The following is a 144,179-nucleotide window of genomic DNA, read 5'->3' as shown; positions in this document are numbered from 1 at the left end:
TTTTAGGATTCTTTGCTCTATTTCCTTGAAAAACATCATTGGGATTCTGATTGAGATTGCAATGAATCTGTAGATTGCTTTAGGTAATATGGACATTTTAACTATGGGTATAATGCTAAGCGAACTAAGTCAGAAGGAGAAAGACAATTACCGTATGACTTCACTAATATGTGGAAGATAAACAAACAAACAAACACACAGATATGGAGAACAGATTGGCGGTTACCAGAGGGGAAGGGCGAAAGAGGTAAAGGGACACGTGTATGGTGACAGATGGCAACTTGACTTTTGGTGGTGAACACAATGCAGTCTATACAGAACTAAAAATGTAACGATGTGCACCTGAAATTTATATAATGCTGTAAACCAAGGTGACCTCAATTTAAAAAAAAAATTTATGATCACATTACCCAGAGTCAGGAAAATGTTAAACCCTTCTCAGCTAGTGCTGGCTGGCTCACACGTTTGAAAAGGCGATGACTGTGTGAGAAATGTTAAAGTGGCAGGCAGAGCAATTAAAAAATACTTGGTAAATGTTATACAGGAAAAGCGTCCTGTGGAAGAGCAGGTTTTCAACACTCATGAGACTAGCTTGCTTTACAAGGACATTGGTAAACTGACATATAGTGCAGATAGCATTTCAGTTGACAAAAAAATTTAACATCACTGCCATAAATAACTAGAATCGACTGAGTGTGTATGTGTATTATTGATTGATTGATGGATGGATGGATAACATATATAATGTGTATATGCGCATTTTATATACACGCAAATACAAACCAGATACAAATACAAAGAATCCTATGAATATACCAAATAAGAGGCTCAACTTTAATCACTCTCAACATAGCTAGCCAAAGCTGTACTTCAGAAAGGAAGGAGAGATGAAGACTTTCTTAAACAAAAAAAAGTCAAGGGAGTATACCACCAATAGATCTGCCTTACAAGAAATGCTAAGGAGAATTCTTCAAGCTGAAATGAAAGAACACTAATTATCAAAGTAAAAACATATGAGCGTATAAAACCCACCAGTAAAGGTAAATAGTCAAAGTTAGAACTCTCTAATATTGTAATGGTGGTGCATGAAACATTTCAATGCTAGTGTAAAAGTAAAATAACAAATATATTAAATATAACTATACTGGTTTTTGTTTCCTCAAGTAAGAAACTGGAAGTCACCATTCCATCCTAACGATAAGTAAAAGCTGAACGGACTGAAAAGTCAACAATTCTTCTTGGATCCATAAGAGAGAGGAGAACACAGGGCAAACTGCTGTATCCCAGATGGAAGAGACAGACAGGGAAACAGAGAGAGTCACGGCTTTCCAGAGCAGAGACTCAGGAGCAGAAACAACCCCTGGGAGCCAGTGCTGGTGGAGGAAAACCTGAACTGTAACTGACAAATTGCTGGAGGTTCAATGTGGACAAATCTAAGAGTTAGAACCTCTATAGGGACCCAGTCATAAGGAGGCTTCTACAATATATGGTTTATCTCCAGTGGCTCAAACGGATTCCCACAGCAAAGATCAAGAAAAATCTCCCTGGGGCTTCTGGCAGGAGGAGAGGAAAAGGAATCATTTTGAAATATACCAGAGCATTCCATCCTTCTCAGCAAGGCCTGCCTCAAAGGAAATTACTTTAAAGGAACCTACCCTGCTGGGGTATTATCAGAGCACAATTGACCTGGGTAAGGAAAATACCCAGCTGCAGCCAGCTCAAGACTTCCAAGTGGGAGAAGAGACATACTTAACTCCAGTACACACTAGCCATCTTGTCCTACCTAGGTGGGAGTTAAAAACTGAGAAACATTGTGAAGTTCACAGTCCATACATATAGGCTCACTAAAAGACTGGGACATGATCTTAGGATGATAGAATATGTCGCCTTTGCTCACACCTCAACACCACATTACTAAACGCCTATTTACAGCAGTTTCTTTTACCTAGTACCTCATGTTCCCTATCAAAAAAATATTACAAGCCATAGCAAAAGGTAAAAACCAGTTTGAAGAGACAGAGCAAGCATCAGAACCAGACACAGCAGGGATGTTAGAATGATCATTCCAGGGATTTAAAATGATTACGATTAACATTCTAAGGGCTCTGATATCTAATGTAGACTGCATGCAAAAACAAATGGGCAATGTAAACAGGGAGATGAAGATCCTAAGAAAGAACCAAAAAGAAATACTAGAAATAAAGAACACTGTAACAGAAGTGAAGAATGTCTTTGATGAGCTTATTAGAAGACTGACATGGCTAAGGAATGAATCTCTGAGCTAGAGAATATGCCAACAAAATCCTAGAAAACTGAAAAGTAAAGAAAACAAAGACCTAAAAAAAAATAACAGGGGTCAGCCCCATGGCCTAGTGATTAGTTCGGCATGCTCTGCTTCAGCGGCCTGCAGTTCTCAGGTTCAGATCCCAGGTACAGACCTACACCACTCATCAGCCACACTGTGGTGGCAACCCACATAAAAAATAGAGGAAGATTGGTATGGATGTTAGCTCAGGGCTAATCTTTCTCAGGGGAAAAAAAAAAAAACAGAATATCCAAGGCCTGTGGAATAACTACAGAAATGTAATATGTGTGTAGTGAGAATACTAGAAGGAGAAGAAAAAGAGGAAGGAACAGAAGAAATATTTGAAACAATAATTACTGGGAATTCTCCCAAATTAATGTGAGCAACCAAACCATAGAACTGGGAAATTTAGAAAAACACCAAGTAGGATAAATGCCAACAAAACTACACTTCAGCATATCATTTTCAAATGACGGAAAATCAAACATAAAGAAAAAAACTCCTGAAAGAAGCCAGGAAAAAAACCATACAACTTTATCTACAGAGGAACAAAGATAAGAATTACATCTGATTTTTCTTCACAAATCATGAAAGCAAGAAAGGAGCAGAGTGAAATATTTAAAGTATTGGGAGAAAAACACCACCAACTTAGAAGTCTGTACCCTATAAAATTATCCTCCAAAATTAAAGGAGAAATAAAGACTTTCTCAAATAGAATGTGAGAAAATTTGTTGCCAGTATATTTGCCGGGCGGGAAATGTTAAAAGAAGTTTATAAGACAGAATAAAAATGATAAAGATGAGAAACAAGGATCTACATAAAGAAAAGGAGAACACTGAGGAAGGAATTGGTAAAAATGAAATAAAAACTTTTTAATTTTCTTTTTCTTCATTGATCTAAAAGATAAGAGTTTTTCAAAATAATAGAAAAAATTTATTTGATTATATATGCTTATGTGAATAAAATATATACATAAATGTATGTATACTTAGTATAAATAAAATGAATGACAGGAATGATACAAGTGATAATACGAAAGCATTAGGATTATTTTGTTATTATAAAGTACTCACACTATCCATGAAGTGTTATAGTGTTATCCAAAAGTGGACCTGGATTAGTTGTAAATGTACATGGCAAACTCTAGGGCAACCATTAGGAAAAGTTGAAAAAAGAAATATAATTGGCATGTTAAAGAAGGAGAGAAAATGGTTGCACATAAAATCCTGAATTAAAACCACAAATGAGAGAAAAATAGGAACAAATAACATGGACAACAAACCGAAAACAGTGAAGAATACGGTAGATATTAAGCCAACTATATCAATCACCACTTTGAATGTCAATGGTCCAAATGTACCAATTAAAAGACAGAGGGTGTCAGAGTGGATCAGAAAACATGACCCAAATATATGTTGTCTACAAGAAATCCCCTTTAAGTATAAAGACACATATAGATTAGAAGTAAATACATGGAGAAAAATATACCATGCTAACACTCAAAAGAAAGCAAGAGTAACTATATAAATTTCAGAAAGAGCAGACTTTAAAGCAAGGAAAGTTATCAGGGATAAAGAAGGGCATTGCATAATGATAAAGGGGTCAATTATCCAAAAAGAGGTAAGAGTTCTTAATGTATATGCACCCAACAACAGTGTCAAATTACATGAGGCAAAAAGTGATAGAACTGCAAGGATAAATAGATAAATCCACTATCACAGTTGGAGACATCCACACCACTCTCTCGGAAATAGATTGGTTCAGTAGCAGAAAATCAGTAAGTAAGTTAAACTCAACAACACCATCAATCAACTGGATATAATTGACATCTATAGATTACTTCATCCAACAACAGCAGAGTACACGTTTTTCTCAAGCTCACATGAAACATTCACCAAGATAAACCACATTATGGACCATAAAACACATCTTAACAAATCTTAAAGAATAGAAATTATACAATGTCTCCTTTTTTATTATAATGAAACTAAACTAGAAACCAATAAAGGAAACATAACTGGAAAATTCCCATATATTTGCAGATTAAACTACATACTTCTAAGTAACACATAAGTCAAAGAACAAATCTCAAGAAATCTTTTTAAATATTTTGAAATAAATTAAAGTGAAAACACAACTTAAAATTGATAGGATGCAGCAAAAACAGTGCTTAGTTGGGAGTTTATAGCATTGAATGCATATATTAGAAAAGAAGAAAGATCTAAAATCAGTTATCTAAGTTTCCACCTCAGGAAATTAGAAAATTTAGAGGAAATTAAATCCAAAGTCAGTATAAGAAAAGGAATAATAAGAATTAGAGCAGATATTACTTGTATGGAAAACAGGAAATCAATAGAGAAAAATCAAAAAACCAAAAATGGTTTTCTGAAAAAAAATAAAATAAAATTGATGTCATTAGCCAAGCTAAGTAAGAAAAAAGAGAGAGAAAAAATACTGATATAAAAAATGAAACAAGGTACATTACTACAGACCCTATGGACATTAAAAGGATAATAAAGGATTACTATGAAATCTATGACCAGAAAATTGATAACCCAGATGAAATGAACCAATTCCTTGTGAGACACAATATGCTAAAACACATACAAGAAGAAATAGATGATCTGAATAGGCCTGTATCTATTAAAGAAATAGAATTACGAATTAAAAAATTTCCTGAACTGAAAAGACCAGGACCAGATGGATTCACTGGTAAATTCTACCAAACATTAAGAAAAAAATTATGCCACATCTCTATATTGTATTGCAGAGGACAGAAACAGAAGGAGTATATCTGAACTCATTCTATGAGGCCAGTATTACCCTAATACTAGAACCAAATAAAGACATTACAAGAAAAGAAAACTGGAGACCAATCTCTCTCATGCACACAGGCACATAAATCCTCAAAAAGAATTAGTAACTAGAATTCAAAAACTAAAAAAGATTATACATTACAACCAGGTGAGATTTATCCAAGGTATGCAAGGCTTGTTCAATATTTGAAAATCAATCAATTAATGTAATCTATAACATTAACAAATTAAAAAATAAAGTTCACATGATCAGTAGATGCAGAAAAAGCATTTGACAAATTCCATTACTCATTTATGATAAAACTTTCAGTAAACTAGGAACAGATGGGAACTTCCTCAACTGAATAAAGCATATCTACAAAAATCTACAACAAACATCACACAATGGTGAGAAACTCAAAGCTTACTTGTTAAGATCAGGAACAAGGCAACAATGTCCTCTCTCACCACTCTCTTTCTACATCATAGTGGAAGTCCTTACCAATGCAGTAAGACAAAAAAAAAAAGAAAAGGTATACAGTTTGAGAAATAAGACTGTCTTTGTTCACAGATGACATGATTGTCTATATAGAAAATCCAAAAGAATCAACAAAAAAACCGCTGGAACCTATAAGCAATTATAACAAGGTTGTAGGATATAAGGTTAATATACAAAAGTCAATTGCTTTCTTATATGCTAGTAATAAACAAGTGAAATTTGAAATTAAAAACACAATAGCATTAGCACCCTAACAAATAAAATACTTAAGTTTAAATCCAGCAAATTATGTACAAGATCTCTATAAGGAAAATTACAAAACTCTAATGATCACAATCAAAGAAGAACTAAATAAATGGAGACATATTCAGTGTGCTTGGATTTGAAGGTTTAATACGGTCAAGATGTCAGATCTATACACTAATAAAAAACTTCAGAAAGAGAAATTCAGACACCAATCTCGTTTACAATTGCATCAAAAAGAATAACATACCTAGGAATAAATTTAACTAAGGTAAAAGACCTGTACACTGAAAACTATTAGACACTGATGAACAAAATTGAAGAAGACATAAATAAATGAAAAGATATTTTGTGCTCATGGATTGGAAGAATGAATATTGTTAAAATGTCCATACTATCCTATGCAATCTACAGATTCAATGAAATCCCCACCAAAATACCAATGGCATTTTTCACAGAACTACAACAAAGTTTCCTAAAATTTGTATGGGACCAGAAGAGATTCCAAATAGCCAAAGCGATCTTGAGAAAGAACGCAGCTGGAGGCATTATGCTCCTTGATTTCAAAGTATACTACAAAAGTACAGTAATTAGAACAACATGGTTTTGGCATAAAAACAGACACTTGGACCAGTGGAACAGAATAGGGAGCCCAAAAATAAACCGACACATATATAGTCAACTAATTTATGACAAAGGAGCCAAGAATACACAACAGGGAAAAGACAATCTCTTCAATAAATGGTGTTACAAAAACTGGACAGCCACATACAAAAGAATGAAACTAGGCTACTACCTTACACCACACAGAAAGATCAACTCAAAATGGACTAAAGATTTGAATGTAAGACCTGAAACCATAAAACTCCCAGAAGAAAATACGGGTGATAAGCCCCTTGACATCAGTCTTGGCGATAATATTTTGGATGTGACTCCAAAAACAAAGGCAACAAAAGCAAAAAAATAAACAAGTGGGGACTGCATCAAACTGAAAAACTTCTGCACAGCAAAGGAAACCACCAACAAATGAAAAGGCAAGCTCCTGAATGGGAGAAAATATTTGGAAATATATATCTGATAAGGAGTTAATATTCAAAAGATACAAAGAACTCATACAACTCAATAGTAAGAAAAAACCCCAATCCGATTAAAAAATAGGCAGATGATCTGAATAGACATTTTTCCAAAGAAGGCATACAGATGGCCAACAGGTATATGAAAAGATGCTCAACATCACTGATCATCAGGGAAACGCAAATCAAAACTACAATGAGATATCACCTCATATTTGTTAGAATGGCTATTATCAAAAAGACAAGAAATAACAAGTATTGTTTAGGATGTGGAGAAAAGAGACACCTTATACACTGTTGGTGGAAATGTAAATTGGTACAGTCATCATAGAAAACAGCAGGGAAGTTCCTCAAAAAATTAAAAATAGAATTACCATATGATCCAGCAATTCCACTTCTGGCTATTTCTCCAAAGAAAATGAAAACACTAAATTGAAAAGATATACACACGACCATGTTTGCTGCAGCATTATTTACAACAGCCAAGATATGGAAATAACCTAAGAGTCCAGCAAGGGATGAATGGATAAAGAAGGTGTGGTGTCTATATATACAATGAAATACTATTCAGCCATAAAAAAGAATGACCTTGAGGGCATTACATTAAGTGAAATGTCAGGCAGAGAGAGAAAAATACTGTATCATTTCACTTATATGTGGAATTTAAAAACAAACAAACAAAAACTAAGCTCATAGATACAGAAAACATTCAATCCAACAAAAGCGGAGTACAGATTCTTCTCAAGAGCACATGGAAGATTCTCTAGGATATATCATATATTAGGCAACAAAACAAGTCTTAACAAATTCAAGAAGATTGGAATCATATCAATTTTCTTTTCTGACCACAATGGTATCAAACTATAAATCAATTACAATCGGAAAGTTGTAAATTTCAAAACTACACAGAAATTAAATAACACACTCCTGAAGTACCAATGAGTCAAAGGCAAAATCAACAAATACTTTGAGACAGAGAAACAGGAGACACCAGATACTTATCATATAGGATGCAGCAAAAGCAGTTCTAAGAGGAAACTTTATAGCTATAGATGCCTACACTGAGCAAAAAGAATGATCACATATAAACAAGCTACTTTTACATCTGAAGGAACTAGAAAAAGAACAAATTAATTCCAAAGTTAGCAGAGGAATGAAATAGTAAGTATTAGAACAGAAATAAATAAAATTAGGAATAGCAAAACAATAGAAAAGATTAACAAAGCTAAAGTTGGTCTTCTTAAAAAATAAACAAAATTTACAAATCTTTAGCTAGACTAAACAAGAAAAAAGTGGACTCAAATAAAATTATAAATGAAAGAGGAGACATTACAATTGATATCACAGAAATACAAAGGATTATGAGACTACTGTGACAATTAAATGCCAACAAATTGGATAACCTAGAAGAAATGGATAAACTCCTAAATACATACAACCCACAAAGACTGACTCATGAAGAAATAGAAAACCTGAACAGACCTCTAATGAGTAAGGAGACTGAATCAGCAATCAAAAACCTCCTAACCAAGAAAAGTCCAAGACCTAATGGCTTCACTGGTGACTTCTACTAAATACTTAAAGAAGAATTAATACCAATCCTTCTCAAACTCTTCCAAAAAAATTAAAGGGAAGGAAACACTTCCAAACTCACTTTCCAAGCCAGCATTACTCTGATGTGAAAGCCAGATAAGGACACTACAAGGAAAGAAAATTATAGACCAATAGCATTGACGAATATTGATGTAAAAATTCTCAACAAAATACTAACAAACCAAATATAACAGCATATTAAAAGGATCATACAATGTGATTAAGTTGCATTTATCCCTGGGATGCAAGGATGGTTCAACATGCACAAATTAATAAATATGATTTACCACATTAACAGAATGAAAAATAAAAATCATGATCCTTTCGATAGAGGCAGAAAAGGCATTTGATAAAATTCAACATCCTTCCACAATAAAAACTTTCAACAAATTAGGTATAGAAGGAACTTACCTTAAAATATTAAAGGCCACATATGAAAAGCCCACAGCTAATATCATGCTCAATGGTGAAAAGTTGAAGGCTTATACTCTAAGATCAGGAACGAGACATGGGTGCCGACTTGCACCACTTCTAAGCAACATAGCATAGGAAACCCTAGCTAGAGCAATTAGGCAAGGAAAAGAAATAAAGAGCAGCCAAATAGGAAAAGAAGAAGTTAAATTATCTCCATTTACAGATGACATGATCATATACACAGAAATCCTAACAACCCCACGAAAAAATTGTTAAAACTAAAACAAATTCAGTAAAGTTACAGAATCAAAATCAAAATCAACATACAAAAATCAGTTGTGTTTCTATAGACTAACCATGAGCTACCTGAAAAAGAAATAAATAAAACAATCCCATTTACAATAGCATCAAAAACAATAAAATAGGAATAAATTTAACCAAGGAGGTGAAAGAGGAGTACATTGAAAACTATGACATTCATGGAAGAAATTGAAGACACATGGAGATATATTCCATGCTCATGGATTCTTTGTCCTTTGAATCACTAACTTCTTTCATCTTCAAGTTCATAGTACTTTTCACTTTATCCTAGGTCTTCTGAAATTTTACCACAGTTAGTCTAGGTGCGAAGTTTTCTTTCATTTTTTCAACCTGTGTAGCACCTCATTAATAAGTTAAACATATATCTTTCTCCAATTCTATCAGTACTTATTACTTTCCTCTTTCTATTCTGAATATCCTATTTGTGCTGACATATCTTTAGACAGATGTTAGGATTTCTACATCTATCCTCCTTGTTTCCTAACTTCTGTTTTCACACATTTCATCTCTCAGTCCTTTATGGTTGAATTTGGAAGCATTTTTTTTTATTTTATCTTATACTTGACTAATACACTTCATCCGAATCCATTCTGATATCCATTCTATCTGTTAAATTTTCCTTATTTTAACAAATTTTATACTTCCAAAGTTTCTTGTTTGCTCATTTTTTGTGGACTACAGTTCCTCTTCATCACTCTGATGATAATTTCTTCTAAAGTCTTGTTCTTTGTAGTCCCGTCATGTTATTCCATCAGGTGTTAGTTCTTTTCCTTGAGATTCATGTCTCTTTTTCAGAGATTGATTGAGATCAATCAATCTCTTTCATGGGGTTGTTTTTTTTTACATGATTGGAGATTTTCCTTTGTGTGCTCATTTTCTGGGCATACCATTGAGGGGCAGGATGATATAGGAAGGATTTAATCAGGAACTAATTTTCTAGTCGCAGAGTTTTCCATTTCCTCCTGGTTGTCTCCAGCTATCCAGGGCATGGCCACTCTCACTGCTTCTGCCCGTTCATGAAGACCTCAACTTGGTCTTAAGCTGGGGGAGGGAGGGCAGGGTTACATGCCTTCTGGGGAGTTCCACCCACCAAGACTCCTGTCAGTTGGCTCAAGATCCCTTCTTCTTCAACACATACATCACGTCCAAACATGGAACACCTCCCTCCCGTGGAATCCCCTCCCCTCCTAGAGTTTTCCTGTATGTAGCCTCTGAGCTGTGACTCCCTCCTTTAATTTGATTCCATTGTCTGCCACCCTTCTAATCTACTGAAGGAATGGGTTTTTAGAAATACGCTATAGAGCATTTGGTACAGGAGTGTTGTCTAGGGCACATATTCAGTCAATCAACTTAAGGTGATTCTGAAACAACTTTCAAAGTTTAAAGCCATCTGAAGAAATTACAAACGAAAGCAGCTTTAGATTAGACCTTTTAAAAATGTACAGCAGCTCTACATAAAAAATAAATATTGGAATAAAATTAAAGGAAGCAATACAAGGGAATGTTTGGAATAACTATGACAAAAAGAATTCTGAACCTGTGAAGCCTGAGCCTCCAAAGCAGAGCGGGTGAACTTAACCACTACACCACTGGGCCACCCCTATTTTTATTTTTAAATATTAAATATTTTTCAGTAGAGATGCACTTTCTAAGGCATCTTTAGTGAGGAAGTAATACCCTCATGAATAGTAAGAAAAGCTACTATAAAAATCAATCACCTGGAGAATACTTTATTTCTCAGCACCCTTCCCTTCTGTTTCATGTCTGGTCATTTTCTCCCCTTCTATTTGCTTGCTAGGGCTGCTGTAACAAAGGACCAGTAACTGGGTGGTTTCAAATAACAGAAATCTGTTGTCTCACAGTTCTGGAGGCTGGAAGTCCAAATCGAGGTGTCGGCAAGCCTGTGCTCCTTCTGAAGCCTATAGGGAGAATCCTTCCCTGCCCCTTCCAGCTTCCGGTGTTGGCCATGGATCCTTGGTGTTTCTTGGCTTGTGACAACACAACTCCAGTCTCTGTGTCCATCTTCACCTGGCACTGTCCCTGTGTCTTCAAATCATCTTCCATCTGTGCACATCTGTCCCTGTGTTCAAATTTCTTCATCTGTATGGGACAGCAGTCATATTGTATTAGGGTCCACCTTATTGGCTTCATTCTAACTTGATTATCTCTTCAAGTTATCTTGATATTAAGATTCAAAATATCTTGATATCAAGATTCAAGATATCTTGATATATTCATTTAACTTGAATATGAATCTATTTCCAAACAAGGTCACATGCTGAGTTACTGGGGGTTAGGACTTCAACATATGTTTTTTGGAGGCACACGGTTCAACTCATAATACTCCTGTTTGTCAAGTGATGATGCCCTGTCTGTCTTCAAAGAGACTTCCTCTTAACTCTGAACATCTCTCTTAACCCTCTCAATTATCAAAATGTTCTGAATCAGTATGGCGTTGCTGAGAGGCTTCTTCACAATTACCTAGAAATTTCCTTTGAGGAAAGAGCTTGATTTAGGGTGGGGTTAATGCCCAGTCATGGTTTACGGGGTCAGGCACTAGTGACAGACTGGAAGACATTTTTCAGCAACTCTCCAACCATAGCATATAGGAAAAGTGACAAATTACTTCACCTAATGCAAGAGAAGCAGGATTGAGTAGCTGTCACCACCCTGGCTCACTGGAGGCAACGAAGAAAAGATTCAGAACCATTGACAAGGGGCAGAAACGGCATGTTGGATCATGTGCCTAGTGACCCTTTAAATTGCTTCCTTAATTTAATATTGTGGTATTTTGCTTAGAGAAACCTCTCTTGGAAGCAGTAGTAATGGTTTCCAAGCAGAAAATAATAGCATGAAGCTAGAGCCAGTTTCCTTGCTTCTTTTGAAAGTCTGTGTTCAAAACAAAAGAAGGGAAAATACGTAATAAATATGGTCATTTAGATGGTCTTGGTAATTCTCAGTAAGATGCACTGAATAAAGTATCAATTAAGTACTCAGGACATACTAAGCATTACTTATTCACTGAATGGGTCATAGAGTCAATCATCAAAGTAAATCTTTATTTAATTTTGCAGACACTAAGTGGGAAATCTAGAAACAGTGAACTAATACAATTTTTTTGTTTCTCCCCCGAACTCCTATTCCTCTGGCAGCCCATATAAAGAATAGGTTCTGGTAGGCATTATGAATTATATTCAGGTAGATTTCTTATTTTAAAGCTACTTTGGATTCAGTGTCTGCATATATCATTTAGATCTGTATATCACATGGCAATTTATTTTAGTTCATTCCCACATTTAAAATGGATGTTCAGCACGGTGTAGCATCTATAGGCAGACTTGCAGGAACTAATTCCAGAGGCAGCCCTCTTGCAGAATCAGTGCTAAGCCATTATCTCAGCATGACTTTGTGGTTCCCTACTGGGAGAAACTGTCATTTCTTTTAGGGACAGTGATTTTGGGGCCCTCTCCATTCGGGCTCACTACAGAAGAACAAGTGGCTTTGACACAGTGAAGATTATTCAAAGTCAATCCCAAATTACAGACTTATGTCCTACCTCTGTCAAAACTGCAGACCATCTGAATGGAGGGCCTATGTTTGAAATTTCCTATGTACGAATTTAAGTACTATCACTATATCCAAGCCCAGATTGTTTTAGAACATGTTTTTGTTGTTATTCTGAGTGAAATGAAGATTTATATCAAAAAAATCTTAGATTTAAGTATAATTCAAGCAAAGCTGGCATTTCAAAAAGATGGTCTCTGAGATTCACATGCAGGCAATCATTAAAGCTCTAAGGCAGACACCAATGCTGCCTTGCTCTCGAAAGACCTTTGGTTTTCTTCCCTAGTCCATTTATGCCTAAGTCTCTGCGAGACGGAATCCAGCGAAATGCTGCAAAATTCCAAACAGATGATGTGCATGCATGAATTCATCATAATGCCTAAATTGCTGCTTAGCAAAACAGCTAGGCATCTGCTGGTTCATGGGCCCAACTTCCTCCAAGATTATTTTTCTAGTATATGTTACTCTCCTATCTTGAATTTCTCAGTACTTGATCGTTATTGAGATAAACAAAAATACAGAATTTTATTTTATTTTTATGTAAGAGAAAAGCTATATAAAGCCGTTGGCATTTACTTTTCCTTGTGATAGAGATATCAAATTCCAAATCTGGAAGTTTCACCAGAATGCACTCCCCAGTTATTACCTCAAAATAAAGCAAGTAAATTACTATATGTGTCTGTCTTGGCAAAGATTTTTGGCTTAGATGTGGGTGTTGGGTGGTGGTATACTATTAATGTAATTCGTTAGCCACTGTATGTATTTTCATCCAGGAATTTGCTTAGGGATGAAGGAGAAATCTAAAAGGATCAGGAGTGAAATATGCATTCCTTCCCTTTGAAGTTTGAATCTTTAGAGCAGGTTGGACAGTCTGGAGTTTGCCCCTATGGAATGAGGCCACTGTTCCCCAAGAGGAAACTATTTCAAGAGGGGGGATTCTGGCCCGCGACCCAGTATCACCATCAAGGAGGCCTAGTTCTGTGCACTGAGTGACAGACGCTGGGGTCCCTCCTCTCAAGCCATTTATGTAGTATGGGTGGTGTGTCTTAGGATAAGAGGCTGTAGATGGAATAAAAATTTGCTCTGTAAGAACAGAACCTAACCCTGGAGCCAGAAGTATTTCTTCTTGGAACTCTTGTCATTTGAATATGAAAATAAATATAATTTGGTTTTTATCGCAGTGTATAAATGCAGCATACCAGTTATATTTAAAATAATGATATTTTCTTGCATTTTTTAGACGATTTCTGTAATTTCATTTCTTCAAACAGGTTATCTCCCCAAGAACAAGAACCATATCTTTTCCATGTTTTTGGGTTTTATGATGGCTTCGTTAATTGTAGTAATTTGTATCAAGTAAACACCAAATACGTGTTTTTCGACTAGATGATTTTTTATGTTTATATGGCTTTACGGTTCACAATGTGCTTTCACACACACAAAATATTATCTAACAACCACACAGAGAGACAGTTGTGCCAAATAAAGTTGTTTCCCTGAAACTCCGATAAATAAGAGATTTGTTCACGAAGTCTCATAGCTAATAATCGAGAGAATCAAAATTCAAATACAGGATTACAGAATCTATATACATTACTATTCCAACTACTACCAAAGGTGGCAATCTGGTGGTCCTCAAGCCAAATTTCAGTCACAGATTTATTTTTTCCTTTTTCGACTCACCACTGAATGAGAGTCTCTCTCCAGTTGACCACGCTGCTCACCACTTGAGGCTGAGAAGCACCTGGCACCTCTCGATGACTTAGGTTACTTGCCTGGCCCCTAAAGACGTGACATCCTAAACCTCACCATAACCTATACAACATGGAAAGCTCCTGTACCAGCTACAGACTGCTTAAAATGGAAGTTACTAACTGGTAGAAGGAAGCCAAGTCAGTAGACAGGGAACCTGAAAGGATAAAGAACTATTGAGAAAGACTTTTATTAGGGGAGGTCCTCATGAACATCTTTCTGAACTTTGATACCTCTGTCTTGTAATGTTCTTTCCTTCTTATAGAAGGCAAAGGGATTACAAAGTGTGAGTTTTGTTTTTAAACAAATAAAAAGTCTCTTAATACTCCTTTTCAAAACATAGGAAGCATGTAAAACAAGGGAAAGAATTATGTAAGTCTACAATCCTACTCTTATAATCTGTTTTTAAAAATAGATCATGTTTACTTGGTTTATTATATTTTTATTACAAATTAGAAAGTAACTTGCTTTTCAGTGATATAAATCAAAGGAGATATGATCAAAAATTACCAAGATCCACAAAATCTGTCAAATGAAGGTGGTGGAAGAAATCAGGGTGAATTCATACTTTAGAGAGAGTTCTCCCTGGCCTCACAGGTCAAGCTTTGCAACAGCTGCGAGGTCCAAACACTTCTCTGGTTTGCCATCCCCCGTCACTGCAAGAGCACCAGGAGGCTCGGGTTCAGAATTAATTAGGTTACTGACAAAACCCAATTTAGGCTGAAGCTGAAGACAATACCATGATAGATTCATATTACTTAGCATCATATTTAGTAGGGAATTAAAGGACAGGATATCCCTTTTGGCCGTTCTATAGCTCTACATTTTCTGACATTTCCTCGTCTTTATGCTCTTGAAAGAATCAAAGAACCCTAACCTCAGAGAAGGGAATCACCCTTAATTTTGACAGATCTTAAAAGAGGATTAATGTTCTGATTCTTACTGAGGGTCTTTTAGTCATTCAATTGCCTTAAATTACATCACCTTTATTAAACATCTTTCCTTCTGTCATTGTCCATCTTCTCTATTTCCTACAGCATTTTTCAAGACCAGATAGGAGCTTAAAGAGTTCATTGGATAAAACATTCTTCGGGTGAAGGACAAGTTGTTAAGATTTAAGATTTTTTTCCTCTTCTGATGTACTGGTAGTAGTTTGCTGCTAGCAGTTAAGAAGTATGAGGCTATGTCGGACTCAGAGAGAGTTTTGAGATCAATTCGTAGTCTTTTCCACAGACTTCACACAAACAGTGAAGCTGGAAGGACCAGGTATTTGCCATGATCCCTCTGATAATCTTCCCATCATCAGTATGGGCCATGTGTTTATGTGTTAAGGCAGGTGGCTGTGGCTCAGCCTTGCTGGAATCTCACAACAAACAAAGCCTGAGGGCTTGACCTGCTCTATTTTAAGGCTGACAGCTGTGCCTGTTTTAGCCAGTGCTGAAGACTACAATTGCAGCATGCAAAGGCCTAGGGGGACTGAGGCTTCACCAGGTTCCTTCTCCAGGGGCCTGATTTGGCACCTACAACCCAGCAATTCAAATCCCAAGACAGGAAATTACTTAGGCAAGGCAAATGGTCTCCCTAGGGATCCGGTTGATTTGTCTTGTTTTTATTCCCTCTTACAGTGATTTCTACCCAGGAAACAGGACACCGTGCTTGGGCCACGTCAAGAGTCAGATCAGGGCAGATCCTAGCAGAGAAATAGGTTGCCAAGTAGAAACTGAAGTTAAAAGGGAGTAACAGAAATTGGGGAAATCTGGCCAGGCAGGGTAGGGAACATTTGCAGTTTGGTGAGCTGAGCACGCTCAATCCTGTTTCTAGCAAAGGCATCTGCCCCGACACCCGTTCAGCACAGCCCCATCCTTTTTCCGGCCAGACCCCTGTCTCCTGCTATGCTAGATTGCAGGGTTGGAAATCCTACCTTGGGCTCCAGAAAGTCAGTCTGAGCCCTGGGAGCAGCCTGTTGGCAACTTTGAGAAAATGATTGCTTTTCTGAATTGACCATGGGATGCCACCGTCGCCAACCTAAACTTGGAGTAACTGTTTTGACAGGATCTTCGCTTTTATCTATGGTAGAAAAAGAGCTTGAGAACAAACAAATTGCCTACATATTTCATGCCACTCAGTACAACATTTCCTCCTCATGCCAGTATACAATTATCCTAACCAAAATCATTTTGACTTCTTTTTATTCTTTTGTAAGCATAGTTTTAAAGAGAGCAGTTTATAGACAACAGACCCAATACAGGAAACTGCCAAGTGTTGTGGAACACATTCTAAGTGAAAGAGGGCTTTAAACATATTTGTTGAAATAATTTTCACATATCTATTTCTTAGAAGGTTGTGCCGCTTTGTAATTTTTTCCAACACTATTGGAACAATGTCAGCAAAATAAGCGATGATAAATAAATGGCAAGCAGTAGGATATACTGGAGTATATGAGGAAGCCATTTAGTGTAAACCTAATTCGGCCTGATTTTGTTTTTCCAAAACGGTCTGACGCATGGCCCTTGAGCATGTATATCTTGAGCTTGTATATCTACTTTAAGCATTGGCTAGGTCCCAAAGACAACAACAAATGCCCTTAAGATAAAGATGCAACTTCCCCCCTTTGGCATTTCCTTAAGGATAAGCATCTCTCTCTAGGCTAGGAACTGGTTGCAGGCTCACCCTGTGACCACCCACCTGGAGACAGCAGACCTGCTACCTGCCCTGTGAATAGCTGTGCCCGCTAGGGGATCTCGTGACTGTTGTAAAAGTGACATTCCTATGATATGTGATACATACTCTTTGATGGTGTATAACCACTCTGTACATCCCATTTCTTTGGTGCCCTTCCTTCCTTAGGAAACGAAGGCCCTGGGCTAGCCCTCAGATCTGGCTCATAATAAACTCACCCCAATTTTGATTTATAGATTGGTTATGGATTATTCGCATTGACAGTGATGTAATGTGGATGTCAAAATATACAGAAAAAGTAGATATACTTTATTGTCAAAACATGAGAGAGGGAGAGTAGACCACGATGGTGACATAGGAGGTTCCTGAGCTCCCCTCCTCCAACAGACACATTGAATCTACAGCTACACATGGAGCAATTCTCTCTGAGAGAAACCCAGAAACTAGCTGAGCAACTCCCACACATTAGACAACTGAGAAAATGCCCATGTCAAGACGGGCAGGAAAGGCTGCAACACACTCTCACCATAAACGCAAGGCCATGGCACAGCGCCATACAGTTGGGAGGGAACTCCCAACTCCCAGATTCATCCTGAGGATCACAGGGTTTGGATTCCACGTTTAGCGCCAAACTTTTAAGACTCACTCCAGAGAGACAGACTCCCAAAACAAAGAGTTCTGAAAGCCAATGAGGCGTGTGACCATGAGACCCACAAGACTATAGCAAATAATGACACAGTTCTTAATGTCTGCACAAGCCCCTGTCATAGCTCTCCCCTCAGGGCTGAGGGAACAGGCAAAATCGCCCCCTCCCAGTCCTTCCTGGAAAGAGGTTTATCTGCATACTTTACAAGCTGCCGCCTGAGGGCCAGGCTTCTAATTTAGCAGGCATTTGGTGCTGCTATGATCCTCCCCAGAGACCTGGGAAGCCACCACACCTCTCCCGCCTTCTCTCTCCAGCCTGCTGCCAGTAGCTCGTGCACTCTACTGCACCCCAGCATTTACTGCCACCGCTTAAAGAACAGGCATTCATGAAAGAAATTAAAGAAGATACACCAAAAAATGCAGATATTTCGAGTTCAAGGATTGGAGGAATTAATATTGTTAAAATGTCCACACTACCCAGAGCAATCTATAAATCTAATGCAATCCCTGTCAAAATTCCAATGGCATTTTTCACAGAAGCAGAAAAAAAATTCTAAAGTTTGTATGGAACTTGCACAGAAGACCGCAAATAGCCAAAGTAATCTTGAGAAAGAAGAATAAAGCTGGAGACATCACATTTCCTGATTTCAAACTATCCTGCAAAGCTATAGTAGTCAAAACAGTATGAAAACAGACATATAGACCAATGGAACAGAATTGAGAGCCCCAAAATAAATGTACACAATATACAGTCAACTAATGCTTGACAAGGGTTCCAAGAACAAACAATGAGGACAGGACAGTCTCTTCAATAAATGGTGTTGGGAAAACTGGATATCCACATGCAAAAGAATGAAACTGGATCCCTATATTAACCATTCACAAGAATTAACTCAAAATGGATTAAAGACTTGAATATAAGACCTGAAACTGTAAAATTCCTCAAAGAAAACACAGCCGGTAAGCTCTGTGGCATTGGTCTTAGAAATGATTTTTGGGATTTGACACCAAAAGCCAAGGCAACAAAAGACAAAATAAATAAGTAGGACTACATCAAATTAAAAAGCTTCTGCACAGCAAAGGAGACCATTCTCATTTGAAATGGCAACCTACGTAATAGGAGAAAATATTTGCAAACCACGTGTGTAATAAGGTCTTAATATCCAAGGTATGCAAGGAACTTACATAATTCAATAGCAAAAACACAAATAAACCAATAAAAAAGGAGGCAAAGGATCTGAATAGACATTTTTCCAAAGAAGACAATCAAATGGCTAACAGGAATATGAAAAGGTGTTCCAAATCACTAACCCTCAGGGAAATGCAAATCAAAACCACGGTGAGATATGACCACATATCTGTTAGGATGGCTATACAAAAAAGACACAACAAACGCTGGTGAGGATATAGAGAAAAGGGGACACTTGTACACTGTTGGTGGGAATATAAACTGATACAATCACTATGGAAAATGGTATGAAGTTTCCTCAAGAAATTATAAATAGGACTACCATATGATCCAGTAATCCCACTTCTGGGTATATATCCAAAGGAAACAAAATCTTTATCTGGAAGAGATATCTGCACTCACATGTTCATTGCAGCATTATTCACAACAGCCAAGGTGTGGGAGCAACCTAAGAGTCCTCCTGCAGATGAATGGATAAAGAAAACGGGTATATATATGATGAAGTATTACCAGCCTTAAAAAGAAGGAAATCTTGTCATTTGCTATAACATGGATGAAACTTGAGGGCATTATGCTAAGTGAAATATGCCAGAGAAAGACAAATACTGTATGATATCACTTACATGTGGAATCTTACAAATTAAAAGAAAATAAAAAGTCAAACTCAGAGAGAGTACAAAAATGGCTACCAGGGGTTGGGGGTGGGGGAAATAGCAAGAGGTTGGTAAAGGGGTACCAACTTTCAGCTATTAAAGATGAATAACATCTGAGGATCTAATGTAAAACACAGTGACTATAGTTGATGGCACTGTGTTGTATAACTGAAATTTTCTATAGAGTAGAACTGAAATATTCTCAGACATACAAAAAAAAATAAATAGGTGAGGTGATGGATGTGTTAACTAACTCGATAGGGGAATCCTTTCACATTGTTTATGTACATCAATCACACGGCACATTTTAAATATCTTACAATTTTACTGTCAATTATACCTCAATAAAGCCAAAAAAAATAAAATATGACAGAAAAGAAGAAGTGATGGTGAGTAACTGCTCAAATCTGACAGCTACCATAATAAAATATTTCTCAAAATTTTGTTTTACGAGAATCTGCTGGATCTCTCTTGAGTCGTGCCACCGTTTGAGAATTGCAGATTTTTTAAATTTAGAAAATCACCTTGGGTGGGATAGTTACCCTGATTGATTCTTAGGGACCTAATTATGAATATCAAATGCAAATTATGTGCAGGAAGAAATTACAAAAATTACTTTAAGTGGAGTATTATAATTTTAATTATTCCATATTTCAAGGAAACAATTATCTCTGTCTTCGGAAGTTGAATTGCTTTTTGTAAAAATGAACGTGAAAATGCCCAATGAATGAAATGTTTTCACCGTTCTTCAGCAATGGAATACTGGTTTGAATTTTTGTGTTCTGTTTGTTTGAGTTTTTTTGTTTGTGTACATTCATCTATGTCATTAAAAATATGAAAATTATGTATGGTTTTTAACTTACTGGAGAAATTGTGTGGCAAAATATGTAACTACTAGAAGTTATGTAACTCCTAAAAGAGATGGTTGTAAATTCAATCTACTGAAATATATTTTTAACAGCTAGTTGTGCACTACAGAAGAAAAGCATTCAAACTATGATATGCACGTCATCACTAGTACTAAGATATTTGTTTGTTTTGCATTAATGCAAGTGTGGGAGTTTTATTTGACCATTTGAAAAGAACATGTTTTTAAAATCATTAAATATGAATTCAGACATGTCATTTAAAACAAAATATAATTGAATATGACTTCCTCTGTGTACAATGTAGGGTTGGGCTTTTTCTGTTCTATTTCACACTAGATTTTAACAGCATCAGGAAGGAAGTTGGATATAAGGCTGCCTTGAATTTATAAAGTAGTTTCCTTCCTAGGAACTCAAAATTACTTGCATTCATTCTTACAAGATGCTTGTCAGGCTGCCAGTCTTTATTGTGTTATCTTGTGTACTGAGACGTGCCTGGCAGAATGAATACCAGCTCCTCCTGCCTTCTCATCAAGGGAGCTGTCCAAAACCAAGTAGATCTATATGGGTTTTGAGTCTGATTTACTTTTAGACATGATGAACCTCATACACCTATAGATGGGATTATGTCAAAGTAGTCACCTTGGAAGGCTAAACATTCCATGAAATTGCTACTGCATCAAATAAATTTAGTACTCTCTTGAGTCAAGAGTGGTGTTGCCTTCAGGGCGAGTTGATGGAACCATTTTAGTGCTCCATCACTCTACGAGCATGTTCCACTTTCATCAAACACTGCTCCAACTTATTTTTATTGTCTTTTATTGTTTCCATCTATCAAATTACCCCCACGATGAAGACTTTGTCACCAATGTAGATATCCAAAGAATGAGACACCAAAACCAGCTTCTGCCTTTCATAGATCTGTTCTGTAAAATGACGTCGATAAACATAATATTAGCTAATACTTACTGAAAATTTCCTGTAATCCAGAAACTATTCTAAGCCCTTTATTTGCACAGTTTTGTTAATGCTCAACACAACTGTGGAGTGGGAACAGTTATTATCAATACATAATAGATTCTTTTAAATTAGATGTTGAAATATCATGTAACTTACCTATGGCCATAGACAGTGAAATGTTCTCCATTTGCGAGTTGGACACTGCATTGCCCATTTCCAAGTCCTTTCTGACCAAGGCAAGGGATACCTGGGCAAGCGATACAGGCATACCACTAGCAACACACAGAGTGAGAAAGACTTATGGTGAAAAGTTAAAGAATTTGCAATAGAGTGGATACAATCTCTATTTATCAGAGAAGCAGGCTTGGTCTGGGCACGACTGCATGTCAAAAGAGGAACTTCCCCCTTGGATTCAGCCTGATTCAGGTTTTGTGGAGCCTGAAACATATTTAAATTGGGGATGCCCCATTTAAGGTAAAGATTATAAAAGTATGAATAGAAATAATGGATGAAAGTGCATATTTATTAGGAATGAGAAAAGAAATCTCAACAAATTAAAAAAAATTAAACCACCAAGTATTATAAGTATCAGAAAATGCAGAAAAATAACATATTAATATTAATTAGCAACCTGATACACCAGTCTAATACTTTACTTTCTACAATTTTTGGTGCACATTCTTTGACTGCCTCTTCCTATGACAACAATTTTGTAGCACAATTTTCTAAAAAGAGAATAGAGGGGCTGGCCCCATGGCCGAGTGGTTAAGTTTGTGCACTTAGCTTCAGTGGCCCAGGGTTTCACCGGTTCCGATCCTGGGAGCGGACATGGCACCACTCATCAAGTCATTCTGAGGCAGCGTCCCACATAGAGGAACCAGAAGGACCTACGACTAGCATATACAACTATGTGCTGGTGGGGTGGGGGGTGCTTTGGGGAGGAGAAGAGAAAAAAAAGCATTAAAAAGAGAATAGAAAGGTAATATTGAATCAATCCTCTAGCAGAGTTGATGGAAAGTTGGGTGTGTTTTTAAAATTTATTGATTCAAAAGTATCTTTCTGTATCACATTTATTTACTGATAAAGCTGCATCTGCTCAGACAGTCCTTGCCAGGAAGCAAGTCAGCACAGAACTGCAATGACAGCTACTGGTCCAGCTTGGCCACATCCTCCCTGTATCATGACTCCTCCCAATCCCACCCCTCCCGAGGCCATTGCTGTGCAGGGCATGACACAGCCCTGATGCCTGGTCATGGTAACTTCTGAGCAGGGAGTAATGAAGCAGGCTCTGAATGAATTCCTTATTCTTTAAGTCAAAGATGGGGTCCAGATTCATGATGAGGTCTACCACGCACATATCTGTTGGAGGTAAAGCTGGCAGCCTATTGGCCTGTCCTCAGTCCCAGAGCCACCATCATAGGATACAAGCTGTTACTCAAGCTGGGCAGCATGCCATGCTTCCAGCGCCTCTCCACATCCACTATGGAAAAGGCTCTAAGCCATGCTTCATTAGCTTCCTGATAAAGCTATCTCTGACTATAATGCTTTACTTGTTTATAGAGAAGCAGGAGACGGCAAGTAACATACCCTGGACTGTGAAACAATGGAAGTTTCCTAGCCATGGAACTGGCTTGCTAGAAAATGAGGAAATCCTGGTGAGTCTGAATACTAGCCCTGCCTTTATCTTAGAGACCCTGAGTTCTTCCACTGACCCAGCTCAATCCTCCTAGTCCACTTTCTGAAAGGTTATCAAAACTTTAAGAAAGCAAGAGCTAACAGGGACATTTAGGAGAAAAATTTTTTCTCTCTTCAATGCTTTAAAAGAGAATGGGCTTTGGATCCAGATAGACCATATCTGGCTCTATCACCTACTATTTCTGTAAAATGGGAACAATAATTATACATATTTTGGGCTGTTGAGAAGAGATTAAATGAGATATATGCATGACAGTGCACGGCTTGGCCTACACGTGTTTCCTGTGAAATCCCTACCGTGTCTCCTGAACTAACCGAGACCAACACTCTCCACCAGTGGAGTAAGTTTCACTGCTGTAAACCTGGTGGGCAGGGAGCCTTGCTGAGTCCTGGAAACTCAAATATGCTTCAAGACACAGCTGACAACAATCTCTGTTCTCTTTGTCTAACACTGTATTTTCGAGTTTAGCACATCAGATCCCCATGGGATTTCATCCTTGCTGTAAATCTCTGCTCCCTTGACTAGTTCTGAATGTATTCGTAATGAAGATGCTTTGTATTTATGATGTACTGACGTGAACACTTACTGACATGAGTGACCCCTGCTACCTTGTTCAACCCCTAAATTGGTATTGCCACTGGCCTGTCTAAAACCGGGAATTAAGCAAGCCCTGTGGCGCTGAGGGGCTACAGAGCTAAGGCATTTGATTTCATCTGGTGCTTCATGCTTCTCTTTCATGCTGCCAAGTTCTTAGCAAGTAGGAGGGTGTAATGCAGTCTCAAGCCATTTCCTAAAGAGGTACACAAAACCATTCTAAATAACAGCACAGTTGAAAAATACATATTAACTCTCAGGATGACTAGTATACACAACCTACTTACATGAACAAAAATGGTAAAGGCCGAAATAATGCTAAGAACTTTACCTTCATTATCTCTCTCGTTTTTCATCAGAACTCCATAGCGGAGCTACTATTATTATGCCCATTTTATAGATTAGGGTTTGGCAAACTATGGCCCATGGGTCTGACTTCCCCCCTGTTTTCGTGTGGCCCAACAACTAAGGATGGTTTTTAAATGTTTAAATGGTTGAAACATAATCAAAGGAAAAATAATATTTTATGATGTGAAAATTGTATGAAATTCAAATTGCATATTCATAAATAAAGTTTTATTGGAACATGGCCACATCCATTTGTGATTGTGCTCCACAAGGCAGGGTTGAGTAGGTGCAACAGAGACCTGATGGCCGGCAAAGCCTAAAATATTTACCATCTGACCCTTTATAGAAAAACTTTGCTCACCCTCTTTCCAGACAATGAAGCTAAAGATCAGAGAATTCAGTAACCTACCCATGCCTACTCTAAAAATAAGTGGTCAAACTAAGATAAAATCTGGGTCCAACTTATCCAAGAGAGCTTACCATAAGAACTAGACACTGTTACTACAGTTCAGGTTGTTATGAAACTCATTGAGTCTCACACACAGAAAGTAAATCACATTTTAATCATTCTGAAGTCATATTTTCTATCTTGACCATTGCAGACAGGTTTGGCAGAAGGTAACTGTAAAACGGTGTGCTGCTGAATTTATAAGGAGAGCATTTTGCTCTGTTGACATCTGCATGGCACAGTGAAGTTCTGGTCCTATTTCAAGTGGAATAATTGCCAACCCCCATCTTATAAATGCTTCTGCTTCTAACCTAACTTCAAAAGCATAGCGCATATGCTAGGCTTTTGGAATTGGATGAAAGGTATGGGACCATGCCCAAGAAATAAGTACAAATGATTATTCAAAATTATACATTCAGTTAATTGCTAGTAGAGAGAAAATATAATCCCTTCCTGGTTTCAGAAGGCAGAAATAGTGGCAAAGGATTCAATTCATTAAATAAATGAAAAAAAATTACATCATTATAATCATTACCTGAGAGCAACATTTTAATAGCCAATATTCATTTTAAGATCCAGTTTTACATATTTATAATACTATTTTATTTGCACCTTAACTGTTATTTTAGACATAATGATTTAAAATAATTGCACAGTCTGTTTTTGTTCTTTTTCACCATAGTGGCAAGGATGGTACTTTATATATGTCAGAGCATAAAGCATAGAACTGGGACCATGAAGGATCAAGAGATGCTGTTTTTAAATCTTTGCAGAGATGCAAAGACTGGGGTACAGTGGCAAACTAATAATTAGTATTGTGATAATACACTGACTTATGAATTGACAAGTTCATAACTGGTATCACATGCTATCCTCATTGTTCATGGTATTTGGATCTTTGGACTGAAACACTTAACCTGCATTTGTGTCATGGCTGCTTGCTCTGGAAGACTTCATCCTCCAATTACTGATGTGTTGGATCTTAGGATAGGTGCTTTTGTGACTTGGCAGGAAAGGTAAATGGCACATCTTGGAAGAGCATGGTTTTTGTTAGACTAGTATTTACCTTAAGTGGAGAAGTAAAAGAGATAAGGCTTTTTAAAAAACACTAGGTAAGGGGCTGGCCCTGTGGCCAAGTGGTTAAGTTCGCTTGCTCCACTTTGGTGGCCCAGGGCTTCACCGGTTCGGATCCTGGGCGTGGACATGGCACTGCTCATTAGGCCATGCTGAGGCGGCATCTCACATGCCACAACTAGAAGGACTCACAACTAAAATACACAACTATGTACTGGGGAGATTTGGGGAGAAAAAGCAGAAAAAAAAAAAAAAGATTAGCAACGGTGTAAGCTCAGGTGCCAATCTTTAAAAAAAGAAAGAAAACTCTGGGTAAGAAGAAAGGACACATATATTAGAAAATTATAAAGGGTAAAGTAGCTTGCTAAAAATTAAAGATGGACTTCCTATTTCCATTTCTATTTGTGAGGAGCTTGGATGCTGCCACTACATCCTAACAACAAGTAAAAAGCTATACACATTGAAAAATCGATAACTCTCTTGAATCCATAAGAGAGGGGAAGACACTGGGAAAATCATTGCCCCAAAGTTTGGAGGAACACACAGGTGCGTACAGGAAGTCACAGCTTACCCAAGCAGAGACTCATGAGCAGAAATTGCTGTGGGAACTGATGCCGATTAGGAAGACCTGAACTGAAACTGAAGAAGTGTGGGATTCTCAGTGTGAACTACTCTGAGAGTTAAAAACTCAAGGAGAACCCAGTCATGGGGGGCGCCCACAGTATTGGAAGATTTACCTGGGGGAGCTCAGCCAGATTCCCACAAGGAGAGTGGAAAGGAACCATTTTGAAACACTCTAGAGCACTCTGTTCTTCTTAACAAGGCCTGCCCACAGGGGAAACTAGTTAACCAGAGCCCAACCTGCTGGGATGCTACAGAGCCTAAAAACCTTGGAGAAGGGAAATATCAAATCCAGCCCACTCTAGCCATCCTGTTCCACCTTAGAGGCGAGGAAAAATGGAGAACCACAAGTTAAGTTCACAGTCCAGAGGCATAGGCTCACTAAAAGACTGAGACCTATCATAGAACTAAGAACACTTTCTCTCTCCCGACACCTCAACACACATTACTAAAGGCCTATTTACAGCAGTTCTTTCTACCCAGTCCATCAGGTCCCCTGTCAAACAAAATTAAAACCTATACCAAAAGGCAAAAAAATATATAGTTTGAAAAGATTGAGCAAGCATCATAACCAGACATGGCAGCGAAGTTGAAATTATCAGACTGAGCATTTAAAATAACTATGGCTAATATGCTAAGAGCTCTAATGGATAAAGTAAACAGCATGCAAGAATAAATGGGTGATATAAACAAGGAGATGGAAATCCTAAAAAAGAAACAAAGAGAAATGTTATAGATAAAAAACACTGTGACAGAAGTGAAGGATGCCTTTGATGGGCTTATTAGGATACTGGACACAGCTGAGGAAGGAATCTCCGAGCTAGAGGGTCTACCAATAAAATCTTAGAGAACTGAAAAGCAAGGAAAATAAAGAAGGTAAAAAATAGAACAGAATATCCGAGGACTGTGGAACAACTGCAAAATGTGCAACATAGCCATAATGGGAATACCCAAAAGATAAGAATGAGAGAAAGGAACAGAAGAAATATTTGAAACAATAATTACTGAAAATTCTCCCAAATTAATGTCAGAAACCAAACTATAGATCCAGGAAGCTCTTAAAAACTCCAAGCAGGATAAATGCCAATAAAACTACACTTCAGCATATCATTTTCAAATTAGAGAAAATGAAAGATAGAGAAAAATCCTGGGAAAAGACAGAAGGAAAAAAAAATCCTTGTCTACGGAGAAACAAAGATAAGAATTATATCCAATTTCTCCTGAGAAACCATGCAAGCAAGAAGAGAGTGGAATGAAATATTTAAAATGGTGAGAGAAAAAAACCCATGGACCTAGAATTCTGTACCCTGTGAAATATCCTTTAAAAGTGAAGGAGAAATAAAGACTTTCTCAGACAAACAAAACTTGAAGGAATTTGTTGGCAGTAGGCCTGCCCCCGCCTTGCAAGAAATGTTAAAAGAAGTACTTTAGAGAGGAGGAAGATAATACAGGTTAGAAACTTGAATCTATGTAAAGAAAGGAAGAACATCAAAGAAGGAATAAGTTAAATATACAATAAAAACGTTTATTTTTCTCATTCTTAATTGGCCTAACAGATAACAGTTTGCTTAAAATAATAGGAACAATCTACTCAATTACATATGCATATATATGTTTATTTATAAGTGAAATGAGTGACAGCAATGATACAAAGAACAGGAGGCATTAGAATTACTTTGTTATTATAAGGTATCCACACTACACATGAAGCAGTGCAGTGTTATTTGAAAATGGACTTGGACTAGTTTTAAAAGTATTTTGCAAACTCTACAGCAACTAGGAGAAAAAGTAAAAAGAGAAGTATAACTGATGTGCTAAGAAATGAGGGAAAATGGAATCATGTAAAATGCTAAGTTAAAACGACAAAAGTGAGAAAAAGAGTGGAAGACAAAAATAGGAACAATGAATAAGGGCAACAAACAGAAAACAATTACAAATATGGTAGATATTAATCCAACTATATCAATAAGTACTTTTGAATGTAAATGCTCTAAATCCACCCATTAAATATAGAGATTATCAGAGTGGATCAAGAAACACGACCCAACTATCTGTTATCTACAAGAAATTCTCTTTTAATATAAATACACATATAGATTAGAAGTAAACGCATGGAGAAAAATATACCATGCTAACACTTATCAAAAGAAAGCAGGAGTAGCTATATTAATTTTAGATAGAACAGACTTTAATGTACAAAAAGTTATCAGGGATAAAAAGGGTGTTCCATAATGATAAACAGATCAGTTCTCCAAAAAGACAATAATTCTTAATATGTATGTGACTAATCATAGAGCATCAGACTACATGAGACAAAAACTGATATAACTTCAAGGAGAAATGAATGAATTCACTATCATAGTTGGAGACTTCAATACCCGCTCTCAGAAAAAGACAGATCCAGCAGGCAGAAAATGGGTAAGGGCAAAGATGAACTCAACAACAGCATCATTCAACTGGATATTATTGACACCTGTAGACTACTTCATCCAACAACAGCAGAATACACATTTTTCTCAAGCTTACACGGAACATTCATCAAGAGAGACCACATTCTATGCCATAAAACAGACCTTAAACATTTTAAAAGAACAGAAATTATGCAATGTCTGCTCTCAGACCACAGTGGAACTAAACTAGACATCATTAACAGAAAGATAACTGGAAATTCCCCAATTTCTTCAAGATTAAACAACACGCTTCTGAATAAAACATAGATCAGAGAAGAAATCTCAAGAGAAATTTTAAAATATTTTGAACTGAATGAAAATGTACATATAACTTTTCAAAATTTGTGGGATGCAGCAAAAGCAGTGCTTAGAGGGAAATTTATAGCATTGAGTGCATATATTAGAAAAGAAGAAAGATCACAAAATCAATCTTTGAAGTTTCCACTTCAAGAAACTAGAAAAAGAAGAAGAAATTAAATCCAAAGTAAGCAGAAGACAAGAAATAATAAGAATTAGAGCAGAAATCAATGAAATTGAAAACAGTAAATCAATACAGAAAATTCACAAAACCGAAAGCTGGATCTTTGAAAAGATCAATAAAATCGATAAGCAAATTAAAACAACTAGATATCACTACACACCCGTTAGAATGGCTGAAATCCAGAGCACTGACAAGACCAAATGCAGATGAAGCCGTAGGGCAGCAGGAACTCTCATATTTTGCTGGTGAGAAGGCAAAATGGTACAGTCACTTTGGAAGACAGTTTGTCATTTTCTTAAAAAACTAAACATACTCCTTTCACACAATCCAGCCTTTACACTCCTTGGTATTTACCCAAAGGAATTAAAAACTTATGTCCATACAAGAACTCGCATATGAATATTTACAGCAGCTTTATTCATAATTGTCAAAACTTGAAGATGCCCTTTAGGAGGTGAATGGATAAATAAAGTGTGGTGTATCTAGACAGTGGGATATTCTTTACTGCTAAAAAGAAATGAGCTACCAAGCCATGAAAAGACATGGAGGAATCTTACATGCATATTATTAAATAAAAGAAGCCTATCTGAAAATGCTACATGCTGTGTGATTCCAACTATACAGCCTCCTGGGTAAGGCAAAACTATGGAGACTATGTAGAAAAATCAGTGGTTGCAGGGGTGAGGGTGAGTGAGTGGAGATGAACAGACAAAGCACACAGGCTATTTAGGACAGTGAATTCTCAGCACGATATTATAGTGATTGATGTATATCATCACACTTTTGTGCAAACTCCTAGAGTGTACAATACCAAGGGTGAGCCCTAAGGTAAACTATGGACTTTGGGTGAATCTGATGTGTCAACGTAGGTTCATCCTCGGTAATGTTGATAATGGGGGGGAGGATAAGCATGTGTCAGGGTGGGAGGTATATGAGAAATCTCTGTACATTTCTCTCAATTTTATTATAAACCTAAAGCTGCTCTAAAGAATAAATTCTTTAAGTAAGAAAAATTAAAGCAAATAAGATACTCTTAAACTGTCTTTTTACTTTTAGCATCCTTGAGCCATTTTCTGGACAAACCTTGTTTCAAAATTAAGCTATTTACCAATAGCAGGCAAAGCATATGAATCTTCATCTACTTACATTTCCTCCCCTCTCTGAGTCCTCTTTGTATTTTGTCTGCATCCCTCTTGTTACACTTTTGGTTTTTCATTATTGCTGCTTATTTACTTGAGTCATTCTGCCTGGTTCCATATACTGTAAACTCTTTGAAGGCAGGTACTAAATCTTAAAAAGGTATTTTCATTTCCTGCTATAGGGGATAAATGAAAAATCATTGACTTAAATTGAATGAAACATTTATATTGGAAATGCACATTATACGGAAAGATGTGCACTTTTGTTTAACAGACACAGGGAAACTATTATGTGCCACACAGTTTCTTGTGTTAAACTAATGAAACCTTGTCCACTTTTAATGTCTGATTTGCTTTGATATTTTGCAAAGATAAAAATTAGATAAATATCAAGTGGAGAGGAAAATTTAATTTTTCAGGAGAAAGTAGACAAGGAGAAGTACTTAAGAAAAACTTCAGAGAGAAGTAAGAAGATTAGGTCTGAGGGGCCGGCCTGGTGGCGCAGTGGTTAAGTCTGCATGTTCGCTTTGGTGGCCCAGGGTTTGCCGGTTTGGATCCTGTGTGCGGACATGGCACTGCTTGACAAGCCGTGTTGTGGTAGGCATCCCACATATAAGGTGGAGGAAGATGGGCACGGATGTCAGCTCAGGGCCAGTCTTCCTCAGAAAAAAGAGGAGTGGCAGCAGTTAGTTTAGGTTTAATCTTCCCCAAGGAAAAAAAAAAAAAAAAGATTAGGCCTGAAAAGAACTTGCAATACCCAAGGCAAGGAAGGTACAAGATATAATATTGGGAACATTGGAGAGCGTGCCCAGTCTGAATAAATTTTTCAGCATCATCTTTCTTCCAGGAACGATCACAGAGTTCAAGCCTGTTCCTCTCTTTTTTCCCTGTCTTTAATACTTATTAAACATTTAGTATATGCAGAACACTGTTCTAGGAACCATAATATTTTGTATTCTAAGTGACTCAAATTAATTTTCCCAAAGTAGATAGATAAATATGATCCTTTATTCTAATTTATGATAATAAATCTGGTCTGAACAGCCTTCATGATTAAGACACTAATGGGCATGCAGTGTGTTTTGAATCACAGTCATTTAATCCAATGAAAGATGAGTCAGTTCTAACACATAATATTTTTTCTTTTATAAGCTTTGAAAGCTAATTGTCTCAGTGCAAATTCTGATTCTACCACTTACTGGCTTCTTGTCCTTTGAGCCCATTAAGAAAGTTCTGTAAGCTTCAGTTTCTTCATGGGTAAATGAGGATGATCGTAGAACTCAGCCAATGAAATTTCTGTAAGGATCAATTGAAATAATGCATTTAAAACAGCCCACATATTATAAGGACTCAATAAATGCTAACTATTAACACTATTATAATTAGTGTTGATCTATTGTGCAGCTGTCCCTGTTATGGATGTCTTGATCTCTGGGGCAGACACTCTTGAATGGATAACCAAGCTGATAAAGTTTGAACTTATTAACTGGACTTCAATAAGCTAATATTTGTCCACTCAGGATGCTTGATACAAAGGGAACTCTCCCGGGCCCGTGAGTCCATGGTATACCTAACAAAGCACAGAATCACCAATCTTCATGATCTTTCCACTTTTATTTTAATTTTTTACGTGGCTCTACATAGTAAAATCTATTCAAGTGTATCTTATAATTCATTAGTTATTTAAATGTAATCCAAAGAGAATATGTAAACCAATGGTATGTTTTTAAAATCTGGTTCTAGTGTGTTGTCTTATAATGGTGTCAACACAATTATTCAATATCCCTTTGCTATGATTATATGACCTTGATTCAAGAAGTGAGGGGCAGGCTAGTTTAATTGGCTAAAATAGTTAATTCTACTATGGTTTTTGAAAACAAGATTTTTGTGAGGAGTACCTTATTGGTTTCTACCCGAATTCATTAAAATTATCATTGATGTTAGGAGTTTCTAAGATAATTCAGAATTCACATTTGCTGTCCAGGCTATTTAATGCTACTTTTCTTTCTGTAAGATAGTTGATAAACAGGACTGCAGCCACAGAGCTCTGGAGCAACAGGAAAGGGAGCTCCCTTGTCACTGAATATAGCAAAACATTTAGGGAAAAAAAGAGATTCCATTCTCAAATGGCAAATTAAATTATATTTTTATGATCTATAAATTACATGGAGGATATAATTTCCAATCCAATTTCAAATATCATTTATTAAAAATAATATACATTAGCACAAATACAAATAACATTTGTCCCAATAAGGTAAACTAGTGTTGATATGATCCTTTTCCATTTCTAATATACACATCTCTTACAGGTGAGTGAACAAATCTACAAAGTTAGATTAGGTGGATAAATTAATTAACTTTGCACAACTTGAAGAGGAAACCTTTTTAGTGGGAAACTATTCTAAGTTTGATGATGGAGAAAAGCATGATTTCTCTCTAATATAACGTCATTTATGAAATATTGGTCCTAGGAAGTGTATGTTTGTGTGTGAGTGTGTGGAAGTTTTATAGGAGATGGTGAAGGAGGAAGTTATTCATACAGAAACAAGTTTTCATATTTTATTTTGGTACAATATATTATAGTTACCACTGTGATTTCAACAATAAATTCTGGTAGTGTAAACTTTCCTGAAATAATTAAGGCTTAAGAATTTTCTTAGAAGCACTAAGAAATATAACATTCAGTGGTTCTCAAATTATGATCCCTAGGTTAGCAGCATGAGCATCATCTGGGGACTTAGAAATGTAAATTTTTAGGTTCCACTCCAGACGTACTAGTTCAGAAAATCTAGGGATAAGATCCAGAAATCTGTGTTTTCAGGAGCTCTCTAAGACATTTAGATGCATGCTAAAGTTTGAGGACCTCTGGTCTCAAGAAATTCCTCACAAAAAGGAGAAATTTGACATATGTGCTGAGAAATCTGGGAGCAAACACATGAAATCATTAATTTAAGAAGAATGTTTGTCATTGATGCCTTTTGCAGATACTTTCAGGTCCTGTCCAGTTATTTTACTCCTTTGACTAAATTAGAGAACAAGTTATACAGTGCCATACCTGTTCCCCTTTCTCTCTTTAACAAGCTCAAGTTCAACCACATTTTGGTCTTCAAGATGGATCTCGATCACAGTCAGGGATATTCAAGTAACTCCAGATTAAGAATTAGTGTTCAGGGGCCAGCCCATTGCCAAGTGGTTACATTTGTAAGCTCCACTTTAGCAGCCTGGGGTTCACCGGTTCAGATCCTGGGCACAGACCTAGCACCGTTCATCAAGCCATGCTGAGGTGGTGTCCCATATAGCAGAACTAGAAGAACCTACAGCCAGGATACACAACTATGTACTGGGGTCTTTGGGGAGAAAAAAAAAAAAAAAAAGGAAGATTGGCAACAGATGTTAGCCCAGGTCCAATCTTCCTAAAAGAAAAAAAAAAATTTGGTGTTCGTTGTCATGACACTCATTGCCAGTCTGGCTCACCATATTGGCTAGTTCTACTTTGTCTGGTTATCAAATCAAGTCCTTATTTCTAGAAAAAAGGAAAGCAGTCATGCTCCTCTTCTAATATTTCTACCTCTCCACAGAGGCTAGAATGTCCACTCAAGCATGTGCTTCTGACAACTCTCCTTATTGGCTACTCTGCAAGAGTGGATTGATGAGTAAGAAGATTAGTCAGAGACTAAATCATTGAATAGACTACTTTTCACCAGCATGAAAAAATACTGGGTGTGCTTGTATGAGGATGAAACATGATGAGGCAGGAAAGGTGGGTGGAGTGGGATAGAGTGCTGTGGGAAGCATCCAACAGCCTCCCAGATCTAAGCTTTAGCTCTACTCCTTAGCCAAGTCGGGAATGTGGGGAGGAACAGCTGCCAGCATATCAAGTTCTTCCTTATCAGAAAACCCCAGAAGGCAAAAAGAGGGAAGGATACAATTCAAACACTAAAAACTCACTCCCCTAAATCATAATTTCTTAGATCTAATCACTGTATCCCTGTTTCGTTCTCTGAATCCCGATTTCTGCCTGGATACCTGCCAAAGATCTCCAATCTTGGAGGAACTTACTTGCTTTAATACAGCCCGAAGTTTACTTGAATGTATCCTGGAAACCTTGTCAGCAGCGGGTCTCTTTGGCCAGCATAACTCTCTATGCTAACCACTTTCAGATAAACTAGCATTTTACCTATTTCACTTACCAATCTTTGGGGGGTTCATCTTACTCCTTGTTGGTACTTCCAAATGCTGAATTCTGTTACCAACTATTTCTTGTTTTACTTCCAATTGTCTAAGTTCTCCCTTCCTCTCATCATTCCAGCTGGAGTAGCTACACTCTTACATGTCTCATTAGAAGGGATTTGAGTTTTAGCTCTGGGTCTTAGATCTTTTTTCACAATTCTGCTACAGTCACTTGGTCCATGTCTGGCCACATTTTAAAATATAATAACTTTACCTGGCAAATAATATCAGGACAGAAGAGATCCTCTGTGAAAATGCTTTGCCTCAGAGTTTGTGTTTCCATCAAGAAAGACCATCTGGACAAAGAGAAATTCAATAGATGACACACGTAGAGAGTTCAAAGCGTCTTTGGTTGTTACATTTAGCCTAAGGCAGTTTTATGCTCACTACCATCTTGAGAAATCTTGGTATTATACACATTAATATCCTCATCATAATTGTAGAAGTATTTAAGAAACACAGCCAGCATCTTGGATTTAAATCTAGGAGTTTCCAAGGAAAGATCTGAGGAAAAGTCTCATTGACTATTTAAAACATACAATAAATAGCAAAGTAAACATATTTTCAGCAGGGGAGATGTTTATATTGTGGTTCTAGTGAAAAAAAAATAAGGCTAAAAACATCGCCATTTGCTCTTCTCTTCTCTCTCTCTTTATTTCTTTTCTCTTCTCTTTCCATCTCTCCCTGGACAGTCTTACCCAGTGAATTATCCACTTTAATTATCCACTTCAATGCAGATTACTTCCACATCTATCTCATTCTTCTCCCCGGAGCTCCAGATACACGCCATTAATGGCCACCAACAGCTGAGTGTCTCACAGGCATCTGAAACATAATTCAACTGTGAATTACTCATCATTGTTCCCCCTTCAGACAAACACCAACACCAAGCCTACTCTGCCTCCCATATGCCTTATCTCAGCTAAGAAGACTCTGCAGGTTTCCAAGCTAAAAACCTCAGAATTATCTGCAACTGATCCCTTTCCTTCAATAAAAATCATATATTTGCTTATCAGTTCTTTATTCTAATTTCAAAATATTTATCAATTCCGTTCCCTCTTATTCATCTCCCAATGCATTGCATTGGTTCATCATCCATTAAAAATTTCATGGATTACTGCATGCTTCCTAGTTGGACTCCACGTATCCAAGTTTCTTCCCAATCCATTTTCAGTATCACTTCCTGAAATTTTTTTCTACAAAAAAAATTTTTTAAAGGTTATTCCATACTTAAGAGCTTACTTCGAATATTTCTCATTGCTTCCAAGATAAAGTCTAAACTTTAGCTTGGCACATAGGATTCCTTATAATTTGGTTCTCAAACTTGTTTGACATTTACTGCTCTTTCTTTGTAGCCCAGTAAACACTAAGATGAAACCACACAAACATCTTCATTGTTTGAGAAAAATAGCATACCTTTTATCCTTTTCTTTCTTTGAATACGCTTTTCCTCTGCCTAGAGTGTATCCTCTACTTTGTCTTACTGGCATCTCCACTGTGGCTTCTCACAGGGGATGTTAATTGTTTATTTGTGACTCTCTGCTCACAAATTGTGCTCCTGGAGGGAAGGGATTATGAATAATCATAGATATCTAGCAAATAACAGACATTTAATTTCAGTGAATGAATACGTAAGTGAATCCAAGGTAACACACATAGTAATTAGAATTAAGTATTTTAGTGGTGTTAGGATAAGGTTGATAAATCAGTGAGTAGTAAATTGCCCGAGAGATACACATTTGATGAAGGGCAAAAAATTTGAAAAGAGACGATTTTCTCTTCTCTTTTACTTGCAGAATGAAGGAAAAGTCTACATTTAAAGCAGCTCAGAGAATGTTACCTTACATCACTGTCAAAGACTAATTCCGAAATGATGTCATAAATTTCCCACATCTGATATTGAGTCAATCTGTCATGTGTAATGCCAGGGACATTTCTTCTTCTAAGTGAAATGTAGATGGTGACCATGAATGACACAAAGGAACACATTTTTGGATATTTGATGATTTTAAGGAATAACTGATAAAATCATAGTTACTTTAGAGAAGAAAGCTTAGATTTTAGTGATATGTAATGACAACACAGATGTGACATGAGATTGCTTCAAAATGATATGAAACAGTTGAATGTGGATGAGGCAGCTTTATCCGTGAGTTGATAGATGTTTAGGACAGGTGATGGATAATGTGCATTCATGAAAACGTCTGTCTATTTTTGTATATGTTTGAAATTCTCTCAATAAATTAAAAAAAAATTTCCATCATGACCAACGCCTGTGACATGACAATTGTGAACAAAGTCATATCAAAACTTGTTCTTGTAATTTTGAGGCACTCTGATATTTCCCATTCTATTCTCTCCTTTTCTATATTATGTATAAAAACCCCATAATGATGAACCACTAAATTTATTTGCTTTTGCTAACGGGTAATGGCAAACGTTGTTTTATACAATGAAATAATTCTTCAAGCGTTAGTCTTCCTCTGCCCCATGCTCACTCTAAGAGTTATCTATTTTCCATCTTAAATATTAATTTCCTCCTAAGGCTCCCAGACTTTTAAACATCTCGTCTCCCTCATGTTACTCTAATTTTGCCACATGGATCTTGTCATGAAGTCTGCTGTAGAAAAAATTTCTAGGATTGGTCTAAATAGACGAAGATTAAGGCAGGCCATGGACAAGCTAAGGCACCCTAGGAAGGACAATACACATCATAAAATCGTTTCCTTGATCTATATATTTGAACAGAAACATTACTTTGAGTAAACCAATGGTGTTTCAGGTGATTAAATTCTATCTTTACTCAAACTTGACCTTAGTATAAAAAGAGAGTCGAGAACATACACTCTTCCTTGTGTTCCACTCTGTGTAAACCTCTGCACCGTCTCGTTTTACTGGTCTTTCTAGCATTACGTTCTGATTGTTCTGTAGCTTTGCAACCACAAAAATCATCCAGTTTCATAGACTCTCCAGGCATCCAAAGTCATTCCTTAGCTGATATTTGTATAGCCTGTTTTTCTGATTTTTTAAAAAATTTGAATGTCATTCTGTGTTTTTAAATACTTTTCCATTTACCAAGGTCATTTTCAATCTTATTTTTTATGGCACAAGCTAGACCTCCTGGCATGGTGCCATCTACAAAAAATAAATACTTTTCATACTGCAGCATTCAGCTTAGTGATAAAGGTGAATACAATGCAGTCCCATCGAACTACCTTTTTTACTGTCACCTCCAATGTAGCTACACTTGATTTCAAGCCTCAAACCTATTTTAACTGACTGATAAATGTATTAAGTAAGGAACAACTGAGTATCGCTAACTTCTTAATATTAACAAGCCATATAGACATCTAAAAAGTGACAAACATAACAGCTTTTTGGATGATTTAATATTCATCTATAGTACTATATTTAAGAACCAAACGGCTTGATAAAGATGAATATATAAACTTATACATTGTGTTATAGTCTCTAGTCTTCTCATAATTGTTCACGTTTACATAATTTCCACAAATGTATCTTATAATCCTCGAGGCCTGTACTCCGTAAAGTGAAAGACAGTGTTTGATGTATGCTGGGTAATTTAATATTATATATATTGAATTAAAATCCCACCATCTCAACCCATCCTATCTCTTTAATTTATTAATCTGACATAGGGAGATACAAAGACAAATACTTTCCAGGCGTAGAAAAGAAAATAATTTGTTAAGTACTTGAAAAAATGGACCTATAAAGAGTTTTTGTTGTTGGGTGTTTTGTTTTATTTTGTTTTGTTTTGTTTTTGGTGAGAAAGATTGGCCCTGAGCTACCATCTGTGCCAATCTTCCTCTATTTTGTATGTGGGATGCTGCCACAGCATGGCTTTATGAGTGGTATGTAGGCCCACACCCAGGATCTGAATCTGCAAAACCCGGGACACTGAAGTGGAGCATGCAAATTTAACCTCTATGCCATCGGGCCAGCCCCAAGAGTTTTTGAGGACTATATATTTAGTAATATTATTAAAAAAAAAAACTTGCATGAATTTGAAAGGTCAGTATAGAACCTGATATAGAAAAGTTTGTAACTGATCTAAAGTCTTTAATTTAGCGTGTATAAGAATCAAGCCTGGTCACGACACTTTAAACACACATTTTGCCATTAACCAAACTGAGTGTGATGCTCTTGTGGTAGATGGTCTGTCAGAGTCCCAAACATTAAGGATAAAGATAACTTAAAACTGACTTCCTAGGTTCATTAAACATTAAGAAATCTTACAGTCTCTTAAACCATTGTATTTAGGATTCCAAGGAGTAAATGGGATTCTGTCATCTTGACTGTTGGAACAGTTAATCCATGTACGTCATAGGGAGGCTGCGCTGGAACATGTCCTGTCAAGGCGCCACCAGGAACAGTACCTGTGGCCTGCTCTTGGCCTGCTCCACTTCCAAATCAGTCTATTCTAGCCAATCTGTGACCTCTGGTTTGATATTTCTTGGAACTCACGCAAAAATATTTTAAGCTAGATGAGATGTAAACATATATTTTACCCTCATATACTTAAAGTTTTAATTCTCAGCATGTGGAAATCAACCTCTTGGTCAAACTTTGAGCTCACTAGAGAGAATTCCTAAGAATTTAAAAGTTGTTACTGCCTTTAGCCAAGTGAAAAACATAAAGTAATGCTGGTGGGATGATAATCCTTCTGTGCTAATGGTTCCCTGGTGCCTTTCTTTCAAGGGGACCCCATTACAAGGTAGCTGTCTTCAATATTCACATACTCCTATGAAGTACAAAATACCATCACTTTCATTTAGTATGAAGTAAATCAAGCACAAAGAAGTCCAGTGTCAGAAAGTGGCTTGTCAGAAGATAGAAGTAACATCCACTTTCCATTTGCTCTCTGCTCTTCCTTCTATTTTTATCTAGTAACAGAATTTTCTTCTGTCTTTAAAAGAGCAATATCATATTCTGCTTGGGAAAGAAAAATAAGAAAACAAACTTCAAGGATTTTAGAGTCCCCATTTATGAAAACATTTAATTCTTAGCTTTATGGTAGACCCTCATTGACTAGAATACTTACTTTAATTGAATGAATATCTGACTTATTTAGCCTTAGAAGTTAACCAAAATAAGATTTTGGTATTTTGAAAACAACCAAACAAACAAGGGAAAATTCTTTGCATAAAACACAGTAATATTTGTGTAAGACACAAATACAAACAAGAGGACCTTCTTTCTAAAAATGTAGTCTATTAAATCTAATTGAATCTGCCTAATGATTGAAACACATTAAGACTATTAAAGATCTTTATTCCTGTAGCTAGGAGAAAAAATTGGAGACCAAATGTGTTAATACCAGGATGTGCTCTGAAAGTTGTTTTCTAAAACACATCCCTGATTAAAAGTTCCCATTTTTGTTTTATTTTGAGGGTTGCTGTTTTTTACCCCCATTTACCTCTTTCCAATGAAAGTGAAATAATGGAGACCATTCCATCAAATTCATTTGTGAGTTTTGTCATAAACGTTGTATTTTGCTGTAGACATGTTATGGATATAACCTGTATTTCCTAGTTTGGTAGGAGGAAGGGGACAGTAAATTCCCATCTAGAGCTGTTCTGGTGGAATTTCAGCACCCCCTAATTTCCTACCATAAATGTTCTTGGAGTCCCTAGAGGGATTTGCTCTCTTGGCATCTATTGCTTCCAGCCTGGGCCACTGTGGCAATACTGCCCATTACTGCCCACACCAAAAGTGGTAGATGGGCTTAATTGTTGCTCTTGCCCAACAAAGAGCCTGAAGTTGTTTATAAACCTTTCAACATTAGCAGAGGCTGCTGTTGAAATGGGAGGCCGTGTGCTGACGGCCATGGTGAGGGTGCCCCCGGGGTAGCCCCTCCACCTGACTCTCTCCAGGCACCATCTGTGGAGATCTTAGAGAAGTCATCCTTCCATTGCTGTCTCACATATTCGACCTGTTGGTTGACATCTAAACGACTAATACACAGTCACCACTTCTTCCCTTGTGTACCAATTGCCTTTGAAGTGAATTTGAACAACTCTACTCCCTTTTCCTTTAGGATGAATTCTTCATCAGGGGTTTTCTTTCCTTTAAAAAAAAAAATAACCTTAGAAGACCATCCCTGCTGGATCTCTAAAGATGCACAAATCGTAGGGTGAACGTGGCTAGATTTAAACTAGGACTCCTGCTGCATTAACCCATGCACACTTTTTAATACACACAGCTATTCAGATAGTTATAAAATGCACATTTTAATTTATGGCTATTAATGGAATATATATTTACTTAACTACAGTTAAGGAAATGACTGGATTCACAGATAGAATATTTATCAGGCATCTCTTATCTGTGCCCTTTGCTAGGCAGTAGGAGTAAATCAAGGCACAAGGTTGGACAAATAGCCTTCAAGTAGCATCTTTTTTTTTTTTTTTTTTTTGGTGAGGAAGATTGGTGCTGAGCTAACATCTGTTGCCAACCTTCCTCTTTTTGCTGAAGGAAGATTGCCACCAACATCTGTGTCAATCTTTCTTCCTCTATTTTGTATGTGGGACACTGCCACAGCATGGCTTGATGAGCAGTGTGTAGGTCCGCACCTAGGGTCCGAACCCTTGAACTCTGGGCTGCTGAAGCAGGGCGTGTGAACTCAATCACTAAGCCACTGGGCCAGCCCCAGCATACACATTTTTGCTGTTAGTTTGGACTATTCATAAAACACTCATGAAAACTTGCTGCAGCTTCTAATTATCCAGACATTCTTTCTTATATCAAAAGTCTATTATAACCTACATACTTGGAACAAAGTAGGTTCCCAGCATGAGTGTTAAATAAATAAATGAGCCAGATTGTTGAAACAGATTGTTATGGGAGAAATGTCCAATTTGACATGTTATCCTTTTCTTTGTTAACTTGAGTTTTCTCCTATATTTCTCTTGCTTCTGTTTTTCACGCTTTCAGCTCAGGTCATTCAACCTCACATGATTCTCTTCCCCAGGCAGGAAACACACTAACTCTTTTTCATGCCCTTCCATCTCTATCCAGTCCAACGACCTCAGGATGGTCTTTGACTCCTTAAATCAGCTGAGCCTATCCATAAGTTTTCTTTAGGATGGCCACAAAAGTAAAACCTTATGTTTCCCTTACTACTCCATTGAACTAGGCTTTCAGTAAACATTGCCATTTATGGTAAATGGAAAAAAAATCAAGTTTGTTTTTACTTACCTGCTTAAAATTATCCTTACCTACTTAAAAATCATCTTTGCCTGCAAAAGGACTCTATTTAATTCCCGATATACAGTATTTCAACTGCATCTTAATCTGTGATATAAGGGACATATTTTTTCTAAGGAAAGTGCATTTTGAGTTTCAGATAACTTTCAGACTCTAGGTTATTTAATGTCCCTAACTGATCTAATACAAATGCACCTTTAGAATATTTTACTCAGACTAAAAGTAATACAATAAAGTCAGCTACCAATTTTCTTAATGAAATAGTTTCTCTATTTTTCAAAGTTGCAAGTTATTTAAAATAACTACTATATTCCAGTAGAAATGGAAACAAAGAGAATGTGTATATGATTTTGTTGTTTAAAGGAGGAGTATTGTCACTGGATATCAAATATGGATATATTATTGTATGAAATATAATTGCTAATCAAAATAAAATTGTTTAAGATATGATTTCAAAATCACGGAGAAATATTTCAAAATGTGTAAAAATCTAAATTCATGACATAGCAACTCAGTGAAGCATGAGCTTAAATGGAGAAATCCAGGGAATGAAGATAAAACATAAAAACTTTACAATATATTGATGTTTGTACAAAATTATTTAATATTTATTAAATCTAAAAACAAGTCAATTTGGAAGAATATTTCTTTGCTAACATTGTATATATATATAAAAAAAGACTCTTTGGCTTATAATTTCATCCTTTTTGTCTTAAATATTCTAGAACCGACCTGAATATTATGATAAACTTTTGTTTAAACAGCATCACACAGAGTTAACATGAAACAACAATTCTACTTTATATCCCTTAGCCATAGGCACATTAAGAATCAACAGATATTCGTAAAGATCAAGATCAGTGAAACAATAGTTGAATAACAAGATAATCTTGAGTAAAGTTGAATGCAGCCAGAGTTCAACCTTCTTCCTTGCTTATCTAGATCACATTTGATGTCATCTGGATTAAACAGGATATTTCTTCCACAAGTGTAGACTGCCGACATATACCCATACCTCAATACACCACATCAGAGTTGTGGCTAATCCCTACCATGATAGAAGGATATCAGTGTGGTTAGGACACAGGCACTTGAACTATTCTGAAGCTATCTGTAAAGAACTACTTTGAATTCGTACCTAGTTTCTTGAGTTTCTGCCTACAAACTAATGTGTTATAAAGAGAGGAAAAGTTGCCCTACCAAACTTTAATATGAAAGCACATTTAAGTGACATTATCTTTCCACCAGTATTAATATGGGGAGAAAAAGTAAGAAAGTACATCACTTGAAATGATTACGTCCATGAAGTTTGGGTGGGTCTATTTAAAACTTAAAATCTTAGTAAACTACTTGAAGTATTATGTGCTTGCTCAGTCTTAATCCTCAGGAGTTTCCCAGCCACAGAAACTTTGGAAAATTACTACGTACAGATTCTGACATATAGATATTTCTGGATGAAAGAAATTGAAGGCCAATAATCAAAGAAAAAAGGCAGAGGGAAATTAATCTGCTGTGTGCATCTTTGTTATCCATCACAGGTGGATGAAAGAAAGCATCCTGCACCTCCCAATTCCATTAGGGAAGGACGGACTCAGGAACTATTTAAAAGCTATTTATGTTTCCAAAAATGATGGAAGTTGCTGTACAAAAAGGCAAAAGGCTTTTGCTTGTAATTAAACAAGATTAAAATTCTAGTCTCTATGTAATTTCAGCTTTAGAGTTACATTGCTCTGAATTTCAGGACTTTCCATTTCAGAGCTGCCTAATGACACTTAGCCCATCAGCCCCTTAGCTCTGAAAGATGCTCCATCGAACGCTAAGAAAGAGTGGGTAACAGTAACGTCAATCTGGTTTGGTTAACTGTGGGTTCTGCCTTTGGTAAGCAGGTGAAGGACTATGGTCCAGTTACAGAGGTGAATTTTTCTAAGAGCAAAATGACAAATCTCTTTCACTCACTGGATCCCAATTCTAATGCTTTTTAATAATCTGATAGTAATCTATGAAGATCACACAATTTCCAGATGACTCTAAAAATTAACCCACTAACAATTAGAAAAATTTTTCTTATTGCAACTGAATTCCTTACCTAAGGAAATACACATCCCAAAAGTTATTAATTCAATTTTCTTGTACATATACTTGGCTACCTTTCCTAAGAAGAATGACTGTTCCCTCTCAGTTTTATTTTTATGCTATTACTTTATTAGGAGTGTGCAAAATGTCCAGTCTATCACACTTAGCTTTCAGAAACAACAAAATCCATGTTGTGGCACTTGGGAATATCCTGTTATAGTAGGAGTTTCAAAACCTACCTTTATGAATGATGTGAAACTATTATATTCTGGATTTGTGTTTATAAAATGCTATTGCTGTACAGTTACTGGTATATTTCTGCAATTTGTAAAGAGAGAGTAAAAGACAGCGACAACTACTTTCAAAGAAGGTTCCTCAAGCATAGTGGAGTAGACGCCAGCAAGGTATGGTGTGGTATAGTATTAAAAACACAGGCTTTTGTGTTCAAACCCCAGTTCTACCAGTTCAGAACTGTGTAACTCTTGGAAAGTCATGTAACTTCTCCAAGGATTAGTTTTCTCATTTGCAAGATGGAGGGACTTACTTCACAGGGTTATTGTGAGTATTTAGAGACAATGTATTTAACATTGAGCTCCAGCCCCTGCCTAGCTTCCTAACCTAATGAACTCCTTTCTCTAGCACAGAAGCAGGTTACAACTCACTTATGGTGCCCTTCCCTTTCTTTCATTGTTACAGGTCAACTGGAAGGAGATCATAATGCCTGCCTAGCAATTAAAAGTGGCCTGCTGGGTTACATTCAGAAATTAATCTCGATTTAATTCCCTAATCTCACTTACTATGATGATTTTAAGCCCTGTGTGTCCTTGTTGTCTGGTGGAATTCAATTAAACCTTTCTCAGTTGATTGCTGTTGAGTCAGGAAAAATGAATGTTCTCTTATTTAATTCTTAACAGTTTGAACGAGGCAGGTACTGAACACACCTGGGAGGTAATGTGATGTGACAGAATATGACAGACACTTTAGTACCATTAATTATTAGTCATGTGACTTGGGGCATTACCTCTCTAGTCTCAATTATCACCTCAATCATCATCGATAAATAATGAGGACAATGGTACCCACAAAACATCACTGGGGGGGCTTTAGGTTCTAGCTCGAGACCTGGTCTATAGTAAGTGCTCAATAAATGTGTGTTTTTCTTTTCCCTACTGTCGTGTTTTCTCCTGTCATGTTTCTTATCATGGTTTTTAAATACTATGGAAAATTATTTTAATAACAGACATTTTAATGCCATCAGTTTAATTATTTAATGGCATAAATATTAATATTTGACGAATCTTGAACTTTTAAAACATACTGCCCCCTATAGCAATTTGGAAACTGTTCAATAATATATTTAAAGTGTTGTAGAAACACTTCACATTTCTCAAATGATGCATTGTTTCTTGAAGTCTGTTCTTTGTGGATGAAGCAAAGCCAACTTAAAGTCTCTGTAAGGGATATGGAGCTTTAATTTCATTACTTTAAGAAAGGCAAGGGTATCTTATGATCTGAATACCATCATCAAATTAAGATATAGAAAGATTGTTTTTTTTTGAGGAAGATTAGCTCTGAGCTAACTACTGCCAGTCCTCCTCTTTTTTGCTGAGGAAGCCTGGCCCTGAGCTAACATCCGTGCCCATCTTCCTCTACTTTATAAGTGGGACGCCTACCACAGCATGGTGTGCCAAGTGGTGCCATGTCCGCACCCGGGATCCAAACAGGCAAACCCTGGGACGCCGAGAAGCAGAACGTGTGAACTTAACCACTGCGCCACCTGGTCGGTCCCTAGAAAGATTTTAAAACTTTCAACCAGGCCCCACGGTCGTGGAAGGACTAGGCCAAGTATGACTTCTCATTTTCATCATGGTACCGTTATGCAAACACCACGCAGTCACACTGTATTTGGCACAATGTAAAAAAGAGCACAGACTTTTGCAAGCAAAACACCTAAGTATTGCCATCCTAATTGAAGATAAAAACTGATGCAGAAGTTTACACTTCTGAAACCTTTTTTATATTAGAAAAAGTAGAGAAAGAATTCAGGTTTTCCAAATTCCTGCTGGCTTGCAATAAATTTGAAGGAAGAAATGGTGATAAAAGTTCAGCAGCTGACGGGGGAATGGAGTCCAGGCTCCCTTGGTCCAGAGAGGAAAGAGGCACATCTTGGATGGTTTGCAAAGGGTTAGGAAAATAAATTCCTATGCTGTACTTGTACTACATGTGGCTGATACTTCGCAAACACCTGAGACAAAGCAGAAAATGTGCCGAGCTATAGTTTAAATGGTATGGTGGCTGCCAAAACAGCTGTATATGCCCCACAAGAAAATTAATAACACACAAGTTACCCAGTAGAATTTAAAGGTAATCAAAAATCAAAAAGGCTTTGTTCTATTTTCTCATAATTTGAAGCTCTGAAAACCCCAGAAAGACATATTATAAAGGGTCATTGAGAGTATTATGATGTTTTTTAAAAGGAAAGACTTTGAAATGAATGGTTAAAATTCATACACGATCTCTCCACTGAAATTTATACTTAAGATTTAAGAAGATCTTCAGTCTGAAGAAAACAATTTAATTACTTTTTTTTTTTACCACTACCATTTAATAATCATGTGTTTATAGAGACATCCCATCTATGGTGTAATTAAGCACAACTAACTTTATCACACAGAACAATAACTTTACTGTACATTATACATTGTTAAACATACACGTTATACCCCAAATTCTGCCCCTATCGAAATCTATTGGCATGTTACAAAAACTGTCCCCAATGTCCTTTGACAATATTTATAGCCACATTCATTTTATATTTTAATATGTATTTGCAATTACAGTATTTCATTTATTCTTGTGTATGAAGTTTCCAAACTTCTGCATAAATCCTCGAAACTTGTTTTCATTTGGTTGGTATGAGTGATAAACGCCAGTGTTGTAATTAAGTATTGGGCTGGACCTGCCATAACTATTACCTATAGCTGTGGATTTTATTTCTGGGCGGTGTATACCGGCGTTGGGCATGTTGCTTGTTGGCTGAATAGAGCTTTCAATCTTACAGAATGGCTCAAAACGACTATAAACGCGCCGGTCCATTGAATGAGTTCTTAGAAGCTCGTTGGGCTTTAGCCTTGGAGAAGCAGCTGGTTTTCTCTCAGGAGCAACAACTGCATTCATCTCCTTCGAATCGCGGTACTGGATCTGTTCGGTGTTAAATCTTGGGGCAGAGGCATCGCCCGCCCTTTCCAAGAACTTGCGCTCAGCTGGACCTGGAGAAGGTATGATTTTGTTACTTTCATTAGATGGGGAGTTTATGCCCTGAGATGAGCTAACTGTTACATCTTCCTTACTCTTGTGGATGCTGCCTGGAGAGTTCGATGAGGAAGAACGCTTTCTTCTAGGAGATGACTCAAGTTTGGATTCTGATTTTTTTGGTTTTTGATTCTCTTCAGCCTCAGAAACTAAGGTGTCAGAACTGCTACACATTCTGTAAAAGGCAGGCGCTTTATTTTTGGATAGATTTTCTTTCTTCTCTGGGGTAAGGCTAAGTAATGACCTTAACTTCTGAGAGCCCTTTTTCAAAAAACTTGGGGAGCCCTTAACTTCCTTCTTTGAAGTGAGTTCCTTGTTAGCTTCCTCCTTATTCACATCATGCAAAGCAGCAATGGAAATGGACTTGGAAGCAGTTCCGCTCGCAGGGTCTCTCTTGATAACCTCCCTCTCCTCTTCCGTGCCACGGGTCACACTGTGCATGCTTCTACAACTTTTCAGCAAATCCTCTTTGGGCTTTTCGGGTTGTCTCACTCGATTCCTGGTAAGTGTACTGTATACATACTGCTTACTATTTCCATGATCTAAATTGGCTTTTGAGTGGTCAAAGAATGGGAAACTTCGCCTTTTAAGCAGATTCTCATTTTGTTGATTCTTGAGATTTTCGGTCTGCTTATTTACACACAAGGTCGTATATAAATAGTTGTTTGACTCCATATGGCCATTTGCAGTTTGGTTTAGGACTGGTGAGTGGTCTTCAGGAAGCTGCAAGGTGTGCATTTTTGGTGCCTCTGAGGGCGAGGGGGCCTTGGGGATTGATTCCGGCAAGGGTTTGTCTGTCAAATGCTGTACACTTGCAGGGGTGTCTGGGACCTCTTTAGGTGTGTCACTTCCCTGAGAACCAATGATAGTTGAATTTGAGGAGCCAGTTGTACAACTGTTAACTTCCTGCTGCTCAGGTAACGTGGGTTTAAACACAAAAGAGGAACGAAGCCGAGAGTGAGTATAAAGGGCATTGGCTTTCAAATTCTCGGAACCATCGTAGCCCTCAAACCGGTCACCTAGAGTTGATCCATTTGACTCAGGTGCAGCTTCTGAATGATCATTTAAGTAAGATTCAATTCTCCAGTTACGCAGGAATGACTTGGTGGTGTGTTCAAGGGTTGGCATTCGTTGTTGCAAAAAGCGGACATGATTATCTGTCCCGCTAAAAGACCTCCGCACATTTGAATTCCTTTCTGCAAGATTTGTTGTTTTCCTCTGGGCAAGCCGGTCAGCAAAGCTCTGGGCAGGTGGGTTATGGTGGCTTGCATAGCCCCCGCGGGATGAGGACGTCACGCTGAGACTATCTGAAGGCCTTTTCCAGCTACTGGGAGGGTGAATGTTTCGATTCAGAGCCCTGTTAAGCAGCAGGTAGGGTGCCGTTTCCGGCTGTTCCCCAGCATAACTATGCCGCTTCCAATTTTCATTCATCTGACTGGGTTGATACTGACGGATGGTATTGGGGCCGTTAAAGTTTGGAAGAAAATGAGGTTTGTACACATGATTTCTTATGTTATATTTGTCATGTTCATTTCGGGTATATATCCCTCTGTTTTTGAAGTAACTAGAATCTAGTTTATGGATTTTGTCTTGTCTACCGAAAAGGTTTCTTTGGCTGGAAACGGAGGCTAATGAAGAAACCGAACGCTGGTAAGTGCCATTCTCCCAGAGTGCTTTGCCATGCTTCACCCTTGCCGATTCTTCCTGAGCGAATGAACTGGGGACACAGGATCTGGCATAGAGAGTTCTAAATTCTTCATCAAAGGACTCCACAAGTTGTCCTGTGATTATCTGAACCATGCTGAGGTGAGCTTTTTCAAATGACCACATGTAGCTAAAAAAAAAAAAAAAAAATCAAAATTGGAAAATTTTAATTTTGCTAGTAAAAGGTTAATGACAATATATAGCTTTACTAAGAAAAATGTCATTTAGTGTCCACAAAACAGTATTTTGTGTGTTTCCCTTGGCTACCATAATTTAGAACATCTTCAATGATTAAATGCTTGCATACATATGTCTCCCCACTCCCATATTCCTATTTTAAATAACAAAGCAACTCAGGTCTTGGCTTTGAATCCACCCAAAATTTCTTAGACTACTTTCCAGAAGTCCAAAGAAAAGCCTGCTGTGCATTTTGCATCTCTGCCTACAAGACTTTATGGAATAAAAAATGATATTATATTTCATATATAACATCCTAGCAGGGTGCAGGCAGCCAGTATTGGACGAAAAGTTGAGAGACCTGGCTTCCGCTGAGCTATCTATCCATATGAGCTTGGGCCTCAGTTTCCTCATGTCTAAAACGAGGACATGGACAGCATAATCTCTACAATTTCTTAGAGTTCTAACATGTTATAAGGCAAGATAGGTCTGTGCTAATTCATGTATTTTATCTCTGTGGCTTAGTCAGTGCAACTTAGGACACCAGCAGTTATAAACAGAGACAGGATTTGTAGGCACAGCCTCAGTCACTAAAGGGCACACTTCACTACACTCAGTGTACACAGGAGCAGTAAACTTAGTCCTCACAAATCATGCCGGTCAGAATGCCAATTAAGATCTTTAAATATAGAACACAATTTCTAGGAAATTAAAGTTTTTAACTATTTTATTGTATTTGTGGAACTTCTAATATCTTTCCTCGAGTTTCCAGGTGGCAGTTATCTTGAAATTTCGCATAAAATTTAAATCTGATTTTTAAAAATTTAGATAATGTAACATAAAGAATCACTGGGCTGAAAAAGGAATTGCTACTATGCTATGTTTCAAATAATGTAGATGATATAATGGAGGTCAACACACAAAAAAAGGAGACAGAGATTCTCCACAATGAAGGAGCTTACTGTTTATACAGGGAAGGCAATAACAAAGGCAAATGAAAATATTAAAAGAATATTCAGAGTAATAATTTAAAATACATGAACTATCATAAACGGCAGTGTACAACTTAGGAATCTTGCTGTCGTGAAATGGTTAATTTTATTTACTATGCTTACTGAATGTTTGGCATGAGAAGAATATTTACTAGGTGCACTTTACATACAAATGTGTGCGCCACCAGCTGAGTTAAAAGAAATAGTACAAAAGTGAATCATTAAAGGAATTTTCAATCCAACTGAAGATATGAATACAAAATTTGCTAGATACAGCGAGTAAAGGAAATGGTTAGTCAGCTATCAAATATGAGAAAATCCTTGGAGACAGAGAAAGTTTAGCAGCATTTTGACAGAGAATAGATACCCAGAAGTCCAGACACGAAAGGTGTGGGAGGACAATTTGTGTGGAAGCAGAAACATGTGGGAAAAGGAAGGAAGCAATAATGGCCATGTTTTGGTTGAACACAGAAAACAAATTATATTTAGCTGAAATAAAGAAGCTATATGAGAGACTGATGAACTAGTGGGGAAAATCTTGAAAGCAAAGCAGAGAGTTTGATTGTGTCAGATTTGTTTCCAAATTTGTGTAAATTATAATAAAAAGAGATGTTCGAGGAATTTTTTTCTAGTAGCTATTTGTAGTATAGACTTGAAAGATGAGGGATTGAATTTACTCTGATGAGTCAAGTAGTTGGAATAAGGTGATAAGAGCCTAAACAAGAGTAGAAATTGGAATAATGAGTAAAAATGTCGAGCCAGTAACAAGAAGAAAGAATCAGAATATCTTCACGTCATCAAGGATGTGCACAGAATATTAAATAAAAATCACCTCCAACTATTGAGCTTAGAAGACTGAGAAGATAATGGTATTGGTGAATACATTGCAATTGGAAAGGGTTCCTTGCCTCAGTAAATCATAAAATAATATTGTAATATAATTTTAGGTAATAGGAAGACATTCAATTGGATTTATTCAATTTAGAGATGATTCTTCGGAAATACTGAACAGCCCGGATGGAAGAGCTATTTATACTGACATTTAGGGATCTTCCTGTAAAACTGCCAGGACCCCAGCCAACCACTCTGCTGTAAACCCAACTGTTGATACGCATTCCCCACACAACTTCCAATAAGCTTTAGAGTCCCTCATTCTTAAATATTAACACACAGTAAAAGACTGGCAGACGTTTGGAGAAAGTTTAGAAGACAGCTTATAAAGCTTAAAAGCTTAGAAGTAAAACAGAGACCACAACAAACAGGGAAAGGGCACGTGGAGGAAACAGAGAAAATGCACAAATAAGAATACGTATTAAACACACACACACACACAAACTGTAGTTAATATTGTCAAAGAAATAAAGAAAGAAAATAATGCACTTATAAAACATGAACAGGATGCTATAAAAATGGCGCAAGTAGCAGATGCTCAAAATACTTGATAGAAAAATTTAAAAAGAAAGTTATAATAGAAAGTTTGGAAGATATAATTGAGAAAATACCCCAGGCAGCATAATGCCCCCTACACCTGGATGGAATGGGAGAAAAAAATCCAATGGGAGCAGAAATCTAGTTAATAATTACAGAGAGAGAGACAATAGAGAAAGTTGAACAGGAGAAGAAAATATCACAGAATAAATAAGAAATCTTCCCAGAATTGAAAGATATGAATATTTGGATTGCCCAGACCAACAAATGAAAAAAGGCCTAGATCTAGAAACATTTAATAAATTCGAGCATAGCAGGGAATAAAAGAGAAACCCTAGAAGCTTCCAGAAAGAAAAAAAAGTTACATGAAAAGAATAGGCATAACAATTGTTTGAGACTTCTCCACAGCAATTTTGATTGTAGGCAATGCCTTCCAAATTTACAGGAAAAATGATTCAGCTTAGAATTCTATCCTCAGTTAAACCATAAATCATCTAAAATTATGGATTTTTGGACTCAAAAAAATCCCATGCTGGTGGAAAGTGTTCTTGAGCAAACTTGGGAGAAAATCATGACTTGAAACAAAAAATGAGAAAAAATATAGGATTAAAAGTGGTAAATTGTGGCTCAAAATACTCAGTACTATGGGAAATACCAGGACCCCAGCTGTGCTCCACATTAGAGACCTGCTAGTCCAGATTGGACATCACAGATCGTTGGTAGTAACAGAGCCTTTGGAAAAGTTACTCATGTGCTAAGAAAGCTGCAGAGTCAACAGGAAAAAAATTAGCAATAAATAAATAGAAAACAAAGACAATGAATAAAAACAAAACGAAATGGTAATTAACTTTGTACGAAAAAGGAAACATGTCATAACCCACTTCATGGCTCAAGAAAGATCCATTCTGACACAATTTCAGTAATGTAAACCCACACTTCTCATTTAACCAAAAAGTTGTGGTAACACTGTATTTGGTGAATGGGGACCAGGAGGGAAAGTGGATTTGGGTGGGTAGGAATTCTAACTCCTCTATTATCATAATATAAAGTCAAGAGAGCACACCTAAAAGTGATAAATTGAGAAATAGCAGTATAAACACCTCATTTAAGAGAATGGAATAAGTATTAAAAAAACCAGCTAAAGGAATTAAATAATTGCATCTGAAGGTCAGGAACCAAGAGTAGATAGAGATGGAGAAGAAAAGTTATTGTTTTGCATTGCATCTCTCAATAATATTTGATTTTTAAGAATATGTGCATATATTTACTGGGATAAAAAATAAAATTAACTTACTACTCCCACACCCTCCAAACACACTGTCACACATTAGTCATGAAGTTGGCAATGTGGTTATAAATTCACATATTAAAAAGTGACTCAACAACTGTGAGCTCCTGGCTGGGGGTTAGAAAGTGAAGCTTATGCAGTGAAGGGTAGCAACAATACACTGGTTGTAACATGGATCTCTCTCTAAATGTGATGATCTTCAGTTCTGATCAAAGATGGTACCTTGGAGCCAACAACTTCAGTGAAACTTGGCTTTTGAAAGTAACCTTTATAGAGATGATAAGATTTCAAAAAATAAAAGCTTACAGAATCCTCTGTCAGTCAATTTGTGGACAATAGTAAATACCTTCCAGATTTCCATATGACAATTTCAAATGAGGGTATCCAATTCAAAATTGGATTTGTACACTCTGATATAAAGTATATAAGTGTTTTATTTCATCAATGTTAGTATCATGATATGGCAAAACACGTGTTGTGTTTTCCTGATACAACGGTCATCATGATGAATGATCTGTCACACAATATGTGACTATGTTGGCTACAGACACCAGGCCTCTTTAGAAATGCTGGGAATTTAGAATATGAAGACATTTTATGGCAAAGAATTTTGGATTAAAGAAAAAGGCATTTTCAATTTGCCTATGAGGAAAACAACGCAAAACTAGAATATGAGAGGCGAAGGTTGTTTTTAACCGAAAGAAGTAAATTTTTTCAGCCAGGTTCTACGAAGACTAGTTCATAACTTTTCCATCAGATCCTGTCAGAATATTAACAATAGGAGAGGTCCATGATAATTAGTCAGAAAAAATAAAAGTGACAAGAGCTGACACCCATTAATTTTTTAAAGTAGTATACTTAGAATTAACATGAAATAAAAGACAATGGAGTTGTTAGATAAGAGTTTTGATGAATTTTTATAATGTGTGGTCCTAGGCATTCCATATTCACTTCCACAAATAGTAACTTAAATTCTGCCTCTGGCTTACGATATAGACAGAAAGGGAAAAAGTTTGTGTTGCTGTTGTGTGTTTTTCCCAGCATCAGTTCTAAAGTAACTCAGCTACAGTCATCTCAACTCATAGCATCTATTAATACTTAGTGGTAGCAAAACAAAATTGAGGTGAATTTGTTGTTGAAGATAATCTTAAAAGTCAAGTTAACCAATAAAAATAGAAAGCATTCATTATGATGAGACTAACTAATAAACACAATTTATAAGCCAAGTGAACGCCCAATTTTAATTAAAATTGCAATTAAAAACCCTCTAAAACCAAGTGGGTCTGAACAAACACATACACATATAATGAGTCTTTAAAAGGACTCATCAATTTCAAGCACTGGTTGTAATTTCTGCTCTTAACAAGTTTCCCTTTAGAACTCCAAACAGCATTTCAAAAAAGGGTTACTGAGCTTAAAGAGAAAGTTAGCAAATAATAACAGCTAAAACAGGCTGAAAATAATAGATACCATTAGGAGCCTTGGACGCATTATCTCATTTAATTCTTACAACAACCCTATGAGGGAGGTTCTACTATTATCCTCATTTTACAGAGGAGCAAACTGAAGTACCACCAAGCTAAGCAACCTGCCCCCATGCTGCCTCCTTCCTGTGGACTTTACATTCTTAAGAGAAGAGGGCAAGGTTTCCCCTCACACTGTCCTGCTTACATCCACAGCTCTCCTGGCTTCTTGCCTTCGTCTTTAGTAACGAGTCTACTCTGGCCTGGTGACCCAGCAGTTCACATGCATTTGTTGCTGTTTTTATCTACCTGTTGATACCACCTCACTGTGTATCCCATTCAGGACCGGTGCTGGGATTTATAAGGGGGTTATAAGGGCAGCATCTGTACACTGGAGCCAGCCCTGGACGGCATCTGGCCCTTAGCTAGGGTTTTAGACAGGTCATTTAACCTTCTGGAACTTCAGTTTTATCACTTATAAAATGTAGATGAAAACAACTGCCTTGCAGATAAGCTGAAAGACTGGGGATGAAATATCTAAGAGCCAAGCTAGAACAGAGGAGATAATTCCACCAGCGGCAGCCTCAAAAGACGCCAGAGAGGAGAACCTTGTCTAGTGTTTACCATGGCCTTTTTTTTTTTTTTTGGTGAGGAAGATGAACATTTGTTGCCAATCTTCCCCTTTTTGCTTGATGAAGGTTGTCTCTGAGCCAACATCTGTGTGCCTATCTCCTTCTATTTTGTATGTGGTACACTGTCACAGCATGGCTTGACAAGCAGTGTGTAGATCCACACCCAGGATCCGAATCTGTGAACCCTGGGCCACCAGGCCACCAAAGCGAAGCATGTGAAATTAACCACTAAGCCACCAGGCCAGCCCTTACCATGGCATTTTTAATAGCCAGATTCTTAAAAGCTTTTTGTTAGTACTATAGTGACCATGAAATAATTATCAGATTCTTAGTAACACTAAAATAAGAACAATCCATTTGACAGGTTCTTCAAGGTGATAAACGGTTTCTATTTTTATGAACAATTGTTATTAAGTCCATACTACTTAGTGTTTTCATAAGGAGCAAAAATACTTTTAGTATAATGGAGCTGCAGGGAACCTGAAATAGTCAACCCCCCAATTTTGGGGATGAAGAACTTGAAGCCCATGGAAATTATGTGACTTGACTTGTGTCTTAATGTTCTTCAGAGACACAGCCTCTAAACAGATCACACTGAAATTTGAAACTAATAAATTCTATAAATGATTGATAACACTGGAGGTAAACACAATCATCTTACCTGTAAGAACCGTACATAACTTTCTGACAGTCAATTAACAAAAACTTCTGCTCCAATTTTCCATGAAATTTTGCTCCTGTTTTTGAAAGATAGTCTTGGCCTTTTACTGTCCGTACTCGAATATTCTAGAATTTTAAATATAAATATAAAGTAAAAATTATGGCTAGAAAGGGGATATTTTGAAAAGTAAAATATATGACCATATAAAACCTTAATACCTAAAAAGCATACTTGAAATAATTTTTAAGAACACGTAACAAAAAAAATAGTGAAAAGCAAATTTTGAAACGTCACCCAAAAAAGAAATAAATACTCAAGGGAAATAGTCACTTAAAATGTATTTTAACATAAGTTAAACAGGAGATTCTACTTTTCATTTACACAGAATGGTTTCATAAATCACTTAGGGTCCTACTTCAAGAGATCCTCTTAGAGTATAGCGGCACGATGCCAAAATGACATACTTGGTCATCCACTCTCGTTTTAAAAAGTCAAATGTAACTGAAAACACTATGCCAAACGTTTGTGATAAGCAACATCTGCTGAACGAAAGACTCATTCAAGTCAGTAGTTTTAAGGTTGTGCTTGCCAAACTGAAACATTACCTATCATGGGCAGCAAAGTTAACTCAGAAACGTACGTGCCCACCATCAAGAAAAGCATGATAAAAACCATCATGAAGATGCGTGTTTTCAGTCACATTCTGGAAAGCACAAGGGGACCTTTCTGTGATCAGTCATCATGCCACCCTAAATATATATATTTTTCTGTTTTACCTTTGGAGTAATACAGCTTAACATGCCTTAAATTCAACTGAGATAAAAAAGGTACACGGAAACTAAAAATTAGGATACACAACCACACACCGAAGCTTTAAAAAAAAAATACACTAAATACTTAAAAAAAAACACATGGAAAAACCACATGGAATTCTTACCCTGAGACGTTGAACTTGACAGCCCTGTTTCTCAGTCATACTTAGGAAATGATTAAAGTTGAATTCATCGAGCAGGATGTATACAGATATCCCTCGAGTTGATGCCTCCACTATTTCTTTGAAAATGTCCACATCTGTAAATATATCCATCACTAAAGCAATAACCTGTGTAAGATAAGAATATAAAACAACTTTAGATCCCCAATAGGGAAAGATCTAGAAATTGCTTGCTTTCAGTAAAAACTGGATAAAATAGGGGGCTGGCCCCATGGCCGAGTGGTTAAGTTCGCGTGCTCTGCTGCAGGCGGCCCAGTGTTTCATTGGTTCGAATCCTGGGCGCGGACATGGCAGTGCTCATCAAACCACATGCCACAACTAGAAGGACCCACAACGAAGAATATACAACTATGTACCGGGGGGCTTTGAGGAGAAAAAGGCAAAAATAAAATCTTAAAAAAAAAAAAAAGAAATGGTATAAGAAGACTTGAAGACCAGAGAATTAAATACATGTGCCTAAAATTAGCTTAGCAGACAGAATAAGCAAAAGAACAAAAATGGACAAAAAAGGTGATATGATTAAGAAGGTACATGAAGAGAGAAAGAGCCTAAACAGGCCTCTAAAACCAAGAGAGTCCAAGTTAACCATTGGAAAGAGAACCATTATTGACTCTGAGAAGCAATGCAAGTGAGATAGTGCTGAACCAAGGGGCAAACCATTCAAATGACCACCTACCATGTGCCAGACGAGAGCAAAATCTCTGCCCTTTGTGAAATTTACATTCTAGTGTGGGAAGAAACTAAAAGCGATAAATATAAGAAATCGATAAATCATGTGATAACCTACAGGATGATAAGTTTACTGCATAAAAATAGGGCAGGGTAAGGGGGATCATGGGTCACTGGAAATTGAGGAGGAGGGGTTTAGGGTTTTCAGGGTAGGTCTCTTTGAGACAGTGTCCTTTGAACAAAGACATAAAAGGAATTCGGGAAGTCATCAACACAGACATCTTGAGGAATTGTGTCTCAGGAGGAAGGAACCAGCGGTGCACAGGCTCTATGTGAGAAGCATGCCTGGCACATTAAAGAAACAGCAAGGGGGTAGTAGAAATGAAATGAGAAAGGGAAAGGGTAATCGTAATGCCTTGAAGGCCTTATAAAGCCTTCAGCACTTTTTCCTGAATAAGATTGTAAGCTATTAGAGGCTTTTAAGTTGAGGTAAAAATATGATCTGATTTATGTTGAAAAAGTATCATTCTGGAGACTTTGTTAAGAATAGACTTTAAGAGTAGCAGCCAGGGTGGAAACAGGGGGGCCAGTGAGAATTATTGGAGCAATTCAAGTGGGAGGTGACAGTGGCTAGGACCAGATGGTCGTGGTCCTAGTCACCATCAGTGATGAAGAGAAATGGTCAGATACTGGATATTTTTGAGCCACAAGGATTTCTGGATGGATTGAATGTGAGATATAAGAGAAAAGGGGAAAAATAGGATGACAAATTTTTAGTCTCACCAAGCCGAAGGACCAAGTTGTCATCAACTGAGATAGGGAAGAATACAGCTACACTAAATTCTAGGTAGAAGATTAAAAAAGCAAGCTAAGTCTGAGGGGCCTAGATATCCAAGTGGAATGCTGAGTAGAGAAGTCTAGGCCAGAGATGTTGACCGACTGTCAGTGGTGTAAAGATGACAATTAAATCCAAGCCACCAAGGGAGACTGAATAAATAGAAAAGAAGACCAATGACTGAGCCCTCGGACAAAAGGAGGTGCCAGCAGAGGAGAGTGAGGAAACGAAGAGAAGGTGGCATACTGGAAGCCAAGTTAAGACAATGTATCAAGAAGGAGGGTGTGCTCAAGAGTGTCAAATCCTACTGCTAGACCAAGTAACATACGGATTAAGAATTCACTGAATTTAGTAACATACAGGTTAATGATGACTTCCACAAGTGTAGTTTCAGTGGAGTGTAAGAACAAGTGCCTTATTGGAAGGGGTTTAAGCGGAATGGGAGGACAGGAACTGGAAATAGCAAGTATATGCAACTCTTTGAGTAATTTGCCTACAATAAGAAGCAGAGAAATGGAGAGGTAGCTGTGGGTAAAGCTGGACCAAGAGAAGTTGTATTTTTTGCTTTGTTTTAAGGTAAAAGAAATAACAGCATGTCTATATGCTAATAAAATGAAAATTAATGATGCCAAGTGATGGTGGGAGGTGGGGTGGGGAAGGAGAGAATTTCTGAAGCAACGTCTTCCCGGTGGCAATAAGAGATAGGATCTAGTACAAAGGTAAATTAGAGCACAGAGAATAAAGACTATCTATAATAAAAGATTATCTATAATGTCAAGCCAGAAGGCCAAGGATAAGAGTTCAGATGCTGGTGGAAGTGTGGATGTGGCAGTGATGCTAGGCAAGTTCTCTTCGGAATGCTTCACTTTTATCAGTGAACTGGGAAGCAAGGTCTTCAACTGAGAAGACACTGGATTATGGAAGACATGTTGGAGGTATGAGGGAAGGGGTATTAAGCAGTCATCTAGGATGGCAGGAAAAGGAACAGGCTACAGAAATACGGTATGACTGTAGGGAGCATTAAGGACTCACCAGTCATAAAATTAAAATGAATCAATGTGGTTGTGAGTTATTCTCCAACTTTGTTCATCTGCAGGGGTGTAGGCACAGGGCAGGCAGAGTTTGATTTAACCACGGATGCAGTTCTGGCTGCGAGACTATAATAAAGTGAGAGAAGGAAGTAGAATTGAGGGTGCACGTAATTTGGAGTGGCTAAAATGACTGACCACAGGGTTGAAACTAGAGAAAGAGAAGGAGGATGTCATGAATGTGAGAGGCAGTGAACTGGGAGTGGGGCTATGAACTTGAGGTCTTTCTGGGGTCAATGGACAGTTAGATATTAAGGAACTGTTAATTTTTTATGTTGATAGTAATTATTATAAAAAGACATGTCTTATCTTCTAAATATACATATTAATAAAGCTACAGATGAAATGATATGTTGTCTTGGATTTACTTTAGAGATAAAACAAAATTGTCAATGAACTGATAATTGTTGAAGCTGGTTGATGGTACATGAGGGTTCTATATACTATTCTCCCTACTTTTGGAAACTTCCATAGCACAAAGTTGAAAAAAAAAAAACATGAAATAAAGGAATATTGGATATTAGCAGGTAGCAGAGGAAGTAAGCCAGAAATATGGGTAGAAGTGGTATTCAGGTGGGGATACATGTATTAGGGTAAACAGGATCTGCAGTTATAGGCTGTGATACTATCGAAGACATGACTGGAAGTCAATGGCTGAGGTATATGCGGACAAGATCATGGAAGGAGAGAAGGTCAAGCAACGGGTCTTTAGAAGGATCTCTTACATCTGTATTGAAACTACCAGGAACTGAGACAGGAGTAGTGTTGAAAAGAGTGATGGAGACCAAGGAACAAAAATTGTCACGAAATGAGAGGGAATGGAATGACCTGGGAATAGACACATGGCAACAACAGCCAGGAAAACGAATGGCTACACTGCAAATATGTGAGACGATGAAGAAAGGCATGGATTATATATAAATACATAAACTCATTTTTATTTACTCTTAATAAGACGTTAAAACAAAACACTAGACTATGTTGACATTATACAAGTTGATGACATTCTTTAAACTACCTGTGAAACATATTTCAGATTTTTCTCTAGAAGAACAATTTCAATCATTCTAGTGGCCTTGCAAGATCCTTTCCTTGTTTATAAAGGGTATGAGGTGCCAGAAGAAAAGAGAAGCCAGAGATAACAATCTCACCCATGTGTTGTGCCCATTCTTTATAAAATCAAGGACGTGAAAAGCTTCAAATCACACCCGCAATTATTAATTAATGCATTTAGTATGAGTGGTGTGATGATGTATGGACATTGAGATAAAGAAAAGAAAATGTCCATATTATAAACTTATTGGACAAAAATACTTTTAAAAATGGATGTCTGGAGCAGTCTGGCACTAATTTTGTTTTTTAACTAGAAAGGAATTTTGAAAATAAAGAAATATTATTATACAACATAGTATTCTTTAAAAAATTAATCAGTATATCTAAAGAATTTATTGTGAACTTGCCAGGCAGTCTTATGTAACAAATTACTTGAGACTTTGGAAATGAACAAAAACACATTACCAGGATAAACAAAGGTTTTCGTTTGCAAAAAGTAATTGAAGTTACTCAGCCAGTGGATGGTTCTAGCACACCAAAGGTAGAACAGATGACAGTCTCTCTTGCACGACAGATAATACACTGGCTCAGGATCCAGGAGACTGGATTACACATCTTTGACAAGCTTAACTGATGTCAACTGAGTCAGGCAGCCTATCGGGACTCCTGGTTCCCTGAACTCTCACTAGACATGTTGAAAAATTATATAAAAAATTATATAAAATCCACAGAAAATTTCAGCTGTGCCAAGAAAGGCAAAATAAAATGTAGCCCTTTTTTTATGGTGGGTTACATTCCTGGGAAGGAAAAATAGTTAGAAATGTGGTAGGCCAAATCTGATCTAAAGGTATTACATTCCCAGTTAGCTAACTAAATCACACTGTGCTGTAGAAACGACCACAATGACCATATATAATGAAAGAAAAATCATATACCTGATTAGCGTAAGGCTTTTTAAAAGGTACGTCAACTGATTTTATGTCAGTACAGAAAGCAGTTACATTAAATGGTATTCATTAAACTACCACGATGTTCTATAATACTTAAATTCTTCTCTGCTTTTTCATTAATTCCTGTTTTATTCTTGCTTTATAAACTGAAAAAGTAAACAAGTAAATGCATTCATCAGCAACATGAGACTTAGAAAATTTTTATGAAGGTGTTCCAGGTCATTTTTAAGATTTGAGTGAAACTTTGCATCTTTTAGTAGTTTCAGAGAACCCGACTCAGGATGTTGGTTTTCACTCATCCTTCTCACAGCAGTAAATTTTCCTGAAGTGACCCAGACACTGAAGGTCACACTGAATTAAAATATAGATACTGACAATGAATTTACGATAAGTTCATATTCATATCACAATTCAAGGTCATTTAGGATAGTATATAATCAGTTGTTATGTAACACACTGTAATAATAATTCAGAGAAAAAAATTGCTCTATATGTATATGGTTGTTAGCGGTGGATACATAGTACAATGAAAGAGACTAATGGAGCTTCATGCATAAATCTTAAATAATGAATAAAGATTACTTTTAACCATGCAAGCTGGAAGATTAGCATTGCAAAGACATAGAAGCAAAGATTAGAATGAAGATGACAGTAATATTTTAATAAATGTTTACTGAATTAACCTAAAGTTGAACACAAAGACCATTATACTTATGAATATGGAATAAATTTAGTTAGGATTTATACAGATTATAAAGATTATAAAGGATCTTGAAAATCTGATGTTTGAATTTGATCTAGAGAGCAATATAAATCCTGAAAAAGAAAATATCTGGTCAAGATAGTGTCTTGGGAAAATGTGTGTGATAGCAATATTCATATTGAAAATATCTAAATTCTATTGTCATATTGACTGAAGATTATGAAGCCCCCTTTATTATTTTTATTGTAAAGTTCTTATTTATAAACGCACTGAAATACCAGAAAAAATAAAGTGAGGTAGAAACTAGTGATAAGAAAGATAAAAAGTATAGAACTGAAAATTGATGATAGATTTGACAGAAAATGTTGATTACAATGTTGAGCATGAATATTTGCATTTCCTTAGAAATATCCTTCACAATCTTCAGAATTTTAATTTTGAATCCCATATTGTTTTTCCCATTGTAATCCATTAGGATAGAAAACATTAGCCATATGATTTTATATGACCTAGATACTTAATGAAATGTGAGTATGCCTTAGGTTAATGTTCTGTAGTCACAGAATGGTCATAACCCTCAAAATTGAAAAATTAGGTATTATACCTTTTATGCTTCAAAATACTAAGCACCATTTGAAAGGATTCGGACTTCCTTGGCAATTGCGTGCATAGGTACAGGAGGATTTATTTTTTCCAAGAGAAGAAAAGCTATTCAAATTAAAAAAACAAAAGGATCAATGGAGCTCTACAATAATTGTCTTTATAATAAAATTTGACACAACTAGAAAACTTTAAGAATTGAGTAATAAAAATCAAGGGAAGTGATCACTTAGGGGATATGTATTTCTGAATCTGTAATGCCTGGCAAAAGCAATGTGCTAAATGGATATCAGAAAAAAGAGAGGCTGATATTAATGTGTTTTTATTATATCCTTCTGCAGCCTATGTAACAGAGCGCATTTTGTGTGAAATTTTATATGTAATATATTGTGTGCACTATAATATTGTTTAGTAAATTACAGCTTTCCATTCTGAATACCTCAATTTTGGCCAGTATTTAAGTATCTTTACTAATAGTTCTATCAATATATCAACTGGTTTGGTCTGCCAGAAATTAAGTGATCTTGGAGAAGTCACTGAATGATTCTGAGTCTCAGTGATCTCTATTACACATTAAGTAAACCAGAGAAGATCTTGCATGTACCAAGTTCTAAAATTCTATGTTTCAATAACTATTCATTCACTCCTAATTATCCAACAACTGAATTCAAATGTATATTGTACTTAGCTTATAAAAATCAAACCAAGCATGACTCTGGGAAAGTGAAAAAAATTTGAGTATTGTAATAAAAGTCACTAAGAGATGTAAAGGGGAATGTTTGGGTTCTGTTATGGCCACAATATAAATCTGTAGAACTAATAGGTATGTTTGACAACTCAGAGGAGAAATCGTACAAATTATTTCCCACATTTTTTGCATCGTATCCTATGATTGACAGTGCCTATCCATCACTGTTATGGACTGAATGTTTGTGTCCTTCCAAAATTCATACGTTGAAACCCTAACACCCAACGTGATGATGGTCTTTGGAGGCGGCGCCTTTGGGAGGTGATTAGGTAATGAGGGTGGAGCCTTCAGGAATAGGATTAGTGACTCTACAAAAGAGACCCCAGAGATCACTCTTGCACCTTCAACCATGTCAGGACAGAATGAGAAGACAGCTTTCTACGAACCAGGAAGGGGGTCCCCACCAGACACTGAATCTGCCAGCATCTTGATCTTGGACGTCAGAACTGTGAGAAATAAATGTTTGCTGTTTAAGCCACCCAGCTGATGGTTTTTCTGTTCCAGTAGCCCAAATGAACTAAGACAACCACAAAATGAACTACATTTTTATCTTTATCATAGTTAAGCATAGCCTTGTATCAGCTCTGTGCAAGTAGGCATCTCTGCTTTTGAAAATAGCTTGTATTCTAACACTTCCAGGAATTAGGAGGAAAGAAAGACTGAGGAGCAGATCTAAAAGAAACTGCAAAGAAGAGCCATGGTCCTTCGACTGATTTCACAAATCTATCCTCTTCCACATTCTCATGTCCCCAGCAGTTCCCAAGAAAAAGACTTTTCCTGAAGCTTGGCCTGGCAAGGGTCCCAAGCACGGGCCCCAAAATTCAAGGTTTCAGAGGATCTAGACAGAGTAGTTAGTGCTGGAAAAACGAGCTCGGGAGCTCCCAGCCTCTGTGATCACAGAAGCGGTCCACTTTCCAGAACCTATGAAGGAACTCTGTGGAGAGTCACAGTGAGAGGAGGGAGAGACGGAAGGAGGGAGCGCCCAAGCCGATTCGTCTGTCCAACCAGCAAACGGTTACAGTATCCCTAACTTTGTGCAAAACCCAACTCTTGGTGTGTCAAACGGATGCTCTTTAAAATAAAGATCTGTGCTCTGTCATCACAGCACTAAAAATGCTAGTCTATTCTGCTGATACAGAGGAATCAGAGCCTCATTTTAGTCAAATTCTGGCAACATTTGTAAGAATAGAAGGAGAAAGTTAAAGTTATATATTTATTTAAAAGTGGTAATAGCCTTTACTAGAAAACTATGAAGCATTCATAATTTTTCAAAGACAACATAGACGCTATAGTACACCAATACGTCAAGGTATACAGGTGTGCAGTACAGCCGTGAGGGTACACAGCAGCATTACTTCACTAGGAATGAATTAAAATACCAAAACCTAATATTTATGAGTGACTTTTTTTTACTTTACTTGCAACTTTTAGTATTAAAATTGTCAAACATACGGAAAAGTTGAAAGAATGATACAATGAATAGCCATACTCACCACCAATATTTAAGAAGTGTTAAAATTTTATTTTTTATCTTAATTTTATATAAATGTATTAAGAGATTTGGGGTCAAACTTCAGAATAAAAACTGAGGTAGATTTGATTATGGCTAGAATTTTCACCCAGGGTTTGAGAGAAGGCTTGGCCTGGATGCATGAGGCAACTTGTTAGAATAAAACATTTACTTCACACCCAAAGTCATTTCTTAAAAGTAATAAACATTTCTCCACTTAATTTCTTAATAGCTTGCTATTACCTTTCAATATTGCACAAAAATTGTATGTGCAATTGGTTATTTTCACTGATGATATTTAAACACTTATTACAGATAAAATGAGTTTATTATAGTAACTATTATTTTAAATCATTAATTTGAACTAAGCAAAACTACTAAAAATTCTGACCAAGAAGGCAAACATATGGCAAAACGTAGGTTGTTATTATATTTTAATTTTCTTTAGCTTTTTAATTTTCACTAAAAATGAGTATTAGCATGGCATTAAAATAAGAAATAATTTAAACCATTATTTTAAATTTGGGAGGAAGTCATTAGGAAAGAAATAACTAGGAGTAGAAAATTTTTAAGACACCATTTTAGAGTCTTGTGAAAAATTTAATTCTAAGCAAAACCTCTGTGCCAGACTGAAATATATTTGATCTTCCAGAACAAGTGTTTTTTCATGATTGGGTTAGTGAGATCTTTCCATAATTAACTCCTCATAATGAGTGTCATTATTCTGTTCTACCTAGTTCCCAAGGTAGGTATAACTGAAATATATCAGGCGTTCAAAAAATTTTTGTTGGGATCATCCGCTGGCCACATGGTGCCTGCTCTCACTGAACACAATTTTATGAGAAATTCACTCATGGGAGTATAAATCAATGTGACACTTGCTATAATAAAATTATGACCAAACACCGTAAGGGAATGATGGTTTCTAACTAAGAATTATATTTATCAGTACCTGGAGCCTGCAGTGAGCGAGGTATCCCCTTAGACCTTGTTCAGTAAGGCACTGAGCCTGACTTCTAAGAATTAAATGCCAGTGAATAGTGGATCACAGCACCAGCACACAGAGTCCCTTAGCAGAGAGAATGAGGTCTACACAATAGGACTAGAGGCAAATGAATGACCGTAACATGTACAAAAGTGGGCGCTTCAACAGAAGAATATGGCCATTGCTTGGTAAGCTGTGGAAATAAAGTAGAGTCACAGAGACAAACACCGTCCGTGTTCATTTAAGTACTTTCCAGAGGGGCGAGTGGGTACCCAAAGGCATGAACTTGACCTTTCTGTAATATTGGCCAGGTATACTGGGTTTAGTAATGTCATCGGAGCCAGGTACATTTTAAACATCATATAATGAGTTCTTATTATTCTGATTTTTGTGGCCTTCAAGTATATGGGGTCTTTTATATACATACATACATATATATCGCTTCAGGGAGAGAATGAGCCAGCCGGATAACTCCAATCTGTCAGGACAGTGAGTGCTTACAATGGGCACTGTAAAATGGCATTCAGTCTTCCAAACTTAGTCAATGTGAATTTACTTTAAAGAAATGGATCCGACTTTTAATTCTTAAGTCTAAGGTCGAGAATAAAGACATTGGCAAATTGACTAAAGTAACTTTTTTCCTGAGGCTCTTGGGAGATCTTTACTCTGTAACATAATCATCCATGAGCCTGGGATAGCTACTACCTTATTTGAGTGTCTGTCATGAGGAAAAGAATGAAGGGCACTGCAGGGAGAAAGAGAAGGAGGGAAGAAAGGAGCAAGAATCCGGGTGGGTTAGGAAAGCTGTAGAACAGTGCAGGAAGCGGAGGAAGGGTTCGGGTACCAGGAGCTGAAGCATTAGGAAGACTCAGAGGCAAGGCCGCGCTACCGCAGGACAGCTAGTGACCCAGTGTTGCTGGGAGATGGAAATCTGTTCAGGAGGAGTTAGCCACAGGGTAGAAAGATTAGAATGATAAACTTGTAGGGGGGAGTCCTTGAATGCCAGACTAACTACAGATTCCATAGGCACAATGGGGAACCATTTAATGCTTTATAGCCAAAGAATTATGTGATTAAAACAATACTTAGGAAGATTAATACGTTAGTATATAGGGGATAAGTTAGAAATTGGAACAGCCACCAGTAGGTAGAGGAGTTAGGGGGTTTCAATCCTAACATAGCACAAATGTATAAGATCCTAATGTGGATGGTGGGAGCAAGGATAAAAGGAAGAGATGGACATAAAGTTGTAAAGGATGATTTGAGAAGACTCAATGGCTGAGTGCTTGTGGACGACAACAGACAAGGGCTAGTCAGGAATCGTTAGGGGTTAGAGACACAAATTACATGGAGAATTACTGTACCATTATAAGAAAACAAAATTCAAAAGCAGTATTTCATATATAAAGAAAGGCAAAACAATGCGATAATTGGCTAAAAAGTTGAGTTTTTTGTTTTTTCTATCCACTTACTCATCCATCCATGGTTTTTTTTAAATCATTGAAACTTGAGCATTTTTAGGTTTACAGGAAAAGTTGGGTGGACACCAAAAAAGTAAAATGGGAAACAGGTGATTAGGTTATTGGCATAAGATCTCATTGTGTCAGAAAGAAATGGGATGAGCACAGGAGGAAGAGTTTGCCTTAGAATTGGGGTATACAAGTGTGCTCAGACTATGGGGAAGAAGAGAATGGGTGATCACCGAAAGAAACGTTTTGTGGGGTAAGTAGGGTATGGTGAGAGGAGGAGACGGAAACAGATTAGGGACTGTCACCGATGCCCTTGGCATACACTTTATGGTTAGAGATAAACCTTTCCTCTCGGTGTATGGTCAGAGGGCTCAGACTGTGGGCTTGAATGGGAAAGACAAAGATTCAGAATAGCTGTTCTGAAGAACACCGTAAGAAGCTAACGGGAAATTAAAGGTTTCGCAGTGTAACAGGAAGGTCCAACTGAGGTCAAAAACATGTAAACTTGAGGTTGACATTTTAGCAAGTTTTAAAGAAATTTTCCAGCAATGCTCAACAACTGTCAAAAGACATTTATGTTAGGGAAATTAGGGAAATTTCAATACTGACTGGATATTTAATAATATTAATGATTTTTTGGTTTAATAATTTACGTTTTTAAAAAGCCCTTATTTTTCAGAGAGTCGTATTGAAACAATAATAAATGACACAAAATGATCTGACATATAATTCAGCAGCAGTGGGGGATATGGAGGAAACAAAAATGATCATAAGTTGACACTTACTGAAACAGGGTGGTAGGGACATGAGGATTCCTTATATTACTCTCTCTTCTTTTATGTATGTTTGAAAACTTCCAGAACAAGAGGATACGTAATCAAGAAACCAGCCAGACTTTCACTCCATCCATCTTACTCCTTCTTCTTTCTTTTTTTTCCTATTTTTATCTTTTTAACACATATACCATCCTTGCAAAATTTTCCCTTTATTTTTATACTCATTCTCCCCGAGTCACTTTTCAGTGTTTCCTCTTCTTCCAAAAATGTCTGCCCCTTCATACCTATTTGAATCTGGCATCTGCCATTTTCTAGCTGAGTGAACTAAGAGAAGATTAACCTCTTTGAGCCTCAAATTTCTCATCTATAAAATCAAGTAAATAACTCCCACCCCATAGGATTACTGGGAAAACTGAGATGATGAACATCAACTTGTTAGTAAGTACCCTATGGCAAAGGATAACAAGCATTATAAGCACACGGCAAGGGATCATTAAATATTTGCTATTATTAATAAAAATGCTGGTGATAACATAGCTTGATGCATAGGCATTTTCGTTTTATTTAAGCAGAACTTTTTGGTCCCTAATTTAAAGAGAAGATGAGTGAAGTGTTTCACAATTTTCAAGCCATTATTTTCTTAATTTATAATGTTGGCCTTAACCGAATATTCCCCAATAATTAAAACAACAACTGCAACGAAAGAGAAGACATCTTTCTATTCCTGCTTTAAGAGGCTGAATTCTTAACTTGAGCAATAATTGCTTACTTTAATGTCAACTATAAACACTCAACCTGCCATAAAAAATTAAACATATTACATAGCAAAAGTACCATGAGTCCTATTTATTCAATAGCAATTTCTATTTGAATAAGAAACTTAAATATGGGGTGGGCCCCATGGCCGAGTGGCTAAGTTCACGTGCTCTGCTTGGTGGCCCAGGGTTTTGCTGATTTGGATGTTGGGCGTGGATGTAGCACTGCTATCAGGCCATGCTGAGGTGGCGTCCCACATAGCACAACCAGAGGCACCTACAACTAGTATATACAACTATGTACTGGGGGGCTATGGGGAGAAGAAGAAGAAGAAGAAGAAAGAGAAGACTGGCAACAGATGTTAGCTCAGGTGCCAATCTTTAAAAAAAAGAAAGAAAGAAACTTAAATATAAAGTTATGAAATACTGCAGCAGCATTTTCGTATTTAATGTTAACTTATTCATACGTCTTTACCCTATAGTTAAATTACAGGGTATACAGTCAAAATTTTCTCTCTTGGGTAATTTTCACCCTACTAGCTTCTGTGAATTGTGTATTATTTTTCATTGTGATGCCTGAAAGCTGAAAGACAGCATACCTTCGGTGGAAGGGAGCAGTGATTCTAACAGCTATGAGATCTGGGAAATAATTTTGAGGGGACCACGAAGTTCAATTGAAAAACTTGAGCCACATTACTTAGAATATTTCCTGAATGATCCTTCTCCCACACACTTCAGGTTTCTTAAGTATTTTGAACACCTAACGATAGTCAGTGTATACAGATAAACACTATACAGACACAAAACACCAAATATTTCCCAGTTGGGCTATAGTAATAAGACAAATTTTGTATTTTATTAGCAGCTATTTTATTTTCAGGTCTTCAATAATATGATTGAACTCTCATTGTCAAAATCTTCATTTTCTCTGCTGGGAAAATACTATAAAGTATAATTTATTTGTTTTCCTAAAGTAGGTCTGTAAGAAGGAACTTGTCAGAATTCTAGATTGAAAGTCTGTTTCTGTTTATTACATATTTTACACCTGAAAATTGAGGTTTTATCAAAATTGAGATTGTCTTTATCAAAAGCTGAAATAACCACATATAATTCCAACCATTTTCATTATATTAAACCAAGTTGTTTTATCTCTAAAGTTAAGAAGGCTCCATGTCCTTATGTATCACCCTTGATTGGTATTTGATATGTTATTTGAAAAATAAAATATGTTCCATATAAATATATGCTCAAGCAGCCAGTAAAGCTTTAAATATAGGCAAAATGGAAGTTAATGATTAAAAAAGAAGTAAAGAATGAGATGAGGACAAAAAGGAGGAGAAAACACAATGTACAAAAATTCACTTGAAGTAATACACTCAATTTGGTTACTATACCAAATTCACAAAATGGTATTTTAAAACTCATCTAAACTATTATTATTACTATTATTTAGTATTTCCAAAGGCCCAATAATTTCATTTTTTATATCTAAGGACACAAATAATATTAAAAAGGAACTTCCATTCTAAGAAAATTCAAGTTGGAGTTTCAAATTGGCAAGTGAAATATTTTTGAAACAATTTAAATATGCCTGTAATTTAGGTTTCTTGAAATTTCATCTCTGGAAACAGACCAAATGACAAAAGGAAAATCATATCAGATAGGCATTAAAACATTCACATATGGGCCAGCCCTGTGGCGTAGTGGTAAAGTTAGTGCACTCTGCTTCTGTGGCCTGGGGTTCCCAGTTTGGATCCTGGGCATGGACGAATGCACCGCTTATCAAGCCATGCTGTGATAGGTGTCTCATATATAAAATAGAGCAGGATGGGCACAGATGTTAGCTCAGGGCCAATCTTCCTCAGCAAAAAGAGGAGGATTGGTGGTGGAAGTTAGCTCAGGGCTAGGCTTCCTCAAAAAAAAAAAAAAAAAAAAAAAAAATCAGATAACTATAGCAGAGGAAAAAATTACCCAAATCATTAAAATGAGAAGCAATTCCATAAGAAATCTAACATCAAGCTTTTATTACTGCACTGGTCAAATGCAGCAATAAGCCTGCTAACTGGTAAGGGGGCCACAGTGATTTGTCCTCTGAGAGGAATGGAGAAAAGCGTTATGCAAAATACTCTTGTGAATTTAAATGTCTGATAGGATGCAACATTTTTCAATGACAGTTAATTTTAAATTAAATTACAATTTATGAGCATCTAGAAAAGACTGCAAACCCTACTTTTTCAGATAGGCTAATTATCCAGTTAAAAGATAATCTCACTGTTTTTTTTGACTTAATGTTAGATTGCCCTTTTTTACACTGAATTCAAACTTGCTAAGTAAAATTTAGGGGCATTTCTTTCAATTCTGCCATCTGGATCAAAAAATAAACAAGCAGTTAGCAAGACTTTTATGACGTGAAAAAATTTATAAAGTATTTTTCTATTATATACTGACACACACACACAATTTGTCTGTCTGTTGTATTCTCTCTACACGCAAAGGAAAAATTACAAAAAAAAAACAGATTACAAAAAGACAAATAGCAATAATTTCTAATTATACTAGGGACAACGGCATTGTCCTTTCATCTTGGTATATGCACATTTTTATAAAACTGAGATCATATTATTTACGGAACATTGTATGCTGTATATTTATCATTAGAGAATAAATACTCTCCTATTATACACACTGTCATACCATGACATGTTCAGAAAAGATAATTCCCCAAAGCAGTGAAGAATGTAGTCAGGATACAGAAAGACCACCTAGAAATCTGTGGCAAAAGGCCAGAAACCTAATTGCAAAGGGGATCATATCATTCAGAGTTCTGGCAGGAAAACAAACTTCCCTAAGAATTTTCAATGTTGAGAAAAAAGACTACTTATATTTACAAAAGTGTGGGCATGGTTAAGGGAACCCACAAGGGAGACAGGAGCCTGGCACTTAAGCAGGGAGTGAGAAGGGGAAAAATAAACACCCAGAAAGTGAGCTTCTCTCCTTCCGGTGTTCACTCTCCTACTGGCGCCACCCTCGGGGCAACCTCCCCACCCCGCCAGGAAGGCCGATGGCAAGGAGGCCCAGGTGATGCTGTCCATGGCACCAGCCTTTAAAAACCAAAGAAGAGCAGAGAAGGGTGGGAAACAGATCTGAAAGGGATTTGGGATAGAGGATAAAGTGCTCAGAGATGTAAAACAGAGGCCAGGTTTCAGAGATATTTAGGAAGTAGGTAGCAAAAACAAAATGTGACAGTCAACTGGATGGTGGGGTACATGAGGAGAATGCACTTAGGGTAATTTCCAGATTTCTGGATTGGGTGACTGAGTGGTTGGTGTTGTCAACGACAGACATAAGCCAATGGGAGTCTGGAAAGATGAGTTTGGCTTTGGGTCTACTGAGTTTCAGCCATCTATGACACAGCTAGGTGGAAACCCTTATAGGTCGCTGATTATCAGGGTCTGGGATTTGGGAGTAAGCTTCTGGCCTCCAAAGTCACAGATTTCCATTTTATCTTTCAGATTAACTATTTTAAAATAATTTATAGAATCAAATATAAACTCTGTACAATGGCATTCAACGTCTATCACAATCCGTAACTTCTCTTCTTAGTTTCATACCTCACTGCATATTCCATGCATCCAGCTCTGACGACCCCTTTCTTTCGCCATCTTTCATATCATGCTTGTGTAGTTCCTTTTGTCTAAAATCTCCATCTTCTCTTTCTCTATGAAAATCCAAGCCACCTTTCAAAGCCTAGCTTATGGGCAGGCCTCTTTCACAAAGCCTTTGCCAATTCCCTGAGCCTAAATTAATTGCCTTAATTTATTAATTTATGCTCCATCTACAGTTTGTTTATACTTTTGGCACAGCATTTATTTCATTCAGCCTTATTGCTTACTCATTACTTTCAAGGGAGTAATAAGCTACTAGAGGGTGGGCAGTACACCTCAGTCATTTTTGTATCCACATGGACTTACCAATATAACTCAATAAAATTTATCCAACTATTCATTGAGGTTTCTCCAAAGCATCAACTGTACTTATTTTCAAATAGTAAACAAGAAAATATTTTTTAATGAATATTTACATTTCTTTTGAATTCCTCAAAATTCTTATGATTTTCTAAATAAAGCACTGTCTCAGAAATCTCTCACGGTATGTTCACTGAAAACCTACAGAGTTCTGGGAAGGAGGTGAGCTGGAGCACATGGACTATTGTTATTACTGTGTTTACTGGTCCTCTGTTTTTGGCAATATTTTATGTATGCACACTTGTATGAAATAGCTAGAAGATTCCTAAAGGTCATCTGCCTGCTACTCAAATGAAGTATGTCTTTAATTGTATTCTAAATGCCACAGGTAACAAATGTAGAAAACATGAGTCCTAGGAAGTTGGGAATAATAACACTTGAACTGTGGAAGGTGTTAATAAGAACCATATTTCTCAAAACAGCCCTATGAGTTGAGCTAAACAAGGAGTATTACACACCAAAGCCATCAGCAATAAAAAGCTAAAGATCACAGAAACTAAGATATTTATTTAAGACCACATAGTAAGTGAGGAAGCTACGGCTGGAACTAATTTGCTTATAGTTCAGTACTCTGCTATTACACCATATGACCCCAGTTCCCTTCCTAAATCAGGGGAAAATGTATACACCTGAGAGCCTTCCAGGACATGGTGGCCATCTCTTTTGGTAGAATCCAACTTGATGCAGATGTGCGGTTAACGCTTCACTGATAATGACAGGCAAAGAATAGTGTGATGCAGAGTGCCATTCTTGAAATACATTTGTGCCCTATGTTTTGAATCCTGTCGCAAAGTTCTGACAAGCTCCATGATATTGTCATTGGGTTAATCTAGTATTCAAGTCTTCTTTGTCTCTATAGTCTGTGTAGAGCCATATTGAAGCCTGGGGGAGAGTCTTAGTCTGAGGCTCTATTCCAAATGCACCTAAAGCTATCATGGATGATTCCTAATATATGCATAAATGATATAAGACATGAAAATTATGATTAGCTTTTTTCTAAAAAAGTACAGCTGAGGGGTTGGCCCAGTGCTGTAGTGGTTAAGTTTGCATGCTCTGCTTCAGTGGCCCAGGGTTTGTGGGTTTGGATCCTGGATGTGGACCTAGCACACTGCTCATCAAGCCATGCTGTGGTGGTGTCCCACATACAAAATAGAGGAAGACTGGGCACAGATTTTAGCACAGTGACAATCTTCCTCAAGCAAAAAGATGAAGATTGGCAACAGATGTTAGCTAAGGGCCAAAAAAAGAATAGTTGAAAAGCGGTTATTTGAAAAATCCATCTCATTAATTAATTTAAAAATTAAAAATCAAGTAATAAGAATAAACCATATGTTCATCACACTAAAATGCACAGAATATTTAAATAAGACAAGTTTCAGAGTGTTTAAAGGAGTTGTTCTTCTTGGTAGTAGAGCTATAATTTAGGACTATTTCTCAAAATGGAAGAACCTTACCTATTAAGGAGTCAGAACGTCAACAGTGTAACCAGAACGGTTCATGAAAGAAACTGCTTAGTTTCTAATAAAGAAATGGAGGAAAAAAGAAAGTGGTATGAGAGAATAAGGAATTTGAGGGTGAATAAACTTACTGAATATAACTTCTACTAGTAGAACATCTTTTACACAGCATCTTTGCCAGCACTTACTAGGCTTTTTTTTTCCTCATGAAATCCCAAGAAGGCAGAGATCTTCATTTGGTCAACAAATGGGGTAGCAACAGCTGCCTTATATTTCACAAAGAACAAGTCCATTTACTTTATTCTTCCTCTAAATTCTGGTAAAGGACAGCCTTAAATAAGTAATGGTAATTTGTTTTATCCCTTGAGTGGATTTTCTTTCCTAATGGGTTCTTTATAACATCTGTTTAACACCATTCCTTTGATAAAAATCATATGGCCATTTACTCAAGCTAAATGTGTTATCATAACATTTATGGCATTAAGTCTCTTTTCAAGCCATTACAAAAAATATGTTAGTATTAGAAATTGAGATTCCTTCAAATTCTAATACATTCTCTGAAATCTGGTTGACACTACTGTGTTTAACTGGAATCCTGAATAGACTAGAAGAAATTCATTCATTGAACAAAGGCATGAATTAGATCAATTCTGACCTCCAAGATGCCCTCAAACTTTGAGATTCTATGCTTCTATCAAAAAAAAACTTCATAAAACATTTCGTATTGGAACAATACCAAGAATGGTCTTCTACTTCCTTGGTCTCATGCCATTAGGGGGTTCCTCACATTACAAGCTAATGAGATGTTAGGTATAGAAGTTGAAAGTAAAGATCAAGATATAACAGCAAAGAGAACAGGAAACTAAAGAGATACAGCACTCAGCTTATGAGAATGGCTATGAACAATACTCAAAAATCTTAGCCATGCTGAAATATTTTACTTTTATATTTTAGCAACATTTAACAACGCTTTGGAGTTGTTTGGCTGTTTTCCATGGTAACATTTCCAAACAATTGAGATCAGTAAATAAAATTACACCATCTAAGAAAAATAACATGTTCTTAAATACCATTTAATTGAATAAAACGATAGGAATCATCTTCTTTAGCTTAATTAAAAATATAAGATGACATCTAGATAACGGCTTTTACAAACTAAAGAAATAACAAAAAAGGCTGGAATATGTTTCTGACATTTGTTTTTTTAAAGTTAACCAGCACTCAAGAAAAAGCACAGGCTGAAAATGGATGCATAGCAGTAGGCTTTCTCCATCTAACTGTAAAGAGATTTATATTTGACGGAACTGTTTACCCTAAACACACTACAACAGAATAAGAATGAAATGGGCACCTCATAAAACAGAATGAATATTAATATGATCAGGAAAGACTGTCTAGCCAAAAAGGTTCACAAATATATATTGGACAAAAGAGACTGCATAATACCTGATGTACCTGTGAATGGATATTTTACTACGTTATTATTAAGTCAGAATATTTTACCAGAACTGACAGATAATTCTTAGCAACATTATATCAAATCACCATATTTCTAAAATCACCTATTAATTGCGGGAATAGTCAATAAGTTGTCTTGCTTTGACTATATACTATACCAGATTGAGTTCTAATTCCAGAAAAAAATTGATTTTCGTCTTAATTTAAATTTAGATGATAAAAGCAGAAAAAATAGATAAGGAAGCACTAGCTCAATTCAGCCCATACATGTTACCTTTATGGGGTCATTGTCACAGGTTCTGGTACTTTTATCCACTCTTAATAGTATAAATGAGCTAGTTGATTTCTAAATTGAACCAGATATTCTGTAAGTTGTGGTCCTGTGAAAACGCCATTTAAATGGAATTTAGGTTCTCCATAGGGATATAACAGGATAGTCAGCTGAAAGAAAGTTTCAGATTCTTAATTTTGCCCTTTCAACACAATCATTCATACACTGAGAGCTTCACGCTGGAGCGAGGGAGGGAGCCCGCCTCCTGAGGAGTGGATGGCCCGCACCTGGTCAGTAGGAAGCAGCTATGAGAGGCAGAGCTGGAGCCAAGGGTGATTTCACACTGCTCCACAGCCTTACATCTTCTCTGCAGCAAACACCTGCTCCCTGCTTCCTCTAAGTCCCTTTCTCCACCTCTCACTCCGACCCTGAGTGGACGCAGAGAGGACTTTACTCCGAGGAAGCAGCATGACACCAGCAGGTGGTATGTAGCTATTGCTCATATTTGCCTACTCTATTCCTGTGCTCCCCCTGGCCTCTGGGAATCATATCCCGGCCCTGCCAGAATGTCCTTACTTTTCCTTACAGGTAACTAATCCCCTCCCCTCACTCCTCCCCTCTGCTCTTTTCTTTTCTCCCTCTCCCATTGTCTGTTTTCTCCTGTTTCTCTGTCCCTCAGGAAATATGTTTTCTTTGCTCTCCCGCTTGCTTCTCCACAGTCAGTTTTTGCCTCCCACCACCACTCTCCCAACTTTGCCTTGCGTGAGGTTCATGTAGCCAGAGCCAGACTCCAGTTCTTACTATTTCTTGGCCTCAGAGCTCTAGTGCTAATGTCATCTACTGACTCGGTCTCTGAATCTCCTAGTCTAATGTCTTAATAGCCAGAATCTCTTCGGCCCACCCATGCAACAAACACTAACAACTGGAATGGGCAGAGGTGGGGCCATAGCCATCTGTTTATTTTTTATTAAAAGAAAATATGTATTAAGCTCTCATTCTCTGCCAGACACTGTGAGAGGCTGGAGGAGGGGCGCAGGGGACCATGGAGCAATGTTTATCTTAAATTATCTTAGAAAGAAGAGGGGAGGCAATAATCTAGGTTAGAACAACACTTAATCTTTGGACAATAGTACTTCTAGAGAGATGGTAAAAATCTGTAAATTCACTCAACAGGGGATGTTAGGACTTTTGGAAGACGATGCAACTCTCTGCTTTTCAAAGTTTCGTTGGCTCAGGGGGACTTGTCAACTGCCTGCTGTCAGCATATTCACTGATCATCACTCGTTGACACCATTAAATATCTGAGAAGACCAACTACTTTGTAGAGAATATGAAAGGAGAGAGATAGTTTTTCACTTACAATTTTTTAAAACCATTGACTCATTACTTAACAATTGACCACTGAACCGAATAATAATATGTAAACAAAGACTTTATTTGTGATTAGTCATAAGAGCCTTAAAATAAGAAGCAAATATCTTTGCCCAGTGGGGTGGGACAATAACAATCTAGGGTGCAGAGGGCAGTTTTCAGCCTAACAAAGAACGCTTCCCCTGCTTGCACTGGAGAAGGGTTGACACTAATTTCTTAGCAGGGAAGAGCTGGAGGTGATGTTAGAACCTACCCCACATATGCGTGATCTATCAGCAGAGAGAGCAATGATTCCACTATCTGCTGGGAAAATGAAATGTGAATATATAGAAAACTTCAGAGAAAAGAGGCATTGAAAAGTGCAATATTATGCTAGAATAAAATAGTATGCTACTGGCATATAAAAAATAGGCCAGTAGAAAGGAATGGAGAAAAAAATAATGAAGAATGAGTAAAAACCCATATCCAAGGTGCTTTTTGATAAAGATGTTTTTAGGACAGATATCTTCAGAACAGTGTTTTACATTAATGGAGTTAGGAAATAAGAAAATAAAGACTAATACACCAATAGAAAAATGATTAAAACCAATACATGTGGCCAATAAATATATGAGAAGATGTACAAGACCTCAGTAACAGACACGACTGCAAATTAAACTGTGTTTTACCTTATCATAGTGTCAAAAAATCGAGATGATTGACAACACCCAACGTTGGCAGGTGGTGAGAGAAAACAAGCACTCATATGAAATCTCAGCGGTAGTGTGCACTGAGACAATTTTCCTACACGACAATCTGGTAATGTTCTTTATAGTTAACAGGTGACCAAACCACACCCTTTTACCACACCAGACCAATTCTCTGGACTTATCCTAAGGAGAAACATGACTCAAATGTGGAGATGTAGTTCAACACTGCACTCTCTGTCATTACATAGATTTTATATATAATTACATTTGTAAGCAACATAAATGTCCAATAACTAATAGGGCATTACAGTTATGGTACATTCATCTAATGGAAAAAAGTAGTTAAAATAAGTCAGGTTCAAAGAAGCCTGTAGGATATAAACCCATTTTTGGAAAAATAGAGAAACACAGACAGAAAAAATCTACAACTATAATCACCTAAATTATTTCAGGTTATTTTTATGGTCTTCTATCTACCTCTTGTGTTGTATTATTATTATTATAGGTATGACTAGTTCTATGTTTTTGATTATCAATATGTATTTGTTTTAAATATCTATGAAATTAAACTAGATAAATTTCACCTTACATATTGGGAGTTGAGTCATTCCAAACAAATCATTTTGTTTGATCCTAAAAGCTGAAGTTAGAGCCACTCAAGATTCTTGGGCATAGAGAGAGCAAATACAGAAACCAGCACTCCTTGAAAACTTCTGTCTTATTGAGATTTATTTCTACCCAAGTGAGCTGGAGGTTATATATATGTAAGATTAGGGACATCACCAATAGAGTGCTAGAAATAATATGAAGTGAACAATCTGATTCATACAAAATAAGGGAAGTTTGTCTGGAATTCTACAGTACTTTTGTCTTGGGACAAATATAAAAGTATTGGAAATTGTCAAAAACCAGAAAACCATAATGATTAAGAAGGGTTTGTGCAGCTTCCTCAGTCACCAAGACAAACTGATTAGAATTCTCAGAAAGACTATAATCACAATAGAGTTGAAGACTGAAATCATAAGAAACCCAGACAATTTCTACTAACGTATCCCCAGAAAAGAAGCAATTCCATATAGTAGATATTGGACTTGCAAAATTTCTATCTCTGGAAGTTGGTAGAGCCAAAACAATGGAAACATGATCCAGAATTACTAAAAGTGAATTCATGATTTAAAGATTCATAAATGCCTCTGAAATAGAACGTGGAGGCATTTGGGGACGGAGTCTTCCATTCTTGGAGTCAACATCACGGAACACAATTTTGCTGCTATCTCACAACATGCAGTTCAATGTCAAGGTCAGAAGAAAGATACAGGAAACAATGTTCGACCCAATAAGGCAATCCCTTTGCTATGACTTAGACGAAACAAGAAACTGTGCTGAAAACATTCCGGCAAATGGCGGAAAGCTCATATATTATGATGAAAATAAAGTCAGTCTTATCCTCCCTAAATAAGAAAAGACCAGGGATGGGAAGACAGCTGACCTCTCAAGACCTGGAGAGGAGGCAGGAGAGGAACTCCTGGAAGGAAATACTGTCTGTGACATCAGCTCCTTGCCATACAAATGACACACCTGTCACTAAACAACATCAACATGTCAGAATTAAAGTACTTAATTACCTTAAATTACCTCTTTATAAATGTGGTTAATGAAAATGATCTGAATGCAAAATACTGACTTCTTTCAAAGTCACTCCAGGGTAGAACTTAGCACCTGGACAGCGTAACTTCAGCAATCAACTGTGGTTTCTTTTCTCTGTTTAAATATTAAAGGAATGGATAAGCGAAGCAATGCTAGTTTTATGAGAACTTACATAAGTTACTTCATTTACTTTCTACATCATGGCAATGCAGTGGCACCACAACATTTTTGAAAGCTTCTTTCAGGAAGTATGTAATGTGGTAGATATTCTCTCACGTGACAGGAAGTTCCTTCACATAATGGGTTCGGGGTGAAGACTATCACCTCTTTGCCTCATTATAAGAAGCTTTTGCCACATTTGTTTCAAGAGGATAACAATACACAATTTTTTACAAGGATGAGCAACATTGTAAACCTTATAGGATTTTACTGACTGAGATTCTATACTGGGCTAGGTGTTTCCCAAATTCCCCAGTCCTGAGGGGTTTCCAGCCCAGGAAAACACAGTAAATGTTTGAAGAGGAAGGCAACAGAACTCAAGGTTAATAACCTAAAAAAGCAGGATCAATAGAAATTGTACTCTGAGACGAGCCATTTTTAACCTTCAGCTTTTTTATTTTTAGATTATTCAAGAATCCTGGTTTGGCTAGATATATAAACAGATTCCCAGTTCTTTCCACATGTGTCAACAACAGCTTTTGTTGCTAGCAACTCAGCAAAGTTGACTACTGTCAAACAAGTGTCATGTGCCATTGAAAAAATTTAAATTTTGACCTATGATAGCCTTTTAATGTGTGAATACACAATTAGAGTTGTTTTGAATGTTGAATACACCAGTGCCTGGTACTACTTAGCGGTTACACGTGGGGATATAGTTCTTGTGGTCCTGCACTCACATGTGCCAGTCACTCCTACCAAGCAGAATAGGGTGGTCTCTATGCTTATCAGTTTTGGTATCTCTCACTTTCTTGTTAAAGAAACTTATTTGAGGGGGCCAGCCTGGTGGCGCAGTGGTTAAGTTTGTATGCTCCGCTTCTGTGGCCCAGGGTTTGCCAGTTCGGATCCCAGGTGAGGACCTATGTATCACTTATCAAGCCATGCTGTGGCAGGTGTCCCCCATATAAAATAGAGGATGATGGGCACGGGTGTTAGCTGAGGGCCAATCTTCCTCAGCAAAAATAAATAAATAAATAAAAAAGAGGAGGACTGGCAGTGGATGTTAGCTCAGAGCTAATCTTCCTCAAAAAAAAGAAAAAGAAACTTATTTGAGGCATGCCACCATTTAGAGTCAATTCAGCCTTCATAAGTCAAGTGTTTTATTTGCTATGTATATAAATGCTTCATTTTGAGTATGTAAAAATATAAAAGGTATTTTATTTTTGGTGTTTTTGAAACCTGAAACATAAATCGTATCAACTGCTGACTTCTTTCTTGACTAGTAGTCGCCTTTTTCCTGCCTCCATAGTCTTCAAAAATACCACACTCCCATCAAGTAAAAGCTTTCTTCACACATGATGATTCCTACTGGGGCCAAGGAGATCAAGCAGTTTGAAAAGGTCCCCCCGAGATTCCGACGTGCTGCCATGGGGTGGGAGGAGGCTGGGGGTGCCTCACTCTCTTCTCGTCACTCTGCTCCGCCGAAAGCCAATAATCTAATGACAGGTAAGTTCTTTGTTCCTGCTTTCAGGTTGTGCCTTGTATTTACAGGAAAACACTAAAAGCTGCAATGCCCCAATACTAAGCTGAAGTATGCTATGATAATTATTACATTAATAACTTCATGTCCGTGATTATATTTTGCACATTGAATGTGCATTTTCATAAAATCTTAGTGGATTTTGAATGTGGTGATGCGTTTTGTAATCATCTATAAACTACAGATCACAGGATAAATTATTTTAACCTGTTTCATATATCAGGTTTTATTTTTGTTTGTTTTCACCTGAATCATTTCATTTCCTTGCGATTAAAAAGTATGCTCTGGGTCATTTGGCCCCTGGGGTTCACCTTGTGTCCAGTCCTCAAACTCTGGGAATGAGCACTAGAAGAGCATTCAGTTTGGCAACTTATACCAGCTTTTGAACAGAACAGACAGAACCAAGTAAAGAGAGCACTGGAATTATTAGGTATGACAAAAGATAAAACGTGCACTTTCAATCAGGCATAGAGTTCCTGCATTTACTACCAAATCTTAAATTCTCAGTGCAGAATTTTCCTTGTTTGTGATTTTCAAAATGCTTAAAAGAGAAATGTTTGGAAAAACCTTGAACTTATTCTCCCATTCACACAAATGCTGTACGTAATATCTGTTTAAAAATAATAATAAAGCCTTCCTAATTTCCAATTTATCAATTTTTACTGCTAATTTTGGATTTCATGACAAAATCGAATCCATCTTTTCTGTTTCTCATTTTTATTTAAGAACTATGCTGGTGCTGGGGCCTAGGGCAGGCCGCCCCAAAGTATCCCACAATGGCATATTGATTACTTTGAATTAAAGTCACTTGAGAAGCAAAGAAGGCATCTTGATCCTCCTGTTTCTGTTCACCCCTGAAAGCAGGAAATAAATCTCCCCTGTGAAAGGCGTTCTCCTTGCATCCTTATCTCCAGAGCTGGGGAATTCAGGGCCCAGAGGCCTGTATAAACAAACCTTGCAATTCACTACTTCAAGCCTAAACTCTGTTTAAATTCCTCACTAATTACGTACCTCACATCTAAGTTTCTTTGTCCTGTCATTCCTCATAAATGCATTATTTCTTTGTGCAAAAGGTATATATACTGTCTGCTTTGTTAACTCTCCGGGCATCATTTGCGTGATTCTCCCGTGCATATGTAATTAAATTGTGTTTTCCTCCTGTTAATCTGCTCTTGCATCCATTTTCTTATTAATCCAGCCATAAGAACACAAGAACAGTAGAAAGGAGATTTTCCCCCATCCCAACAGTGGGCATTAACCATACGCAAGGAATCATTACAATATAGAAGATAAAGTTCCATTCTCAGGGACTTCAAAGTCTAGTTGGAGAAACAGAGGCATAAACAAAGACTGGAATCGCAGCAGGATTAAGTGCTACAAGGATGCGCACGGGAGCGAGGAAAGTAATACTGAACTAACTTGGGAAGTTCAGGAAACACTTAGCCGAGAAAACACGTTAGTTAAAACTCGACCGTTAAAAAGACATCAACAGGAAGGAACACCACCAGAGAACAGAGAGATACGTTAACAGGTTCCCCAAACAGTCCAGGCAAGAGACCATGCCAGGCTGAAGCAGAGCAGACAGAACCAATTTGGTATATGTTGGTGACAGAATCAACAGGTCTTGAGAAAAATTTGTTTGGGGGTAGGAGAAGTCATGCAGAAGACGAAGGAGCTAAAAAGAATCGATTTCTAGGTTACCATTTGGAATGTGTGGTAAGATGGTAATACCATTATTCTAGTCAGAAAATATAAACACACCATCCAATTTGGAAGTGGAGCAGAGATTAAACAGTTAAATTTGGGAAATACTAAGTTTGGGGTATACAAGACACCCAGATGGGGATGTCCAGAAGACAGTTGACTGTGAACTGGTGATAAGCAGCACTTCGTTCTTTCTGGTCTTTGTCCCAATTCTCAACAAGTAACAAATGACCTACGGACACCAGCCTTCTCCGCATCTGAGTCCCCGCAAAGTGCAGAGGGCAGCCACACCTGCTTCACACCTGACCAGAGCTCGTGATGAGTCTCCCAAGGAATCCTGTTACTCCTGCACCGCCGTGGGGCTGGCAAAGAATTCTTTCCTGAGCTAGGGACAGGTTGGTAGGAGAAGAGCATCAGAGAGTGGCAAATAGGCAGGTTAGAGTATGCCAGAAGCTTCTTGTTCCTCTCAGACATTAACTCCCAAGGGATATATAGAGAAAGAAACATTGGATCATCAGAACCCTGTTTAAGCAAAAAATGTTGGCTAAACATCCAAAGGGGGAGGAAGAAAATAACATTAGCCACTCTAAGAAAGGCCAACCTGAGCAGAGGAAGGAAGGAAGAAATGTTTTAGTTCTATACAACCAAGGTGCCTAAGCGATGTCATGATGTTTGGAATGTCCGATGATGCTAGGTAAAAAGTGTATAATAATTCAGATATTTTCCTTATTCATGTCTTCTCTTTGGCCTAAATAATTGATTGTTTTTCTTGATTTTGCTGTAATTATAACACCGAAATTCCTTAAATTTTAAGGTGGCTAATTAGGAAAATACTACAGGCACTATTCCTATTTTATATACGTCTCACTTCTGTCTGCTTGCCAAAAGCACTGCTGGCTGTGAACTGGCATGTGAGCTGCTTAATTCTTCCTCTGTTAGATATCTTAGTGTTACTTACATGTCTTTTTCACTGTCACATTATCCTACTAGTTCAGAAAAAGAGACAGTGACTAAGAAGTTCCAGAATATAAATCTACTGAACAAAAGCTTAAGTACTTTGACCTGAATTTGACAGCTAACTTAACACTTAAGGTTTTTGTTTCCTTTTGTCTTTTTCCAGACGTCTGTAGAATTTTTCAGACGGAAATTGTTATAAGGTTTTCTGTCAAAAGTTCTGAGAAAATTTTCTTAGCTCTCTGCCCCTATACTCTATTCGTAGAGAAGTCAATAATATGTAAGTAAATATCAGAAATTTCAGCCTCATTTCAGGGCTTTCTTATTTGTAACATTTAAATTACTCAGAGGACATAACAATGCAATCAAGGCTTTCATTATCAGCAAGAAGATGTAAATATTATTTTAGATTAATCATGGTACCCATAGCTGTTTCCTGACTATCCAGATGTTGTTTGTTTCCATTAGGTCACGTGGTGGGTTACCGCCACACCACTGTAGCAGCAGGATTAGCTGGTAAAGCCATCCCAGGTCTGCTGGAAGGCAGTACTAGCGTAAAGGGTCTCAGAGACAGAACATGCGAAGACAGGAAAATAATAACAAAGGCAATAACAACAACAACAAAAAAGACTCAAGTGAAGGAAGTACAGAAAGAAGTTACAGCTAAATACTAACAGTCAGGGTGGTGTCAAAATGTATTTTCAGGGGCCGGCCCGGTGGCGCAGTGGTTAAGTGCACACGGTCCGCTTTGGCAGCTGGGGGTTCGCCAGTTTGGATCCCGGGGACAGACATGGCACCACTTGGCTAAAGTCATGCCGTGGCAGGTGTCCCACATATAAGGTAGAGGAAGATGGGCATGGATGTTAGCTCAGGGCCAGTATTCCTCAGCAAAAACAGGAGGATTGGCAGCAGTTAGCTCAGGGCTAATCTTCTTCTTCTTCTTCTTCAAAAAAAATGTATTTTCATACTATTTTGCAATCCGCTTGTTTCCACATGACCTCTAAGAATCTAGACTTGACTATAATATTAAATTATGCTTAATTGTTAACAAATATAACTGATTTTATTAAAGAAGTTCCTCCCAAGGATTTTAGCCAACCTGCATAAACTCAAACCATGTAAGTTTTCCTGAGAGTTGTAGAAATGTGACTTTAAGTACCAAAATGTGTTGTTTTTATTCTATCAATTTTAAATGGAAAACATTCTTCAACATAGAATAATATTCCCTGACTTCTCAAGCATAGTACACTGAATATAGTTGAAATCTGGTATTATTCAAACGTACTCTAAGACAACGACAATTTCAAAGGCTATTGACAGTGGCAATCACTACATTCTAGGGTTTTCACTGTTATGCTTATGGTATCCTTTGCATGTGTCCTACTGTTTTCCTCTTACTTTTAGGATGTCAAGCTAACACTTCCGTTTTTTGTCCATGTGGTTCCTTGTATTCTAATTTAATACTTGTCATCTGGTCTGGGTTTGGAAAGAAGATGGGGAGTTTATTAGAAGTGTGTGTAATATAAGAGTAAAAGGGTTCTGGGGGAGGACCAGGAGGCCTGCTCCACCAAAAAAGCTGTAATTTTTTTGTCCTATCTATTTTGGCTGTTCTAGGACTGACTTCTTTATTTCTTGGTTCTCTGCATCATCCTAGAAGGATGCTATAATCAGGGAGCCAAATCTGGAAAGGTAGTATGTTAGGTGTATACTTTTGGTTTAAGCAATTAATAAAATATTTTAACTAAGAATTTTTTTAATCTACGCCATGTTATTGGTTATTGGTTTCAGAACCCATTTTCCCTAATTTAGTTGATGCTTCTCAATAGAAACAACGATTAAACACAACACATACAAAGTAAAAACTATGAATGTGAACTTCACATGCGTACTCTCAGAATACATGATACCTTGATATGTGAGTGTGTGATGAAACTCTGATGCAACAACTGTGTTTGAACACCGACTGCTTGTGAACCTAAAAGCCAGAAATGGTCACAGCTACCTGAGGACAGAAAAGGCACACATACTATGAAAAAAAATGTACAAGTCTCAAGGAAGTGCAAGGTTAAAATGATAACGACCAAAGCGACTTGACCTGGTATTGAACCTGTCCCTTTACCTTTCCAAGAACACACCTGCTCCAGTCAAACTAAAACTTGTCTTCAGGCTCAACAGTGATCATTTCTTCAAAGTCTCTTTGTCATGCTCATTTGCACTGTTCCAGATTTTGGGTGTTATTATAGGTGCTGTCTGCCCATATCCCTTCTGAGTTACAGAGGCCACAATAATAAAATATTTGTAAATGCCCTGGCAACAAGTCAGAGACCTAGGTTCCAGTATTGGATCTACCACATATCAGCTACTAACCTTGCTCAAATTACTTAACTTCTTGAAATCTCAGTTTCTTCATCTGAAAAATGGGAAAATAAAATACCCTCCAGTGTTTTCAAGGATCAAATGAAATACTCTTTTCAGCATGTAACATTATACCTAGCATGCAGGAAAAGCTAAGTGTACAGCTGAGATTCAGAGTCAGTAAGCCCGGACCCAGGGTCCATGCTCACAACAACTAACCTAAGTGTCACACGCATTTGTACATTCTGACGTTCCTTTCTGAAAGGAACAACATCAGATTTGTCTCTGCTTATTTCTGATACTTTTCTGGGCAAACAAAGCCATTCTCCATTGAAATTCTAAATTCCAAGGGCCTGTTACCCTTTCCAATATGTCATCTACTGAAAACTTAAGGAACGGGTTTTCTACTCTATTCCAACAAAAACAAAAACGTTAATTTAAACACCAGATGGTTGAGGACAAACCCCTGTAGAGTTTTGTTTCTTAGGTTCCCTAAGATGACACACACTCTTAATTAAAATCTCTTCAAGAATGTTCTCTCAAATAGAAGACACCTGCATGAACTAGATTGCATTTGTACATGTTTTTTGGCATATGTGTGTTTTTTATTGGCAGACACCACACACATATGTTAAGTTACAGAAAGCAGATTGTATTTCCTCACTTTACCTATGAGACTGTCATCCTAAACAAAATCAAGAGATTCATCAGAATGCAAGGTGACTACAGGAACCATCTGACCACTATTCTATCCAGAAAAAAAATGCTTCTAGGACCTGGAGTTTGCAAATTCTTGGCAGATCCACTGCTTCCTGAATTTAGATATGGAACACTTGGGAGGGCCATTTAAATCAAGGGACACCACAGTCACAGAAGGCCACTGGCTATATATGCTACTGCATTTGTGTGATTAATGGACAAAGGACACACTGTTAAATACAAGCCTAGAAAGAACTCTTCTCCCTCACCCTTAAATTAACCCTCTACGGACAAATATAAATGTCCAAAAGGAAAAGAACAGCTTCCTTCATGGAATAATTAAAGGGTACTCTTCTCTGACCACCATAAAACATAGTGATTCGGGTTAAAATAAGGTGACAAGAAACTAATTATGCTTTAGCACTTATAACACTTAAAGTGATTAGAATGTCAAGTCATTTCCAAAATGGAGAGAGAAGCAGGATGACTACAGTAATAAATATTGAGGCCTCGCACGTCTGTGCATGTGCACTACAAAGTACTCTGTAGAGATTCCTTTTATATTTCTCTGCAAATAAATATTATTGAAGGAGAATCTTTGGTGCTAAAAATTAGAAGCTTTTCATTCAAAAGAATCACTTCCCATTTACATCATTTGTTCGGGTATTTGAGCTTAGATTTAATTTAGAAATTGACTCTGTATGTAACTTGATTTAGTAGAATCATAATATTTTAATTGGTTCATGGATGTTGGCATATATCATAATTGGAAACATGAAACTCAAGATGCCAAGAATGTCTTTTAAGGATCACCATGTGATGGTAAAGGCTCATATCTAGAACTCTCTCAAGATGTAAAGTGTTAAGTTACTGAACTGTTACCAGAAACTTGGTTCATATTTTAAGCTCTGATGTATTTACATGGTTTACTGAACAATTTAGATGTGTAAAAATTTGCCATAATACACCAAATTACAAAATGCATTAACAAATTACTACAATACCAACAGACTGTGCCAAGGAATATGTTAGTAGTCTAAATCAAGAGAATTTTCAGGAGTAATCTCATCTCACTAGCAGAGATCAGGCTGCCTGTATTAGTTATCTACTGCTGTATAGCAAACTACCCTGAAAATTTAGCGACTTAAAACAACAAACACTTATTATCGCACAGTTTATGTGGGTAAAGAATTTGAGAGTGGCTTAGCTGGTGGGTCTGACTCAGAGTCAAGGTCACTGTCACCTGAAGGCGGCTGGGAAGGAGTATCTGCTTCCAAGATGGTTCACTCACATGTCTGTTGGGAGGAGGTCTCAGTTCCTCACCCTGTGGGCCTCTATATAAACTGCTGAGTGACCTCATGACCCAGCAGCTGGCTTCCCCCAGAGCAAGTAATGAAAAGAGAGCAAAGGGGAAGCAAAATATCTTTTATAACCTGGTCACACCATCACTTCCGTCATGTTCTATGCATCAGAAGGGAGTCACTAAGTCCAGTCCATGCTCAGTGGCAAGGGATTTCAGCTCCACCTTTTGAAGGGAGAACTAACTGATGAAGAGTCATAGATATATTTTAAAATTAGCACATGTAACATTAAAATCTGGTGCACAAAAATACATACTATATTAGTGGGTAGAGATGGAGAAGAGTATTTCTGGAAGAGGGAAGGGCAAAAGCAAAGATTTAAAGGTAGAAAATAGCAGCATGTCACACCTAGAAAGGCAGATGCTGAATGAGGTCAGTGCTTCTGCAGCACTCGTAGATGGCAAAGGTGCAAAGGTTCGTAATCATAAAAGGATGATATGGTCTGTCATCATTCCGGCAAGTGGCTGGAGGAATACTGAAGAAAGCAGAATTGTTACGCAGCAAGATGAGTTAAAGGGACTGTTGCAATTAACCATGAAAAGTAGGGAGCAGCACATGAGCGGTAGCAATGGAGAGAATTAGGAGGAAGTATGCATGGCAGAAATCCAAAACTCAGTGTCTGGTAACAAAACTGGAGACATGAGAGAGGGATGAATCATATGTGATTCCAAGGCATCGAAACCTTGGTGACTAAGAAAGTGATGATGCCTTTCACAGAGAGAGGAAACAGGAGAAAAAGTTGAGCGAGCTTCATAAACTTTTAGCTACTACTTTGGACATATTACATTTGAAAGTCCAGTGGGCCATATGGGTAAAGATGTTGGACTGTCAGCTAGAATTAAAGGCCAGCATTCAGAAGACAGGCCACATGAGAGTTGTAAATAGTAGTGGCTGAAGGCGTGGGCATGGAAAGCAGTACTAAGGAAGAAAATGCAGAGAAAGAAAAGATCCAAGGATAAACATCTTTTTTTCTCCCCGAAGCCCTAGTACGTAGTTGTATATCCTAATTGTAAGTCATTCTAGTTCTTCTTGCGGGACGCCGCCTCAGCCTGGCCTGATGAGCGGTGCCAGGATCTGAACCACCGAAACCCTGGGCCAGTGAATCAGAGCGTGTGAACTTAACCACTCAGCCCCGGGGCTGATCCCTAAAAATCTTTTGAAAGATTCATTTTCAGGAGATGGAAAGAGAGTTACGAAAGGACATTAAGAAACAATAGTGAGAAGTACAGGAAAAGAATGAAGAGAAAGAAATATCATAGAAAACAACGGTAAGAGAATTAAAAGCGAACACTACTTCAGAGAAGCGGGAAACTGGAGGTCATTAAAAGGTCGCTGGCATGTCCTGACCACGTGGACAACAGTGGCCTAGGAGGCCCCAGGTTAGAAGAGGAATGGAGGAAAAATCCAGACTGCAGGGTTGGGAGGAAAGAGAAATAAGGAAGTAGAGACACTTGATGGAAACTATTTCTTAAAGGAAGCATAATGGCTAAAAAGGAAGAAGTAAAGAACTGTAGCAAGAGACGACAGCCGGATGGAGGCAAGAAACTCACTCAGAGGGGCGTCCTATAGGAAAGCAGAAAAGAAATAACCATAAATGCAACTTAAAGGTATAAACATCAAAGTGATAGAATTGTAGAGACGAGTCAGGATCACAGATTTTTTTTTTCTTGGAAGAAAACAGATCAGAAGAGATGGTAGCCGAAATTAGACTTTTGAGGTAGAAAAGCGGGAAGTTTTAAAGAATTCTTCTGGGCAGTCCTCAGTCAGAAAGGATGCATCAGGGATTTATGAGTGAAGCAGTCCTTTGCATTTGAGGAGAACAAAGATGTTCAATTCAGTTTTAAATGTTAAGTCACATTATAAACCTGTGTAATTTGTAAAATTGTTCTTATCACTGTTTCTTCTCATTAATAGGATTACATGAGATGAATATATTGTTACACAGGTTATAACAATCTCCTGCTGTTTCTTCAGCAGTAACCAGGAAAAAAAAAAAATTGTGGACTTTCTCTACTTCTGGGGTTGAGGGGAGAATTTCACACTTGTAACGGAGGAGTATATTCTTTGGGTCACATTTCCTGAAGTGTTATTTTTAAATAGTTCTTTGGGCTCTCAGTTTCTTTGATGTCACCCTTAAAAATAAAACAGTGTGGACATACACTTGAATGTGAAACTAAGCTCTGGGAAATCTGTGACTTTGAGCCCCAGGGATTTTGCTACTGTGAAACTATGTAAATAAATCCTAAAAACTGTTGATTCAACCGGAATCAGTCTACTTTTACAAAAATATAAGAAAGCAGCTGACATGACAATCTTTTTTTTTTTTTTAAATTGGCACCGATGCTAACATCTGTTGCCAATCTTCTTTTTCTTTTTCTTCTTCTTCTTCTTCTCCCCAAAGCCCCCCAGTTCATAGTTGTATATTCTAGTTGCAGGTCCTGCTGGTTGTGCTATGTGGGACGCCGCCTCAACATGGCTTGATGAGCGGTGCCATGTCTCCACCCAGGATCTGAACCAGCGAAACCCTGGGCCACTGAAGTGGAGCACGAGAAGTTAACTGTGCGGCCACGGGGCTGGGCCCAACAATCTTTTATTTTAGGAAGGAGCTGCACGGTTTTCCAAATTGGATTGTTAACTGAAATAAACAATTTGAAATGTAACTTAGAAAGAGAAAAAGGTTGATGTACTTGGCTCTATTAATACATTTATTGTTTGAATGTGGCAAATGTTTTTTGAAAAAAGATGAAATGAACACATGCTCAAAAAATTAGCATTCCGGGGGCTGGCCCCGTGGCCGAGTGGTTAAGTTCGCGCGCTCTGCTGCAGGCAGCCCAGTGTTTCGTTGGTTCGAATTCTGGGCGTGGACATGGCACTGCTCGTCAGACCACGCTGAGGCAGCGTCCCACATGCTACAACTAGAAGAACCCACAACGAAGAATACACAACTATGTACCGGGGGGCTTTGGGGAGAAAAAGGAAAAAATAAAATCTTTAAAAAAAAAAAAGTTAGCATTCCACTTTCCCAAATATACGTATTCTCTAGAATATAACTGTGAAGAATATAAGGCTGTAACATTCTTACATTTGGTTTCATATGGGGCTGTTCATTTTCATCTTCATGTTTTGAATAGAGTATGGCATTATAAACTTTTGTTTAAAATATTAAATTAAACAGAAATAGTTAAAATATAAAAGTTATATATATAAATGAAGTTTACATGTAAATTTTACTACTATATTATAAATAGCTGTATATGATATTTATAATGCCATTTTAAAAAAGACACATACAGAGTTAATTTTTTAAGGCTTTAAACCTAGAGGCACTTAATCCCTATTAAATTTCGCATAGAGTTAAACATTTGTAAGTGTGTTTCAAGGACCTGAGGAATTTACAAGTCTGTACATATATCCTCATTATACATGAACATCTACCCTCACATAGACAGGATATCGGAACATAAGCATACACTCACATGTATACTATTTGTAAGTGGTATTTTAAACACAAGAGTTTATCATTTGTAACTTAGACAAAACTTCATGGGGATAATGGTTGAAATAATGAGTTTCACGAGGTGCAGTACACAGAGAAATGTTGGAAAAGTAATGCATCAGAAGGAAAAGTAAAATACAGGATGGTTTCTATCCATAAAAATGTTGAAAATGCTCAAAATAACAGTAAAATAAAAATAGCCTTTAACTGACTCACTGAAGGAGCAATATCTATGTTTCAGTACTAGACATACATTTAAAGAAAATTTTTCTAAACATTAAAATAGTCATAGCTTATAATTTCCTTGTATTGTAAACTCCTTTAATACATATCTAACATATGTATAATTTTTTGCTTAAATTCACATGAAGATTTTCTGATATTTAATCATACTAATTCATTCAAAATAAAATGAAAGGGACTCCTCTAACACAAGACAATGATAGCTTGTATTAGATCAACTCTCCTACGGGAAAGAATGGTGAGGGCTGGAAAACAAAAATAAAGGCAGCCAGGATTTGTGGGGCCAAGATCACAGACAAGGAGAAACAATGAGGTAAGCCAAATTTTTCCTGCCACTTTTTTACCTAGCATTTTTTACAGCTGCCAGTTGACAGAGCAAGGCACTGAGCCCAACAGTAAGCTGGGCTGAAGAGTTTGCAGCAATCTCAGAAGGATGAAGAAAATAAAAACTGGAGTCCTGTACCACCAAGGCAAAAGGGACTTGAAAGCCCCTAATCACAGAGAAAAGGCAATCACAATAAAGGGAACTCAAGATTCTATGCAGTTATTGCTCTTAAGACATTTGCCAAATCCTAAACTGCTCACTGAGTAAAAGGACAAGAAACCAAACAGAAGGAAGTTGTTAAGAGGGTAAAAAGCTTAAGAAAGCTTTTGGTAATCACATTGGGAAGATAAAAATTGGAGTTCAGATTCTTCCAAGAAAAAGAGGCTCCTGTAAACACCTCCAGTGCTTAAAGGAAACCCCAGAAGAGTGACCTGAGGGATTAGTGAAAACTGGAGATCGATCACTGTTCTGAAAGACTCATCTCAGCCTCATGTATCTCAACCCCCGGGTGGAATAAGGTGACCCACCCTTACTTCAACTGTCAACACAAAGAAATCTAACCCTCTCTAAAGGAGATTACCTCTGCAGCTTTTCACACTAAATATCCAGATTCAATCAAAAAATCCCAAGCATGTGAGGGGACAGAATCGAATGATCAATCACCAAGAGAGAAAAAACAGACAACAGAAACAGACCTACAGGTGATCCAGATACGGGTGTTATCAGAAATAGACTTTAAAATAACTGTTATTGAGGCATTTAAGAATTATGACTGAAAAATACCAATACTAAAATTAAGAACTCAACAGAAGAGTCAACTGAAGAAAGGATTAGTGACTTAAAGATAGCCACGTAAAAAATATCCAGAATGAAGTAGAGAGAGAGAAGATCACAGAAAATACAAAAATGAATATGAAATATAAATGGGATGTGTTTAAATAAACAAAGATGTATATCACACCTGTAATTAGAATTCTTAGGAGAAGAGGAGAAATAGAACAAGGCAGAAGCAACATTTGAAGAGATGGTAGCTGAGATATTTCCAAAACAGCAGAAAGACAGATTTGAGACACAAATTCAAGAAGCTCCACTATGCCAAGGAAAAGAACACTGAAAAATAAGTACTCACGTAGTCACATCATATTAAAGCTACTGAAATGACAGATGAAAAAAAAGGCTTAAAAAGCAGACATAGAAAAAATGATATATTATCTTTAAATAAGCAACAACACAAGTCAGCTGACTTTACAATTGAAACGACAGAGTTTGCTTAAAAAAAAATTCTATAGCAAGTACTGTTCACATTTCATGCCATATTCAACAGTGTAATGGAAGATCTAACAAGGAAGGAAGGAATCAAAAGGGAGAGCTTTTGATTAGTAAGGTAATCAAAAAATACAAAAGTTATATGGATTGAAAAAGACAAAATAAAACTAGCATTATTTATAGAAAATTCCAAATAATCTACATATAAACTACTGGAATTAATAAGTGAATTTACCAAGTTATTTGAGACAAGGCCAAAATGTAAAAAGTAGATTGTATTTCTATATACTAGCAAAGAAGAAATAAAAAACTCAGTACAAAAAATTTTTAAAATATTATTTACAAGATCAAAAATAATAAGTATCGGGGGCCGGCCCAGTGGTGTAGTGGTTGAGTTCAATGTGCTCCACTTTGGTAGCCCAGGTTCGTGGGTTTAGATCATGGGCATGGACCTACACCACTCATTGGCCACACGGTGGTGGTGAACCACGTATAAATTAGAGAAGACTGGCACGCATGTTAGCTCAGGGCTAACATTCCTCAGCAAAAAACAAACAAAAAAAAATCAGAAATAAATCAAACACATAACATGTAAGACCTACATACAGAAAACTACAAAATCTCACTAGGAAAAACTAATCATAAGTAAATAAATAGAGGAATATACTTTGTCCATGGATCAGAAGATTTACTAATTATAAAGTTTACTTCTGTTCAAACTGTTCTATAGATGCAATATGATCCCAATCAAAATCTCAGATTTTCTTTTTTTTTGGAAACTGAGAAGATTATTCTAAAATTCTTAAAGAAAAACAAAGGATTTAGAATAACCACAACAATACTGAAGAAGAACAAACCAGGGGACTTACACTAGTAAACAGAGAGGCTTACTCTAAAGCTATAATAACTAAAACACTGTGGTCCTGGAACAGGAGAAAAAACAGATCAATGGAACAAAACGTAGCCTAGGAATACATTAATATATAAGTGGTCCCTTCAGTTGTGACAACAGTGGCACTGCAGTACATCTTCAAAGGGATGACGTTTCAATAAATGGTGCTGGGTCAACCAGGTATTCATACGAAAATTAAAATGGACCCTGACCTCATATCATACACATAAATCAATACCAGAAGGATTTGTAAACCCGAATATGAAAGATAAAATAAAACTTCTAAAAGCTAATAAAGAGAACACCTTCTTGATCTTATGGTAGGCAAATATTTCTTCCAAGAAACCCCAAAATAGTTAACCTTAAAATAAAAGATAAAAAAATTGGGCCACATTAAAATTAAGGACTTCTGTTTACCAAAAAAAATACCAATATTAGGGTGAAAAAAGCCACAGAAGATATTTGCAATACATGTATCTGACAAAGAATTCACATTCTGCATAGAAAATTCTTACAAATCAATTAAAAAAAAAAGCCTAGTTTAAAAAAAAGAGGGCTGGCCCCATGGCCTAGTTGTTAAGTTTGGCGTGGTCCACTTTGGCAGCCCAGGCTCAGTGTCTGGGTGTGGACCTACACCACTCGTTAGTGGCCATGCTGTGGTGGTGACCCACATACAAAATAGGGGAAGATTGGCACAGATGCTAACTCAGGAAGACTGGCAACAGATGTTAGCTCAGGGTGAATCTTCCTCAGGAAAAAAGAAAAAGAGAGAGAGAAAAAAATAAGAATGAGTAAAGAATCCTGGGCCCTAAGACAGAATGAAGAATATATCTCATCTAAAATTAAAGGACAAATATAAAGGTGACAATATCATAGGGGGCAACTGATCAAAGTCTGGCAAGGGATTTGATCAGAGCTCAAGCAAATAAAACTTAAGGTGGATTTTAAAAGATGAATGGGAGGCAAAGACTATGGGAAAGGATGCTCCAAGTAGGGTAATAATCATGTACAAAATTAGGAAGGAATAAGCTACCATGGAAAGCCCAGAGAATGCAACTCAGTAGATGGGAGAATAAGGACACTGGAGGGAGGTGGGAAGAGATAAAGCCCAGAGGTGGGGACGCACCCAGAGCCTCCTTTCAACGTGAAGAGCCTCATACACACCATGCTACTGAATTGGATTCTACCCGGTCAATAATCAAGAATCTAATGTAACAGCACCTGCACAAACACATTGTGAGAATTCAGCTGGTCTGCACGGTACCAGAATGGAATGGTCTGGCAGAGGCAACAGTGACGGTTAAGGGCTCTGTCTGGGCCCACGGCTGGGCTCAAGTACCAGTGCTGCTATTTCTTCCTCCTAAATCTTAGTATAAATTATTTAACGGCCGTTCTTCACCTCTGAAAGGAGGCAACAGAAGGACCCATCTTAGAGCTGCTGTGAATAAAAATGTAATTCAAATAAAGAGCTTAGAATACTGCCTGGCACATACCACTCGATAAGTGCTAGATATTATTAAAGTCATTAACAAATTAAGTTCTTCGCAGTAGAAAAGCAATCCTATATAAAAGAATCTTGGAACGGAAATCGAGATGCCTGAATACTACCTATCCTGACAGTTACTGAGCAGTTGGGTGACTTTGGACTCTTGGACTTTCTCAATTTCCAGCTGCTCACTTGTAAAAAGACTATATGGTCACAAATCTAGATCATTTTTTATTTTTTTTTCAGTAACTGCTCGAGAATTTCAGCAGGCTTGAATGTGACCACTATGACTTACTGATTTTTTTTCATGATTATAGATTTTCCAGGAGCACATATTGGATTGATATTTAGCCAAATGGCAATGTTTTTGCCGTTCATGTTTATTTACTTGTTTAAAATATTTGTTTGAATTCTTGGAGGGAAAAATCAAAATGTGATTATTAATAAGAAATTAATACAGCCCAAAGGAAAGTCTTAGTTTGTGAAAGAAAATGTACAGTTACTGATTTTTCTGCTTTTAAAGCTTTGAGAGTCAACTAATCATTGAGTGGCTCATGATTACGCAAACACAGTTATGAGGCTTTCTTCTTTTCTAAAGGAATCTTAGCACGAGACTCTCATCATATCAGCACTGGGGTACCAAGGGGTGGGAGGAGCGGCAGGGCTGGGTGCAGGCAGCAGAGTCTGCCCTTACGAGGAGGAGCATTTTATCACTGATACTATTTACAATTCCCAACACGCAGTGTAATAAAAAGCAGACTGCCTTTTAGTCAATCTTATTATTGTTTTTAAATTCCCTAGAGACAAGGAACTTCCTTATTACCTGCACCCAGGGCAGGCAGCTCCCACTGCCCCGCTGTTTTGTTATGCCATTGCTTATCAGTACAGGAAATCAATTATTTTATTATGGGAAAAGTCCTAAGTGAAAAAAGCAGGAGGCAAATTTTTATACCTAATCCCAAGCAAGATCTCAAGTATATTACATAAAAATATTCTATTTCAGAGATCTACAAAAGGTATTAAAATGCATAGACACGAGTGCACACGTACTTCTCTATCCATCTATCTATCTTACAGGGAAGAAAATTTATAAATTTTATTTTCTTAATCTTTTCCTGTATTTTTTTTCATATTTTCTATAAGGAATAGATGTAGTCTGATAAGAAAAAATAAACCTTTATTATATATATGTCTTGAACTAGTAAGCTGTGTCGGTCAATAAATATTTTCAAGGTATTTTATCTATATTGAAATTTTTCTACTTTGAAACTTCAGGAAGTGTCTCTATAATACTCTGATACCTAAAGAGTAAAAAGGTGGGAAAAAGAATCCAGACCCTCCCTAATATAAAGGTCACTCACAGGATGTTCAACCACCCATAGCATTTTATCTATATATCTCTATGAATCTTTTAGCACAGCCTCCAGATATTAGACATCAAAGCATGAAGTGTTTCTTTTTCCACTTGTATGATCTAACAGAATACCTTGCACATAGTAGGGATTCAAAAGTATATATAGAATGAAACTATGTGTATAGAGTTGAAAGTTTTTGTACAGAAATAAACCTTATTGAATTAAAATTAGATAATTAAAACATTTTAAAAATAGCTTTAAGACCCAAAAAATCAGCTTCCTTAAGATATAGAATTAAGTAGTTACATTTTTCTATTCTGGCAGGAAATTGAAGGTTTATTCTCACTTCAAGAAGACATCCATTTGATATTGAATTTTAGTTGGCTCCAGGCTATTGTTAGCCTTTTGGTGAGCATTATCCCAACCTATGTTACAGCCGCTTTATATTTTCCTCTATGTTTTAAGTAACAACAAAATGTCAATATGTCCAAGATCAGGTTTGATGGCATCACTGACTTACTTAAAAACATTCCATCACTTCCCACCATCCACATTCACAAAGCTGGACTGAAGGACCTCCATAATTTGATCTCTGTCTATCTCTCTCACCAAACCCTGCCTTCCTTTTTTTCACCCCTACGCGCCCTACATTCCCTGTTGTCTGAAAATGCCAAGCTCTCCACCATCCATCTTAGAGTCCTCAAAATAGGTTCACCCACACAACCTACAAAAAAAGTGACCTCTCAAGTGACATCTTCCCAGTTCCTTATTGTCTCTTTCATTCACCTGACTCAGCAAATGGGAGTTGCTTAATAATTGCCTTTGGGAGGTTCTACTTCTCAGCAGGTTATACAATCTCCTGTTTTATTTGGTCCTGGGTCAGCCTCCAGTCATTCTTCTTATCTCACACTCTGTATGTACCCAGTTCTTTGTATCTGAATCTTATCCAAGTTACTTCCAATGCCACCCCTCACCTACGCCCGCAGGATCAGGACTGCTCTCCAAGCAGTCACTCTGGGTTCAGATTCCACAGTGAATCCCAATCTCTACTTAGACACGTCTGTAGGTCTTGGTGGCCATGCTGTGGACAACCATCCCAGGGCTGTGGTGAAAATAACTTAAAGGCCTCTGTAACTTTGTCTCTGTGCCTGTTTCCTGATCCCAACTGTCTGATTCTGATGCCAGCTTCCAATGACAATACCATCATTCCAATTGCTTAGGTCAAAAACTTTGGAGTAACCTTTTATTACTCAACTTATTTCACACCCTACATTTTACTGTCTTCAAAATATATCCAAAATCGAACCATCACTCCTACCATCTTGACCAAGTAAGACACCATCATCTCACACTTGAATTACTTCAATAGCCTCTGATATGTTTATTCTTAAGCCCCTATGGTCAATTTTCAATACTGCAGCCAGAGGTATCCTTTTAAAATACAGCATATTGGAAATTGACCATTTCTCTCTTTTGCTCAAAATTCTCCAGTGGCTCCCCATTTTACACAGAGCATAGGCCAAGGTCCTTATAATGGCCCATGAGGACCTTCACAGTCTGGCCTCAATGTTACCTCTCTATTCCCTAATGTTAACTCACCTATTCATCTCCCCTTTGCTTTCTTGGGTCCAGAAACTGGCATTCTTCCCTTCCTCTAACAAACAAGAAGCCATATTCCTGCTCTAAAGCTTACCCCATATCTAGTCTGCTCTGCCCACAAATAGATGCATGGCTCATTTCCTGTTTCCTCAAATCTTGACTCCAGTGTCATTTTCTTGATGAGGCCTATTCTCCACCACTCTCAATCCTCCTTACCCAGCCTATTTTGTCTTTCTCCATAGCACTCCTCAATTATTATTCTTTTTATCTATCGCTCCCCATTTGTATATAAGCTACATTCAAGGCTGGGTTTCTTTGGCACTTTATTCTCTTATGTAGCCCCAGAATTTAGAATAATACCTGACATACAGTAGGCATTAAGTAAATATGTGCTGAATAAATAAATGAATGAATAGCCTGCCATACTTTTCACCTGTAAGGCTGGCCAAAGACTGACTGATCCCCCTCATAGTTGAACCCAGCAGAGGCCAAAGGAAAACTTCATTGTCTGACTGCCCTTCTCTCATTTCTTCGAATTTCCCCTATATCTGAACTCGGAGAGCCCATTTCTTTACAGTACCTCCTAATTTAGTCTGCATTCTAGGTCCTACACCTCAACTACTTATCATAACCTTCTGTTCATTCTAGGTATGTAACTTCTGACTTCTAATAGCAACCCCATAATGGCCTTCTACCTCGCCCATTTAGAAACCAGTGCTTCCGCAGCTCTACCAACTGGTCTCAATGCTAGATCTTCCTGACCAGGTCTTCTAACACCTTCATTCAGGAATATACAGTCACTACTAATTTACAGTTATGATCATTTTGGATCACTGCCACTGACTAGAGTCATATCTATCACAAGAAAGCAGACTATTCATCAGTAAAATATGGATAATAAAAGTGCATATTTCATAGGGTGACTGTGAAGGTCAATTTAAGGTAATGCATGTAAGATGCTTAACACAGTGAATGAGACATAAGTGCTCAATAAATATTACCTGTTACCATTTCTAGATTACATAACATTAATCCATTGCTCAAAATCAGCTGCCAGTTCCAGTCCTGAGGATAAAAGCCAACCAATTTTCTCAAGATAATTTGAAGACTGACTAGTTAAAAGACATGAATAATTGATATAAAAGTATACACCACATGATCTGTGGCAACTATAGATGAGCAGGCAGAATCCTTTAAATAGAAAATATCAGTCTGGTGGTTCAGCCCTCATCATCTGAAAAAGGCTCTCACGGCAAACCTTCATTCCATTTTATGTCTCATTAGGAGGAGAGAGAAGTAAAGGAAAGTTATATCTTCTTAGTCTCATGAAAGTTAACTATTAATAAGATGCCTCAAAGCGTACCTGAGATCCTAAGCTGATCGTCTCATTCAGCTGCAGGCTACATTTTATTTATAACATTTTAAACAAGAATGCCTAGAGTCAACTTCTCTTCTCTTCTTCCAGGTTCCTTTCACTCACTATCGAATCACCGCTTGCCCACTTCTCCTCCGCAGTGTTATTTTTCTGTCTGGGCCCTAAAGGTATCTGAGTTTGTAAGACTGCTAAATTCTATCCCTATGGAATTTAGGTGTTATGTAGACGTTAGGAAAACTCAGTATTTTATGATCATAGTGTTTTATGATGACAATTAGCTTTGCCATTGCAAAAAACTACTAAAGGTGTGTTGTCAGAAAAATATTGTACATGTCAATAAGTAACTAAACAAGTCTTTGGTTTTTATACTAATCTTGTGAGAGGAAGGAAAATGAGTAAACAAAAATAATCATAAAAAATAAGCAGTCCACTTCAGAGATCCCAGAATACACAGAACTAAATTTTGCCCCATAGTCAATAACAGTCCCTCAAAGTTCAAAAGAAAGATGGTACACACCACATGCAGTCCCTACAGGAGTTCTCCAAGTTTATTCTGGCAAAAAACAATTAAGGAGCCCCAAGGGTAATAAGTGAGTAGAGAAAATGGTCTTAAAAAAGTGCTGTCCCTTGATCAGATAAATCATATGCACTTTGAAAGAACTCAAATTTTAAATTGTTTCTTTCTAAATATTAATAGAAGTACAGGTTAATATTATTGAGGCAGAGTTTCTGATAAATTTACTGTCTCCTACAAGCAATTCTGATTTTTCTCTTTAAAGCTAACCTCTTTCCCAAGTTGCCAATTTTCAAATAAAAATCTGTTAAAAACAAAAATCATGGGTGATCTTAGATTTTACCTGACAACACCCTGCCAGGTAAAGCATCTGAAACTCACAAATTACAGATGGCTTTACTGTACAAACATGTTAGAGATCGCATATAACGACTTTATTTTTTCAGATTTTTTGCTCCAACAAAGCATAAAATAGGACCTCTATCAGGAAAGCAGAGTTTTTTAAGCTAAGAAGACTAATTATGGTAGGCTTTAAATAATATTCCTTATCACTTTTTGAATTATATCAGAAATATTCAGTAAGTAATAATAGTTCATAAACTCAAGAGTTATTTAAACCAATTTTTGACACGAAATGGCAGGTCTATAATAAATATGAACTTTAAAAATTTATAAAACCTTGTTGTTCTTTTTCATAAATATGGAACCCTTGTATAATGCGTTTATTTAAAAATCTAATAAAATTATCACCTTTAAAATTCCGATGAATATGGAATGATTACTTTTTTCTCTCCGTCTGTGGAACATGTCCCTCTCTTTAGCTTTTCACCAGAGGTCTGTACCTTTTCAGACCCTCAGATCTTTAGATAAGTAAGATCTGAAGTAAGTATGGTTGAGAAGTTTTTCTTCAACACTTAACAGCTTCCTAAGAAAGAGGATACCTTTTTGCATATCCTGAATATAAAATACATATATCTAAGCTGTCTTCACAGGAGGGCTTATTTTCAAATATATGTACTTATGTTGAATCAATATTTTCCTGTTGTGAACCTTCTAAGCAATAACATTGGGAAAATGCTCTGTTGCTCTTCAACTAATGCAGTGTACATAATCATTATGATACTTCAGAAATGTGTTTAAGTCTTTTTGGGAATAGTCATTTCATAAACAGCTAATTATCCTAGCGGGCATTCCTAGTAAGATACTGTCTTGTTAGATAATGAACTTGGTCAGACGTAGTTCTTGTATTTAAAGAACAAAGGCCAAATCACAGTGATGCAAAAATACAGACTGCTGAATTTTTTGACAAAATAAAGGTCTGGAATAACACAGTAAGAGGAGGAGGGGAAGGAGGAAGCAAAGGAGGAGGAGGAGGAAGAGTCGTCTCCACACCACACATAGGGTATGAAATGTGTGGTAGGCGCCATGTTAGATATGTCAGCTATTTCACTCCATTCTCACAAGGACCCTATGGCGTATCAGCATCTCCAAGTTACAGATGAGAAAAATAAGGCTCAGAAAGGTTGTAGTATAACATCTAATACAAACAGCTATCTGAGCTGGGATTCAACCCAGCCCTAACTGACTCCAAGATTCAGAACCATCCTACCATACCATGAAGCCTCTTCAAAAAAGAACATTATTTAAATTGGGGCAATTAAAACAAAAAAAGAGGCTCCAGCTTTTTACCCATAAAAGTTATCAAGTCAATCAAGGAAGCCCAAAACTCCAGCTTGCAATAAGGTTAAAGAGTCCCTACATGGTATCTTCTTTCCTCTCTCCTCTCCCTTAAGTAACTATGTTAAAAATGATATTCTCAATATCATCAGGGTTATTGGGAGAGGTGGAGGAAGGGAGTGGGTGAATGAACTACGAAGAATGTGGGAATGTGTTATCTCTCTGCATAGCCCCAGGAGTTTGGCACAGGAAGAGTATTCCCATGCAGTCACAGCAGCAGTTAGGTTGGCGAATTCAGTGCAATTTTATGAAGATCTCTCTGTCCCTCTCTCTCTCTGACACACACATACACACATAAATATATATATTAACAAATAATGCATTTTATTTAAAGAAGAGGTGCTCAAATTAACATCACAAAAAAGTAATGTCATTAAATCTGTCTAAACAAAAGATACTTTCAGGAAGAAATTAATTTTGAGTCAAATTCCAAGAACGCAAGTATTCACAATGAGAGTTGGAATAGGGAGGGGGCAGAGAGGAAATTCTTACTAAAAATTGGGAATGTTAGGAGATGGATGATCCTAGCCTAATAAAGGCACTGATAAATACATAAATATCACTTAGCTGAGCAGGATATGCTGGCAAAGTAATGCAGATGGAAGTGACACATTATGACGCAATAAAAATTATTCATATAATGGACTAATTCAAGGAGTATAACACTGAAATAATCTTGAGTTGGTAAGCACTATTAAAGATCTGGATAGGAACATTAGATTTAAAAAACACTAAAAGGCTTTGCTTCATATCCTTCACTAAATAAAGATATGTGGGGAGGCGCAATGATTTATTCAGTCATCGCTAGCTAGTGGTAGAGGCCTGGTGATGAAGCCTCTCATCGAGTACTACCTTAATAATACCAGTTAAACCCCAACAAAAGCCCCCATCATCTGTTCACATTTCCAGTTGCAGCCATGGGGCTAACTGGTAGTTAATGTCTCTCTGTGTTACTAATAACTCCCTAGGCCATAACAGACACACCCAGGAACAATGACTCAGGGAGGAATCGAGACCTGAACTCAGGAGATGCAGTACAGATCACCTGGGGAACTGCTCTGCCCTAATTCTCACTAGACTTTTGCTTATGTGTCTGCTTGATGCCATATTTCACAAGAGTAAGATTCACATCTCACAGAAGCTAGACTAGAATTAGGAAGCTGAGATGCAAATACCATTCTGGTTAAACATTTGCATATTCAAAACTACCAGAAATTATAACTTTATGGATGTCTATCACCGAGTGGCTAGAAGAAAAAATACTTTAATGAAAGATGACTTTTTTAAATAATTAGAGAGGATACTTTCCTAAGAGGTGTTACAGTAATTAGGAATACATGCATATATCATCTTGGGAACACCTCTTGAGAGACAAATAATTACCTGGGAAAAGTCTTGCTAGATGCTATCAGACCTTATAAAGTTGACCCAAATGTAATTATGTCAATCACACAGTGAAAAATAGAAAGGGGTTGGAAAAAGAGCCAGTAAATAAAAATATGACTCTTCTAGTGCACAAGTCAGATGTTACCTGTAAATGGACTTTCCCAAAGGAAAATTCCTAAATAACAAAATAAGCAAACATAGAAAAGAAAAAAAGAAATCCTCTAAACAACTTCTAAGTGACAACTGGTAAAAATAAAATGAATAAATAAAAACAAATTTACGGATTTTTGAATACTATAAAGATTATATTCTGCTTATCAAAGCAGAATGATTCGAGACTGTATTACTTAAGATAGAAGCAAACGCATATAAATTAGTGAAATTCAAAAACAAAATATTTCCAGTAAAGACAGATAAGATATAGTATCATTTTTATTTACTCTCTCAAGGGACGGGAAAGTTAACTAGGTAGTTATGATCAGACTTCAAATGTTTGGACTTCTAAGAAAATTGCTTTTGGGTTCTTTTCATTATTTTAGGATTTTTCCATTATATGACCTTTATTTTTGTAAGTATCTTATCTCAAGTGCAAACAGAATAGGGAAATGGATTTAAATTCTGCTCTGAGATGGCCTCCTGGGTTCTGCTCTGCTGGTTCTTAGTCCTGCTTCTTTGGCCTCACATCTCCAGAGTTTTGGAATCATAATTCTGATTACTGAAAGAATCTCCCTGAGAAATCTGGAGGCAAGAAACTTTATTCTATCCCTTAAAATATACATGATTCAAACACTTGATGAAAAAAAGATCAACCTCTTTATAATGCCACGATGATTCATTGAGAGTTACCAATAAAGAAAATCTGTCTTCTGAAAATGGTTCCAAAACAGAAAGTTTACCCTGATAACTAATAGGCCTCCATTGCTTCTGAAGGATTATAAGAATCTGATTTATCTGCTGAGTCAATGATAGTCAGGAAAACCATGCTTACTGTCTAAAAAGCAAAGTGTTCCGAGAAGCTTTTATTTCCTAATAATATTTGCTCTTCGTATTTTAAAATTTTTCACAGGACCATGTCTGGTTATGGGCTAAATAGTCTAAAATTTTGTAAAAATTGGGTTAATAACTTTTTCTTTTCTGGAGTACTGGATCCTTCAAAAATCTTTAAATAAACATAGTGACATAAGAAGAAATTTCCAAAACACTTGAGAAATACATATTCCATCCACATACAGCCCATTTGACCTCAATATTTACTGTATATGGGTAGAAACTAATGCATTCTCCAATGCTTTTGGGGGAAAAAACCACTAAGCTATCTGTCATGACTTACATTCAATCGCAATATTCTCAATTTACAAAGTTCAACTAATTCTCTTTCCTTGAATTCAGCTTGGATATGTATATACAGATTGAATAAAGGTAAAAGTCTCTTTCTTATTTTACGCAACGTTGAAGAGAAGCACAACATTACATCATGGTTTTACAGTATGGACTTCAAGTTCCTCAGCTTGCTAATGCCAGTGGGAGTTCCCAGCAGACAACGACCAGGCAGAGGATATTGCTTTTAGAAGCTCAGGAAATAAATGGCTGCTACATTAGAAAGAAAAACACATCAGGTCGTCATGACTAATGTTCAGTTTCCAGTTGAGTGCTGGCCCAAGAACTAATGATATCTCCTGAATTTCATTTCACATCACAGAAAAGCAATGCTCCAGAGGAAACGAGCTGTGTGTCGGGTGATGAATTCATAACTACTAAGTTTACCATAATAATAACATTACTCTTCACTGATGTAGTTTTCAATTTTGAGATAACATTTGTGATTCAAAAACATATTGTCTCCCAAACAGAAATTAGCAAATGTTAGTACTTGATATTTGTTATTTTACCTTTACAAGGACTCATCTATCTTCTTGACTTTTGTTCTGCTGTTTTACAGAATATAATTGCATAATGTGTTCAGAAAGCATCGGATAGTACAGTTTTAAAAATACTCATGGTTCAATTCGGGAAATTGAACTGACAGTTCAATTCATTCAATAAAGTTTGCATACCTACCGTGTACCTGATTCTATAGCTGATTTTTAACAACTGGAATAGATTCGTACTTTCTTTAATATAATCCTGCTAAAGGAGTTAAGAGCTAAAAACTCAGGTTATTTGAGCTCAAAAGGCTTGGGGAAAAAAAATCACCTTATTTTTGCAAAAGCCTACATTTGACATTAGCCTCAGAACACTGTGTCTTCCTGACAGGACGGCGAAGCTTTTAGTTGCCTATCTCGCAAACTACCATGTTGCTATGGATTTCAAGGGCCTTATACTTCCTGTACTTCATAAAAGTATGCTTTTCAAGCATTTCTGTGTCTTGTTGACGCGGAAGAAATCAATGCTATGTATGTGCGCATCCTCAGGTCCCTTTTAGACGTAAATTTCTATATTGCATAATATCAGTAACTAAGAAATAGACACTTTCAGTCAAAAATCATAACTTTTTGTCCACACATTTTAAAACCTTAGGTTGAGCTCAACCAAGAGCTTAGGAAATTGGGTTGTAGTCTCCACAGAGCCCCTCCTGCTGCTGAGCGCACAGAAAACTCTCAATACCTTTCATTTGATTGATTAAAAGAAAATTTCTACAGTTACAGCTAAGCTCCAAAATAGGATTTCTGAGATTTACAAGCCAATATAAATATTTAATAAAGAACAGTGAGGCCCTAAAATGTTAAGCACCTCAGGACCTTACTTGAGAATTTTACACTGTTATGCCTAATTTTACACTGTTCCCACAAAACTCAGGAAATAAATAAATCTATGGTTTATTTAGTAGCATAAACTATATGCAGAGCAAGAACTGGGGCTCAGTCCTGCTGAGAATAAAGAAAAATTCACCAGATTTACCTGCAACATATTTCTTTTCAGAGACCAAGGGAAGTTGAAATGCTATGGATTTATGAATATGTCAAATCATTATCTTCGCAGTCCACACGCCTTACCTTAGGGGGCAGAAGTTCTCATGGGTGTATGTACATTATGAAGAGAAGGAAATCTCCTCTTTCAGCAGGGACCTAACACCACTCTCTCAGATACATGTGATCCATGGGAAGCACAACTTTCCTATGCATCCATATGTATATTTCCTAAAAATCATAGGTGTGATCCACACACATAAAGATTCTCTTAAAATACATATCTGTTATACTACTTTGGTGCTTTTTCATATGTTTCAAATATTTCATTTAGAAATAGAAATATTACCTTTCTTGCTTCTTTTATCATCTTCCGAATAGTTTCCTTGATTGTAAGTAGGTGTGCTCTTGGTGGATGAAAGAGGAGTTCTATATGGGTCCCCCCTAAGAGTCCAGGCATCACATACGGCCAGCCTAAGTCAAGATTTGGAGCTTCTACATCAGACTCAATGGGCCAGTAAGTCCCTGAAGATGAGGTGTCATCACAGGAATTATCAGTACCCTGTGCCGTACTTTGTGCAACTTTCTGGACATTTTTCAAAATATAATTAATTTCTTCCTCAGCTAGAAAGTCTGAGACTCGTTCCTTGGCAAGAAATTCATGATATGCTTCTAACCCAAGTTCAATCAGCGTATCAATAGCCACTCGATACCATTCCTTGTAGTGAGGTTCAATGTAATTGTCTGATTTACACTCATCGTTCAATGAGGACAGCACTGATGAGGTCTCCATGCTCGCAAGAGTTTGACAACAGTGCTTTCAAATGTCCATTTGTGCAGTGACGAGAGGTATCTGGATGTCTGAAAAGAAGGAAATTAAGATCAGATTTCTATAATAAATGTTCTATGATATCTGTCAACTATTATTTTTACATTTACTCATTTCTACTACCAGTAGCTCAATATGACATGCGTTTCATACCCAAAATGGTATTAATTGCACCATAACTAACATATCTATCACAGATAAGCTAAACAGATTTACTTTTACAGACTGCTAGTTGATTTTCCTCTTCTAAGTTACCTCTGCTTTCAGTTTCTCACCTCAGAAAATACACCTTCCTTCTCTGATCTCCGGAAGTTCATCCATCTTAACTGTAGTCTGCGACTATACGTGGCAGTATGAGTTTCTATAAGCCTTTTTGATGTCTGGTCAGCCATTAATACAAGTCTTTTCTGAGTACTTGTCATGCATATATACTCATGAAATACAAAAAGCACAAAACACTTGCCTTCCAGGAATTTATTAATTAGTTGAAGAGACAAAATGTATACACAAAACCATTTGTTATCACTTTGAACAAAGCCATATATTTCTAAGGGCCAAAATGAGTACTGCCTATAGTCAATGCTTTCAGAATAAAAGCAAGTAGATCTCAGTATGGAATACACGAGTTATAGATAGCCCTGTGCAGGAGGTGGGCTCCAGGTGAAGCTGGGGCAGCAAGTTAGAATACGACCAGGCAGCAAGAAGGAATATTTTCATTCCACACCAGAATGAAAAACATAAGCAAAAGCACAGAGCAGGTATCAGCTTGACATTCAAGAGTTAGCAAAAAAACACTTGGCCTGTCGGGAAGCAAGCTCCTTTTACTAGGAGAGAAGATAAAGTTGAATAGACATGATGGAGCCAAGTGTGACCAGACAAAGGAGATTTTTGAGATTCAGCAAAACCTGTGTATAAAACAATTAGTCAGGCAGCATCAGGGGAATGGAGGAGAGATGAGTAGCTAGAAGAGTCATTCAGCATTCAAATACCCAATGAAGAGTGACAAGAATATTCAAGAGAGGGTTCAAAGCAAGAAGTGAGATTTGATGGCTTGACAACATATAGGCGATGAAGAAATTTAAGACATCAAAGATACTTCAGATCTCTCCTAAGAGTCAAAATTTGCCTATCCAAGTTCACACTCCATCCCTCACAAAGCCCACAAAATGTTATTCATTGAATCATGCACTGTTGGAGATACGGGACTGGATTTTATCTCAACTAAATCAGGGACTTTCAGTCTTTTGAAGTCATGATCTCCATTGTCTGAATTCAAACAAAGTACAACTCCAGGATGCGCAAGAGCACAAAAGGGCTAATCTGACCAAAAATGTCTTTGTCAGTGGCCCTGCCCTAATTTTGAATTTTCCACTTAACTCAGCCTTTTTGGTCTCAAGCTGACCAAAATTCAAATTTGACTTGGGAGGGTAATCCAGGAAGTTATTACCATTTATTAACTCCTTAGCACAAAAGGTATAAGAGTCACAAATCACACAGAGAAGTCATGAAGGAATGGACACTATGGCCATGAATTTTGCTGTGGGGGATGGGGTCAGAAAAGATCCAGAAGATGGCAAGGCAGAGCTGAGGAACAAAGAAAATAAAGGGTGGTTGGCTTTACTATTTCAGTGGAAACAATCCTGTCCCCATCCCCAGGCTCAGAATTTTTACAAAGAAAGGCTAACAGTATAGAAAGCCTAAAGATTGACTCCGATATAAGAATAAAAACAGAAGATGTTCTTTTCGGTCTTCTGGAGAGCCCTCAGCTTGAGTCACAACTTGATCCAAGCCTAGGCAACTAGAACTGTCCCTGGATCCTAGGGGTGACCCAGGCTCGGCGATGCAGTGTCCGAGTTGGGAAAACAGTCTTCCTGCCCCACACGGTATTATGGGGGAGCTCTGCAGAAACATGTCCTTCCTCCTTCATGGGCAGAAGGAGGAACACCAAGCCTGTCTGCTAGTGTGAGATCTCTGGTATGGAGAAATAAAAATGTTTCTTTTATTACCTAATTGAAATTAGCTTAATTTATCAACATGCACTGGGGATGCAATGCTGAAGCTTTCGTAAATTTCTCAAGCATTGTGTAAGGCGCCATCTTTTTCCTAATGATATTTTATTCAAGTTCAGTGGTTCTCGACAGGGGAGGTTTGCCCCTCCCCCGGAACAATGTCTGGAGACATTTTAATTGTAAGGATTTGTGGGGATGTATGCTACTGGTATGTAGTGTGTAGAGGCCAGGGATGCTGCTAAACATCCTTCAATGCACGGGAGAGCCACCCACATTAAGGAATTATCTGGCCCAAAATGTCAACAGTGCCAAGGGTTGAGAAATCTTCATTAAGTTGTTCACTTCATATGTATGATATCACACTACTAATTAATGACTTCTTAAGTGTTCATTAAAGTTCTCTTTTGCACATAATACTCATTTTTAACAAAGAATATGGTTTTCATTTGCTTGATAGAATTAATTCATTTGATTAAAGCAGAGTTCCCTAAGGTTTAGTGAGGTGTGGTTTTCATTTGATAATTCCAGTCCATGGAGGAACAGGCATCCAGTGATTACATGAACATCACATCAATTGTGTGTAATTCTTACAAATGGTAGGTACTGCTGATTGCTCATAAAAATCCCAACTTTTCTAAGCATTTGTTTCTTAATTTTTAAAATCTAACTTTTGAATTCCTATAGCATGATGTTAAACTCCTATTACCTATTTCAAAGTTAAAATGCATAAAGTACTTTAAAAAACTGTATTTGTTTCTGAGCTTTATCTATGAAAATATATATTCTGCAACTGTAAAAAATTCATTCTTGAACTATGTGTAAACTGAGAAATCATAGAGATCAAAGGGACTATAAAAACAAAATAAAATCAGAAAGAGAGATGAAAAGTTAATTATGAAGTAAAAAACAACTGAAAATGAGAAAAAAGTGAAACACTATAGGCCTAATCCAATAGCAATCCCAGATACAGGTACAACGCAGAAATACACCTCACAGAAAAATACAACAGCCATGAGCACTGAAGTTGAGAAATCATGTACAAGAGTTAAGAAATAAATACACTTGACATTGTCTTGTTGGAGAGGCTATATTCTAACCACTGTCTAGAGATATTCACTTTTCACAAGAGCTGTTTACAAGAGATACTTGTGAAGGAAGCATCTACAAACAAATTTTAATGGGGAACAGCAAGAAAATGGTGCTTGCATCAATGGCTACTGCAATAACATAGCAGCTGGATTTAGTTAGAGACTTACAACAGTGTCTCAAGAGTTCAACCTCTGAACATTTGAAGGGCTTTATTTGAGGACAGGATTAAGTGGTGTGCCTTTAAACATATAAATGAGCACCATTTAATTAATAACCATTAAAAACTCCTAGAAAGTATATTCTTTTAACACATGATAGAGTTAACAAGTAGAGAAAAATAAAACCTCGCTATGATGTAAAAGCTGACCAGACCGCTAGGCTCATCTGCCAGCTAAATGACTCACTCCAGAAAAAGAGCCTTATAAAACAAGTGACTCAAATCCATGCCTCAAAACCATTACAAACTGCCTTTCATGTTGCATCTTTAGGGTCATTTGTGGAAAATATAAATGCCAAATGTTAAATCTGTAAATACAAAGGATATAAAATAAGATATAAAAAAATAGATTTCAATTCACTAGCCACTCTGGAAAACAGTTTAGCAATTTCATTCATAAAACTAAATGGGCAACTAACACACGATGTGGTGACCGCACTCTCAAGATCGATCCCAGAGAAATAAAAACAGATTTCAAGAGTTTCTCCTAGTTTATGTGATACTATAAAATAAGTCCTCTGACATAACTTCCAAATTAAGCAAATTTCATTACAGAATATTTTACAGTCTTTCAAATACTGAGAAAAACAAATCAGTCTTTTTCTGAGGGGGAAGTTACTGACTCCATGATGTGCATTGAAATGTCTACCTACCTATGAGGAAAAATTTCATACAGGATTGTTTTAGAACATCTGTCTTATCAAATCATAATCCACGGTCCACAAGAGTTAAAGATCATATATCTCTTTTTTCTTCAAATTTTTAGGGGCCAAGATTGTGATTGACTTTGAATTTGATTGCCAGAAATTTAAGATGGCAATTAAAACACTTAAGAAGCTACTATTAAATTAAAAATTCACTATAATATTCAAGCTGTCAAGTACAATTTGATATCTAACTTTGGCATCCAAATTTATTAAAAGATTCTAAGCTGGCTTCACACTGACATTTATAACAAAATGGCCCAATAGCACAGATTACAGACTTGCACAGAGATGATTTTCTGCGGGCCAAGGAACGTATGAACACACAGCATACTCAGTCACAGCGTGCCGGGCACAAACAGCCCATATGTGGATCACCAATGAAATCACCCATCTTATCAAATTTAGGAAAAGCACAAACCGAAACAGCTCCAATTCATTTTAAAAATCCCAGATGACAACTCCATTTGCTCAATATCTAATCATTTCTTAGGTTCCTTAATTTCTTTTAATAGGGGGATGGGCTAACTCTCCTACCAAAATAATTCCAGGGTTTGTTCGTCTCGGCTGTTACTCAACGTATTTGCCATCCTCAGTCTAAACCGCAGTTCAGATATGAGAACATAAAGGCCCCCAATTTATGTTAATGATATGAAAATAATCACTCGCTGTCATTTGGAAGTATTTATTGAGTAATTCCTGTAGAGAAATTTGTAGGATAAACAATGAGCCCTTTACTAAGAAAGCATATACTCAATAGTCTAATTATGGAGGATTACTCTATGCACGGCTTAAAATGCAAGTGAAATTAAAGCAAACTACTCTTTTATGAACACCTAAACTACTTCTAAATTGGATTCTATCATGATATTAGCACTCCAGAAGCTCCAGTGAATGGGAAAAGGTCATCCTGATGGGTCTGTATTTTGTGCTGTGTCAAAGTGTGCCATCTTGTCCTGGTCCTGGTTAATATGTGTAACAATTATTTGGATGAATACATAGAAAAATATTGACACAGTTTGAAGAATTGAATAAGAGCACATACATTAGATACTGGAATCAATATTCCAAATGATCTTACAGTGGGGAAATAATAAATCGACATCAACAAGATTAAACATAATACATTTAAAGGTTTGAATTTACATTAAAAATTAACTGTACAGTACAGGATTGAGCAGGGCTCGAGGCAGATTATGTCATGAAGAATAGTTGAAAAATTTTAATGTTTAGTCCACAGAGAAAGCTAAGAGAGACACAGAAGAGTAGTAGTCAATTATATGATGTGGGGAGAAGAATTATTTTAAGGGGTAAATGACAAACCACAGGTTGGCTCAGTGACACAGCGGTAAGACAGCCCAGGATTTGAATTCTGCTCTGGCACATGTTAGTGGTAAAACCTCAGTCACATTATTTCAGGGCTCTAAGCCTTACAATTCTCACCAGGAAAATGGGTAAATTTATAATATTGACTGCAAAGGGCTTCTATGAGAACTAAATGAGATAAAAGCCTCAATTCTATATCAGCCATAAAAACTGCTAAAGATCATTAGGTGGCAACATAGGAAGGATTTTATTTACTAATAAGGCCCTACTTTTCTCTTACTTTCTTCCTACTACCCTCTTTCTGGATGTAATCAAACAGAAGACATATTTTTGGACAGAGTCCTAGAATGTGTAATAAATCGGGTTCTGGGGGCACCCTTTGCTTCAAAATTCTATGAACATATATATTTTTCCGCCTGAAAAGGTCTACCATACCGACAAATTCGCTAACTTTGCTTGGAAGTAGGGACGTGGTTAGAAGAGTGTTGCTTACTGTAGGGTGACAAGAAACTGCCTACTATCCTCCTATTCCCAGACTCTCCTGAGTCAGCCTTCACAGCTCAGCTTCATCTTGTGGAATTTAAATAAGTAACATTATATACACTCATTTTCAAACGAAAAGACAAGAAAGTCAAAAGCTGCCAGTAGTACTTTTAATAACATGTAAAAATGCTTATGTTATGATGTTATATGAGTAACAAGTAGGCTAGGAAACCACATAAGAGCGAAATTACAATTAAACACAACTCACCCAAAAACAAACGGAAAAACACAGATGCAAAAAAGTAGAGTGGTTGTCTTGAGTGGTGGTTCTGTCGGGGATTTTTCAAAGCTTCTGACACTTTTCTGTATTTACCAAATGCTTTTCAATGAATATGTATTTTTTGCAGTGGGGAAAAAGAAATTTTTGAAAAGAAGTAACCCAATAGTTATTTTTTACTTTAAAATATCCTCCTCTTTTTTCATTCATGTACTAAGTTGACTGTAATTGGTGATTCAAAACCCTGCAGACAAAATAGTGTAATAATTCCTACAGAGCAACACACGAACAAGTACAAAACATCTAGAAACTAAAGCTCTGTGGGCACAGGGACCATAAAGGAAAGAAAAGATAAAAATAATTGGATGTACTTAATGAGGTCTCAGTACGTAGCTCACTGATACATGGCGTCATCCCTAACTCTCAGGGGCGAGGACTAGAGCCACTGAAGTGGCTCCCCCAGCAGTCCCGACCCGTGTCATTACTTCTCACGAATTACTGAAACATATCATCTACCTTCTTCACTAGATTACAGACTCTGCGATGGCGGAGATTGTGTCTGTTTAGCACAATTCTTAAGGCTCAGTACATAATTGTTAAATAACATGCTAATAATATGCTGCCTCAATAACTCAATATAACAGAATGAGAGTTGATTAAAGGATGATAGGCCAAAAAAGGCTGAAGAATAAGCTTCTAAAAAATGATAATATCCATGCAGAACTCTTTATGATTGAAGTATGTCTTTGTTTATGTCAAATGGAGGTTAGTTTTTTGATAGTATATCACCCATTTGTAAAGGGCTTTTAAAAAGAATCATTAGAAACCGATTGAGGACGTAAAAGATAAATCCATAGATGTCTATCAAAAAACATAAATGCTAAGTTCAAATGTGCACTTCACCAGAAGAAGAGAGATATTATCAAGTGTTGTTTGGGGATTCCCTTAAAAATTGCTATTTTGAAATGTTAAATTACGTTAAAGTCATTCTGCATATAGTTTCTGTGCATTTAAATTAATCTTAATGAAATGACGTTGTAAGTCTTGTATTTTTCAACATAAGCAGTGATGCAAATTAACTGTAAAGCACGACTCATTTCTCCTGGTTTTTGGTATCAGTTCTGTTACTCTATCAGCTTACTTCAGCAGGAAGAAAGGATTCATTGGGTGTTTAAAGGGATTATGATTATAGATGTTTGGTCTATCATTAAGGTGAAATTGGTGTAAACTATATATTCCAGAGCAGCCCTAAGAAGTTTAAAAGTCTATATTTTACAACTTGATAAAACAAAGTAGTGTAAGGCTTAAGTTTATCCAATCATTCAGATATGAATCCAGATTCTTCTGGTTTCAAGAAGTCTCTCTTTCTCCCTATTCCAAAGGCAGGCAAAACTTACAACTGGATCAGGATCTACTTTTCTCTTGTGAATGCTAGATGTTAGGGGAAACGATTTTAAATAGTGACTATTGTTAGTGCCAATGGTATCTGAAAATCACTATTGAGACGTCTTCAAAGCTGGGTTCTAGGGAAGAAGGCTAAGAATTTCCCAGAAATGCCATCAAAGCTACTTATTTTCCTGTTGTCAGGGCTTGGGCTTGGGAGCTTTCCTCCTCTCTATCTTCATTCCTCTCTGTCGATACTCTCCCCAGGATGATCTCATCCAGCCTTACAGAAGGAAATCTGTATATCCAGAGATGACTCACACATCTCCAGACCTGACCGCTCCCCCAGCCTCCAGACTCATATATTCAATGGGTTTCTGGATACCTACTCTGAACATCTAACACATTTTGTTTTCTACATTTAACATGCTGAGTTAATTCCCATCTTGGGACCTTTGCTCTAGTTGTGTCATCCGCCTAGAACGCTCCTTCTTTTCATTCCTATCTTACTTCTATCTCACCTCCTTAGAGAGGTCCTCCAGGCTACCCATTTTAAAGAGAACCCACCTTCTCTGCCATGCTTAGTTCTATCAGTCAGCTTTATTTAAATTACAGCCCTTCTCATTATGTAAAATAATTAAAGTATTTATTTACTTGCCACTGCCTATATCCTCCTCACTAGAATGGAAGGTCCTCAACGGTCACCAGCTGGTGTAGTCTAATTATCAGGACTCTGTCATATTGGTTATTCCATATCCTGAGCACCACTGCTGTCTTGGATAAGGCCTATTGACTTATATTACAAGTACGTTGGAACCTTCCCTCACTGTGTAATCATAAGGGAGAAATAACTGGGGACTGATCGATCGATCAATCGATCGATCTACCTACCCATCCCCTCACTCATCTTGCCTCTCCTTCTCCCCACTTCACGACACCTCTCCACAATTCCTTGGATACCACAGGAAGTAGAGTTCAGGATCTTTCAATTTCAGTTTCAGAACCTTAGCATAATTTATAACAAAGACATGATATATCTAGACAAGAACACCATAGGCAACAAGGGGATCATGGAGTGAAATGCGGAACATGTGTCATACGCCCTCTTGTCCCACCTTTTGAGTCCATTTAAAACAACAAAGAGTCAACCTTGGTAGACGTTGACATTTATAGAGGGACAGGTGCTGAAGGAAAATTGAATAAATCTGTGCTCCAATGTGAACTATTAAAGTCGCTTTCCAAATACATCTAACAAAGTGTGCTTCATCTAGGAAAAGGTGAAAGTTTGAAAACAAAATGTCTTAAGAAAATGCGTTTTGCTTAGGTATGCTGGGAACAGCAATCAAAAGTCAAAGTGTTGGGGCTGGCCCACTGGCCCAGCAGTTAAGTTTGCACACTCTGCATCGGAGGCCTGGGGTTTGCCAGTTCAGATCCTGGGCACGGACCTATGCACCACATGTCAAGCCATGCTGTGGCAGGCATCCCACATAGAAAGTAGAGGAAGATGGGCATGGATGTTAGCTCAGGGCCAGTCTTCCTCAGCAAAAAGAGGAGGGTTGGTGGTGGATGTTAGCTCAGGGCTAATCTTCCTCAAAAAAATAAAAGTCAAAGTGTTATATATATTTAGCAGCAAAAAAGCAATCCTGGACTATTAAAAACTAGAGGTTTAAAGACGGTGGTAATGTTGTGGAAATTGTACAAATGGATGTAAATTTATTTAGTTAAAATGTCAAAAAATATTAACTGTTAATAATATGTCTAACCTAGAAAGATTTTAGTTTCAATTTGTAAAGAGATCCACATAAATAATCAGAGCACCTAAAATAATACCAAGGTTTAGCAATTCTTTATTAGTCTTTTCCCTAAGGATTCACTTTTAATCAAGCCTGCTCAGGAAATAATGTGCTTTTCTTTTATTTTCGCCCAGAAATTCCAAAAGAATTCTGACTAGAAAACTAGCTCAGAGTAATTTAAACTTTTTATTTTTTTCTAAATAAGCTTCCTCATTGTCTTCTCTAACTTGATTACAGAATACTTGCACACACAGAAGTTATCCAGTAAGGTATAAAGAAATACATTTTTACAATATGTAAAATGCGGCTGGATTTGTATAGATAGGTCTTGTGGGTTACGTATAAGCGGTTACCTGGTGCCCTGAGATCTGGCTTCATAGCCGTGCTGAATGCCTCTGACCCTGGATCTAACCTGGAGACTGTAATGACTGAGACAAAGCTGATGTTTACAAAACTCCAGGCACAGTTGCCCAAAGCAGACCTGAACCAGCAAATGCACCTGCTAGCTCCATCGTTTCGCTTTCATTTGACCTTAAGGCCCTTGACAGTGTAACAGCGAAGGAGGAGGAGATAGCACAGCCACACGATGGTATCATGGCTATCCCTGGGAACTTTCTGCTATGCACAATTTACTGTGTGCGTACCTGTGTACAGGTTTGTAAATCTTGTTCTTTTAACTCCTGTGCTGCTCAGAGTTCTAACTGATTTCAAAGGCAGGGCTCTTCTCTTAGTCTCAACTTACCTTTTCCATGAAAGATGTGGCTAGCATTTAGCAATTCCTACAACAACACACACTCTTTTCTTTTTTTCTTTTTTTAGGAAGATCAGCTAACATCCGCCATGAACCCTCCTCCTTTTTGCTGAGGAAGACTGGCCCTGAGAGAACATCTGTGCCTATCTTCCTCTACTTTCTATGTGGGACGCCAGCCACAGCATGGCTTGACAAGCGGTGTGTAGGTCCGCACCCAGGATCCGAACTGGCAAACCCCGGGCTACTGAAGCAGAACGTGCAAATTTAACTGCTGCGCCACCAAGCTGGCCCCACAACATACATTCTTCAGTGGAAAGACCTTAGCACTCTTCCCAGGGTGTTATCACTGATTACATTATCTGAAACTATTCTCTCTTTGTTTCAGTTTTAACCATCCTCTATACAAATCTAGAAAATTACTCGCATGCACAATACATAAAATAAACTGAATTATTTGGGGTCTCCCCCCAATAATGGTATCACTACACTGTGACATTAAAATCAAAGATAATAATTAGTTTCTTTAACTCAAATAATTAATGATTTTATCAAGTCATTTATTCTCTGTGTGTGATACATGCACACACCTGCTTAAGATACTCAAGGGCTCCTGTCACAACTTTCTAGGGAATCATAACAGCATCCGATGGCCCTGGGGAGATTTTATGCTCTTTTCCTTTAAAGCTTCTTGTTCTAACTCTTCTACATACAAGACTTAACTTGCTAAATGGGAGTAAATCTACTCCATAAACAAAATACAGAATTTAAAATATTTTGAAGACCCTATATTAATAAGAGGGCTCTGAATCAAAGCTTTCACTATGGGCCAGAGGTGACCAATTTCTCAGAGAATATCTTTAGACATGAATGTACAAGAACTGGCCTAGTATTGCCCAAATAAATGCTTTTGCAATAAAGCACTTCTGTATTACTTTCAATGTATATGGACTGATGCTTTTTGTCTGACATTAATAGCCATAGAAATTACAGATATATGCTGTAATTTTAATTTTCTTTAAAATCATTTTCCTACTGAGATTTTTTTTTTAAAGATTGGCATCTGACCTAACATCTATAGCCAGTATTCTTTTTTTTTCTTCTTCTTCTCTCCAAAGCCCCCCAGTACATAGCTGTACATTCTAGTTGTAGGTCCTTCTGGTTGTGCCATGTGGGACGCCACCTCAGCATGGCTTGACGAGCAGTGCCATGTCCGTGCCTAGGATCCAAACTGGGGAAACTCCAGGCCACTGAAGCAGGGCACTCAAACTTAACCACTTGGCCACAGGGCCAGCACCCTACTGAGTTATTTAAAGGTTTGATTATATGCATAAGTGGTCCCCTAGTTAGTTCTTTTGACCTTTGAACTTTTCTACATTGGACACTGACACTCAAAGTAGCTTTTCTGTGATAAATCTAGTCTTTAATCCATCAATTAACAAATATCTCAACTAACCACACAGGGAGGCTATCAGCATCTCACTATGCAGTTTCAAAACATCATTACGCTTCTGTGTTATTTGCACTCTTATCTGAATATTTTATTGCAAATTGAACTTATTTTATAAGTTTTAGGAAAATGAAAAAATGACAGTCTTTATGTTAAGGATAAAATGTGTATAATTGAATATAATCGAGGAAAAGATGGAAATCTCTGGACGTGCCAAAACAGGCAAATCTTTAGCTTTAATCAGAGAATCACTGTACATGTGTGCCATTGTGAGGGAAAAGAAGAAATCTTTTAAAAATTGTATAAAATTCTAGAAATGTACTGTTGAATATTGTATTTAACATTCAAAGTGTAACTGGCAATTTTATTTACGATATATTTTAGCTATTAGAGACTATAATCCCCCTTGTGATATATATTTGTTGCTTGATTTTTCATATAATTTCACTTTTATATATTTTTTTAGAAACATACAATGTACCGAAGTAGAGAACTGTACTGATAGAGATGACAGATAGAAATAAAGAAAGATAAACAGATAAATAAATAAATAGGTAAAGAGATGGAGAAATAGACAAATAAATAGAGGTAGGAAATGGAAGAGAAGGAAAAAGAAAAGATGAAAGATGAGGTAGGAAAAGAAGACAAGAGAAAGGATGAGAAGAGAAGAGTAAAGAAGGGTAAGGAAGCAGAGGAAAAGAAAGAAAGGGAAGAGAAGAGTAGCACAGGGGAGGAAAAGGAGGAAAAGGAAGACAAGGAACAAGAAGGGACAAAGAGAGGCCAGAAAAGATAAGATTGGACGAAAGAATAAAGGGACAATACAAGACAAGAAAGGAAAGGAAGGGTTGAGATGAAAAAACGAGTCATTGGGGAACACTGTCAGTGTCATCAATAGTTCCTTACTCTAAAAACAACTGAGCTTTGTTTCGCCCTTCTCTAACAAATAATTCAGAAGTTACATTTATTTGAGAAAAAGACAATTGTTTTAAAACAGCAGGAAACAGCTGTTGAATGAGTCAGATGAGACTAAGTATTTGGAGCAACATGCCGTTAAGAATTAAAGCCATCATTGCTTGTGCATGTATATAAATTGCTTGTGCATGTGTATAAATGACAGCCCAGACAAACAGCTCATGTTGGGTATTTGATGCTATTAGAGCCATTGAGGAGGAAGATGCCACTGTTTAGTGCTTTGAAAACTGTCTTTTCTTCCCCAAGTGAGTAATGCTTATACAATCAGAGAAGCGACCTCATGACAAATAGAGAACTAAAACCCTTTGAAATGAAAATTTAACAACAGAAGTGGAAATAATGAGCTTCCCAGTGATACTTTGGGGACACCTTATGGTACCCTCAGTAAGAAGTGATCACAGAGAATTTCAGAGCAGAATGGGACGCGCTAGTGATCATGTAGTCCAAACCCTTCACAATGCCAGTGAAAAACCTGAGAGGCCAACAGAACTTAAGAACCTTGTCCAAAAACACAACTAGCTCAGGTCTTCTACTGTTCAATTTCACAAATGATTAAGGAACATATACAATATCTGCTGGGAGCTTCAGTATATGAAAGAAATACTAAGTAAATGGACCTGATCCACTAATTTCTGTTTGTACTTAAAATGATTATTAGATACATGACTGTGAGCTTCCTGAGATCCAGGAACAGTATCTTGTAACCTTCATATCCCCAGAGTAGAACACACCACTCAGTGCACAACAGTCTCTCTCTTTCTCCCTCTCTCTCCCTCTCTCTATTTTTAATGAATGGATGGAGTACAAGAGCATAAAGTAATAGCCTTTAGATACCATGACTGCATACTTTTGTACAAACTCTTTAAAATGGGTCTCTTACAGTAACTTGGGGATTGCACCTGACCCTATGCCAGTACTCAGGAAGCTGACCATTACCACCTTACCTTCCCCAGGGATGGTGCAGTCTACAAATTACACATAGCTCAAAAGACAAACCGTATGTGCCTTTAGGGAACATCTGGCCTCGCTCCTAAGGACTGTGTGAAAATAAAACCAAATACAAACTGGGTAGTAATTAGATGTCCCCAGAGGAAAGGGTTCCTCATATCATTCACGATCATGTGATTCAAGCACTTCCCAACAGAGATGTGCCCAATGGGTGAATATCCTTTCTATCTGGATCATCTCTCTAACACAGGCTCATCTTCCTCACATCATCATAACTGCTGAAAACATCTTTTGCCTCCCTCATCTCCCACCCCTACCTCCTGTATATGTTAACCTCTTGACCTCTTAACAAACCCTCCCCCCCAATCCTGGAGCTAACTTGCTCCCATCACACTCCACCTCCACCTATACCATTTCTACTGGAGCCTGCCATTTCCCCAGCTCCTGTGTCAGCAGCCCACAGTACTCAGACGCCAACAATGGTTAGTGATTGTTGGTGCCAATCACCCTGGAACTCTACCCCACCCTTGTGGGCTGGGAGAGAGACCTTGAAACAGTGCCAATGCCCACTGACCCACCTCAGTAGGAAGGAAGCTCCACTTGGAGGCTCCAGCACGTTTTCTCAGAGAAATGTTGGTAGATTTAATTCTTGATGGAGCTTAGGTGTTATGTGTATAACATTTAATCCACGGTATCCTTAAAATCCATAACCATCACTTAGAATTCTTTTTCCATGGGGGGGGGGGGCCATGAAGATAAGGGGGAAATGTATTCTGATTGTCAAACGACAACTTCACCAACAAAGTTCTAAAATACATCCCACTTCCAGATCAGAAATAATTAAATGAACAAAAGTACATTTCAAAATTAACAGTAACATTGTGCTTAAGAGACTCTCTGAATTGTGAAACATCCTGAACACTCATATTTTGCAAGTTCCAGAGGGAGAGACATGCAAACTTACCTAACTAGCTAAACAAGGACAACTTGTAACTTTATAAATAATTAGTTAATTAAATTAAGCTAAGCGGGCCTTTTCAAAAGGTCTCTAACCAGATTTATGCTACAGAAGAGGCCTGCTTTACTGGGATCATAGTTTCACCACAAGCCTCTGCAGACTTCAAGTACAACGCGCCATCTTGGAAACTCACTATGGTACAATGTAATTGAATGGGAAACAGGCGAGTGACTCGCTGCAGGGTAAGTTAAGCCCCAGTCAGTAAAACACTCAATGCACAAACCTCCCCCATAAACTGTAAGGGGATATGGTAGCAGGAGGGGATATAACAGAGAGAATAATAAAATTAATTAACCCATCCCAAAAGACTTTAGTTAGTTATCGTTAAAGTAATAATCTCTGGAGAGTAATCAGAAAAGACATCACTGAGTCAGCACCAGAGGTGTGGTTCCTCTCCATCTACGCAATCCCTTTCAGCAACTGTTCAACTGCTGATGCTTCCCACAATAAATTCTGAGCATCTGCGGTCTAGAATGTGCCAGCTTTAAAGGCAGGATCCACCCAGCCCCTCAGGCAGGCTCTGCAGGGTGCAGCCAGCACCCTGAATATGTGTGTGCACCACGTGTGCCCTAACCCCAAAATCAAGGGGGTGGAATCTGGAACTGGGAGGAGTGGGGCTTTGTACCATCCTGGGAACTGTAGAAAAAGGAGGAGAAAACAAACAAAACAAAGACTCACCCCACCCCCACTGCATCCTGTTTCACACCATCCTCATTCTTCAGTTATTTTGAAAAACCAAGAAGACCAGCTTTCTCTTCTAAGTCCTTTCATCACCGTCCCCTTTCTGGCTCCTTGTTAGGACTGATTCAGCCACAGTCATGGATTTCCCTGGGGCTCCTGCATTTGTTGGGGATGAGAAAGGGAAAGAGGGGAGGTGCCTGCCAGTAACTGGCAAAATGTCTACAAGTGGGAATCTGGAAACGAGCTGTTGGACATCACAGTCTAGCCTTGACCGCTTGCCACCAGCATGTCTTTTTCTTAGTGTTCCAGCCTCTTTAGTTCTTGTCTCCACTCCTGGGTGGGCGATCCTATATCCTATAACCTCGTCACTCCAGGCACAGTCAGCATGCTATCCTGTGTTCCCATAACCTCCCTGTCTCCTCCCTATAAAGCACTATTGTCTCTTTACATACCCACGACTCTAGCAACTAACCCTTGCACATTCTCTGTCTGCCTCCTCACCCACCTTATACAGGCAATAACTCTCCCAACGTGTCGCAAAGGATAGGCCTAAAGTCGCCAAGTCCCTTTCAGGAGCAGTCTCCTCTAGTCGCACTCTCATTTTAAGGCCACCACAACTTAGAGCAATGGTTCTCAAATCTGTATGTTCCAGAATCACCTGGTGAGCTAATGGAGGACACAGACCCAGGCTCAGGACGACCCAAGTTTGAAAGGCACAGGTCTTGACTAATCTAAAATCAGAAGCGGACTCAGATACAAATAAGAAAATAGATTTTGTCAAGAAAAACTTTTTCTTCCTTTTTGAGTTCTGCTGCTCCCTCGAGAGCTAAAGTACACCCACGCCCCCTCTGTAGCCTAAGCGCCTTACTTTTTTCCTCCCGTGAACCCCCACGCCCCTCCACTTCCACCTTTTACTTCCTCCCACGAGGCTTTTTCCAGAACCTCTCTACCGGTTTCCTCTCCCGGTGTCCTCCGCGGACTCCTGCAAGAAAGAGGAAACAAATCCGACGTCCACGGTGGGCGGCTCCTGTCCCTGGGGGAACCCGAGCCCATCCCGCCCGAGACTTAACTTTTCAAACTTCCCAACTCACTCCTTCCTACACGATAATAAAAGAAAAGTAGGCAAGACAGAGGAAACGGCACAGTGCGCCCTGGTGAACTGCCGAGCCCGCGCGGGCTTCCAGGGAGGTCCCTTTCCCTCCGCTGTGCCCTGCCGGCCCCAGGTGGGTGCAGCCCCCGGGCCCTGCCGCATCCCCCTCCCCGCGCCCGCCAGGCTCCCGCCCGCCGAGGCCGGAGCCCCACTTACGGCCAGGAGCGCCCCCGAGCAGCGCGCCGCCGCTCCCGCCGCCGAAGGTTTGCCTCCCAGGAAGCGGCGAGGGCGGGGAGGGGCGGGGAGGGGCGGAGAGGCGAGGGGGAGTTACCTGCGAGCGTCAGGTTGGCGGAGGGAAGCTTATTCCGGCCCCAGACCGCGCCTGTCCGGGACCGGGTGCAGAGCTGACTGAGGGCGGGTGTGGGGACGAGTTGCAACAAGTCCGAAGTCTTGTCACTCCAAAGCCCGCGCAGCCAGAGAGCGCCTCGTAACCTGTCTGAACTCAAAAACCCAGCCCTCCACCAGCAAAGTATAAAAACCTTTCTTTTCTGTCCGCCCTCGAGGCTGCCCGGCAATTACAAGTCCCGACATCTCGGCCGGGGCGAGCAGAGACCCGGGAGGACGGCGCGCTCACCTGGGAAGAGGGTGAACCTGGGAGGAGCGGGGTGTGCTCTCATCCCCCGTCCTTCCTGGGCTCCGGAATGCACGGAGGGGAGGCGGAGGGGTCGCAGGGTGGGCTTGAGGGTTGTTCCACCCTCCAGAGAGTGAGGCTGATGGAGTAGAGTATTCCAATCAGCAGCCAGCGATGCAGACCTCTACCCAACCGCCTGAGTTTCCAGGCCTGGAAGACGCCAGGAGGTGGAAATGTGGAAGAAAAAGTGTTTATGCAATTACGTTTTTATATGAAAGAAGAATTTTACAAATCATCAAAGATTTGATATCGATTTTGGACGGTTCTGGTTACTGGATGGGATGAAAAGACCCTGTTTGAAATAGGGATGCCTGCGTGAAAAGCAGGTCACTCCAGGTGGGAGGCTGTGGAGTAATGTTATGAAAATATAGACGTTCTAATGTGGTTTTAATGTAAAATAATTACAGCAATTAATAATTTCCTTGTATTCATGAGTGTTTATAGTAACTGTATAATCATATGTAGTCTTCAAGATAGAGCCATTTGCTGCATTGTTAAAAATACAGCCTATGGGCCAGCCCCGTGCTCGAGTGGTTAAGTGCGCGCACTCGGGTTTGGGGCCCAGGGTTTCGCTGGTTCGGAGCCTGGGCGCAGACATCGTCAGGCCATGCTGAGGCGGCATCCCACATGCCACAAGGAGGACCCACAACTAAAATATACAACTATGTCCAGGGGTGGGGAGGGTCAGGGAGAAAAAGCAGGAAAAAAAAAGAAGATTGACAACAGTTGTTAGCTCAGGTGCCAATCTTTGAAAAAACGAAAAGTGCAGCTTAGTACAGGAAGAATGAAACTTAGGGTAATAGGCATATTTTAAGCTTCTGGCATGAAATGTAAATTATCATAAAATGGAATTGACCTTAAAAATTATTTTTATGGCCACTTTGCCCTGAATAAAAGACTTGGGGAAAATGCTAAACTGGCGGGATGTAAGTCCTGAGCGATGGGTAGATTAGACAGGAGAATAAAATTTATGCATTCTCAGTGTTGAAATGGTGTAAAGGCCAAGGGCAGGATGTAAGACCAAGTTCCAGGACGGCACGGAGGCCAGCTTCCACATTGTGCTGTCTGTGATTTGGAGTTCCTTTTCTTCCACAGCATCTAGAGAATTGTCTTATTTTACATATTTAACTTTTTCCCTCTGCTCCTACTAATTTCCATATCTCACCTTTTAATATTTTTGCAACTCTGGTCTTCATTTTTGACATGCAGCGTCTGACTCACTCAATCCATGTTTTCTGTGTGCTACTTCATTAGCTGGTATCCTTTTACAGTGTTCAAAAATAATTCTGGATGTTTCTTAAAGGAGCAATATTTATGAGCATTTTGAGATTGCATTCGTAAATATACACTTAATTTAAAAAACAGCAAGAACATTTAGACTAAACAAATTAAAATGGGCCCATGGGGGTCTAATTTTAAGATACGTGTTTATACATAAATCAAGTGAAATCACAAAGAAGGATATCTACTAGAGTGTTTATCATGAAAAGCAAATAAAAGAGAAGAAAATGTAAGTGGATAGGGAGAATCCATTAAAGGCTCTGTGCTAAGGGCTTTCCATCCTTAGTGGGATGGGAGAATAGATAAAATTGACCCGACCCCTTCAGGACCCTATGAGCCAGGTGGGGAGAAAAGATACACACAAAGGAAAGGGAGCTAATAGAATGAGCCAGTGTGAGGAACTTTAAGTGGAAAGGCCCCATGTGCTTTAAGAGGCAAGAGGAAGGAATGATTAACTGCTTAGATCACTGGGGAATGGTGATGGAACTGCGTAGAACTGTTGGAGTTCGAATCGGGTCCTAACTGATGAGCAGACTTCGTAGGAGACTGACTTAGACTTAGGGCTACAAGCTGAAAGAGCAGAGTGAAGACTAGCTGGGAGAAAATAAAAGCAAGTTCTGGGACCATACAAATCAATTGTCATGTCTATGTTGGAAGGAAAGTTTGGAAATAAAGTTTAGAGTGATTTTCTCACCCACAGAATGACGTCAGTATTATTTTCTATCTAGGATTGTTATAAGAATGATGAATTAGAAATAATATAAGTAAAACCCTTATCATAGCATCTGGTATATGGTGAGACCACAGTAAGTGGCCACTGTTCTACTGGGGGTCAGATTGTGAAGAGCCCTGACTACAAGCTGCAAAATATGGACTTGTGTCTACTGATGGTGATATAATGACTAACCTACGAGTTGGTGCTGGCAACCACAAAGGGACCCAGAAAGACTGCCTGAGACCGCCTGCAGCATTGAGAGGACCCAGCGCTGTGGTACCAACAAGGACCCTTTGAATCCATCTGGCTCCCCAGAGGTCCAGCTGCAGCAGGGTGAGTCTTTCCTAGGTCTTGGATCTCTAAGGTCCTTGAGTTTATCCGATAATTGTTCCTGTGTTTATCTGGTTGGAATAGGTTATCCTCTGTGTTCACAGAGAATTCCAAACCTGGTGCTCAGGTTCCTTTGGCCTTTGAGCCAGGAAAAGGAGGAGAATAGCTGTTGCCCGTAGTTGGAGTTTTCCCCTATTTGCCTCCTTGACTGGTTCAACTAGCTAAAAGTCGAACTGTTCATGAATAAGGGCCAGCCTTGGCTGACTCTGAAGAATACCCTTGAATGAGAGTTAGTTTCAGTTAACGCTGAAGAGAAGGAACATTTTGCTCCCTCCAACTGGCATTGCCAGCGACCTGGGTGACCCGGGGACAAGTGGAGGTGTCTGAGATCAATTCTTGAGATGTGCTGCAGTCCCACAGAGAACTCCAAAGCACATAAGGAAGAAATTTCTCTCCTCTAGGGCTGTGCAATTAGGGTGCACCAGCCTTCCGAGCCACCAGGATTGTTTTACACAATCCATAGCAGAAACTGAGACACAGGAGAGGGCAAAAGCAACTCGTTGGTGACACTCTAAAGAGCTACACCTATAAGCAGCAAACTTTGATCCACCACTAGAACCACTAGACTGACTTGCTGAACCAGAATGAGAAACAAAACACTAAAACCAGGAAACTGTGGGACATCCCACAGCCAGCTGCCTGCTAGTACTCTGACAGATTTTATGTTTAATACTTAGGGAGCACATACTTGCAAGGGGCTCCCCAAATGGGAGGATGTTACTAAAGGAGTTCTCACTTTAAAATGCCCCAAATGGGGCAGTTTCAAGTTGCCCAAACTAGGGTATTTGTGAATGCAATTAGAGACAGCCAGCTACAAAAGTAAACAATCAGAATAGGATGCATATTTCAATTGGTATCGGGAAGCATCCAAGAGATAAAATGTTAGAATCATTTCCTGGAAAGAGATTAACAGAACTCTATCTGAGACTGTATCTGAACTGAAGAAAACTGTTGAAGCTAGCACAGTGCTCAAGTGGGCAAATCCTTCGACAGCTCTTCCAATATACCTGTTGCTTTCGGAGCTGCCAGATCCATGTCATTGCCTCCTCCTCCCTCACCAGTACCTTCACCAAAGGCACAAGGGAAAAATCCAGACCTTTATGCCATTGTTGTCCCTTTAAAGAGAAAACTCCTGTTAGGGTAGGAGGTGGAGCTGTACTGATACCTCCCTTTACTCCTTGGACCAAATCAGAGCTCAGAGCCATAGCCAAGGACTTTCCAGATCCGCTTACAGATCTAGAGGGTTTTGGTAAGGAATCTGAATTAACGATTGGAGTTTAGGTACCAGGATTCTCAGATCTTTACCAGTTAATTCACATGATTGTCTCAGAAAGAAAAGCTAAGGAGTGGATAGAAAGGGCAGGGTGGGCAAACCCAATGGACAATATGAGGCATCAAGGAGTTGAAGATAAAGAAAGATGTTTAGAAACAGCATAAGAGCTTTTGAGAGCCATTCCGAGAATATTTCCTAAGATAGCTAATGTACTAAAATACAGCAATGCAAACGAAGGACCGATGAGCCTATCCCCGATTTTTATGAGACATTTGACAAAAATCTTTAAACAGTATTCAAGGATGGCTCTTGAAACCTTTGAGAACCATCAAAATGATCTGTTACTTAATCCAGCCTTTTTGAAGACTATTGATGAAGAACTAGCAACTCACATCAAACAACATGAGTTAGGCTGCTCTGCTTTATACACTAACGTATTAGTAACAACGGCTGACCAACTTTCTAAAGCTATTAAAAACAAAGAAAAGAAGACTTCAGAGAAAATAAGGAATTGTAACCAAACAAGAGCTCATCCCGTGGAAGACCAACAGGTCCATAAGAAACAAAGGAATCAGGTCTTTGCTTTTACTGCAAAAAGCTTGGGCATCAGGAAAAGGACTATAGAAAGAGAAAGAGAGAACTCGGACAAGGTCAGGATAAACGCCCAGAACATAAAGACAAACAATAGGGGTGCTCTGAGGATTCTGAGGGAATCTTCTCAGTTCTCCTGTCAAATACCTTAGGATACATAGTGATACAAATAAAGGAATCACAGTAACAGCCTTAATAGATGCCGGAACCACTTTATCCATTCTAAACCCTGCCCAATTTAAGGATTCTCCCCCTTAGAGTAACATAACATTTCAGATAGTAGAGGTTTCAAACTTTCCAGTCACCGTATTCAAATCTGTTCCAATTGATTTTCAAATTGGAGAAATTGAAGAAAAACACTCCTTTCTCTTAGTCAACAGTGCTCCGCTGCATCTGATGGGACGGGATCTCCTAGAGAAATATGGAGCTTATGTTTCTTTTACTCCAAAGGGAGAAATGTATTTAAATTTGGGATTAACCTCTTTAGATAGGACAATTCAACATAAAATAATGATTTTAACTCAAGTAGCCCTTCAGGATAAAGAGGAGATTCTTAAACAAATTCCTCAAGAGCTTGGGGCTTCTACTCCTACAGATATAGGAGGGGTTCATTCAGCAGAGCCTATTAAGATTTCATTAGACCCAGGCAAACTTTGCCAAATATTCAACAGTAACCATTGAAGACAGAAGCCATAGAGGGCTTGAAGCCTCTGATATAGTCCTACCTAGAGAAAGGACTCATCATACCGAGTGCCAGCCCCTGCAATTCACTTGTGTTTCTGGTAAGGAAGGCACATGGAAAGGCATGGAGATTTGTAAACATCTAAGAGCAATAAATGATGCAAGTATACTATGCCACCTGTGGTTCCAAATCCACACACCTTACTGTCTTTCGTCGCATTGAGCAGCAGGTAATTTTAGATAATTGATTTGTGCAGTGCTTTCTTTAGCATACTGATCCGTCCTCAGGATCAATACTTGTTTGCTTTTACATGGGAAGGACAACAGTATACATGGACGGTAATGTCACAGGGCTACACAGAAAGCCCAATTTATTTTTCACAAATTTTAAAAATTGACCTAGACAACCTTGAGTTCCCCCAATGGTCAACTCTGGTCCAGTACGTGGATGATTTGCTTCCCTGCTCAGGATCTTTAGCAGACGGACAGCAGGACACAATATATCTGCTTCAACAGTTAGCACATAAAGGACATAAAGTGTTCAAAGAGGAATTGCAATGCAGTCAACCAACAGTGAAATATCTAGGACATGTGATATCAGCACAAGGACTTTTAATTAATCCAAATAGAGTCAAGGTAATTCTGGCTTTTCAGATGCCCAAAACCAAAAACCAGCTTAGAGGATTGTTAGGGTTAATGGGATTTTGCTGGAATCAGATTCCACAATTTTCAACTTTAGCCCAACTTCTGTATGAACTATTAAAACAAGAACAACCAGAACCCTTAAATTGGGATTGAGAATACTCAAATGAAATGAAAAATTTAAAGGAAGCCTTATCACAAGCACCTGCATTGACGCATCCAAGCTATGACCTGCCCCTTTTCTTTTTTTTTCCGTGAACATAAAGGTACAGCTTCAGGAGTCCTAACTCAAAAACACAGGGACCGTTACAGGCCCCTCGGTTACTATAGCCAACAAATAGATCCAGTGGCAAAAGGATTACCCTCTATCTTACTTAGACTATCACAGCAACTGCATTGCTATGTAAAGCTACGGAAAAAATAGTGGTGGATAAATCTCTGTCTATGCTCCTCATTCAGATGAAGCTTTGTTAAATTCTCATCATACTCAACACTATCTGCTAGTCGATTAACTTCTTACGAAATTGTTTTGTTTCCCCCAATATAACTTTGCTTAGATGTAACAGGTTGAATCCAACCATCTTGCTTTGAGATAATGCCAAAACAACAAAATTTGATCATGACTGCATAAAATTACCTGATCAGCTCTTGACCCCTAGGGATGATTTACATGAAAGTCCTATAACTAATGCTGACTTTATATCATTCACAGATGGCTCATTCTTGGGAGGACCCACTGGGAAATATCAAGCCAGATATGCTATGGTTTCTCCAGTCTCTGTTCTTGAGAGGTCTTCCTTGCGTGATGCTCACTCAGCACAACAAGCTGAACTTGTTGCACTTACTAAAACCTGTCATTTGGCTGAAAGAAAAACTGCAAATATTTTTACTGATCGTAGATATGCATTGGAATACTCCATGATTTTGGGTTGCTCTGGAAGCAAAGGGGTTTATTAATCTCTACTGGACAACATATTAAAAATGTAAACAAGTGGCTGCTTTATTGGAAGCCATCTTACTCCCTAAGGAATTGGCAGTAATAGAAGTGCAAGGCCACTCCAAGGTGATCTCTTAATAGGCTAAAGGAAACAAGTTAGCAGATCAAGCAGCTAAGGAAGCAGCCTCACAAATGGTTGATTCCACAAACTTCTATATGTTCCTTGTCCCTCTCTAACTTGACTGAGGCTTTATTTGATTTTCAGAAGACTGCCACAGACAAAGAACAACAAATGTGGATTCAAAAAGGGGAAGGGAGTTTTTGATTCTCACAGGAGCCTATGGATTGGACCTAAGTGATGTCCGATACTTCCTTTAAAAGCTCAACTTCCATTTCTACCATTATATTCATGATTTGACTCACTAGGCCCCAGAGAAAATGATCTCTTGAGGGAAAACAGTACTTTTGGAAAACTTCTTTCATTATAACACGGAAAATATATTCCAAATGTTTATTCTGTACTCAGCATAGTTCAAAGGGAGTTTTCCCTTTGCTAGCACGACCATTTGAATTTTGGCAGATGGATTTTATCCAAATGCCTCCCTCTCAAGGACGTCAGTATATGCTTGTTATGATTTGCATGTTGTGTCATTGGGTTGAAGAATTTCCATATAGAAGGGCCACAGCTCAGTTGGTAGGTAAATTACTATAGGAATGTATCATTCCAGGATGGGAAGTTCTAGCGGAACTACATAGTGACCAAGGGATTCATTTCACCAGACAAATTATGAAGGAAATTTGTGAAATCTAGACTATATTATAGCATTTTCACTGCAGTTATCACCCCCAATCAGCAGGCCTAGTGGAACCAACAAACGGCATAATTAAGACCCAATTGGTTGAACTCACAGATGCAATTCCTCTGCCATGACCTAAAGCCTTTCCGCTGTATTGCTGAACCTAAGAGCAACACCTTTTGGCAACACATCCGTCATTTCCATTTATTATTACTGGTAGGACTATGCATCTTGATGAAGGATTGTATGAGCCTTCTTTACTAAAAGGTGACATACTTCACTGTTGTAAAATCTTGACAAAACTGTTAAAAGAACATTCGACATTGGTTGTTGATGCATGTGACACAAACTTACCCATGGAAGAAGACATACAGGCTCATAACTTACAACCTGGTGACTATGTTTACGGGAAACATCATCATCTGAAAAACTCTTTATGGCCTAAATGGAAAGGACCTTATTGGGTCCTTCTGACTAATTCCTGTGTAGCCTAATTACAGGGAATTGACTCTTGGATCCATATTTCTCACTTAAAAAAGGGCACCAACTACAGAGTGGTCATCAGAGCATATCTTGAACTTAAGACTGACACTACAGCAATGAGACTAGGATGAGAAGCAGCCAACAGCCGATGCAGACAGCTCTTCTAAGAGTCTGGACCAGGCCAGTAATTAAGGGACGATACATATTGTTTTTGCTTATTACTGAATTCACCTGCTCTTGTTACATTTGTCTTTCCCAGCTGCCCCAATTCTTAGATATTGACTATTTGTTTTGGGAAAAGGCCACAACTTTAAATCCTGCAAGCAGTAACCCAAATCATCAATTTAACTCCTTAAGTCAAGTATTTATGTATAACTCTAAAACCCAGAATTTAGGATCTATCTTACATAAACCTGTCCTAAATCTTCCTATTAATTCTGACTTCTCAGGATACACTTACTAGATAGGGCATGCCCTGGGAAAAATCTCCAGGGAGATTCTGCCATGTGACATTTTTGGAAGAGAAGTTACAACTAACAGAAGAGACCCATATCAGCATTGCCATGTGGCTATAGGGGTAGATGATGAACATTTAAAGCTGATACCTGGTTATGATAGTGAATATTTGATCAAACCCTGTACCTCTTGTCACAGTGCAATGTGCCCCCACTCCCCCAACCTTGTTTTTGTGGGGTCCTATGGTAAAAAAGGATGGTTGAATCCTGTTGGAGTGAAATGGTGAACTACCATAGATAGTCATCCTCTCAAAATTCATGAGGGCCAGTTATGGGAGGCCCTCTGGTTGACACAAACTACTCTATATTTGGAGCTTATGACTACCCATTTAAATTTAGTCTGGAGAACTCATCATTTCTGGGCAAGCAGTCTATATCCAAATTGTAGCCAAATGACTATCCCCCAATGGAATCAACACATTTGGTGGCTAAACTGCATTGGCATAAGAGGGCAAAAAGGAGTATTTTAGGTGGAATAGGTGCTGGGTTAGGCATACTTGGCCAGGCAAAAGCGGCATTTATTGAATACCACCATGGCCAAGAAAAAGGATACTTAACTGAATCAGGAAAACTTAGGGGAGTATTCCTCCAAGGGGAAAGGAAAGGCTGGGAAGCTACATGGAAAACTGATGAGACCTTAAGCCAATGGATTGACGAAACTCAAAAAAATCATGAAAAGGAATGCTAAGTCTCAGTTATAGGAGAGAGCTTGTGGCTCTGTGCAGCAAAGTCTCATGACTATGCAACTCCAGATGGAATCAGAAGAGGCTATGAAACAATAGCCCGTCATATTAGCTGCAGAAACCCAAGAAACTTACTTATGGAAAACTTATGGGCCTCCAAACCTATGGGAAATAATTGACAGAAATTGAAACTTACGCCATTGTTCCCTGACTCCTTAGTGCCTAAGCTATGGCCTAATAATAAACGCAAGGTGGTGCAACTTTTGGGATGGAAACTATCCGTGAAAACTAATGGCTATGTCCTACAGGACTCAGTGGGCCCTTCTTACCCAAAATGGATTAAATCACGATGGGAACCTATCTTGGTTTTAGGTGGTGAACAACAAAAAGGGATACGGTTATGCTCATAGGAACAATGGAATTTGGAAATAACTCTTACTTGGCCTATGATAAAAACTCCTGTCCAAAACAACATATGGTACATGGGGGTTGTTTTTTCTGGTAAGGAATAAGAAATCATACTGTTCAATTATCAGACCATTATTGTGACCAGCTGAATAAACAGCTCAGGAGTTTGGTGTAACACAGAAATTATAGGAAAGATTCACCTTTCAGGGGTCAATAAGACTTATAACACAGATGAAGAAGATTATGTTTATTGGGAACTTGAGCTGACACCTCCCAAAGAAGTTAAAATCATGGAAGATGAGTGGCCTGGGGAGAAATTAGATTTGGCTTCTCAAGAAGTGCAAGATGTACTCAGCAGACTGAGGAAACTTATAAAGCACAACTAACTGTAGATAAAGGAGGGAAAAGAATTATTCAACTAGTTCAAAAATATACTGATGTCTGTTTGGGATTCATTGGATGGTTTTCTTGACTTTTTCACTCATCTACTCACTTTGATATTGTAAAAACTGTATTCACAATTAATTATCATGTTATTCTGATGTTGTGCTAGGTATCGAAGGAGGCAAGGACGGGACAAGTCCTGGATCCTGTTAGCTAGGAAGGTGGAAGTGATCCAGGATTCATGTTCAATAAATGACTTATAACATAGGCAGGGATATGAGAGGTACACCGCCATGTCAGAGGAAAATTAAGGGGGCATCTCGTCGGTCATGAATGCAACCGTGGGTTGATGATGACCAAAAGGGGAGATTGTGAACAATAATTGGGACCCCTCTCCCTGGTCTAGCAGGCAAAACTAGCAAATAAGCTGCACAGGCTTAGAGTCAATGCAAAATCTATGCTGTACTGTGAAGCAGCCTGTGCCAGAATGACTTCGCAACCCTTCACCTCGTGACCGAAGACACCAGCTGGAAAAGATCTACAGCAAGAAGAGATAGAGGGTACCTGGCTTTCACATCTCTAGCTGTGTTTTTGAGGTTGAAGGAATGATTAGCGACCCTGGCATTTGCCTCTCTCCACACAAAGATAGCATCAACATTCTAGGATTTGTTCGATATATAACCCAGAAGTTCTTGTTAATTTTACATTTAATGCATAATCTAAAGAAAACCCAGATGTACCTTGTCACAGAGGAACAGATATCTCTTTGATATTCAATGTGTAAGCCCCTTTCTGCATGGACACCGCTTTGTAAAAAAAACACGTAAGCCACAGTCAGATCTGTAGACTTCAGAGCAGTTCCTTCAGAGCGCTCCGTTGAACTGTTTCCTGGGCTCGAGTTCCTCACACCTGAGTATCAAATAAACTCTTCACTTAACTTTTATCAAGAGTCTTTATTTCATTCAACAGAGCCCTTCAGTGGAAATTCTAGGGAGTCAAGAAGAGCAGTTAGCCAGCTGTGATATAAAAAGGGTGACAAGGGAGGGAGTAGTGAAATGGAAATGAGACCAATTTGAGAGCCAATGAGACTGAAAATCAATATGATTTGGGGTCAGATTGGATGTGGAAGTTAAAGGGAAAGAAAGAACTGGAATTTCGAGCACCAGAAGTTATCAGTGGAGGGAAAGAAAGAAAGAAAATAGCCATGTATGTGAAAAGTAGGAAGAGGCAGGAACAGGGTTACATGAAATGTTATTTTTAAGATATTGGAGCCCTCTTTATATCTATAGGCACTGAGAGAAAGATTGTGGAAAGGAACTAGCAGAGGATAGAAAGAACAGTGGGTAGGGAACAAAGTCCAGGTGATATGGGAAGGAGATAGAAACCTCAGTCTTTCCACCTGAAAACTGTGCCTAATAAATTTTCAACTCTATGATTTTTTAAATAGGTTATGTTGAAAACAGGAACTAAAACTAGAATTTTACAATTAATACTTAAAAAGTAACTAACAAGATGACAGAGAAGATTGCACTCGTGATAAGAGGCTCCGAAGACAATATTTATTGATAAAACAGCAAGTCAATCTTCACTGCCTCTTTACCTCACTTACAAAATTTAGTCTGAAGTCCAAGAACAAAATAGTGAAAATGTTACAGTATTTTCAATAGACCTTGTTTTACCTCCCCTATTCAGTTCAAGTACACAAGGGGATTTGAAAGCAGTATCAGGTCTTTTTTCTGGATCTCAAAGTACTTCTAATTTAATTGAGAAGAAAAAATATATGTGAAATAGAATAAGACAGAGAGTAATATACATATGCACAAAGATACAGATAAAAATATGAGATACAGAAATCATAAAGTAACGTTTATTGGAAAAGAAGGAAATTATATTCTTAGTGACATTCTTTTTCTAATTGTTTCTTTTGCTTTTAATGAACATGTGTTCCTTCAAAAGTTCTTAGAAACAGGATAAGAAGCTATTTCAGTTGGTCACGAGGTCTCAGTCATTATTTGTAGACAAAAAGAGCACTCAGCCTCTAGTCCCTTCAAGAGCTTTAAAAGATACACTTCAAGGCAATGGTTTCCAGGCAAATAAAGCCATCAATACAGAAAGAATGTCAAATCTAACAGTAAAAAATTAATGTGTTTATCAAAAACATTTTTTCCAAGTACTTTTGGAGAAGTTAAGAAGGAAAATTCCCATTAGTGTTGGCAAAACCTACTGCTGGATGAGTCATCACATTAGTTTAATAGCCTCATGACATTTCATGTAAGACTACTGTGAAAATTATTGAAATGAACTTGATAATCATTTTACATATCTGCCACATTTAAATTGTTACTTAAAGTATTCTGAAGGTGTCATTAATTCAACACATATTTATTGAGAATTTTCTGTAAGAAAGTCATTGTGCCAGGCACTGGTTGGGGCAGAGGATCAAAAGGGTAATAAAGCATAGATATAACTAGAAATCATCTGTGTTTATCTGAATCCTTGACTTGTGTGTGTGTGTGTGTGTTTGTGTGTTCACGTGTGTGTAAAAATGGAACATCTTAAATATAATATAAAGTCCTAAAAAATGGTATAAGTATCTATGAAAAACAGTGTGGAAACAAATCTAATTAAATACAGATAGGTAGATATGTAGATGAATAATTGTTTTTCTGGATTTTTTTCGTCACTAACCTCCTTTAGAAGGATGGGAAACATTATTATCCTTTGTGCTTCCTCCATTCTTCAAAATTATGGTATAGTACTATGTAATTATTTTTCTAAAATCTATAAGTATCTGTAAAAGTTTAGATAATTGTAACAAATTATTTTAGGGAATTAGGTAAGTAGAAATAAAATACAAAATAGCAGAAAATCCTGGACTGTATTTCTAAATAGCTAAACTCATTAGCTCCTATCCTCTCCTGAATGCATTTCCTCTTCTCTTTCTTTTGGGCAGATCAGATACATGAAAACATTAGTTTGCTTACATTTTTCATAACAAACGTAAAAATCCTTTAAAAATCTTGCCAGTTTTTACTGGTAAAATGAATAATCACGTAATTAGGTAGAGGGACAGAACATGAAGCCATGCTTCTAGAAAATATTTGATGTAAATTACTGATAATTCAATTTTTAAGATATTCATTAGTCTTTTGTTATCAGGATTTGCTAAGACATACAAAACCTGTCTAATTTAAGTATCTTTTAAAATCATCTGACTTCGGAAAAGTCATCAGCTATTTATCATTGTTATGGATGAATATGAATAGCCATCTTCAGAGGTATTTTATCACGGCCATATGTAACAGTCATTATCACCAACATTATTAACACAAGCACAGACATCCATTGCTGTCCTGTATTGTATGAATGATGCAGAAATCCATCAGTAGTGATCAGTCTAGGTGTCCTCAGAGTCACTCATTACCTCGACTGTGTTTCACAGAGGTCAGCTGAGGTCTGGAATATAACTTGTACTTTTGTAATTGAGAGAGAGAGCGGCAGCAGCAGTAAACTGCCTTTTCTGGAAGGTCTAATTTGGGGATGTCTGCAATTCTGTGTCACGGTCTCCTAGACATACCATGTTTATATGCACCTCCCACCTTTGCCCACCTCTGCTCAGTGGATCTCCAGCCTGTGATGCCTCCCTTGCTCCTTTCTGGCTCTCTGCAGAGTGGCCATTGCTCAAGACCCAGCTCTATTCCTACATCGTCTAATTCTGGCTTTGACTGGGGTGGCCTCCTTAAAATGCATAAGCCTTAATCCCTTTACTGCTTCCCTGCCAAAAATATGCGACCTTATAACATCCCTTTTATTGTTCTTCTGGGCTGTTATTGAAGTCTTCTGGGGTAATTTAACCTTCCCAGGGTTTTGTCTTCCATTCATATCAGTGGTTCTCAGTGGAAGGGATGCCAACCCAGAGGGGACATTTGGGAAATGCTACAATGCCTGAGGGCTCTACTGGCATTTGGTGGGCAAGGACCTGGAATGACACATGTCTTGTAATGTGTCCTGCAAGATGGAAAATTACCAAATGTCTTGTGCAAATAACAGCTGTCCTGCCAGACATAATGAGGGTGAAAAATCCATTAATAATTACCTAAGACTAAAACTTCTATCCATTTTACATACAAACACAAGAATTTATGGCACAGTTTTAGCATACATTGAATTCCAGGAATCCAATTGCAATGTATTTTGCTTAATTTAGACATTTGCTAAAAATTATTCTTTATTTGGAAATCACAGCAGTAAAAGAACTACATCGGAGTTACCAATAAAACTCATCAGTCTCCCTCAGCCTCTGTAGGTCAAGCAGCTGACACAACTTCATGTTTTCTGGAATAATTGTGTGTGAATATTTGTATACTAAAACAAATTTTTTTTTATAAATTGCTTGTACTTATATTACAATTAGGGCATGACATTACTTTTAAAAATATACGTATAGGTATTTTTATCAATAAATTTCATTTTGTTTCACTATAATAAGGGGACATTAATCTTATTAACTTTATTTATTCAAACACATGGAGGGACATTGAGTCTCAAAGTTGAGAACTGTAGAACCAGATTATACCCTTTCATGAGAGAAGCAGGATTGAAAGGAGGAGTAAGTAAAGTCGAAAACCAGGATTTATTGAGTAATTTCTTTGTACCAGGCATAGTGTCTTAGATTCTAATATATACACCATACTCTGCAGGACCAGCCCTGTGATGGTATGCGACAGCTAAGTGATGAAGGGACAACTAGCTCAAAGGTGTAAAACATTTACTGAGTGATAACAACTAAGTCCTATCCTCGCATGGTCTGGCCTATCTGCTTCTCCACCGCCCCTGGCATCTCCTCCTTCCCTCCTCCTCCCGCACACCCTGCCCTCATTTTCTGAGCTCTAGTCCCATCAACCTACTTTCAGTTCATCTGTTTTACTAGACTCTCTTCTTCCTCAGGGCATTTGCAAATGCTGTTCCTTCTACCTGGAAAGCTCACTATCTTCACCCTGCCTCCCTTCTTTTCCCTTGAGGAAACCACTCTCTAGAATTATTCCCATGTTGTGTGTGTGTGTGTCTCTGTGTGTTTTAATACGTGTTCCTTTTCTCACTCAATGTTACTTCATGGAAATCTCTTTGTGTCAAGAGGCAAAGTTCTAATCGATTCTTTTAGTGGGTGTATAAAATGCCTTTGTGAGGATATGCTATATTATATATGTGGCATTTCCCTATTTACTAAAATTTTATATCCATATTATATTTTTCTACTATTCACAATGTTGCAGTAACACAACATCCTTGTGCATTTAAGAAAAAAGTCTACTATGAGCTCCTCCTTCAAACACAACCCTCCCTTCCATAGGAAAGCCTTCCTGGCTTCTCAGACCAAGTCAGTTCTAGGTTTATAAACTTTGATGTGCTTTTTCTTCCTGAAAACTATCACGATCGTAATTTTAGGTTTATTTACGGAGAGCCTCAACTCCTCCAGTTCTCAAAGAATTCCCACTAGTTCCCGGAGAACGAGCAGCCATCCATTTCTGTCCACCACTGTACTCCTCCTCATAGGAGGGCCTCAATAAACATATGAAGAATGAATGAGAGAATGATTGAAGTGAATGAGTTTGTAAAGTAGTATAACCGAGAGCGCCCTCTCGTTAACTCTTCCAAACAATGCTTGCATACTCTCCCTTTTGTCTCTTGCCTCCTGTAGCTGACATTTCCTCGTTTCCTTTGGAGAAATGAGAGCTGATAGAGTGTTGAAAAGGATAAACGGAGAAGACTGTGAGCTTCCAAGATCTGACTTCTACCTGCCTCAGCATCAAACTTCCAGTATTAAAATGTATCTCTCAATCACTGCTCTATTCATTAGAGTGAAATCATTCCTATTTAAACACAAACAGACACACATTTGAACAGTGCCCTTTTCTGCCTTCACCACCTCCCATATTCCAACCGAAAGTATATTTCCTCAGTGGGGATTAAACAGGAGTTTATTTTAAATACTTTAAATTTCATTTAAGTGGATATTCCCCAAGGCTCCAATTCTTCTTCCAAACATAGGAAAAATAAAATCCTCCATCATTATGATTATTAGTTGGAAAAAAGGAATTAAGGGAGAATGTCTAACAAAGGGAAAAATTTACAAAAACATATGGGATACTACTGCTGTAGATGGTCAGAGGACATTGCTATTTTTTATTATATAAAGAACATAGTTTTTTTTAATTAAAAAACTCTATTATGAAAAGCAATTGGCACATTACAGCACCTGGAATGAGACATGGTGAGAAGAAAGCAGAAATCCAGGTGGGATAGAGATTGAAATCCAATACCATTACCTAAGTTTACTGAGCCCAAGTTTTAGAGCCAGTTGACTTTCATTCAAATCCTGGATTTGTCATGACCCCTTAGCACGGCATCTTAAATTCCTGTCTCCGTCTCCATATCCCTAAATCTTGCATAATTATAATAATACTGACCAACCTCAAAGACATGTTGGGTAACTTAGAAAACCTGCAATTATCATACAAAAGTCCGATATTACTATGGTTATCATTACTGCAGGCCTTCCACACCTATTTCAAACATCAAAGACAAGACAAGCTCTAAGATGAATTAGAACAGAAACACAGTCTTATTCTGTACGTAGCAGAATTCCATTCTAATGGTTCATCTGGGATGTTCACGTTCTAAAGAGATCAGGTGATGTTTTAAAGAACCTCCCCTCCCCCAATTAAGTTTTCACACACTAGCACAACCTATGGACCAGGGGAAGGCATTTATCTTAAATTAAGCCAATTAGATTTTCTCTTGGAATTTAGAGACAACTTCAAGATATGTCTGGATGTATAAAATAGTCTGTGGAGTAGCCATATTTAATCATGTAGACAGAAAACCGAAGAAAACTGGTCTGCAAAGAGGATGAGAACACAAAGACACAGGGCTAAGGAGAGACAAAAGATGAAACTGAGTCGTCATTGCTTTCAGCTTCCTAGGTCCCCATTCTGTTGTGAGTTTGAATACGATCCTGTCCTTGAGTTCTAGGAGGTACGCATCCATCCTTATACAATATTTCCCATTCCTACATTTGTAAATGTAATCTGGTTTTCATTACTTGAGATCTAAAGAATTCTGACTAATGACCTATTTTAGTATAAGGTGAAGGGCTGAGAATAACAGACCCTCAGAGAATATGGAACTGGTGAAGTCAGGAAAGGGTCAGGTCCAGGGAGGGTTTTCCCACCCCAGAGGGAGAAATTGATAGTCCATACCATGCCACAATGAAGGATTTGATTAAACTATTATCTGTCAGCCCTTGAGACTTAGGCTGAGTGCTTACCAATGATGAAATATTTATGAAAATAGCAAATAACAGCATATGTGGGAATGTGTTGTTCACATCTTGAAATTTTTAGTTTTAGCCCAGGATATGCTCCAGTCCTGCCTTCAGCTGCAAGCATAGAAAGAAAACCTAGGTCACTGATTTAAAATATTTGAGGTCTAGACAAAAAAATATTAATCATGAATCACATGAATTGCAGATTTACCAGGTACCATGAATAAGATTGATGCATTGATTAAAAAACTACAGAATCCAAATATTGGGTGTATATATATTAAACTTGACCACCCTCTTACCCACTCCTGATGTCTTTAAAACTGTCCTCTAACATTTCATTCCCAAGAGTAATGATCTCTGAATTCAATGTAAAGCTCATTCCATCACTACATTGTCAGGAGGAAGGAGCAGGTAAGAATGGTGATGGCAGGAAAGGCTCCTCCCTCATGCCGCTGTTACCCATCCGTGGTCCATGGCTGAGGTCAATCAGCAGAGGAGGATGCTGAGCACTGGAGAGAACTCATAATTACAGGCAGGGAGCTTTCATGGTAAAATAGGGTTTGGGGAGTGTCCTGACAGGCAGTGTCTTGCAGAAAAGTTTTATTTAGCAAATTGAGTCCTCCAAAATGAAGTCGAAAGACAGCATATGAGGTTTCAGGGCAGTGTGAAACTCTGAGGAACAGCGACTCATGATAACAGTGTGGAGCGTGTTACCCATTTGGGTCACCCTCAGATCTAAATTCAAACACCAGGAGGAAGTGGTGTTTGCATACCTATGTTCACATGCATACTCACACACCCACACACAGAGGCATCTTCCTCATGCTCCTTTTGGGGGTGGCCTCGAGGGGCACTGCCCAAGGAAAAGATTACAATTTATTTCATTAAAGATTCATGCTGTGTCTCCCCTACCATTGTTTATCAGACATGTTGGCCATAGGTTAACTTTATAATTTCCGGTCATAGTATCTAAGGTGGTGAGCATCCGTACCTGGACAGACTGACAATGAACTGGAGAAGGAATGGGTTTCACTCCCGAACAATTAACTCATTAAAATCTCCCTCAGTTGTTTTTGTCCAACCAACACCCCTTTTTTTTCAAAACCATATTTTCTCTGTTCCTTTTGGATCTAATGGGGCTGAGAACCACAGTGCCGCCTCACACTACCCACAGCCACAATGGTCAGCATATGACCTAGCCTTCTGCATTTTACTGGGAAAAAATTAAAATGAGCTGGCTTGCTCAAATCACCCACATAGGACAAATCAGAGGTTGTCTTTGGAATCGAAATCCCAATAACAATTTTTTTTAATTTTTTATAATTATAAAATATCTTGGCCATCCTAAAATGTCTAAGGACTAATATCACAAGGATCCGTGTAACTAACACAGCTAAAATTCCTATGTACTCCACCACAGCTCATTTTCCTGTGATCTCACAAACGACGCTCCCCAATTTGGTGCTTATCATTTCCACATCTGTCGATACTTTTTTCTTCACTTATGTATGCATCCCTAAATAATATATAGAATTGTTTTGTAAGGTTTAAGCCATGTAAATATATCATAATGCAGTTAGAGAAGTTAGAAACTGTCCTTCTGCTGAGATTGTGAAGCTGGAGTGAGGGAGCCTGGAGTATTGGCCTCCATCTTTCCTAACTCCGTGGAGGAATGCTGAGGTAGGAGGAAATTAGGCCACTTTGTGAAGGAAAATAAACCATAAATTGTCAGGAGGGGAGAAGAAATTTTACTAAGTTGATTGAGTCCTGGATAAAGCCAAATATGAAGCCATAAACCCAGTTCCCGTTTTAAACATAATCTGATTTGAGTTGCGTTTTGTCCCTCGCAACCCAAAGAGTCCTTATATAAACTGATATCTTAAAAAGGAATACTGCAGGAAACAAAACCCAACATTGGAAATTGTCTAGGTCCAGATGTCATTATGAGCAGTGATGATCCCTGTCTCTGGATGGGAAGTCGGAAGTATATGTTATGTCTCTGATGTGTTTTAGAATTCAGATGGCCTGCCTTCCTCAGGTGGGACATTTGGGGACCAAGTAAATAGAAGAGAATGTTAGTAAATGTTGGTCATTTTCAGCAGCCTCCAGTAAGATCTTGCAAGAATGGAACAAGCTTAGCTTCTCAACGCCAGTTCCCTGCAAACAAAAAGGGAACAACATTTAGCTTTGTTAACAAAGCACAACATGGGAGTCTGAGATGGCTGAGAATCACAAAATCAGTCCCTAGTGAATTATAAAACAACAACAAAAAAAGAGCAAGGAAAGGCAAGGTGGTGAGAAAATAAGGGAGACAATAAGATTGCTACCCAGGAGTGGCTGAAGTCATAGACTTAATCTTCCAAACAT

The 144,179-nt window shown here is 37.8% G+C and overlaps 1 protein-coding gene across 6 annotated transcripts; it reads right to left on the bottom strand.

The window, feature by feature from the left end:
* Positions 1 to 42,445: 42,445 nt before the first annotated feature.
* Positions 42,446 to 124,349, bottom strand: FAM83B (family with sequence similarity 83 member B). Of its 6 annotated transcripts, XM_070586298.1 has the most exons (8): positions 124,231 to 124,306; positions 123,833 to 123,906; positions 123,430 to 123,590; positions 122,922 to 123,080; positions 107,347 to 107,858; positions 56,533 to 56,697; positions 55,596 to 55,720; positions 42,446 to 49,084 (listed from the first exon to the last, which is right to left on the bottom strand). In XM_070586298.1, the coding sequence occupies exons 5-8, from the start codon at positions 107,788 to 107,790 to the stop codon at positions 46,783 to 46,785; spliced, it is 3,036 nt and encodes a 1,011-aa protein (XP_070442399.1). In that variant the 5' UTR covers positions 107,791 to 107,858; positions 122,922 to 123,080; positions 123,430 to 123,590; positions 123,833 to 123,906; positions 124,231 to 124,306; the 3' UTR covers positions 42,446 to 46,782. The 6 variants fall into 6 exon arrangements, with proteins under 6 accessions (XP_070442399.1, XP_070442398.1, XP_070442400.1 ...); XM_070586297.1 differs by lacking the exon at positions 123,430 to 123,590 and having other exon boundaries at positions 124,231 to 124,314; XM_070586299.1 differs by lacking the exon at positions 123,430 to 123,590 and having other exon boundaries at positions 123,793 to 123,906.
* Positions 124,350 to 144,179: the final 19,830 nt, after the last annotated feature.

This window comes from Equus przewalskii, chromosome 19 (assembly GCF_037783145.1).
Source record: "Equus przewalskii isolate Varuska chromosome 19, EquPr2, whole genome shotgun sequence".
Classification (NCBI taxonomy): Eukaryota; Metazoa; Chordata; class Mammalia; order Perissodactyla; family Equidae; genus Equus; species Equus przewalskii.
This window is presented reverse-complemented; position numbering and strand designations above follow the sequence as displayed.

Bases quoted from the DNA above. Each gene is read 5' to 3' on its own strand.
- FAM83B (XM_070586296.1), bottom strand. From the start codon at position 107,790: ATGGAGACCTCATCAGTGCTGTCCTCATTGAACGATGAGTGTAAATCA. The intron at 56,698-107,346 runs GTAATATTTCTA...TATCTTACACAG, and splicing joins TGATAAAAGAAGCAAGAAAG to GTTATTGCTTTAGTGATGGA. The intron at 55,721-56,532 runs GTAAGAATTCCA...TTAAAATTCTAG, and splicing joins GTCAAGTTCAACGTCTCAGG to AATATTCGAGTACGGACAGT.